This window comes from Thalassophryne amazonica, chromosome 14 (assembly GCF_902500255.1).
Source record: "Thalassophryne amazonica chromosome 14, fThaAma1.1, whole genome shotgun sequence".
Classification (NCBI taxonomy): domain Eukaryota; kingdom Metazoa; phylum Chordata; class Actinopteri; order Batrachoidiformes; family Batrachoididae; genus Thalassophryne; species Thalassophryne amazonica.
The window spans coordinates 51,908,339-52,052,517 of NC_047116.1; the positions used below are offsets into that span (position 1 = coordinate 51,908,339).

Consider the following 144,179-nt stretch of genomic DNA (forward strand, 5'->3'; position numbering starts at 1 on the left):
AAGTGCGAACCTTTGGAACCAAAATAAATATCTACCATAGAAAAAATAATGTGCTTTTATGACTTCTTTTCAGTTACTTGAGGCAATGGCTTTTGACTTAGTATATCTTGCTCCAAGTGCATAAGTGTTAGTACTTTGTGGGCAGAAAGACAAAAAAAGATATACTGAAGTATAAATTAAGTTGTAGTATTAAAGTATAAGTGTAAGTCTTAGTATTAATGTATGAGGTCTGTCCATAAAAGTATAGGTCCTTTTATTTTTTTCAAAAACTATATGGATTTCATTCATATGTTTTTTACGTCAGACATGCTTGAACCTTGTGCGCATGCGTGAGTTTTTCCACGCCTGTCGGTGACGTCATTCGCCTGTGAGCACTCCTTGTGGGAGGAGTCGTCCAGCCCCTCGTCGGAATTCCTTTGTCTGAGAAGTTGCTGAGAGACTGGCGTTTTGTTTGATCAAAATTTTTTCTAAACCTGTGAGACACATCGAAGTGGACACGGTTCGAAAAATTAAGCTGGTTTTCAGTGAAAATTTTAACGGCTGATGAGAGATTTTGAGGTGATACTGTCGCTTTAAGGACTTCTCACGGTGCGAGACGTCGCGCAGCGCTCTCAGGCGCCATCATCAGCCTGTTTCAAGCTGAAAACCTCCACATTTCAGGCTCTATTGATCCAGGACGTCGTGAGAGAACAGAGACGTTTCAGAAGAAGTCGGTTTCAGCATTTTATCCGGATATTCCACTGTTAAAGGAGATTTTTTTAATGAAAGACGTGCGGACGGGTCCGCGCGTCGGGACTCAGCCGGCGCGGTGCGGCGGCACAGGAAAAACACCTCCGTGTTGATAACCATTTGTAAAATCCAAGCGGCTTTTGATGGCTTTCAGTGGAGTGAATATATGAGAAATTGTTTAACAGCTGGACATGTTCCAACTTGTCCTTAAGGCTTCCAACAGAGGTGTTTTTCCTGTGGCAGAGCGTCGCGGCGGCTGCGAGCCGACGCTGCAATTTATGGACAGACCTTGTACTTAGACTTAGACTTTTGTTTATACTTTTCAGTATAAGCCAAGTATACTTCACTATACTATTCTTAAGTATATAAAATCTAGTTTATAAAAAGTCACCTTCAAGTATACTTCCTCAATTTTAGTAAACAAATAAAATTATTTTTTGCTAAGGGTGAGAGGGATCGGCCACTATCTTCCTTGTTTGCTGCAGGGCCCTGGTTTCAAGATAGAAGTGTTTCTTCCATAGACACCTTTCTGGTATTCCAAAACCAAGACAACTGTTTAATTTCAACAATCTAGCAGGACACACTGAAGTTAAAAGCGCAAACTGCCAGGCAAGTGCTCCAAAATTTTTGCTCACAGCAAATTTGATGGTCTGGAACAACTCACCTTGTCGTAGGGAAAAAAGCTGACATTCTATCCCATTTTGTTGCTGTCATCCTCCCATCTGAGATCCAGATGTCATCAGCGTGCAAAGAAATATTTTGGCCTTGCTGTTCCAATACTTTTGGATAAGATTATGAGCTCTTTATAGATGGTTCAGCTGTGGATGATCCAGTTAATTTGCAGAAAGAAGACAGATTAGTATGACTGCTTGCAAACTGAGTGTGTCCGAATGAAAATCAGGACAGTGATTTAAATACTATCTTCACTAACTTTCTAAGGAAAATTGCCTTCTGCTATGTTAGGTAATGTTTACGAGCCACAAGTTGGCATTAAAAAAAAGTTGTTGTGGAAAGTACTTCCTGAAGAGAAATTTAACAGTCACCATTGGAAGCTTCCGAGAAAATGCACTGCCGCTCTGTCTCATCCGAAACAACCCAGCCATAAAATGACACCATTCAATCCGCCATTATAGTGTAATCAGCACAGAGGAGTGGAGAGTCTTTTACTTAGTGTGTTTAACTCACCTTGGGGAAAAAAAAAAAACACACCACAAAATGAAGAGAAAATTGCTGGTTGCTGTCGATGTGTGCAACATTCATTTTCGCAGTAATGTGAACAAAAGTCAAACATTTCCTATTAGCTATAGGCATGCAGTGTGGGGTGTGAAGTCAGATGCTGTTCTCAATATTTCTGTCTGCATCTGCACTGTGTGTGTGTGTGTGTTGTGACAGGCAGACACTGCACGTCATCGTGACTCTCTGGGCGATTGTGTGAGCATCTTTTCCTTCTATTCTCAGCCTTGTATAGAGATGAAAGAGATTCATGGCTCATCGCTGGGCACCGTGGTTTGGAGTTCGACAGATTCCTGCCGAGGGCCTCAGTAGGAGGCCTTCAGGGCGTGAGGGGAGAGAAAAAAATAAAATACACTTCCTCTGTCTTCTTCATATCTCCCCCTCTTTCTCACAGTTGCTGTTACTTTTTATTATCCATACTGTGCTGCACGCTGAAAATCAATCAACTTTCAATCAACTTTTTTTTTTATATAGCACCAAATCACAACAAACAGTTGCCCCAAGGCGCTTTATATTGTAAGGCAAGGCCATACAGTAATTATGAAAAACCCCAACGGTCAAAACGACCCCCTGTGAGCAAGCACTTGGCTACAGTGGGAAGGAAAAACTCCCTTTTAACAGGAAGAAACCTCCAGCAGAACCAGGCTCAGGGAGGGGCAGTCTTCTGCTGAGACTGGTTGGGGCTGAGGGAAAGAACCAGGAAAAAGACATGCTGTGGAGGGGGGCAGAGATCGATCACTAATGATTAAATGCGGAGTGATGCATACAGAGCAAAAAGAGAAAGAAACAGTGCACCATGGGAACCCCCCCACAGTCTACGTCTAAAGCAGCATAACCAAGGGATAGTCCAGGGTCACCCTGATCCAGCCCTAACTATAAGCCTTAGCGAAAAGGAAAGTTTAAGCCTAATCTTAAAAGTAGAGAGGGTATCTGTCTCCCTGATCTGAATTGGGAGCTGGTTCCACAGGAGAGGAGCCTGAAAAGCTGAAGGCTCTGCCTCCCATTCTACTCTTACAAACCCTAGGAACTACAAGTAAGCCTGCAGTCTGAGAGCGAAGCGCTCTAATGGGGTAATATGGTACTACGAGGTCCCTAAGATAAGATGGGACCTGATTATTCAAAACCTTATAAGTAAGAAGAAGAATTTTAAATTCTATTCTAGAATTAACAGGAAGCCAATGAAGAGAGGCCAACACGGGTGAGATATGCTCTCTCCTGCTAGTCCCCGTCAGTACTCTAGCTGCAGCATTTTGAATTAACTGAAGGCTTTTAGGGAACTTTTAGGACAACCTGATAATAATGAATTACAATAGTCCAGCCTAGAGGAAATAAATGCATGAATTAGTTTTTCAGCATCACTCTGAGACAAGACCTTTCTGATTTTAGAGATATTGCGTAAATGCAAAAAGGCAGTCCTACATATTTGTTTAATATGCGCTTTGAATGACATATCCTGATCAAAAATGACTCCAAGATTTCTCACAGTATCACTAGAGGTCAGGGAAATGCCATCCAGAGTAAAGATCTGGTTAGACACCGTGCTTCTAAGATTTGTGGGGCCAAGTACAATAACTTCAGTTTTATCTGAGTTTAAAAGCAGGAAATTAGAGGTCATCCATGTCTTTATGTCTGTAAGACAATCCTGCAGTTTAGCTAATTGGTGTGTGTCCTCTGGCTTCATGGATAGATAAAGCTGGGTATCATCTGCGTAACAATGAAAATTTAAGCAATACCGTCTAATAATACTGCCTAAGGGAAGCATGTATAAAGTGAATAAAATTGGTCCTAGCACAGAACCTTGTGGAACTCCATAATTAACTTTAGTCTGTGAAGAAGATTCCCCATTTACATGAACAAACTGTAATCTATTAGACAAATATGATTCAAACCACCGCAGCGCAGTGCCTTTAATACCTATGACATGCTCTAATCTCTGTATAAATTTTATGGTCAACAGTATCAAAAGCAGCACTGAGGTCCAACAGAACAAGCACAGAGATAAGTCCACTGTCCGAAGCCATAAGAAGATCATTTGTAACCTTCACTAATGCTGTTTCTGTACTATGATGAATTCTAAAACCTGACTGAACCTCTTCAAATAGACCATTCCTCTGCAGGTGATCAGTTAGCTGTTTTACAACTACCCTCTCAAGAATCTTTGAGAGAAAAGGAAGGTTGGAGATTGGCCTATAATTAGCTAAGATAGCTGGGTCAAGTGATGGCTTTTTAAGTAATGGTTTAATTACTGCCACCTTAAAAGCCTGTGGTACATAGCCAACTAACAAAGATAAGTTGATCATATTTAAGATTGACGCATTAAATAATGGTAGGACTTCCTTGAACAGCCTGGCAGGAATGGGGTCTAATAAACATGTTGATGGTTTGGATGAAGTAACTAATGAAAATAACTCAGACAGAACAATCGGAGAGAAAGAGTCTAACCAAATACCGGCATCACTGAAAGCAGCCAAAGATAACGATACATCTTTGGGATGGTTAAGAGTAATTTTTTCTCTAATAGTCAAAATTTTGTTAGCAAAGAAAGTCATGAAGTCATTACTAGTTAAAGTTAATGGAATACTCAGCTCAATAGAGCTCTGACTCTTTGTCAGCCTGGCTACAGTGCTGAAAAGAAACCTGGGGTTGTTCTTATTTTCTTCAATTAGTGATGAGTAGAAAGATGTCCTAGCTTTACGGAGGGCTTTTTTATACAGCAACAAACTCTTTTTCCAGGCTAAGGGAAGATCTTCTAAATTAGTGAGACGCCATTTCCTCTCCAACTTACGGGTTATCTGCTTTAAGCTACGAGTTTGTGAGTTATACCACGGAGTCAGACACTTCTGATTTAAAGCTCTCTTTTTCAGAGGAGCTACAGCATCCAACGTTGTCTTCAATGAGGATGTAAAACTATTGACGAGATACTCTAACTCCCTTACAGAGTTTAGGTAGCTACTCTGCTCTGTGTTGGTATATGACATTAGAGAACATAAAGAAGGAATCATATCCTTAAACCTAGTTACAGCGCTTTCTGAAGACTTCTAGTGTAATGAAACTTATTCCCCACTGCAGGGTAGTCCATCAGGGTAAATGTAAATGTTATTAAAAAATGATCAGACATCATATAACATCAAAATGTCTAAATACACACGGCTCCAATACCACATTGGTGAGGGGGCAACATTTGTGGAATAGCAACTTTATAGATTTACAAGCTGACTCCAGAAAGCCCAAAAGTCAGCGGCATGTTTGGGGTTTGAGAGCGGCAAAACACATTTTGCAAAATCAAATGCAAATTCATTCCAGACAGATTTTCATGGGTCATTTTGATGTGAAATTGAGATTCATTTCAGTCTAAATGCATCAATCATTGTGGCTATTTGCTTGTGGAACTCAATCTTTGATGTAAGTCAGACTTAGTAAATGTCAGACAAAACAATTATTGTTTTTTCACCTAACAGTGCAGTGCTCTAAGAATTGAGAAAACTTAAAAAAGTTAAAGTCTTCTTCTTTCCTGCTCAATCAAACTACCCTGTATGCAGGAACAGCTTGTCAATCACAAGCAACAAACTGTCATTGCATGAAATGAAGTCGATGTGGACGTGCAGTACCTTGATTTGCCACTGGAGGCTGGTTCAAAAACAAAGCACTTTCCCTCAGAACTCCATGTTAATATGTCCAGCTTTAAAGTGAACACGTTTACAGCCTGGTACAAACAACGGTTTTGGTGTCTATAGATAGTTTCCTCCATGACAAATTTGCAGGGAATGTCTTTTTTTTCAAACTATTTAGTTTACAACATTTTAAGGCATAAATTTTTGTAAATTTAGGGGCCGTTATTGCTTTGAGTGACAGCGGCTTAAACTTGCAACTCTGCCCCTCATCTTAGCTCAGAGTCCGCTTGATACGGCTGGTTGTGGAGACTGTGTATTTTATTTAAAACACCTGGAATTATACCGCTTGTTATGTGGTTAAATGCCCTAATGGATCATCTAAGACATGTCTGGTGCAGTTTTTATGCTGAATGACTCTCATCAGATTTAATGTTGTATGCTAACGGTGTTAGCACTTTTAGTAGCTGTTTGTAGCTTCACCCATACGTAATGCACAATTACTGAAAAAATACCCATCTTATAACTTTTAATGTCCACAACCAATGTTGCCACAGTTAGTTTGATAAGTGGGTTCAATTCCCACCTGTGGCCTTATGTGTGGAGTTTGCATGTTCTCCCCGTGTTTGTGTGGTTTCTTCCGGGTGCTCTGGTTTCCTCCCACATCCAAATACATGCAGGTTAGGTGGAATCTTTAAATTGTCCATAGGTATGCGAGTGGGTGTGAATGTGTTTGTCTGTTTGTGGTCCTGCAATGGCGTCCTGTTGTGGGTGTACCAAATGACAGGACTGGTGATGGCTTGACACATGAAACAGGAGGAGACCAATGCAGACTCACAGGCATGGTTGGCTTAGATTGGTAAACAGCTTTATCCGAAGACCAGGCATAGGATTCGGTACACAGGTAGTCAAACTTACTGGCACAGATATCAGACATGATGCAGGCTGGGTCAAGGTCCAGGAACGAGCAAAGTTCATACAACTGGCGTCAAGGAGTAATATGGGCAAAACAGTGGCAGAGTCAAAAAACAGGCTGAGTCCAGGGCAACGGCGAGGCGGAGGTCGGAGGATACAAGCAAGGTCAAAAACACAGAAGAGCAAAAACGAGACAAGAGCAAAAGTAGCAGAGTCAACAATCGGGCAGCGTGAGCTGTGGAACTGTGAGGGTTTTAAAGAGGAGCAAAGTAATCTGGATGATGTGAAGTAGGTGTGTGGAGAGAGGTGTGGTGAAGTGAACAAAGAGGATAGAAGAAAGGCAAGAGTGTGCGAGAGGGCAAAACAAAGCGGTGCAAAACAAGAGAAGTGAGTGACAGAAAAACTGAGAAACATGACGTGTTCAAAAATGAATGTGAACAAAACAAAAGGGGCAAACATAAGAACTACCATAACAAATCAAAAAGGGGAAAACCAGAAAACTAAAACTTGAATGGACTAACTGAACTGTACAGAAAAGTGAATACAATAAAATGGCAAAACAATCTATCGGTTAATCCACAAATAAACAAAACCCAGTGAACACAGCATCATGCAAAGAATAAAACAAGATAACTGATAAACAGAAAATGCAATGAATAACAAATGGACCATAATCTGATGAGCAACACCAAAGATAAAACCTGTGACTAAACATTATACAACAAATGTGATAACCAGAACTAAATTAAGACTAAAGTAACATAAAAGACCCAGAGTAACAAATACAAACTGCACAATAAATGATAAGCAAAGAATGAACCAGTGAAGTAAAACCAGAAAATCACAAAAGAAATATGCCAAGGGCTAAGACCTAAAACCTGAGCCGGGGCCAAGCATGACACCACGCCTCGTGCTCTATGACTGCTGGGATAGGCTCCAGCTCCCCGCAACCCTTGATTTGACTAAGCGGTTGAAGATGAGTGTGTGAGTATGTGAATTTTAAGCACCCAATCGTTTCTAGAAATATAAACCTATTGTTTTTTTTGTTTTTTTTTTCAAGCCAAATAAGATGTGATTTTACTTACCTCACCGATTGCAAAACCAAGTGCATATGATACTACATCACAGACAGATGGTAGCGGCTCACAAAATTGTTCAACAAATTAAAATGGCGAAGAAGATGTCCTACGACACTTCCTGTTTTTATTCTCACTGACGACGAGCATCTGAGGAGAAAGATTAAAATGAAAAACTGGTTTTAACCATTTTTCAAACCGTATGGTAATGTTGCTTAATCACTGGCGTTCTCACACACACTTCCAGCGGACACCTCAACAAAAACGATGGTTAATTGACTATGCACGCAAGTGTTAGTGAAGGTAGGCTAAAGCTGCATTGGCTAACCATTGTTGTACCAAATCTAACCTCTTAACATATTCTAAGATTGAAAATCATCAAGTGGACACTTTGTTTCCATCTGAGAGGCTACCCGCTTGATCGATATGAATTTATATCATCGGCAGTAAAACCTTATTAGTTTTTTAATACCAGTTAGCCGATTATCCGCTATTGCTTAGCGGCTAATAGCGACTTGTTCTAAACCCAGGTTTAGCTATTGGTTAGTAACTATTGGCGGTGCAATTACTTGCAACTTGACATCACCTCCTAACCGAACACTTTAATATTTCACGACAAATGAACCCGCACCCCTCATCTAATACCACTGTACCAACTCCTCAAAACAAAATATGTGTTGATAAGTATTTATGAATGGATATATAAAAGTGAAGCGGTCAACTGTTGGTGACTCTGCATAACACATATAAATCCATCCATCCATTTTCTTCCGATTATCCGGGGTCGGGTCGCGGGTGCAGCAGCTCAAGCAAAGCCGCCCAGTCCTCCCGATCCACACACACCTCCCCCAGCTCCTCTGGGGGAACCCCGAGGTGTTCCCAAGCCAGCTGAGAGACGTAGTCCCTCCAGCGTGATCTGGGTCTTCCCCGGGACCTCCTCCCGATGGGATGTGCCAGGAACACCTGTCCAGCAGGCGTCCAGGGGGCATCCGGAAAAGATGCCGGAGCCACCACAGGTGGCTCCTTTCGATGTGGAGGAGCAGCAGCTCAACTCCGAGCTCCTCCCGACTGACAGAGCTCCTCAACCTATCTCTAAGGGAGCACCCAGCCACCCTGCGGAGGAAACTCAACTCGGCCGCTTGTACTCGCGATCTTGTTCTTTCGGTCATGAGCCAAATGTCATGACCATAGGAGAGGGTTGGAACATAGATCGATCGGTAAATCGAGAGCTTTGCCCCCCTGCTCAGTTCTCTCTTCACCACGACGGTCCGATACAGCAACCACATCACTGCAGACGCTGCACTGATCCGTCTATCGATCTCAACGCTCCATCCGTCCCTCACTCGTGAACAAGACCCTGAGATACTTAAACTCCTCCACCTGAGGCAAGGACACCCCACCGACCTGAAGAGGGCAAGGCAACCTTTTTTCCGGTCGAGAACCATGGCCTCGGATTTGGGAGGTGCTGATCCTCATCCCGGACACGTCACACTCGGATGCAAACCGCCCCAGTGCACGCTGAAGGTCCTGGTTTGACGAAGGCCAACAGGACCACATCATCATCAACAGCAGAGATGAGATTCTGTGGTTCCCACACCGGACCCCCTCTACACCCTGGCTGCGCCTAGAAATTCTGTCCATAAAGGTAACGAACAGACTGGTGACAAAGGGCAGCCCTGCGTCACTGGAAACAAGTTTGACTTACTCACTTACACATATAAATACCAGTCTATAAATCAATTATAATGCAAATTTATCCATCACTTTAGATAGCTCACACCAAATACTTTACTAACAGCTTGTAAAGGCTTTATAATAGTATTTTTAAGTTTACTAACATGTTGATAAGCATTTATAAGTGGACATATAAAAGTGAATTGGTCAACTGTTTGAAATAGTGATTAAAATATATATTAAGCATATATAAATGAGTTATAAAACAAATTTAATCACCACAAGGATATTACAAATGCTTAACTATTGCTCAGTTAAGGCTTGTTCGTACACTGAAAGAAGAATTTGTACATAGATAAAGTCTTTAAAAACTGCATATGTATAGTGATGCAGAAATAGATGAGCTTGAACATTATTAACAAATGATACATAAAGTATTGAGGAATAAGGAAAAGTAGTTAATGCAATCTTTACAAATGTTATAACTGATACAATGAGCATCAACTAATGGTTTATTAATGCTTAATGGTGGTTTATTAATGCTTAATAAAGGCTTAATAATTTGTGAGGAAATAATTTTTGAGCGGGGGTTTGAGTCTGTCGATCGGCGCTCGGACCGCGTCGCATTCTCAGATGCTGTGACAGTCTTTAAACCAGCTGGAGCACTCCTTAATCTGTGTAATCCCCATAAAATCGTCGCTGAAAGCCATCTAAATTTCCGAATGGTGTCCACCCTGGAGGTCTCTCCACAGTTTCTGGAAAAAATTGATGCAGCAAAGCTCCAAATCGTTCAGACATTTTTCGCAATAAAAATCCGACGAAAGGGGTGGGCCACTGCTCACACAAAGCCTGCTCACAGGCTAATGACGCAACCGACAGGCGTGAAAAAAATCACGCATGCGCACGAAGGTTCAAGCTTGGCTGATGCAATCACATGTGATTCAAATCCATATGGTTTTGCAAAAAATAAAAAGGTACGATACTTTTTGGACAGACCTCATACGTTCCATCTTTCACCGAATTAAATATTTGTTCCATTGAAAGAATGAAAAAACATTACATTTTTGGAGCGGTGGGTACAAGTTGTACCATGTTGAGGACAGGAAGAGAAATGGTGTTGGGGTCATTTTAAAGGAAGAGTATGTTAAAAGTGTGTTGGAGGTTAAGCGAGTGTCTGACAGGGTGATGGGTGTGAAGTTGGAAATTGAAGGGGTGATGATGAATATCATCAGTGCATATGCCCACAGGTAGGTTGTGAGATGAAGGAGAAAGAAGATTTCTGGAGTGTGTTAGATGAGGTGGTGGAGAGGTGTGCCCAAGCATGAAAGAGTGGTGATAGGAGCAGACTTCAATGGGCATGTTGGTGAAGGGAACAGAGGTGATGAGGAAGTAATGGGTAGATATGGTATCAAGGATAGGAATGGGGAAGGACAGATGGTAGTTGATTTTGCAAAAAGGATGGACATGGCTGTGGTGATACCTACTTTAAGAAAAGGGAGGAGCACAGGGTAACATATAAGAGTGGAGGAAGGTGCACACAGGGTGGACTACATTCTTTATAGGAGATGCAAGCTAAAAGAAATCACAGACTGTAAGGTGGTAGCAGGGAGAGTGTCACTAGACCAGCATAGGATGGTTGTTTGTAGGATCACTTTAGAGGTAAAGAAGAAGAAGAGATGAGAGCTCACAAAAGATCAGATGGGGAAGCTGAAGGAGGAAGACGGTGGTGTGAAATTAGCGAGGCAGGTGAGAGAGCACTAGTTGGAGGGGGAAGCAATTTTGGACAACTGGAAAAGTACTGCAGATGTGGTGAGGGAGACAGCTAGGGCAGTACTGGGTATGACATCTGGACAGTGGAAGGCAAGACAAGGAGACCTGGTGGTGGAATGAAGAGGTCCAGGAAAGCATAAGGAGAAAGAGGTTGGCGAAAAGGTTTTGGGATAGTCAGAGAGATGAAGAAAGTAGAGCAGGAGTACAAGGAGATGCGGTGTAAGGCGAGAAGAGAAGTGGCAAAGCAAAGGAAGGCATATTGCGAGCTGTACAAGAAGTTGATAGTAAGGAAGAGAAAAGGACTTGTACCGATTGGCCAGACAAAGGGACAGAGCTGGAAAGGATGTGCAGCAGGTTAGGGTGGTAAAAGATGCACATGGTAATGTGCTGACAAGTGAGGAGAGTGTGCTGAGAAGGTGGAGGGAATATTTGAAGAGTTGATGATAAAGAAAATGATCGAGAGAAAAGGCTGGATGATGTGGTGAGAGTAAATCAGGAAGTAAAAGAGATTAGCAAGGAAGAAGTGAGGGCTGCTATGAAGAGGATGAAGAGTGGAAAGGCAGTTGGTCCAGATGACATTCCAATGGAGGCATGGAAATGTCTAGGAGAGATGGCAGTAGAGTTTCTAACCAGATTGTTTAATACAATCTTGGAAAGTGAGAGGATGCCTGAGGAGTGGAGACGAAGTGTGCTGGTTCCTATTTTCAAGAACAAGGGTGATGTGCAGCACTGCAGTAACTACAGAGGCATAAAGCTGATCATGTTGTGTGGGCCGCCAGAAGAGGAGGTACTGCTGGCCTACCACCAGAGGGTGCCCTGCCTGAAGTGCGGGCTTCAGGCACGAGAGGGCGCTGCCAGCCACGGACACAGCCGGGAGTGACAGCTGTTACTCATTACTTCCTGACAGCTGTCACTCATTCTTCATCACCTCACTCCATAAAACCCAGACGTCATCTCCACCTCATCGCCGAGATATCGTACTTCATTGTAGGTAATTCCTCAGCCAGTTGTGTTTACTTATAAGCTGTATATTGTGATTGTTTGCAGGAGTACCGGTTCCTCTTTCTGTGGAAGCTGAGTGAGTGCAGGACGGCACTCTTTTCCCCTGAGGAATCACTGCGGTACTCATCACATATTGAGTGAGAGGTGGAGGTGCATTCCCACCGTTGTTGTTACTGGGTGTACACACACCCACACTTGACTGTCTTTGTTCTCAGCCAGCAGTACCAGATCCGACAGTCGAGACGGTGATCACCTGGGAATTCGGGACTTGGCGGCTCCAGTATTCACCAGGTTCGGTGGTGGCAGAAATCGTGTGGTTCCGGCCCTTCTCAGGACAGACGTCTTCTATCCTCGAGCCTGCCCACACGTCACCATTTGTAAGTTGACTGTAATCATATTCTGGGATTGTCTGTATATTCGTTGTGCACATTTCACAACATTAAATTGTTTACTTTTTGGCTCATCTATTGACCGGTTCATGTTGCGCCCCCTGTTGTGGGTCCGTGTCACTACACTTTCACAACAGGATATCTCGGCCAGTGTCATGGACTCCGAGGGGGGTCACCCGGCTGTTGAACGACCAATGGGAGAGCAGGGAGCGCAGGCGTCTGCAGGAGGCGTGATTGGTGAGCTGCAGCACATTCTCACCGCCTTTACGGCTCGGTTGGATCAAATGACTGAGCAAACATCCTCCTGAACCGCAGGGGTGAGGCTCTCTCCACGCAGATTGCGGCGAGCGCTCAGGGGCGCTGCTGCAGCTCGTCCTCCAGTCGACCCTGTGCAGGATATGAACGTTCCAGTGGTGTTCAACAACCCCTCCCACCATCCCCTGAAGCATACATAAGTCCTCCTGAGCTGTACGGAGGTTGTGTGGAGACGTGCGCGGACTTTCTTATGCAGTGTTCGCTCGTCTTCGCACAACGTCCCGTCATGTACGCGTCAGATGCTAGTAAAATAGCTTATGTGATTGCTCTGCTTCGGGGTAAAGCACGCGCCTGGGCTACGGCGCTCTGGGAACAGAACTCACGGTTGTTATCAGCATACACTGGCTTTGTGGGGGAGTTCAGAACAGTGTTTGATCACCCTAACAGAGGAGAGACCGCTTCAACTGTGCTGCTGTCAATGAGACAGGGACGCGACAGCGCAGCCGCTTATGCAGTCAACTTCCGCATCGCGGCTGCGAGCTCTGGCTGGAATAACGTTGCGCTCCGCACCGCCTTCATAAACGGACTGTCGTTGGTTCTGAAGGAGCAGCTGGTGGCTAAGGATGAATCCGCAGGATTTAGATGGGCTTATCGATCTCGTTATACGGTTAGACAATCGGTTGGAGGAACGCCGTCGGGAGCGAGGCGAAGGACGTGACCGGATACGCGCCTACCCTCTCCCTTCGGGGTTCGAAAAGGGGCCGCCCTCCCCACGCTCCACAGCCGCAACGCTTGTGGGGCAACAGCTCCCCCTGCTGACGTTGTTAGGGAAACGCACAGGGCCAAAATGAGGAGGTTGATCCGTGGAGAGTGTTTTCTCCTGCAGCTCAACTGAGCACACACAGAGAAACTGCCCCAAACGGCCAAAACGACAACACTCGCCCTTAGAGACTGGGCTAAGGGGGAGACACACACAGATTGCCACACGACTCCTAGTCACAATCCTGAGCGGGGATTTAACCCTTCAAGCCCCAGCACTGGTGGACACGGGGTCAGAAGGGAATCTGCTAGACAGCAGATGGGCAAGGGAGGTAGGGCTCCCTCTGGTGGCGCTTCCTTCGCCATTGCAGGTGCGGGCACTAGATGGCACCCACCTCCCTTTACTCACACACAAGACACAACCAGTAACTCTGGTGGTGTCTGGAAACCATCGGGAGGAGATTGAGTTTTTTGTAACTCCTTCTACCTCCCGCGTGATTTTGGGCATCCCATGGATGTTGAAGCACAGTCCCCGGATTGATTGGCCGTCTGGAGTGGTGGTTCAGTGGAGCGAAACCTGCCATCGGGTGTGTTTAGGATCCTCGGTTCCTCCCGGTTTACAGGCTAAGGAGGAGGTCAAAGTCCCTCCCAATCTGACGGCAGTGCCGGTTGAGTACCACGATCTTGCTGACATCTTCAGCAAGGATCTGGCACTCACCCTTCCCCCGCACCGTCCGTACGATTGTGCCATTGATTTGGTTCCAGGCGCTGAGTTCCCGTCCAGTAGGCTGTACAACCTCTCACGACCTGAGCGCGAATCAATGGAGACCTACATCCGGGACTCATTAGCTGCCGGGCTGATCCGGAACTCCACCTCCCCGATGGGGGCAGGTTTCTTCTTTGTGGGCAAGAAAGATGGCGGACTCCGTCCATGCATTGATTACAGGGGGCTGAATGAGATTACGGTTCGCAATCGATACCCGTTGCCATTGCTGGATTCCGTGTTCACCCCCCTGCATGGAGCCAAAATCTTTACTAAGCTGGATCTTAGAAATGCGTATCACCTGGTTCGGATCCGGAAGGGAGACGAATGGAAGACGGCATTTAACACCCCGTTAGGTCACTTTGAGTACCTGGTCATGCCGTTCGGCCTCACCAACGCCCCCGCGACGTTCCAAGCCTTGGTTAACGACGTCTTGCGGGACTTCCTGCACCGATTCGTCTTCGTATATCTGGACGATATTCTCATCTTTTCTCCGGATCCTGAGACCCATGTCCAGCATGTACGTCAGGTCCTGCAGCAGTTGTTAGAGAACCGACTGTTTGTGAAGGGTGAGAAGTGCGAGTTTCACCGCACATCTTTGTCCTTCCTGGGTTTTATCATCTCCTCTAACTCCGTCGCCCCTGATCCGGCCAAGGTTGCGGCGGTGAGAGATTGGCCCCAACCAACAAGCCGTAGGAAGCTGCAACAGTTCCTCGGCTTCGCTAATTTCTATAGGAGGTTCATTAAGGGCTACAGTCAGGTAGTTAGCCCCCTGACAGCCCTGACCTCTCCAAAAGTCCCCTTCACCTGGTCGGATCGGTGCAAAGCCGCGTTCAAGGAGTTGAAACGACGGTTCTCTACTGCGCCGGTTTTGGTGCAGCCCGACCCTAGCCGCCAGTTCATGGTTGAAGTGGACGCCTCTGACTCAGGGATAGGAGCCGTGCTGTCCCAGAGCGGAGAGACCGATAAGGTTCTTCACCCGTGTGCCTACTTTTCACGCAGGTTGACCCCGGCTGAACGGAACTATGACGTCGGCAATCGAGAACTCCTTGCGGTGAAAGAGGCTCTTGAGGAGTGGAGACACCTGTTGGAGGGAGCGTCTGTGCCGTTCACGGTTTTCACTGACCATCAGAACCTGGAGTATATCAGGACCGCCAAGCGGCTGAACCCCAGGCAAGCCCGCTGGTCACTGTTCTTCGGGCGTTTTGACTTCCGGATCACCTATCGCCCCGGGACCAAGAACCAGAGGTCGGATGCCTTGTCCCGGGTACACGAAGAGGAGGTCAAAACTGCACTGTCGGATCCACCGGAGCCCATCCTGCCTGAGTCCACTATCGTGGCCACCCTCACCTGGGACGTGGAGAAGACCGTCCGGCAGGCCCTGGCACGGAGCCCGGACCCAGGAACAGGTCCAAAGAACCGTTTATACGTCCCACCAGAGGCCAGAGCTGCAGTCTTGGACTTCTGTCACGGTTCCAAGCTCTCCTGTCATCCAGGGGTGCGAAGGACCGTGGAAGTTGTCCGGCAGCGCTTCTGGTGGGCGTCTATGGAGGCCGACGTCCGGGAGTATATCCAGGCCTGCACCACCTGTGCCAGGGGCAAGGCAGACGATAAAAGGTCCCAAGGACTTCTCCAGCCATTACTGGTGCCTCATCGCCCCTGGTCCCACATCGGCCTGGATTTCGTCACGGGCCTCCCGCCGTCCCAGGGCAACACCACCATCTTCACGATAGTGGACCGATTCTCCAAGGCAGCCCACTTCGTGGCCCTCCCAAAGCTCCCAACAGCCCAGGAGACAGCAGACCTCCTGGTCCACCACGTCGTCCGTCCGCATGGGATACCCACCGACATCGTCTCTGACCGTGGTCCCCAGTTCTCATCACACGTCTGGAGGAGCTTCTGCAGGGAACTGGGGGCCACCGTGAGCCTCTCGTCCGGGTACCATCCACAGAAGAACGGACAGGCAGAGCTGGCCAACCAGGAACTGGAACAGACCCTCCGCTGCGTAACATCCGTGCACCCGACGGCCTGGAGTAACCATCTGGCCTGGATCGAGTATGCGCATAACAGCCAGGTGTCTTCTGCCACCGGCCTCTCCCCATTTGAGGTGTGTTTGGGGTACCAGCCCCCATTATTTCCCGTGGTGGAGGGAGAGGTCGGTGTGCCCTCGGTCCGGGCCCATCTTCGGAGGTGCCATCGGGTGTGGCGCACCGCCCGTTCTGCCTTGTTGAAAGCCCGGATGAGGGCCAAGACCCATGCAGACCGCCGGCGATCCCCGGCCCCTGCATACCAGCCCGGGCAGGAGGTGTGGTTGTCAACGAAGGACATCCCCCTGCAAGTACAGTCTCCAAAATTGATGGACAGGTTCATCGGCCCCTTCCGTATCCTCAAAGTCCTCAGCCCTGCCGCGGTGAAGCTCCAACTCCCAGCTTCACTGCGGATCCACCCGGTCTTCCATGTTTCCAGGATCAAACCTCACCACACCTCACCCCTCTGTGCTCCCGGTCCGGCGCCGCCTCCTGCCCGGATCATTGACGGGGAGCCGGCTTGGACAGTGCGCCGGCTCCTGGATGTCCGTCGAATGGGCCGGGGGTTCCAATATCTGGTGGACTGGGAAGGGTATGGACCCGAAGAACGCTCCTGGGTGAAGAGGAGCTTCATCCTGGATCCGGCCCTCCTGGCCGACTTCTACCGCCGACACCCCGACAAACCTGATCGGGCGCCAGGAGGCGCCCGTTGAGGGGGGGTCCTGTTGTGTGGGCCGCCAGAAGAGGAGGTACTGCTGGCCCACCACCAGAGGGCACCCTGCCTGAAGTGCGGGCTTCAGGCACGAGAGGGCGCTGCCACCACGGACACAGCCGGGAGTGACAGCTGTTACTCATTACTTCCTGACAGCTGTCACTCATTCTTCATCACCTCACTCCATAAAACCCAGACGTCATCTCCACCTCATCGCCGAGATATCGTACTTCATTGTAGGTAATATCCTCAGCCATTTGTGTTTACTTATAAGCTGTATATTGTGAGTGTTTGCAGGAGTACCGGTTCCTCTTTCTGTGGAAGCTGAGTGAGTGCAGGACGGCACTCTTTTCCCCTGAGGAATCACTGCGGTACTCATCACATATTGAGTGAGAGGTGGAGGTGGCATTCCCACCATTGTTGTTACTGGGTGTACACACACCCACACTTGACTGTCTTTGTTCTCACCAGCAGTACCAGATCCGACAGTCGGAGACGGTGATCACCTGGGAATCCGGGACTTGGCGGCTCCAGTATTCACCAGGTTCGGTGGTGGCAGAAATCGTGTGGTTCCGGCCCTTCTCAGGACAGACGTCTTCTATCCTCGAGCCTGCCCACACGTCACCTTTGTAATTTGACTGTAATCATATTCTGAGATTGTCTGTATATTCGTTGTGCACATTTCACAACATTAAATTGTTACTTTTTGGCTCATCTATTGACCGTTCATTTGCGCCCCCTGTTGTGGGTCCGTGTCACTACACTTTCACAACAAATCAGCCACAGCATGAAGTTATGGGAAAGAGTAGTAGAAGCTAGGCTTAGAAAACAGGTGAAGATCTGTGAGCAGCAATATGGTTTCATGCTGAGAAAGAGCACTACAGATGCAATGTTTGCTCTGAGAATACTGTTGGAAAAGTACAGAGAAGGACAGAAAGAGTTACATTGTGTGTTTGTGGACTTAGAAAAAGCTTATGATAGGGTGCCAAGAGAAGAGTTGTGGCATTGTATGAGGAAGTCTGGAGTGGCAGAGAAGTATGTTAGGGTAGTGCAGGACATGTACAAGAATAGTGTGACAGCGGTGAGATGCGCAGTCGGAATGACAGACTCATTCAAGATGGAGGTGGGATTACACCAAGGATCAGCTCTGAGTCCTTTCTTGTTTGCAGTGGTGATGGACAGGTTGACAGATGAGATCAGACAGGAGTCCCCATGGACTATGATGTTTGCAGATGACATTGTGATCTGTAGTGAGAGTAGAGAGCAAGTTGAGTCTAGTCTGGAGAAGTGGAGATATGCTTTGGAGAGAAGGGGAATGAAAGTCAGTAGAAGCAAGACTGAGTACATGTGTGTGAATGAGAGGGAGCCCAGTGGAATAGTGCAGTTACAAGGAGTAGAAGTGGTGAAAGTAGATGAGTTTAAATATTTGGGGTCAACTGTTCAAAGTAATGGAGAGTGTGGTAGAGAGGTGAAGAAGAGAGTGCAGGCAGGGTGGAGTGGGTGGAGAAAGGTGGCAGGAGTGATTTGTGACCGAAGAATATCAGCAAGAGTGAAGGGGAAAGTTTACAAAACAGTAGTGAGACCAGCTATGTTGTATGGTTTAGAAACAGTGGCACTAACAAAAAGACAGGAGGCAGAGCTGGAGGTGGCAGAGCTGAAGATGTTGAGATTCTCTTTGGGAGTGGCAAGAATGGACAAGATTAGGAATGAACATATCAGAGGGACAGCTCAGGTGGGACAGTTTGGAGACAAAGTCAGAGAGGCGAGATTGAGATGGTTTGGACATGTGCAGAGGAGGGGCCCAGGGTATATAGGGAGAAGGATGCTGAGGATGGAGCCACCAGGCAGGAGGAGAAGAGGGAGACCAAAGAGGAGGTTCATGGATGTGCTGAGAGATGACATGCAGGTGGTTGGTGTGACAGAGGAAGATACAGAGGACAGGGTGAGATGGAAACAATTGATCTGCTGTGGCGACCCCTAACGGGAACAGCTGAAAGACAAAGAAGAAGAATTAGCTTCTTCAAATAATTGTCCACCGGCAAAACAAACTCTGCCATGTTTAGCTAAACGCCACCCTCGGTAGTTTGAGCATGAGAGTTGGTAGGGGAGTGCAATAGCACATTTCATATAGTATCAAAATTGCACTCTAAAAAGAACCTTTGCACATCAAATGAAACATAATGTCAAATGTTACAAATAATCCATTTCACGTGACATGCAACCAACGAATCAAATGACAAGGATCCACTCAGCCATTATATAAAATAGTATAGAATAGACATTGTTGTCATTGTATGGGGGGGGGGGGGGGGGGGAATAGTGCAATATAATGGAGGTATATATATATATATATATATATATATATAACAGATGTAGTAAATGACGCTGGAATTTTTTTTGTTTGTTTTATTTTATTATTGTTGTTATTATTTTTCATTTTTATTCTGTGGCTAAAGGATATAAATTTCACCAAAATCCTTTTTATTATTATTATTTTATTCCAACCTGCAGCCGCCCAGACAGCCTACTCCCAGTCCAGACTTGACTTCCCCAGACATAGGTAACCTAATAACACAGTTAGCAAACCAAATTGGACAGAGTATTGCCTGTCAGATACTGAGACCAGGAAGTGACCAAGATGACCAGACCCCTCACATCCCTAGTTTGAACATGGGTCAAAGTCATCCTGAAATCAACATGACAGGGATGAAATTAGTGATGCAGTCAGATGTCAAGGAGCCACCACACTTCAGAGGTGATGGAACTGATCGACACACTATACACGAATGGGAAGAAATAATGGGTATTTACTTGAAGAAAAGAGGTATCCCACCACATGAGCACTCCTAAGAAATAATGTCAAGATTGATGGGAAAGGCTAGAGATGTTGTCAAAGTCACTCTGCGCAGCATCCCGTCTTTAAAGCCCACTGAAGACACCAAGCTTGTATTTGACATCCTAAAGCAACATTTCGGTGAAGTAACATATTCCACTATGCCTCTAGCGGATTTTTACAACACACTCCCTTTGGCGGGGGAAAGCCCAATGGATTATTGGATTCGCTTGAACAAAGCTGTGGACGTGGCAGATGAGTGCTTAAGGAGACAAGGGCGGAATGTTGAAGACCCTTCTCATGAAGTAACAATGATGTTTGTGAAACATTGCCCCAACCCTGCACTATCAAGTGTTCTGAAATTCAAATGGCTGAGAAGTGGACAGCAAATGAGATCCAGGAACACATTGTTGAACATCTGAGAGAGGCCAGGACAAAGGCCCAAAGTAAAACATGCCGGCCAATACCAACAAAGCAGGTTGGTGTACACGCCCAAACCTCAGTCACAGATGTTGATAATCGGGCCGAAAGTGTCAAGGAACCAACTTGTGACCAGAATGCAATGGGCCCATCATCCATCTCTCAGACAGAGAATGTTTGCATACAGTCTCTTATTGGCTTGCTGGATCGCATGTTGGAGCAGAGAAATCAGTCAGCATCATTTACACCTCCAGGGAGGGGACAAGCAAATTCCTCTCAAAGAAGATGTAAGGTCTACCAGTCTATCGACCATTCAACAACCATGCACTGCAGGCAGGAGAACCTTTGTATGAGCTGTTTCATGCCTGGCCATTGGAGGAGAGAATGCCAACAGGCCAAGCCGAGAAATAATCTATTGCCACAGCCCAGGGATGGGCAAACTGGAATGGATTTAAACTAGGCCGCTCACATTTGGAGAGGGGACGTGTGGGCATTAAAGGACCAACCCTCGACGGAGATGAAGACTTGAAGGAGGTGTATGCCAAGGTCTGCAAAGCAATGCCAGACAATAGCACCATAGTCATTCAAAATATCCACAGAGTTGAGCCCTATGGTGAACTATTCCATGCCCCAGTGATAAGTGGTTCTACCCAGCTGCAAGGGCTGCTTGACACAGGATCCATGGCTTGTACAATGAGTGAAAAAGCAGAACAGAGACTTTTATCAGAGAACATTTTGACACAACAAGAGTTGACAGAGCGTATCATACTAGTTGGCTGTGGAGGACAACAAGTGAGTCCTAAGTGCATGTATGATTTGGAATTGAGCTTGTATGGGGTGAAATGCATGGTGCCAGTCTTGGTGGTAGCTGGGCAAAAGGATGACATCATCATTGGCACCAACATTTTAAAGTATGTTTTTCATGAACTAAAGAATGATGACAATTACTGGAAACGTATCTCATGCAATGTGCAGGAGTCCTCTGAGGGCGAGCAGCTTTTAGAGATGATGACCAGTCTCACGAGGTGGAGAGGAACAGAAGCACCTGACAAGGTTGGTACAGCCAAGCTAACTCGAGCAGTGACTCTGCTTCCCAAACAAGAGTACTTGCTATGGGGCAAGCTGCCAAAAAATGCTCCTATGTCACCGGGGAGCACAGTAGTGGTTGAGCCTACATCAGTCAAGTGTGTCCCTTGTGGTATAATGGTGGGCAGAGTTGTCACACCTTTATGGGGAGATGGTTGGGTTCCCATGAAAGTTACCGATTTTACAGAAAAGCCACTCACTCTCAGAAGAAACTGTAAGCTGGCAGATGTTTCGCCCTGTGTTGCAGTGGAAGATTTTACGCTGCTCCAAGGCTCTTGTCAAAAAGAGGATGTCATAGAGAAAGCAGTCATTGACAAACACAATGACCATGCAGACTTGAAGCAGAGACTGCAGAATGTGGGCCTCAGAGAACTTGACATTGACAATTGCCAAGTGAGCCCCTCTACCAAAACCCAGCTGGTAGAACTGCTTGAACAATACCACAACATTTTCTCAATACACCATCTAGACTGTGGAGAAGCCAAGGATTTTGTGCACAGAATCCGGCTTACAGATGACCGCCCATTCCGCCTTCCATATCGGAGGGTGCCTCCAGTTCACTACCAAAAGTTACGCCAAGTACTCACTGAGATGGAAGAGGAGGGAATTATTCGAAAGTCAGTGAGCGAATATGCTTCTCCACTCGTGATGGTGTGGAAGAAAAATGGAGATCTCAGGATATGCACAGATTTTCGCTGGCTGAATGCCAGGACCATCAAAGACGCTCATCCCCTGCCCCATCAGTCGGACTGTTTGGCAGCCCTTGGTGGAAACAGTCTTCAGCACCATGGACCTAACATTGGGTTTCTACAACCTACCCATGCATGAAGAGGATAAGAAGTATACTGCCTTCACAACACCACTGGGCATACATGAATATAACAGAAAGCCCCAAAGCCTTTGTAACAGCCCGGCATCTTTCATGAGGATGATGCTAAGCATTTTTGGTGACCTAAATTTCAGTAGCTTGCTGTGTTACCTTGATGACCTCTTGGTCTTTGCCCCCTCTGAACAGGAAGCCCTCAGCAGGCTGGAAGTTGTCTTTAAGAGGCTGAAAGAGCACAATCTGAAGTTGAGTCCAAAAAAATGCCACCTCTTGCGGCGGTCTGTGAAATTCCTTGGCCACATTATTGTTGGTGATGGGGTAGCTGTCGACCCGGAGAAAGTTGAGATCATTGTCAAAATGTCAAAGAGGGACCTAATGGAGGAAGATGGCTGCACACCTTCAGTTCGAAGAGTGAAATCATTCTTGGGAATGGTATTTTACTATCAACATTTCATACCCAACTGCTCTTCTATAGCCAAGCCCCTTTTTGGTCTCACAGCTGGACAGAAACGAAGAGGAAAGGTTGGGAATTTAAAGCAGAATCCCAGTGTCTTCAGGAAACTCAAGCCCACAGACTGGACTAATGACTGTGATGCTGCCTTCTTCTGCCTCAAGGAGAAACTTCTGAACTGTGCAATTCTCACGCACCCAGACTTCTCTAAACCCTTTATCCTCTCCATCGATGCCTCACTCGATGGTCTTGAAGCAGTTTTGTCCCAAATTCCAGAAGGTGAAATTAGAGCACGCCCGATTGCTTTTGCAAGCAAGACCCTCACTGGATCACAAAAGAGGTATCCACTCAAGTGGAGTGTATGTGAAAAGTCACTGGTTGAAGGGTCACTCCTTCACAGTGTGGACTGATAACAACCCCCTGACCTATATAATGACAAAGCCCAAGCTTGATGCTTGTGAACAGCGGTGGGTTGCCAAACTGTCCCCTTACACTTTCAATCTCAAACACATCCCTGGGGCAAAGAACATAGTGGCGGATGCCTTAAGCAGGGACCCGTTCACTAGTACTGTGGGCCAACGGTTGATCAGTGAGCCATATGAGAATCTTCTGGTGGAGGCTGATGGAACAAAGGACGAAAGAGTCCAGGATATCTTCCGGTGCAAAGTTCAGTGTCTCCAGGTGAATGATGCAAGTTCTATGACCACAAGTACCTCTCAGAACAATTTGGTTGGGAACCAGAATTGCTCTGATGTCAAGTCCATTTGTGAAGTTCATACAGAGTGGGAACAAGCTGCAGAGACAAGGGCAATGCAGTTCATTGAGGCACTCCCTCAGGTGACACCATCAGAACAAGATACACTCTTGGCACTCTCTGTCGATGAGTTATAACACAGTCAGGAACTGGATCCAGTTATTGGGGAGATCCTGCCTTTCATAGAACAATGTCAGTTGCCATCTAGGCGAGAGAAAAGTATGCTAACTCCCAGAGCACGGACCCTATTCAAGCGGTGGCACAAGTTGAAAGTCCAGGATGGAGTCCTTTACAGAATCACCAAAGACCCTTCAACCAAACAAAAACATTATCAGTTTGTTTTACCTGCCAGCTTGAAGGTCAAGGCCCTTTCTGGTGTGCACGATCTTGCAGGGCATCAGGGGCAAGCCAGAACATTACACCTCGCCAGACAACGATTTTTCTGGCCTCGGATGGAAAGAGACATCAAGGAGTATGTGAAATGCTGCCAAAGATGTATCCTTGCGAAGACCCCACAACCAGCTGCCCAAGCTCCTTTGGAGAGCATACACACCTCTGCCCTAATGGAGTTGGTATGCATAGATTTTTGGACAGCGGAGGACAGCAAACAAAGAGCAGTGGATGTCTTGGTTGTAACTGACCACTTCACCAAGTTGGCCCATGCATTCCCCTGTGCTAACCAGACTGCAAAGCAGGTTGCAAAGAAATTGTGGGACAACGTGTTTTGCATATATGGCTTCCCACAGCGAATTCATTCAGATCAAGGTGCCAATTTCAAAAGTAAGCTCTTAAAAGAACTTCTCAGTCTTACAGGAATTACCAAGTCCCACACCACTGCCTACCATCCCATGGGAAATGGACAAACTGAGAGGTTTAATAGGACACTTGGTAACATGTTACGTGCCTTGCCCCTGAAAGAAAAGCAATACTGGCCACAACAGATACATACCTTGACCTTTGCTTACAATGCGACCATTCATGAAACGACTGGATATGCCCCATTCTATTTGATGTATGGTCGAGTCCCTAGACTTCCAGTGGACGTAGTTTTCAAACAGGTTCTGAAGGATCCAGTTGTGGTTGACTACAAGACCTATGCAGGGAAACTGATCACCAACCTCCAAGAGGCTGCCAACATTGCACAGCAACATGCAAGGAAAGAGCAGCAACACTAAGCTCATGGCTATAACAAGAGAGCTTGTGGCAATTGCTTGAGTGTGGGTGACCGTGTTTTACTTGCAAACAAAGCTGAAAAGGGGAAGAGGAAATTGGCAGATAAATGGGAGTACACCATCTACACTGTCATAGACCTGAATCCCCAAACTCACACCTATAAAGTCACAGATGAGAGGGGGAAAACCAAAGTTGTGCACAGGAACTTGATGTTGGATGTGAGCTTCCTGCCAATGTCAGGACAAGCTAGTGAGGAGATGGATTCAGGTGCCTCAGAAGAAGTCAGCGAGTTTCAGTCTCCATCCATCGATGCTGTAGAGGGCTTGGCAGTAGAAGCTTCAGAGGATCGCATGCGCTCATGGATATGTACTTCGCCAGATGCTGATGGTGAGTCAGCGATGGAGGATATGTTGTGTTCCTCATCCAGAGACTTGGATCAGCCAACGTCAGAAGGACCCCAGTCAGACCTTGTTGGTGATTGTGGAAACACTGAAGAGGAGCAAGTAACATCCATGGGAGACAGTCCAGGTCCCAGTGTCCCCCCAGAAATATGCAGGACTGACAAAGACCATGACTTTCCAGTCAACAATTCCAACCAAGACAAGATAGGGCTTTGTAACACTGACTCATTTGTATCAGTGACTGACAATCAGATACCAAGCCAAGATGGAGTGCCTGAGAGACCTGTGGTCAGAACACGCACAGGGAAGGTTGTCAAAACAGTCAATCGATTGATAGAAAACATGGCACAAAAACCTTTCACAAGGGGTATCGTAGATGGGTTCAATAGAAGGTCACAGTCTTTACTTACCTTGTTTTAGATTGAAAAGTAGAATGGACTTGGATTTTGCGTTATGTTTACATCTGGTACGCATATTATTTTGGTTGGCTGGTAGGATGTTCACACTATTGGGATTGAAATCCAGAATCTTAAGTGATGTAAAAGGCATCATATTAACTAGGAAAAGCAGCAGCCTGATCAACTACTGTCATTTTCCGAACTTATGAAATAAGTAGCTTAATACGCTGTGTGGACAGTTAGATTCCCAAAGGTTATCTTGGATTAGGTGATGGTGAATATTATGCTGGCGTGGGTTGTTTTATGTGCGGCCTTTTGTACGTACAGGATTTTGGCGAAATTGAGGGGTGAATGTAACAGATGTAGTAAATGACGCTGGAATTTTTTTTGTTTGATTATTTTTATTATTGTTGTTATTATTTTTCATTTTTATTCTGTGGCTAAAGGATATAAATTTCACCAAAATCCTTTTTATTATTATTATTTTTGTTTCCAAGTTTCTTCCAATTGTGTTGAAAGCAACATATTAGGTTGCGTTTTACTACCCTTACTGGCTGTTGACGGACATGATGCGTCATTTCCTGTCCCTTGTCAGTCTGCACTGAGCTCGACTGGGGGAGGTCTGTTGATGTGGGGATCGAGCACCTTTGACCACAAATTTATTTTGCTCTCAACATTGTTACAGACTCGACTGCAGTCTGGGGGAGAATAAACCTGAGCTCTTCAAGTCGTGCCAGTGTTCCCTGTTTGAGTCAGCACCTGAACACAACGCAGTGTAGCTGGACGTGAGGGACGTACCGGCTACAGAAAAAAAAAAAAATATATATATATATATATATATGAATAAAGTAGAGTTGTAGAGATGTGACTGTAAACATTTAGGGCAGTGTTTCTGAACAATGAGGGCACAGAATCCAGTGCTGTTAAGGTGCTAAAGTTGGGAGGAGGTATGTTGGCTTGTTTGTTCCCGGGGGGGAGTGTTTATGGGAGTAGATCTGTGGGTGAGAGAGTGTGTGTGTGTGTGTGTGTGTGTATTTGTGTGTGTTTGCAGTATGTATGGCCCAGGGAAAGATGATGTTTTTCAGCCTGCTGGTGTGGTCCTTGGTTGATCTGAAGCATCTCCTGGAGGGCAACAGGTCAAACAGGGGGTAGGCAGGGTGTGAGGGGTCTCCTGTGATGGCCTTGGTTCTCCTAAGGCAGCAGGATGTGGCAACGTTTTCCAGGCTGTGCAGAGGGCAGCCGATGATCTTTTGGGCAGTGTTTATGACCCTCTCCAGTGGCTTTCTGTCTTCAGCTCTGGAGCCTGAGTGCCACACACCAAGACAGTATGTCAGTACGCTCTCCACTGATGAGTATTAGAAGGCCAGCAATAGCTTTGTCTCCAAGTTGTTCTTCTGGAGGACACACAGGAAGTGTAGCCACTGCAGAGCCTTCTTAACCAGAGCCCCGATGTTGGAGTCAGTGCCCAGAAACCTGAAGTTGGTGACAGTTTCCACCTGTTCCCATTCATGAGGAGGAGGAGGTGATCTTGTCTGTTTTTCCTGATGCCCATGATAAGTTATTTTGTCTTTTGAACATTCGGGGTCAGGTCGTTCTCTGAGCACCACAGTGACGGTTCCTCCACCTTGGCCCTCCTCGTCACACATTAGTCCAACCACTGTGGTATCATCGACATATTTTATGTTGTGGTTGGTGGGGTGGGTTGGAGAGCAGTCGTACAGGGTGTACAGAGCAGGTGTACAGGGTGTATAGTAAAGGGTTCAGAACGCAACCTTGAGGGGAACCAGTGCTGAATGTGAGTGTAGAGGAGTGGTGGGGGCTGAGTCTCACAGACTGTGGGTGGCTCATCAGGAAGTTTTTAATCCAGTTACAGGTGGAGAGGGGATTTGTAATTTCAATCGGTTGGTGATGAGAATGTCTGGTATCATGTTGTTAAAGGCTGAGCTGTAGTCCACGAAGAGCATGCTCACATAGCTCTTCTTGTTCTCCAGGTGGCTCAGTGCTGTGTGGAGAGCGAAGGCGATGGCGTCATCTGTTGACCAGTTTGCCCTGCAAACTGGTGGGGGTCGAGGTACTTCATGATTAAGGATGTCAAGGTGATGGGTCTGTAATCATTCAGGCTGTCTATGGCCTGTTTGTTGGGGATGGGGACAGTGGCGGAGGCCTTCACACATGTGGCAGTGGTGGCATGTGTCAGGGAGAGGTTGTAGAGTTTTGGTGAGGATCCCTGCCATTTGGTCTGCACATGCTGCACATGCACACCACCCCCAGGATACCTTCAGGGATAGCAGCTTTCCTGGAGTTCACTGTTTTTAGGTTTTTCCTCACGTCATGCTCATGGAGAGAGAAATGAGAAGCTGGATTGCTGAAACCATGGGGAGTTAGTGTCTGCAGGCGTGTGGTGGTGGTCAAGAACTGGGCAAAGAAGCTGTTTAGCTCCTCTGCCAATGTGCTGGCCTCAGGTGCAGGGGCATACCCACATGCATGCCGTGTAGGAAAAGGCCCTCCAAAACCCCTCAAAAGTTCACTTTTGAACACATTTTAATGACTTTTTTGTACATAATAATTAACCAGATTTGAATACTTTGAAAAAAGTATATATTTATTATTATTAACTTAGAATTTGTAATATTTATTGACTTTGAAACCAAGACTGGTTTTGACTGTTTTTGTCTGAGCCAACTGAATCAAGCATGCGCAGCCAAGGTGTCTGAAATTCCACAGCGCTGGAAAATAATAATTATTCCTGACTTTTTTGAAAGAATCTGTTCAGCAGGATCACTGTTCTGTATGAATTTGTATCTGTGGGTTAACATTTATTGTTTTTATTCTGAAAGGATTATAAAATTAATTATTGTTGTTAGCCTCTCACACCAGAGAATGTAGACATCCTCATCATTCCATGCATCTTAGAGGAATTTGAAGTTATAAGCTTTGCTGCATTTCTTATTTTTTTCCACTCATTCCTTCATTTTCTTCCACTTATCTAGGTCCGGGTCATGGTGGCAGTTGACCAAGCAGCTCATTCCACTCTTCCCTATCCTATTCCCTATTTTCTAACTCTTTCCAAGGCATTCTTAAGCCACAGATTTTGAGAATGCGTATTTGTTTTTATTTGCTGATGCAATTCATATTGTAATTTAATACAACAATTAAGTATTTTATTTTAAAATATTATGTAAAACATTGGACATTTTGTTTTCATTTTTCATTCAAAATCTTCTTGTTTTGTTTGCTAATTTTTTTGTATGGAAAATGAAATAATATTTATCTTTTTTCCTGGTCCGGAATATGATACAGTACCTGGCTTAAAATCTCTATCCAATCAAAACCATAGGTCTTGTGATGCATGACATCCCTAGTTTCATCCATGTGATTAATATAGGTTTGAGAGAAAAAACAAAACAAAAACAAAAACAAAAAAACTAATAATTAGTAACAAATGACAGCAATAGTTTTAAAGTTAATTCAAATTTGACTTTATTTCAGTGCTGGTTGCCTTACGTTGTTGCCTTTTCTTTTGTACAGTGTGGTTTGCATTAGTTTTGGTCTCAACGTTTTTTTTTATCTCATGTGCAACTCAAAGATTTATAATTGACATTTTCTTTTAATCAAGCCTAAAATGAATAAACATGAACCCATTGCAATATGACTTGAGGAAAGGCAAGTTCAAGAACAATTTTGTTTAGACCTTGCAGATAAAGTCAGACCACGTAGTCCGGCATGTATTACTCAGGAGAAAATGGGCTTGATTGTGCAGGTCAAAGGTGACGAGGTTCAATTATAAAGCAGTGGAACAGGGCTGCAGTCTGAGCCGCCTACATCATTTAAATTTAGGATGTGTCTGATGAGCCCTGACAGACTGCACTCATTCCTGTGGGGGAAGATGCTGTTGTTGCCAGATGTGGAGAGAGTTATGCATGAACATATGCTCCAGGAAACTATATATATGCATGTGACATATGTACCGACACGTTTATTCTCCCTGGACACACACACACACTGGTGTTTTCTCAGGGAGTGAGAAAAGTCCATCCTGCTGGGCTGCATTCACTCCCACCTGCTCCAGCAGGAACAGAAAACAGAGGGGTCGGGAACGGTCCGTTCTTCCTCTCAGTTAATCACGGAGACTGACAGTGTTTTGGAAAAAAATCACCAAAGAAGTTGACCCAGGCAGAGGAGGAGCGTCTGATTAGAGAAGATGAGGAACTTGATACAATCCTAAACTAGACTGCACAAGGAATATGTAAACTAGGGTGCAGAGTAGGCGGCTGCGGTGTCAAAATGGATAAAAGTAGAACTGGTGATAAGCAGGATTCTGTGCTGGCTTGGGATGTTAATGAAGCAAGTTCAGCTGTACACGCCACTTGAATTTGTCAGATGTGAGAGCTTGTGTTTGCATTGCCTAAAAATCTCCAAATTGTAAAAAAAAAAAAAAAAAATCATTTTTAATGCTAGAATAATAGTTGTAAATCAATTATTTTAACATTGCAGCATCCAGTATCACCGGAGCTGGACAATGATTTGAAAAGGCTTAAGATCTGGTGCATCACCATCACAGAATGAAAAAAAAAAAAAGAACAAACTCTGAAATCAAAATGAGATTTAGTTCCACATGTGCATGTGACCTGTAGCTGATCTTAAAATATCAGACTCTGAGTATCTCTGCTTCCTTGTTCATACCGCGTGTCTGATCTGTGCTATGGGGCGAGGGGGGAGCAAGAAGCCAGAATTGGGCTACATATTTATGTAAACATAGCCTAAAAGAACCCTGAAAGATTGAGACTCCGGATGAATATTTTTCTTTTCCAAAACTTGTGGCCCACTGAGGACTACAAATAAGGGTTTGTTTGTGCAAGTTCTCATCCAGCACACAGTGGATTAAGTTTGAGGTGCCGGGCGGGTTTGGGGATACTCACAAACCCCCAGCTGAGCACCGCTGAGTTGGAGTTCACCGCAGTAGACGAGAGGGTCACCTCCTTCTGCCTTCGGGTTGTTAGGGGTGGCGGTGGGGCTCTGACTGTTGTTTGTGCATATGCACCGAAGAGCAGTTCAGAGTATTCAACCTTCTTGGAGTCATTGGCTTGAGTCCTGCATGGGGCTCCAGTGGGGGGAATTCGTTGTTCTGCTTGGGGACTTCAATGCACATGTGGGCAAAGACAGAGACACCTGGAGAGGTGTGATTGGGAGGAATGGCCTCTCTGATCCAAACCTGAGTGGTTGTTTGTTATTGGACTTCTGTGCTAGTCATGGAGTGTCCATAACAAACACCATGTCGAACATAAGGATGCTCATAAGTGTACATGGTAACACATGTGGATGCTTGTTGGAGAACTGACGTTCCTAATTTACCTCTTGATTTTAACTGGGAAGCAGTTTGGAACTCTGTGCTTTGTTCATCCAAGATCCTTGATCATCAGCAAATTCACCTGAACTTTATTCACAGGACATACATGATGCCTCTATACAAAAGGAAGCTCAAAGCTGACCTGAACTGTACCTTGTGTCACACAAACTCTGTGACGACATTTTTTCATTTGGTTTAGTGGTGTCCAGGTGTGTTTTATTTTTTAGAAGTAGTAAGGAAAGGTTTGTCCAGGCTTTTACATGTTAATATTCCTTTATCACCGGTGGTTTTGATGCTGATTGATATGACTCAACTTAAGTTGCGCATGATGGTGGCAATAAGGTGGAAACCCCCACATTCTTTGTCTTACTGTCAGTGAGTGATGTCTTTCATAGATGTAGCATATTTAGAGTTGTCCACTACATGTGTACATAATGCTAAGGAGGAAAGTATCATTCTCTGGAATTGAGTAGTGGTTGACCTTAAAGCCTTTTTGATGTGAGGCTACCTTTGGTGTGGTGTTGGTAGATAGGAGCCATATTTCGAGAGTGTGCGTATGTGGCAGTTTCCGTGAGGTTGTCCTGGGTCTGTGCATGTTTATTTTATTTTTGTTTAATGATGTAAGTTCTTGGTATGTGTTTTGTTTGTTATAAAACATAAATAAATAAAAAAAATTTGGTCACAAAGTTTACATGTTAACAGAGCACCTTAGGCCGAAGGTCGAAAATCGATTTTGTCATTGTATCATCTAATCTGAGGCAGCATGTTCTGGACACTTGGATGAAGAGGGGGCAGAGCTGTCAACTGATCACCACCTGGTGGTGAGTTGGATCAGAGAATGGGGGAGGGGGTTTGGACAGACCTGGTAAGCCCAAATGTCTATTGCGGGTGAATTGGCAACATCTGGAGGAGCCCACTGTCTAAGTGATCTTTAACTCACACCTCCAACAGAGCTTTTTCTGGCATTCCTGTGAAGGTTGGGGCATGAACCAGAATGGGCAATGTTCAAAGCTTTCATTTCATCATCCTCACAGAGACGTGGCTTAATCACACCGTTCCAGACAATAACATCCAGGTGCATGGACTACAACATGCCAGATGGTCAGGAGCCATGCTCTCAGTGGTAAATCTCGAGGAGGTAGCGTATGTATTTTCATCAATAACAACTGGTGTACAAATGCCAAAATTGTCTCAAGTCGCTTTTCTGGGGATATAGAATTTCTAACACTTACACGCTGACCATTCTACATGCCAAGTGAATTCACAGCCATCAACATCACAGCTGTGTACATTCCACCCAGTTTGAACACAGAGGAGACACTGTCTACATGGTATCAGTCTGTGAGCTCAATGCAGAACTTTTTTAAAGTTTTTTTTTTTTCGCTTTTATTTATTTTTAAACAATAATAAGACAACATTAAGGATCACATACAACAATAAGAACACAAAAAAACATAAAATAAATAAATAACACCAACAGGGGAAAATACTTGAAATCCCATGTATACAGAAAAGTCTTCTTTTCAGTGTTGCAATGAACTTATCTTCTTATCGTCAGTGTCGCTGATCTTGTTCCTATATATCATCCATTTCTCCCATTTCTCTTCAAATTGGGCTTTCCACAGTATCAACATATATGTAAATTTTTCAATCAAATAGATCTCAATAATTAGTGTCCATTGTTCCATGGTTGGAGGGGGTCAGGTTGATGCCACTTCCTTGATATAGATTTTTTTACAAGCTACTGTCAATATTTTTTAACAAATATTGATCTTTTCCTTGTACATATTCTACTGAAAGGTTTCCTAAGTACAGTGTAATTGCATTCAACGGTAGGTTGTATCCCATAATTTTTATAATTTCTCTGTTTATGTTTTCCCAATAGTTATTTATTTTTGAACATTTCCAAAATAGATGGCTATGATTTACATTTACTGATCCACAGTTTCTACAGCATGGTATAGATTGGTTCAGATATTTTACTTTTTATCTTAGGTGATGAAATAATGGATCAGGTTTTTCCATGGAAATTCCCTCCATTTCTGAGAACAAGTGGTTGTTTGGTGGTTTTCCACATGTTTAGCCAGTCCTTGCTTGTTATTTCAGGAGTTAATTCCTTTTTTTTCATTGTATCTTAATATATTCCATTGAGCATTTAGTAGTATTCATTATAAGTACAACCCCAATTCCAGTGAAGTTGGGACATTGTGTAAAATGTAAATAAAAAGAATACAATGCTTTGCAAATCCTCTTCAACCTATATTGAATTGAATACACCACAAAGACAAGATATTTTATGTTCAAATTGATAAGCTTTATTGTTTTTGTGCAAATATTTGCTCATTTTGAAATGGATGCTTGCAACATGTTTCAAAAAAGCTGGGTCAGTGGTATGTTTACCACTGTGTTACATCACCTTTCCTTCTAACAGCACTCAATAAATGTTTGGGAACCAAGGACACTGATGATTGGGTATAAAAGAAACATCCCCAAAAGTCTCAGCCATTCACAAGCAAAGATGGGGCAAGGATCACCACTTTGTGAACAACTACATAAAAAAAATAGTCCAACAGTTTAAGAATAATGCTTCTCAAGTTGCAATTGCAAGGAATTTAGGGATTCCATCATCTACAGTCCATAATATAATCAGAAAATTCAGAAAATCTGGAAAACTTTCTACATGTAAATGGCAAGGCCGAAAACCAACATTGAATGCCCGTGACCTTCGATCCCTCAGGCGGCACTGCATTAAAAACAGACATCACTGTGTAACGGATCTTACTGCGTAGGCTCAGGAACATTTCAGAAAACCATTGTCAGTTAACACAGTTCATTGCTACATCTACAAGTGCAAGTTAAAACTGTACCATGCAAAGCGAAAGTTATACATCAACAACATCCACAAATGCCGCTGGCTTCTCTGGGCCCAAGCTCATTTGAAATGGACAGACGCAAAGTGGAAAAGTGTGCTGTGGTCTGATGAGTCCACATTTCAAACTGTTTTTGGAAATCATGGACATCATGTTCTCTGGACAAAAGAGGAAAAAGTCCATCCAGATCGTTACTAGCCTTAAGTTCAAAAGCCAGCATCTGTGATGGTATTGGGGTGTGTTAGTGCCCATGACATGGGCAACTTACACATCTGTGATGGCACCATCAATGCTGAAAGGTAAATCCAGGTTTTGGAGCAACACATGCTGCCATACAAACAATGTCTTTTTCAGGGACGTCCCTGCTTATTTCAGCAAGAAAATGGCAAGCAACATTCTGCAAGTGTTACAACAGCGTGGCTTCATCATAAAAGAGTGTGGGTACTAGACTGGCCTCCCTGCAGTCCGGACCTGTCGGCCATTGAAAACGTGTGGTGCATTATGAAGCACAAAATACGACAGTGGAGACCCCGGACTATTGAACAACTGAAGTCGTACATCAAGCAAGAATTGGCAGAATTTCACCTACAAAGCTTCAACAATTAGTGTCCTCAGTTCCCAAACACTTGAGTGTTGTTAGAAGGAAAGATGATGTAACACAGTGGTAAACATACCACTGTCCCAGCTCTTTTGAAACGTGTTGCGGGCATCCTGGATGTTATATGGGCCTTGACCAACTTTTCAATGCACTTCATCAAGATGGGTGTGAGTGCTATGAGCCGGTAGTCATTCAAAGTTGTGGCTGGGATTTTTTGGGTAGTGGTATGATGGTGGTGGCTTTGGAGCATGCTGGTATGATGGCATGGCTAAGAGAGGTGTTGAAGGTATCTGTAAGAACATGTGTAATGAGTCAGCACAGTCTCTAACCACATGCCCAAGTATGTTGTCAGGACCTGCAACTTTCCGGGGTTCACCTTGAGTAGGGTCCTCTGCACGTCAGCTGGGTCCTGATGAAGTGTTTCATTGTCCGAGCAGGGAGGGATTTTTGTTGGTGTAGTGGTGTTCTTTTCTTCAAACCGGCTGAAGAAGGTGTTAAGTGAGTTGAGGAAGTCTGTGTTGTCCTCACACTGTGGGGATGTTGGCCTGTAGTCAGTCACTGACTGGATGCCTTGCCACAGGTGTCTGGAGTCTTTTGTGTCTATGAAGCATGAATGGATCTTCTATCCATAGGCGTGCTTGGCTGCTCTCACACCTCGGTTCAAGTTGGGGGATCAGTGTAGATGAAATGGGAGTAGACCAAATGGGAATAAACCCAAGTTGTCCCTGGTAGATCTAAGGGCTTCATTGTCCCCAGACTTGAAAGCAGTGTTCCATGTTCTCAGGAGCTGACATACCTCCCTGGTGGATCACAATTTTTTGTTAGCTCTCATGGTGATGTTTTTGATGACGGTGCATCTTTCATGCATTTGGATATATATCTCTTCAGAGACTCAGTATATTCCATTAGATTGAAATGCTGGTTGATAGTGGCAGCCTCCCTAAAAACAGTCCAGTCTGTGCAGTCAAAACAGTCCTGGAGAGATGAAATAGTTCACTCTGGCCATGCTCTTATGTCCTTCACAGATAGATTGGTCTTGGTTAATTGTGATCTTTAAGATGGAATTTGCACAACAGAGAGATTGACTGAGTTCCACAGGTGGGTATGGGGAACAGCTCTAAATGCCTATTTGATGTTGGTGTAGACCTGGTCAAGAGTGTTCTCTCCACTGGTTGCAAAGTTTACATGTTTGTACAAGTAATAATGTGGACGTACTGTCTTCAGTTTGGCTTGATTGAAATTGCCGGGTTCTGCAGCAGTACAGACATTTAATTACCTACCAGCAAAAAAAAAAAAAAGCAAAATAAATATGAATTTATCTGGAATAGGGAGGCAATAAAATATTTGGGAATAACGGTTACACAAAATTTAAATACAATGTGTGAAAAAAAAACTATCAAGATATCACAAGAGAAATTCAAAAAGATATACGTACAAAGACAGAACACATTACCTCTGGATTTTAGTTCAAAAATTTAAATTATAAGAGTGAATATTTTACAGAGGTTACTCTGTCTATTTCAGTCATTACCAATTAAGATACCCCAAACTTTTTTTTTTAACTTGGAATAGGTGAATATCTCAATTTATTTGGTGAGGTAAAAGACGCAGAGTCAGATATGTAATTCTTCAGCTATCTAAAGAACAAGGGGGCTTTGCCCTCCCCACTTTAGAAAATTATTACATTGCAGTACAATTGAAATATGTTTACTGTTGGTGCAATCCAAACTATGAAGAAAAGTGGAAGGATATAGAAAAAGATGTTAATAATGTCCAAATAAAAACTCTGATTGGTGATATAGAACGATATGATAAACTCAAAAGCAACATGAACCCAATAATAACTTTCACACTAGAAACATGGTATAAAGCTATAAAAAATAATCTACAGAAACATATTAATACATTAAAATGGATAGTATATGATACTAATTTCAAACCTGCCCAAGAGCTGGGATATAAGCAATAATTAATAAAATGAATTACAACATGAAGAATGCTGGAAAAAGAGGGGAGATTAATGAGGTTTGAGAAAATGAAAGATGCATTCGGTTTTGACAAATATGATTTTTTTCGGTATTTACAAACAAGAGATTACTATAACAGGGAAATTAGGAAGATTCCCCACATGGGAGAGAACACAGTGATCAAAATGATTTTTAAAGCATATGAAGGAAAGATGATCAATCTCATATCCAAATCTCAAATTGATTTAGATTGGCCTAGACCTCATTTAATTGGTCACCAAAATAATTAACAATTTTAGGGTTTAATAATTATTATTTAATTTGGATAAACTAATCCTCGGGGCACCACCTATGTGAAGCATATGTTGTGTGGGCCGCCAGAAGAGGAGGTACTGCTGGCCCACCACCAGAGGGCGCAGCCGCCTCACAGGAGCAGCCAGGGTGACAGCTGTCACGCATCACCTGCAACAGCTGTTACCAATCATCTGATCGGCAGGAGTATATCAGCAGGACGACGTCTCCACCTCTTTGCCGAGATATCATTTCTACCAAGAAGGTAATAATCTCAGCTGACTGCTTGACAGTAACTTTTGTGATTTTTGTGAGTGATTGCAGAACTTTCCAACGAGAGGTGGAGGCAGTTTACCTGCCGTTCGGATTCCTGGGTGCGAACGCGCCCTCCTTTAATTGTTCTTTATTCCTCGCCAGCAGTACCAGGTCCGACACGCGGAGGCAGTGGCCACCTGGGAATTCGGGACTTGGCGGCTCCAGTATTCCCGGGGTCTGGTGGCGGAGGAAACCGTGTGGTTCCGGTTCTACTTTGGAGAGGCGTCTCCTATCTTCGAGCCTGCCCACACGACACCTGTGTGAATTTGACTTTGTCCATTATTGTAATCTGTTGTACTTGTTGTGCATATTCACAACAGTAAAGTGTGTTATTTGACCTATTCCATTGTCCGTTCATTTGCGCCCCCTGTTGTGGGTCCGTGTACTTACACTTTCACAACAGGATATCTCGGCCAACGTCATGGACCCCGTGGGGCGTCAACCGGCTGTTGAACGGCCAATGGAAGAACAGGGCGCACTGGCGTCCGCAGGAGGAATGATCGGTGAGTTGCAGCGGATCCTCACCGCTTTCACGGCTCGGTTGGATTTAATGACCGAGCAGAACGTCCTCCTTAACCGCAGGGTGGAGGCTCTCGCCGCGCAGGTGGAAGCGCGCCCTCAGGGCGCTGCTGCGGCTCTCCCTCCTGTCGACCCTGTGCGTAACAGTGACGTTCCACAGGTCGTTCAATGACCCCTCCCACCTTCCCCTGAAGCATACATAAGCCCTCCAGAGCCGTACGGGGGTTGTGTGGAGACATGCGCGGACTTTCTTATGCAGTGTTCGCTCGTCTTTGCACAACGTCCCGTCATGTACGCGACTGATGCTAGTAAGATAGCTTATGTAATTAATCTGCTTCGCGGCAAGGCACGCGCTTGGGCTACAGCGCTTTGGGAGCAAAATTCACGGCTCCTTCTGACATATGATGGGTTTGTGAGGGAGTTCAGAACAGTGTTCGATCATCCAAATAGAGGAGAGACCGCTTCAGCCGTGCTGTTGTCAATGAGACAGGGGCGCCGGAGCGCAGCTGTTTATGCAGTCGACTTCCGCATCGCGGCTGCGAGGTCCGGCTGGAATAACACTGCCCTCCGCGCCGCCTTCGTAAACGGACTGTCGTTGGTCCTGAAGGAGCTCCTGGTGGCCAAGGACGAACCGCGGGATTTAGACGGGCTTATTGATCTCGTTATACGATTAGACAATCGGTTAGAGGAATGCCGTCGGGAGCGAGGCGAAGGACGTGACCGGATACGCGCCGCCCCTCTCCCTTCCGGGTTCGAAAAGGGGCCGCCCTCCCCACGCTCCACAGCCGCAGCGCTTTGTGGGGCAACAGCTCCCCCTGTTGACGTTGTTAGGGAAACGCACAGGGCCAAAATGGGGAGGCTGATCCGTGGAGAGTGTTTTCTCTGCAGCTCAACAGAGCACACACAGAGAGACTGCCCCAAACGGCCAAAACGTCAACACTCGCCCTTAGAGACTGGGCTAAGAGGGGGTCAAGACATTCAAGTGAGACACACACAAATTGCCACACGACTCCCAGTCACAATCCTGAGCGGGGATTTAACCCTTCAAGCCCGAGCACTGGTGGACACGGGGTCAGAAGGGAATCTGCTAGACAGCAGATGGGCAAAGGAGGTAGGGCTCCCTCTGGTGGCGCTTCCTATGCCATTGCAGGTGCGGGCACTAGATGGCACCCTCCTCCCTTTACTCACACACAAGACACCACCAGTAACTCTGGTGGTGTCTGGAAACCACCGGGAGGAGATTGAGTTTTTTGTAACTCCTTCTACCACCCGCGTGATTTTTGGGCATCCCATGGATGTTAAAGCACAATCCCCGGATCGATTGGCCGTCTGGGGTGGTGGTTCAGTGGAGCGAAACCTGCCATCGGGTGTGTTTAGGATCCTCGGTTCCTCCCGGTTCCCAGGCTAAGGAGGAGGTCAAAGTCCCTCCCAATTTGACGGCAGTGCCGGTTGAGTACCACGATCTTGCTGACGTCTTCAGCAAGGATCTGGCACTCACCTTTCCCCCGCACCGTCCGTACGATTGTGCCATTGATTTGGTTCCAGGCGCTGAGTTCCCGTCCAGCAGGCTGTACAACCTCTCACGACCTGAGCGCGAATCAATGGAGACCTACATCCGGGACTCATTAGCTGCCGGGCTGATCCGGAACTCCACCTCCCCGATGGGGGCAGGTTTCTTTTTTGTGGGCAAGAAAGATGGCGGACTTCGTCCATGTATTGATTACAGGGGGCTGAATGAGATTACGGTTCGCAACCGATACCCGTTGCCATTATTAGATTCCGTGTTCACCCCCCTGCATGGAGCCAAAATCTTTACTAAGGTGGATCTTAGAAATGCGTATCACCTGGTTCGGATCCGGAAGGGAGACGAATGGAAGACGGCATTTAACGCCCCGTTAGGTCACTTTGAGTACCTGGTCATGCCGTTCGGCCTCACAAACGCCCCCGCGACGTTCCAAGCATTGGTTAATGATGTCTTGCGGGATTTCCTGCACCGATTCGTCTTCGTATATCTAGACGATATCCTCATCTTTTCTCCGGATCCTGAGACTCATGTCCGGCATGTACGTCAGGTCCTGGAGCGGTTGTTGGAGAACCGGCTGTTTGTGAAGGGCGAGAAGTGCGAGTTTCACCGCACTTCTTTGTCCTTCCTGGGGTTCATCATCTCCCCCAACTCCGTCGCTCCTGATCCGGCCAAGGTTGCGGCGGTGAGAGACTGGCCCCAACCCACTAGCCGTAGGAAGCTGCAACAGTTCCTCGGCTTTGCAAATTTTTACAGGAGGTTCATTAAGGGGTATAGTCAGGTAGTTAGCCCCCTGACAGCCCTGACCTCACCAAAAGTCCCCTTCACCTGGTCGGATCGTTGTGATGCCGCGTTCAAGGAGTTGAAACGGCGCTTCTCGTCTGCACCCATTCTGGTGCAGCCCGATCCTAGTCGCCAGTTAGTGGTTGAAGTGGACGCCTCGGACTCAGGGATAGGAGCTGTGCTTTCCCAGAGCGGGAGGACCGATAAGGTCCTTCACCAGTGTGCCTATTTTTCCCGCAGGTTGACCCCAGCCGAACGGAACTATGACGTCGGCAATCGAGAACTCCTTGCGGTGAAAGAGGCTCTTGAAGAGTGGAGACATCTGTTGGAGGGAACATCCGTGCCATTCACGGTTTTCACTGACCACCGGAACCTGGAGTATATCAGGACCGCCAAGCGGCTGAACCCCAGGCAAGCCCGCTGGTCACTGTTCTTCGGCTGTTTTGACTTCCGGATCACCTACCGTCCCGGGACCAAGAACCAGAAATCGGATGCCTTGTCCCGGGTACATGAAGATGAAGTCAAAACGGAGTTGTCGGATCCACCGGAACCCATCATCCCGGAGTCCACTATCATGGCCACCCTCACCTGGGACGTAGAGAGAACCGTCCGGGAGGCCCTGGCACGAAGCCCGGACCCCGGGACTGGGCCGAAGAACAAACTCTACGTCCCACCAGAAGCTAGGGCTGCAGTCCTGGACTTCTGTCACGGCTCTAAGCTCTCCTGTCATCCAGGGGTGCGAAGAACCGTGGCAGTTGTCCGGCAGCGCTTCTGGTGGGCGTCCCTAGAGGCCGACGTCCGGGATTATATCCAGGCCTGCACCACCTGCGCCAGGGGCAAGGCTGACCATCGCAGGGCTTCGGGACTGCTCCAGCCGCTGCCCGTGCCCCATCGCCCCTGGTCCCACATCGGCCTGGATTTTGTCACGGGCCTCCCGCCGTCCCAGGGCAACACCACCATCCTCACGATAGTGGACCGATTCTCCAAGGCGGCCCACTTCGTGGCCCTCCCGAAGCTCCCGACGGCCCAGGAGACAGCAGACCTCCTGGTCCACCACGTCGTCCGGCTGCATGGGATACCATCGGACATCGTTTCGGATCGTGGTCCCCAGTTCTCCTCGCAAGTCTGGAGGAGCTTCTGCCGGGAACTGGGGGCCACGGTGAGTCTCTCATCCGGGTATCATCCCCAGACCAACGGGCAAGCAGAACGGGCCAATCAGGAGGTGGAGCAGGCCCTGCGTTGCGTGACAGCCGCGCACCCGGTGGCCTGGAGTACCCATCTGGCCTGGATCGAGTACGCCCATAACAGCCAGGTGTCGGCAGCCACCGGCCTCTCCCCTTTCGAGGTGTGTCTGGGGTACCAACCTCCTTTGTTTCCGGTGGTTGAGGGAGAGGTCGGTGTGCCCTCGGTCCAGGCCCACCTACGGAAGTGCCGTCGGGTGTGGCGTGCCGCCCGTTCTGCCTTGCTGAAGGCCCGGATGAGGATGAAGGCCCATGCAGACCGTCGGCGGACCCCGGCCCCTACGTACCGGCCAGGGCAGGCAGTGTGGTTGTCTACAAAGGACATACCCCTTCAAGTGGACTCCCCCAAACTGCAGGACCGGTACATCGGTCCATTCAAGATCATCAAGGTACTCAGTCCAGCCGCAGTGAGGCTTCAGCTTCCGGCCTCACTGTGGATCCATCCCGTTTTCCACGTGTCCCGGATTAAGCCCCATCACACCTCACCCCTCTGTACTCCCGGTCCGGCACCACCTCCTGCCCGGATCATCGATGGCGAGCCGGCTTGGACTGTGCGCCGGCTCTTGGATGTCCGTAGGATGGGCCGGGGCTTCCAGTATTTGGTGGACTGGGAGGGGTACGGACCTGAAGAACGCTCCTGGGTGAAGAGGAGCTTCATCCTGGACCCGGCCCTCCTGGCCGATTTCTACCGCCGCCACCCGGACAAACCTGGTCGGGCGCCAGGAGGCGCCCGTTGAGGGGGGGGTCCTGTTGTGTGGGCCGCCAGAAGAGGAGGTACTGCTGGCCCACCACCAGAGGGCGCATCCGCCTCACAGGAGCAGCCAGGGTGACAGCTGTCACGCATCACCTGCAACAGCTGTTACCAATCATCTGATCGGCAGGAGTATATCAGCAGGACGACGTCTCCACCTCTTTGCCGAGATATCGTTTCTACCAAGAAGGTAATAATCTCAGCTGACTGCTTGACAGTAACTTTTGTGATTTTTGTGAGTGATTGCAGAACTTTCCAACGAGAGGTGGAGGCAGCTTACCTGCCGTTCGGATTCCTGGGTGCGAACGCGCCCTCCTTTAATTGTTCTTTATTCCTCGCCAGCAGTACCAGGTCCGACACGCGGAGGCAGTGGCCACCTGGGAATTCGGGACTTGGTGGCTCCAGTATTCCCGGGGTCTGGTGGCGGAGGAAACCGTGTGGTTCCGGTTCTACTTTGGAGAGGCGTCTCCTATCTTCGAGCCTGCCCACACGACACCTGTGTGAATTTGACTTTGTCCATTATTGTAATCTGTTGTACTTGTTGTGCATATTCACAACAGTAAAGTGTGTTATTTGACCTATTCCATTGTCCGTTCATTTGCGCCCCCTGTTGTGGGTCCGTGTACTTACACTTTCACAACAGCATAGGTACTTTAATTTAAACATTCATTAATTTATCAGTCTCAAATTAATTAATCAGTCTTAATTAATCAGTCTCAAGTCTGAAAGTCTGAATTCTACGATACGATTGGCCAAAGGTTTCCTTCTGAACACCAAATGAACCACAACGAAATATTTACAATTTATTTACAATTATACAAGAAATGAACAGTTTACTGGAATTTTTGTGGACAGTGATTAACTCATTGAGTGCCAGCCATTTTCAAAGTTCAGAACATCCCAGTGCCAGGATTTTTTCAGCATTTGAGTGTAGACTTTCCTTTATCATCAGAAAAAAAAACAAAAAAACATTTGTTTGTACCTCTTTCCATTCTTTAGTAATTATCTGCAGAACATGGGTGGGTATCACTAAAAATGCTGATTTCTGACAAAAAAAACTGAGAAAATTGTCTTTTGTGACAAGCAACATTTCAAGCAGAAAATGTCTTTGATTATAATTGTTTTTGCTTCAGTGACATCTCAAACATTATGAAAAGTGATCCTATTGTATAATGCACCAAAAAAAAAAAAAAAAAAAAAAACGTCAGGGGAGGGACTCCATCTGTCTCTTCTTTCGGCGGCGCGTCTTTTCCCTCTGTCTCACACGTATCCGACCTTTTTATTTTTTTCAAAAACCTGATGGATTTGAATCATGTGTGCTTGCACAAGCCAACCTTGAACCTTCGTGCTCATGAGTGAATTTTTTCACGACTGTCGATTGCGTCATTTACTTGTAAGCAGCCTTTGTGTGAGGTGTGTGTTGTGCGCTTGGCATTTTTTCACTCCAAGGAAAAAGACGGAACAACTGGAGCAGTGCGACTCCATCAAATTTTGCCAGAAACTGGCCGACAGCCAGGTGGAAACCATTCGGATTAGGAGCGGTACAACCGGTTTGAAGACGTCTGCACAATGGTGGAGAGTGAGCCGCGCTCCGGTCGGCCATCAACATGCTGAAATGACTGGATGATTTCCAAAGTGAACGCTGTGGTGATGTGGGACCGTCGTGTGACTATCCGAGAAATTGCGGAAGAGGTGGACATCAGCAATTTTTTCGGCACATTCCACTGTGAAAGAAGATTTGGCCATGAAAAGGAGTGGTGGCAAAATTCTGATTAGAATTTAGTGATGAAATTTGAAGTCAATTAATTATAAGAAAATTATTAAACAAGCATATGATAATGTTTAAAAAAGAAGCCACTTTGCATCCATTGACAACAAACCCTTTTTCTGGAACCTTTAACTGGGTCACTTCGCTGGTCCATTGAGAAGATGGTTCGGATGGCCCGCCCGTCTGTCGTTGATGTAGGCTCTTTGCAGCGTGCTCATTTGGGTCAGGGGTTAACTAAGTGGTCTCCCCGGGTGATCCCAAAGGCTTGTGTCAGCTGGCTTTACGGACAGGATGGCTGCTTGCAGTCAGGTCGTCAGCTTGCCCCAGAGGTGTAAGGCATTTGTTGAAAATGGTTTCTGGTAGCTTTTAAAAAAGTTTGTTGGAGCCAGATTAAAAGCCTTTGTGAATTTAGAAAAAAGATAAAACTTTTAAAAAGTTGGAAAATTGCAAAAAGAGGAAAGTCGCTTTTCTGTAATTTCGCTATTATTTTGAAAAGTTCAGATCGGAAGTTCTCTTAAAAGTTCGAAAGACTTGACACACCTTAAAAAGCATCAGGCTGCTACTTTGTTAAATTATCAGAGACTAGCAGCGAATGAATGGAGCCACGTGGTAGCTTTAGCTTAGCTTAGCATGGGGCCTTATTGACCCAAAAATAAAATTAAGCATTTAAGAACAGAAGAGTTGCAAGAGCGGCAAAAGAGAGTGAAGAGAGGTTGAAGAGAGAAAAAAAGAGGAGAAGCAGAACTCTGTTCTAACTTTAAAAGGGGGACTTATGTCACCAAACTCCGCCCATTTAGGGTTTGCCCAAAACTCTTGTCTTCTCACTGCTAGATTTGAACACTAAAAATGTATCCATTTTTTTCCTGGCATGTTAACTAACAATGTTTTCCTTTTCCTTTTTTCCCCTTCTTTTTTTGTTGGTTAACAGTGTTTACAGTTACTTTTTGCACCCCCCCCGGGGCAGCATGCCTCACAGTTTGAAGTCGATGGATACTACAGTTAAGAATTTGTAGAAACAGGAGATGGCTGAAAGGAGTCTCTGTGACATTCTGTTACTGAGCTATTAATAGAAATATGATGAAAAAAAAACAGACTTAGACACAGTGGTGTGGCCATCAACCCCACATGGTTAAATAAATCCAACCAATTAGAACTGCACATGTCATTCTCTTTTCCCGCACCTTCCCCATTACCATTACTCCAAACACAGGGTTGCTGGTCATGGTTTGCAGGATTGATACATATATTCTCGTCAATCACCATGCGCACACAAATTCAGGGTCTCCAGCTTGTCCAAAGAAATTCTCACCTAGGTTTGATGAAATTAATAAACTGGATTAATGTGGCCACGATTCAGGGTCTGTAGTTCTGCCAGGTTATCTTAGATCTTTTAAGCAATGTACAAAAAAGGGCCCAGGTCTTGAAAGGCTTGAAAACAGATTCAGACTAAGTGTGAGGGTGTAAAAGTGAAGATCAGCACTAAAAAGCAAACTGTTCAATATGACCTCTAACATAAAACGTGGTGTTCTTCATAAAAGAGATGCTTTTCAGATCATTAAAACACCCCCTTTTATTATCTGCATCTGCAATTTTAAAAAGTTAGAATAATATAGGGGGACTAAATAAATATTATGAAGCTCTTAATGAGCAAAGTCACAGATACCAAACCACAGAGAAAAAGAGTGTGAGCTCAGGGTCATCTCATACATATGTGACACTGATACAAATTTAAAAGCTAAATTACTCTGAAAGCTATGCCGTTTTATTCCTCAGACAGAAAATGTGACACTTGAGAATCAATACACGTAACAAGGCTGCAGAGACAAAGGATTTCTGTTTAATATCACTTTCAATGACTTTTCTTTCACGTAATATGGCAATCACAGAAATGAAAATTATAGCTTTGTGGCAAAGAACATTAAAGTGGACAATGCTTATTGGGGTGCCACAAAACACAGTCTTATGGCTTATAGCTGATTATTAGGCTGTCAATTGTTCTTATTTGCCATGTGAACTTGTGCCCACTTTTAAGACTCATTGACTTTCTTTATGATTTGTACAGTTGCATACATTACCAGAAGCTATGTTCAAATTTCTAGAAGTTGAATCAAATTTACGTCACTGTGGTCTGACAGTCAAGTACGTAAGTACTTGGACAGTGTCACTATTTTGTAATTTTGCCTCTATATACCACCACAATGGAGTTGAAATAACAAAAAAAGGCATAGTTGAAAAGTAGACTTCAGAAAATTATTTCATTAACCCTTAATGAATTACAGTGTAATGATTGCAGTACAACTGGAGACCCCACAGCAAAAAACATTAATGGAAAGTTCAGTTTTTGTTTGCTGCTCGATAAGAATGAGACAGAAACAACAGTGAGAAGTAGCAGTCAGTTTACAATGCCATCTGCGTGGGAACCCCCCAAAAAGTGACATTGTCAGAAACAGGCATGGGCTGGTAACACATTTTATCACTTCAAATAACAACAGTGTCCATGTGGGCAAAAGGAGAAGCCAGTATCATCAGCAGAGAGGCAGTAATCAGGAATTAAACATACCACACAAGAAGTCCAATAGATGGCAGGCTGCACTCAGAAGACACAGGAAGTTAATGGAGGTCAGCAACTGGAAATCAAACAGTGGAAGTAAAACAAGAAGGCAGATATAGTCCAACAGGGGTGGAATATTTGTGATGGTTAAATAGTGTACAGCTCAATTAACCATGAAGCGAGCATGCACATGAACAGGAGACCATGCAGTATGTTAGTAGAAGCAACTATCAAATTAAAAGTACAAGAACAATAATAACATGAGGGAGATATCACTAGGAGACAAACAGTAGAAATATAACACATAGGAGACAACAATAGAAGTACAAAGGTAGAGATCAGAAAGCTAACACAAGAACATGAAGCATAACATGTTGTCAGGCTCATAGGCAGCGTTGCACAGACAGGTGTAGGAGTAAAAAGGACTAAATCTTTATTACAGGCTAGGAGTCGGTTCACAGGTAAGCAGTCAGCAGGGCAAAGGTATCAAACAGGTGCAAGACAAAAAATGTAGTCAAATATATGCTAACAGGGTTACCAGGGCTGAGGCAAAAGGCGAGGTCCAGAAACCAGAGCAGGGTCAAAACACTAAGACAGAGACCTGGTAGGTGAATGAGCTCAACAAACAAGCAAAGAGGTGGTGAACTGAAACTGCCTAAATAGAGAAGGTGGTAATGAGATGCACGTGTGAGAAAAGGATCTGGAAAGGGGGCGTGGCAGAAAGATGAGGAACAGGGCAGAGCAGGTGCAAGATAGTGAAGTGGGGAAAACACAACCAGAGTGAAGTGATGAAAGACATAAGACACAAAGGCACAAGAACAAGTGCAAGAGCATGAGTGAATGAACAGGGCAGATAAAGATAACATAGGCAAAGATAAATCAAAAAACAAAGGCAGAATAAAAATACAAACATGAAAAGAATTCCACAAAGAAATCAACATAAGAACTGAAAAGGGAACAACCATAAAACAAAATGCTGAGACCAAACAGGCGGAGAACTCACAAATGGCTAAAGTATAAAACTAATAAAGTGGCAAAACAAAACAGTGAATAAGTGAAGAAATAAAACCCGAGACTACAGAATAACAAATAATGCTATAAATGACTGACAGAGAATAAAAGATGAACCAAAAACAAAACCAGGAGCAAAAGTATAATTCACAGAAAGGGAGTGATCAGAACCACACTTGGAAGAAAATTATCAATTGATGAAAATAAAACAACTATTAAATTAAGACCAGAGTAGACAGTGGAAGAGGGAAAGGGGACAAATGATAACGGGAACATAAACAGAACATAAACAGGGCCAAAACCTGACACATATGGCCATTTTTACAGACAGTCTCCTTATTTTCAGAGGATATAAGTAATTTGGCAAGCTGAATATGAAGATTATTAATACAAACCATTACTTTTGAACCCCTTCACACATAGTGCAAATTTGGTCATGAAACAGGAATCGTATGCAATATGTGTAAAATCATAGCTACTTCCAATGCCTTGTACACCTGTTGCTACAACTATTTGTGCAAACCAGTTGCTGAAAGACAGAGTGTGCGCCCATCGAACCCTCTCACGGCAGGTGTCTGCCAAATTCCAGCTGACATGCACAAACATCTAACACTGCTTGCATGGCACTTTGAGTGCCTCCCCCCCCATTTCCCCCAATACATCTGGCATGCCGGTGGGGGGGCACTCGCATAAAGTGCTTATATGTATGTACAGATCTGATCACATAGGGGCCAGACAGCCAGGTTTGATCACACACAGCATGGTGAGGGCCTGTCAGCTGATCGCAGTACACTGACAGCTGGATGACAGCTCAGTGCACACAGAAACCACCACCAGGACAGTTACATAAATAATTAGGACAATATCTACATATGCAATTACATAACCAATAACAAAAATAAATGCACACATAACACAGAGAGTGACACGTTGGTCTGGGTGCTCAATGGACAGGGGGGTTGGGCATGTCTGCTCACACCCGCGGCTGTAAAGATTTCTGCTCCAGGACATCCCGGCTGGAGGACATGCTTCATGTTTGGAGGGACATAAACTTACAACATTTCTCCGTGAGGTGCGTGTCTGTGACTGTTGTCCTCACATGGAAATATACACTCAACAAAAATATAAACGTAACACTTTTGGTTTTGCTCCCATTTTGTATGAGATGAACTCAAAGATCTAAAACTTTTTCCACATACACAATATCACCATTTCCCTCAAATATTGCTCACAAACCAGTCTGAATCTGTGATAGTGAGCACTTCTCCTTTGCTGAGATAATCCATCCCACCTCACAGGTGTGCCATATCACGATGCTGATTAGACACCATGATTAGTGCACAGGTGTGCCTTAGACTGTCCACAATAAAAGGCCACTCTGAAAGGTGCAGTTTTATCACACAGCACAATGCCACAGATGTCGCAAGATTTGAGGGAGCGTGCAATTGGCATGCTGACAGCAGGAATGTCAACCAGAGCTGTTGCTCGTGTATTGAATGTTCATGTCTCTACCATAAGCCGTCTCCAAAGGTGTTTCAGAGAATTTGGCAGTACATCCAACCAGCCTCACAACCGCAGACCACGTGTAACCACACCAGCCCAGGACCTCCACAGCCAGCATGTTTCACACTCCAAGATACGTCTGGAGACAGCAATCGGGACAGCCTTTGCTGAAACAATCGGTTTGGCATAACCAAAGATTTCTGCACAAACTGTTCAGAAAACCGTATCACTGGAAGCTCATCTGCATGCTCGTCGTCCTCCATCGGGGCTCTCGACCTGACATCCAGTTCGTGTCGTAACCGACTGGAGTGGGCAATATGCTCCATTCGGCCGGCGTTTAGCACATTGGAGAGGGGTTGTCCTTCACGGATGAATCCCGGTCACACTGCCATGGGGGCAGATGGCAGCAAGCCGTGCTGTGGCGTTTGTGTGGGTTGAGCCGGTTTCTGATGTCAGTGTTGTGGATCAGGTGGCCCATGGTGGCGGGTGGGGTTATGGTATGGGCAGGCGTCTGTTATGGACGAAGAACACAGGTGCATTTTATTGATTGCATTTTGAATGCATAGAGATACCGTGACGAGATCCTGAGGCCCATTGTTGTGCACTAACATCCAAGAACATTACCTCATTGTTGCAGCAGGATAATGCATGGCCCCATGTTGCAAGGATCTGTACACAATTCTTGGAAGCTGAAAAGTCCAGTTCTTGCATGGCCTGGCATACTCACGGATGTGTCACCCATGAGCTATTTGGATGCGCTTGACCGGCGTATACGACAGCATTACAAGTTCCTGCCAATATCCAGCAACTTCGCACAGCCATTGAAGAGGAGTGGACCCAACATTCCACAGGCCACAATGACAACCTGATCAACTCTATGCGAGGAGATGTGTGCACTGCATGAAGCAAATGGTGGTCACACCAGATACTGACTGGTACCCCCCCCCCCCCAATAAAACAAAACTGCACCTTTCAGAGTGGCCTTTTATTGTGGACAGTCCTAAGGCACAACCTGTGCACTAATCATGGTGTCTAATCAGCATCTTGGTATGGCACACGTTGAGGTGGGATGGTATTCAGCTCCAAAGGAGAAGTTGCTCACTATTCCAGATTTAGATTGGTTTGTGAACAATATTTGAGGGGAAATGGTAATATTGTGTATGTGGAAAAAGTTTTAAATCTTTGAGTTCATCTCATACAAAAGGGGAGCAAAACGCAAAAGTGTTGCGTTTATATTTTTGTTGAGTGTATAACACAGCTTTCATGCCTTTGCACTGGGCTGCAGCAGCCAGACACAGCACACCGTGTCCATGTCTTTGATTTTCATGCATTTTTCCTATTTCCGTACGATTACAGGCCAGTTGATGGTAGTGCAGTCGTAAAGTTTCTGGCTTGGCAATCAGAGCTTTTGGAAAGTGCAGATTCGAATCCAGTGGGTGGCATCTATTTTTTATTTTTTTATTTTCACAGCAGCTGCTCGCACTGTGTTCCCACATGCACAGACCATCACAGCGGCATCGTGCACACCTGGCCATCGGCACAATGTTTTTGTGGTTTGTTGTTCCACTGTGAGTCACCCTGAATTTTACATATTCATACTATGTGTGAAGGGGCCCTTAGCTAGGTAAGGGGATGTATACATGAACATGTGCATGTCATCCATTGCGTATTGAAGTTCATTTACATAAATCATTCTGAAATACAAACAGTATTGGAGTAGGCCATTCTCAACAAAATTGAAGGTTCAAGTACAAGAACATGAGTGAGGGAAGCAACAAAGACAGTGTTGTACAAGTTATAGACTTCTGTGTTCTTGGTCAATGCACCATGAATTTTTTAATGCTGTAGTTTCTTCATCATGGAAGATCTCTTAGACCAAATACACTGTATTTGCCATGTATGCCCTACCTCCTACCCAAAAATAAATACTTGGCCAGTAATACGATTAGCTGTATTTTTGTGATATACGAAGATGTAAATGTAAGTTATAATAGCTAAACTTCAGCACCAAGATTTTTTTTATCAGTGTTGGAAAACACAGTTGAGTACACACCTTTAAACATCATCACCTCTCCTGCAGTAAAAGGGTGTTGAAGATGCCATGAGTACAAAGCATCTTTTTATTGGACCATCTCTTTAAATCTGGCTTCATTCTATTTTAAATGAATTTGGCTGTTTTTCATTGATTTTCTTTTACACAGTCTAGTTTATATGTGTTACAGTGTTTACAGTACTGAGGGGTGTACACATCGTTCATGGAAAGACTGATCATAGTTGCAGGTTAAAGGGTTTTACATTGCATCTTGACAGTGAGAAAGATTAGCATGTGTCACAATACAATTTTCTTTGAGTCATAGTTGATTTAAGTGTTTCATTCTCTCAGAAACAATTTAAATCTCTCTCATGTCTCATAAATCTTGGCTGTCCACAAATATGCCACAGCAGTGCATTTTTGAAGCATTCTGATGATAGATGCTACTTTGACATAACCTTTACTGTAAATGTGATTGTCTTATAAATCAGAGCCTCCTTACTGGGTTGCAAAAGTGTCTTTATTTTCCTCTTTGTTTTGAAATATTCTGTCATTTAAGGAAAAATGCTTCCAGGCAAAATATTCTATCAGGCATCTGAAGAAAAAATTCCCAGGGGAAATCAAAGCAGTTAGGTTGAGCAAGGCAACAACAGCCTTGACTGCAATTGACTTTATTGTTTAGTGTGATTAAAATAAGAACATCCAACATCTCAGCAGCTTTTATAACCATTTTATTTGTGTCAACTGTAAAAACTAGAATTTATTTCCTTCTTGCTGTGAGACAAGAGTGCTAACTACTGTCCTGATTTAAAAAATCATGAGCATTCTGAAAACACAGTACAATCAAAAAAGTATTATTATAATAACACAGGTACACATTAAATATGTTGTGTGCCTCTCTGGTAAAGTACCGAAGGTGGGAGCAACATCTGTTGGCATTAAGCCGAACTAGCTTGTATACAGCTGGACAGCTGTTGAATGTTTAGATTTTTATTTGTTGAACAATGAACAACAAAAAAAGGCCATTGGCTGTTCAGCAGAGGTTTCAGTACGACTCCCACTCAAAGGTAACAACAGTTTTGTAATGATAATATGCAATTTTAACGCTCAGAAAAAAATACAGTTTGAGTTCATTTAAAGCTGTTCTGCAGGGGCCTGATTCATACCTGTGTGTTTTATTTTCAAAAACTTATGGATAATGGAATTTCTGTAATATGAAGCCAATTCAGTACTCACCATGCATGGTGCATCCTGAGCAGGGTTAAAGTTCGCAACCACCCAACACACATGATAGCAATTTCTTTTGAGCCCAGCTGCTTATATATATATATATAATATATATATATATATATAATATATAATATAATCTATATATATATATATATATATATATATCTACGGTGTCTTTTAGAAAACTATCCGACCTTTTATTTTTTCAAAAGCTAGATGGATTTGAATCATGTGCGCTTGCATCAGCCAAGCTTGAACCTCCGTGTGCATGCGTGAGTTTTTTCACACCTGTCGGTTGCGTCATTCGCCTGTGAGCACGCTTTGAGTGAGCAGTGGTCCACCCTCCTCGTCAGATTTTTATTGTGAGGAAAATGTCTGAACGATTTGGAGTTTTGCTGCATCAAATTTTTCCAGAAACTGTGAGAGACAGCCAGGTGGAAACCATTCGGAAGATTCAGACGACTTTCAGCGACGATTCTATGGGGATCACACAGATTAAGGAGTGTTACAACCGGTTTAAAGACGGCGCACAATGGCGGAGGGTGCGCTGCGCTCTGAGCGGCGATCAACAGGCTGAAATGACCAGATCATTTCCAAATTGAATGCTGTGTTGATCCGGGACGTCGTCTGACTACTACAGAAATGGCAGAAGATGTGGACATACCACTTTTTCGGCACATTCCACTGTTACAGGAGTTTTTGTCATGGAAAGAGGAGCGGAGGAATTCGCCACGGAGCCTCTAATGGCGCGGGACAAAAGCACCTCCGTGTTGGTCTCACAGGACATGTTGTAACATGCCCAGCTCTTGCACCATTCGGAAGATTCAGACGGCTTTCAGTGGCTTTTCAGTCGTGTGACTATCCGAGAAATTGTGGATGAGCTGGACATGCCACAACATGTCCTGTGAGGCTTCATCATGGCGTTGCCTTTTGTCCCGCGCCATGAGCGGCTCCGTCCTGATGCGCAAATTCCTCCACACATCTTTTCATGACAAAAACTCCTGTAACAGTGGAATGTGCCGAAAAAGTGGTATGTCCACCTCTTCTGCCATTTCTGTAGTAGTCAGACGACGTCCCGGATCAACACAGCGTTCAGTTTGGAAATGATGTGGTCGTTTCAGCCTGTCGATCACCGCTCGGAGCGCAGCGCACCCTCCGCCATTGTGCGCCGTCTTCAAACTGGTTGTAACACTCCTTAATCTGTGTGATCCCCATAGAATTGTCCCTGAAAGGCGTCTGAATCTCCCGAATGGTTTCCACCTGGCTGTCTCTCACAGTTTCTGGAAAAATTTGATGCAGCAAAGCTCCAAATCGTTCAGACATTTTCCTCACAATAAAAATCCGACGAGGAGGGTGGACCACTGCTCACTCAAAGCGTGCTCACAGGCGAATGACGCAACCGACAGGCGTGAAAAAACTTATGCATGCGCACGAAGGATCAAGCTTGGCTGATGCAAGCACATGTGATTCAAATCCATATAGTTTTTAAAAAATAAAAAGGTGGGATAGTTTTCTAACAGACCTCGTATATATATATGTACAGAAGGTATATGAGCTAAGATAAATGTATAATATATATTATATATATATATATCTATATATATATATATATATATATATATATATATAATATATCAATCAATCAATCAATTCTTTTTTTTTATATAGCGCCAAATCACAACAAACAGTTGCCCCAAGGCGCTTTATATTGTAAGGCAAGGCCATACAATAATTATGTAAAACCCCAACGGTCAAAACGACCCCCTGGGCCAGTACAATAACTTCAGTTTTATCTGAGTTTAAAAGCAGGAAATTAGAGGTCATCCATGTCTTTATGTCTGTAAGACAATCCTGCAGTTTACCTAATTGGTGTGTGTCCTCTGGCTTCATGGATAGATAAAGCTGGGTATCATCTGCGTAACAATGAAAATTTAAGCAATACCGTCTAATAATACTGCCTAAGGGAAGCATGTATAAAGTGAATAAAATTGGTCCTAGCACAGAACCTTGTGGAACTCCATAATTAACTTTAGTCTGTGAAGAAGATTCCCCATTTACATGAACAAATTGTAATCTATTAGACAAATATGATTCAACCACCGCAGCGCAGTGCCTTTAATGCCTATGGCAATGCTCTAATCTCTGTAATAAAATTTTATGGTCAACAGTATCAAAAGCAGCACTGATATATATGTATATATATATATTATACATTTATCTTAGCTCATATACCTTCTGTACATATATATATATATATATATATATATATATATATGTGTGCGTGTGTTTGTGTGGTGTGTGTGTCTGTGTGTATGTATGTGTGCGTATATATATACAGTAGTGTTCAGAATAATAGTAGTGCTATGTGACTAAAAAGATTAATCTAGGTTTTGAGTATATTTCTTATTGTACATGGGACACAACAGTGGTCTCAAACTATTCCAGAAAGGGCCGAGAGGGTGCAGGTTTCTTTGCAGCCACTGACTCCAGCAGGTGATTCACTGATTAACATCACTTGGAGCAGGTGGGATGAGTTTCATCAGTGAATCACCTGCTGGAGTCAGTGTCGCAAAGAAAACCTGCACCCTCTCGGCCCTTTCTGGAATAGTATGGAGACCACTGGGAAACAAAGGTACCAGTAGATTCGGTGTAGATTATCACAAATCTAACATAACCCAGCATTCATGATATGCCACTATTAAGCTATGAAATTGGGCTATTAGTAAAAAAAAGTAGAAAAGGGGTGTTCACAATAATAGTAGTTTGGCCTTCAGTCAGTGAGTTCGTTCATTTTTTGTGGAACAAACAGGTGTGAATCAGGTGTCCCCTATGTAACGATGAAGCCAGCACCTGTTGACATGCTTTTTCCTCTTTGAAAGCCTCAGGAAACTGGGACGTTCAAGACAGTGTTCAGAAGAACAGCATAGTCTGATTAAAAAGTTGATTGGAGAGGGGGAAAACTTATACGCAGGTCGCAAAAAATGTTACTACTGGATGTTCATCTACAATGATCTCCAGTGTTTTAAAATGGAAGAAAAAACCAGAGACGCATGGAAGAAACGGAAATCAACATCAAGATGGATAGAAGAATAACCAGAAATGGCAAAGGCTCACCCATTGATCAGCTCCAGGATGATCAAGACAGTCTGGAGTTACCTGTAACGTGCTGTGACAGTTAGAAAGACGCCTGTGTTAAGCTAATTTATTTGCAAGAATTCCCGCAAAGTCCCTCTGTTAAATAAAAGATGTGCAGAAGAGGTTACAATTTGCCAAAGTACACATCAACTGGCCTAAAGAGAAATGGAGGAATATTTTGTGACTGATGAGAGTAAAATTGTTCTTTTTGGGTCAAGGGCCGCTGACTGTGAGACGACCCCCAAATAACTCAATGAACACTGTGGTTATACAACTAAATACTAGTTTAGCTGATTCACAGGATTGCTAAAAATCAGTTTGAACATAATAGTTTTGAGTTGTAGCGTCAACCAGCAGACTGCTACTATTATTGTGAACCACCCCCTTTTCTACTTTGTATTTACTAATAGCCCAATTTCATCGCCTTAGAGTGTGCATATCATGAATGCTTGGTCTTGTTGGATTTGTGAGAATCTAATGAATCCCTGCTACCTTGTTTTCCCATGTAACAATAAGAAATATACTCAAAACCTGGATTAATCTTTTTTAGTCACATAGCACTACTATTATTCTGAAAGCTACTGTATATATATATAATCATAATATATATATATATCTTAGCGTCATATACCTTCTGTACAGTTTGTAACATTTGTTATAGGTGTAAAGTTTTTATTAATATTATTTGTTTTACTGCTCTATTTTTATTTTATTTTTTTGCACAGAACTTTGTCTTTTATGTTAGCAGCGAGTACCGCAACAATTTCGTAATGTTGTGAACTTGTTCACTCATATGGCATTAAAACGTTTCTGATTCTGATTCTTTACAGCACGGACAAAGAGTGGAGGTCAGAGACAGCCAACCACGGTGCAGCATTACTGTTCTTGGTAATAAAAATGAAAGCTGGCAAACAGGCAGAAAAATTTGTGACAAACAGTGTTGATATGAACTAGACAGGAGTTTTCAAAGTATGGGAGAGGCGAGCCCCCCCACAAACACACACACACAAACCCCCAATGACACACATACACACAATTTCATATCTTTCTGTTTCCTTCTATTCTTTTACACAACTTAAACAAATTTTAAAAAGTATTTTGTGTGTTTTAAGGAACTGTCTATGCATATTGTACAGCCTTTGTAACATTTTAAACATGTTCTTAAAGAACTTTCTATTCTTTCACATATTTTCCACCCTTTTCAAAAATTGTAACGTGTTTTTAAAGAACTTTCTATTTTTTCTATTGTTTAAGCATTTTTTTTTTTTACATTTAACTTCTCTGTGTGTTTTTAAACGTTTTTGGCATAACTAATACGAGGTCTGTGTGAAAAGTAACGTACCTTTTTATTTTTTTCAAAACTATATGGATTTGAATCACGTGCGATTACATCAGCCAACCTTGAACCCTCGTGCGCATGCGTGAGTTAAATGTTTAAATGACATTTTGTAATGAAAGATGTGTGGATGGATTGGCGCATCGGCAGGCAGCCAGCGCAGCGCGCCACCAACAGGAAAAAAACCACCTCTGTGTTTATAACCAGGTGGCTTTTGATGGCTTTCAGTAGAGTGAGTATCTGAGAAATTGTTTAACAGCTGGACATGTTCCAACTTGTCCTTAAGGCTTCCAACGGAGGTGTTTTTCCTGTGGCGGCGCACCGCGCCGGCTTCCTGCTAATGCGCCAATCCGTCCGCACGTCTTTCATTACAAAACCTCCTTTAAACAGTGGAATGTCTGGATAAACTTGCTGATCCCCGACTCTTCTGAGTTCTCTGTTCTCTCACGATGTCCTGGGTCAACAGAGGCCTAAATTTGGATGTTTTCAGCTCGAAACAGGCTGATGACGGCGCCTCGGAGCGCAGCACGACGTCCCGCTCCGTGGGAATTCCTTAAAGCGACAGTAACACTACATAATCTCTCATCAGCCGTTAAAATTTTCACCGAAAAACCAGCTGAATTCTCGAATGGTGTCCACTTTGATCTGCCTCACAGGTTCTGAAAAAATTTGATAAAGCAAAGCGCCAGTCTCTCAGCAAGTTGTTAGGACAAAGGAATTTCCGACGGGAGGGGTGGACCACTCCTCACTCAAAGCCTGCCCACAGGCGAATGACGTAACCGACAGGTGTGAAAAAACTCTCGCATGCCCACGAGGGTTCAAGCTTGTCTGATGTAATCGCACGTGATTCAAATCCATATAGTTTTTGAAAAAAAATAAAAAGGTCCGACACTTTTCTCACAGACCTCGTACATTTACCATAAATAATAAGGGATGGGTATTATAGATTTTATCGATATCACTGCCATTATTGATTCTGCTTATCGATCCGGTTCCTTATCGATTCCCTTATCAATACCTCCTGTCAATTTTCTGTGTACTGGAAAGTAGGCTTTACAGGTTTCCAAATATTATAACATTTATTGTGTCTTAAAGTAAATAAATATGAAATTGGTCACTGGATTCTTGATCTCTGGCATAAATAAAATAAACCAAAATCTGTAGTTTTTGTCAAAAGCATTTCCGTTCAGACATTATGGCACAAATCTAACTCCACAGGCCTCTGAGCTTAGCTCTTACAGCCGGCTGTGCTGAAAGTCAACATCAATGTAATTCATAAAGAATCCAGGATGTCTCATTTTGGGAGGGAAAAAAATGTTTCATTCTCTTGTCTGTGTTACAGCGTTTGGAAAGAGGTGTCATTTGATTTAAAATGGCAATTTGCTTTGACGTTATTAATTCCGAGCCGGACTCTACACTGTCTCGGCATGCAGAGCGGCACAGTGCTTGGAGCTGTGCAAACAGAACGGATGACGATTCTCATTTCTTGCCTGGCAACAAGACAAGAGTCCCAGTTAGTGACTGTAATCCACCAAAAGTGACTCACGATTGAAATTTTTTAAATGGCTTTGAGAGGGGAAGCAGACTTGTCGCTTCTGAAAAGCAGCGAAGCAATGAACCAACGAAGCAGCGGATCGGAGCCTGCTTTGTGTTTTCAAGCTTCAAAGCGGAGCCATTACAGGAGTGGCTGTAATCAATGTAAAGAAGTTATCATTACCTCCGCCAAGGAGGTTATGTTTTCGGTCGAGTTTGTTTGTTTGTTTGTTTGTCTGTCTGTCTGTCTTTTTGTCAGCAGGATAACTCAAAAAGTTTTGAACGGATTTTGATTAAATTTTGTGGAGTGGTTGGAAATGACAAGAGGAACAAGTGATTAAATTTTAGTGGTGATCCGGATCACGATCCAGATCCCAGAATTTTTTAAAGGATTCTTCACCATTGCGGGATAGGGGGAATTTTGACATTCTAACTCCACAAAAACAAGGCAGAAAGGCTTGAAAAAATTAGGGTGTAACATAGTCACATATTCTATTAAACAGTTAGGTTAGGTGATGATCGGATCCGGATTCCGGATCTGGTGATCCAGAATATGCCAAAATACAGGGAAAATAGAAAATGTGTCAGTGTGAGGGGACAAATGAAGCTAGAGATGCACAACTAACACAAAATTGTAGCTGAATCTGTACTGATTCAGTAAGGTGTCATCAGATTTGATGTAGCTTCAAATGTTATGAGCTAGATCCAGAAGAAAACCCGCCCATTACAGAAAAATTGTTTTTATTTAATAACTATTGAACTAATAAAGACATAAAAGTGATTCCAAGTTCTAGTGGTATGTTTTCATGGTCAAGGATGTCAAATATAAAGGAAATAAATGTGTATGTATCATAGTTTTGGTTGTAACACTGAATTATTGAATAGATCACTGTGCCAAGGAGGGAATCTCTTTAGGGTCAGTGACCCTATGGCCTTGTGTAGCACATGCAACACTTAAAAATAGTTCTATTTTGGAATTTACTGTTATTTATTTAGAGAAGTGTTTCATAAATGTTAAAAAAAATCATATATTTGCAGTTTAGTTGAATAATAAATTGAATTTTTCTCATTTGTTTTTGTCTATAAGCACATGCAATATCAATATTAGTGCTTAGATGACAGTAGCTTCTGGGAAAGGTGCAAGTTGCAATAAACTGTGATGCCAAGTGCTAAGGATACATGCTATCCAGTCACAGCAGATTAAACTTTTTTTACTCATGAGCAAACATCATTGTTAGACTTTTTTAGGTTCAATGATTCCACGGCGTGTAGATGTTATAGCTTCAGTGACCCCATGGCCTTGGCAGAGGTTTGCACTCTCCGAGTGCTTCTAGTTTTCCCAATAAAACACCCTCATAAACAACAGCCACTTTGAAGGACTGATAAGGTACTCATTAAGCAAAAAGGCTATTGATGTCACTGGATCAAATCATTTCTTGATGATTCCCAAAAAGAACCGGTGTAACAGTATATCTTCCCCCTCACCCTGGAACCCCCCAACCCCTGACAGGCAACATTCCTACAGGGCAGCACTGATTTACCCAAACCTTGAAAAGACCCAATTAGAATAGAGCAACCTTTAAACTCTATATTTCATGGATGTTTTAATGTCCCAGATAAAGCAGTTTGATTGCAAAGAAACCAACCCAGTCTCATGGCAAGTTGTGATTCAGCAGCATGAAATATATATGTTTAAGAATAATGAAATGAGGGGGCCTATAATGTCTGCCACCTTTCTCAAATCTCTTTTGTACAAACTAGGTCATAAATATAAAGAGTGGCAGATAGGGATCAAAAGAATAATAAAAAACGTAGCATGAAATTGACAAATATGATTATTTGAAACACTGTGATTCTCACTGGATGAGCAACTCGGCAGGAGAAAGAATGAATAAAGATCTGTTCAAATCATTTTTATCCACTAAATATTACAGTAAAGTGCTTTCAAGTTTTAGTAGCATGAAGAATGAGTCAAACTTTATAGTCCCAGCTGGTGTTGAACTACATGGCAAGTGACCCCACAATAAGTGAAGCTCAAATGTATTCAAAAGAACAATGTCCCTGGAACAGACCCTTCTCTACCCTGCAAAAATCAGTTTACTTCTTATTACGTATACTGACAGTATGATAATTAAGCAAACAATACATTTATGTTATACTGAAAGTATGATAATAAGCAAGCAATACATTTATGTTAGTTTTTCAACACCCAGTATGATAGCAATAGTTTGTTGTAATGAACATTTTAATTATAATTAAAGTTTTAGCTATTTGTAATCATATAACTATATTCTGCTAGTAAATATGTAATCATGAAATATTATTAATTTGGTGTATTACATGATATGTTTTACTGTAATCTGAAGGTTGACCTAATTTAGGTGACATTTAACCTAAAGTGAAACACTGAAGGCCAATCGCTTATTCCAGGTAATGGCTTATAAGCAAGGCCTATCCCTGTGTCCATGCCAAATTTTGGGGCAAATTTTCAAAAAATTGTGACCAGGAAAGTTATTTCATTGAATTTGTTTGACCTTCCTGTGACCTTGAGCTTTGACCTTAAGGTTGATCCTTTTGTGTACTGAGCTGTACCATACAAGGCTGCTATATGTGAGGTTGCAGAGTCTGCAATGTAAACTGTGTGCTGCACAGTGAGTTAAGGCGAAAAAATGCAATGATTACAAAAAACCAAAACAAACATACATCCTAACAAACATATCTTGCCAAAACTTCATTTTGGCAAGATATGGGTGGGGTCCATTGTGGAGTTCTTCAGGGGGGAGCGCGAGGGATGGGTATCATGAACCATTTTGTCTTCCCCACTGGAAAACCTCCCCCCACAGGGGAAGATATCCTAGGATATCTACCCCTGCGGGCGGTGTTGTACTAGGATATCTTTCTCCCCTGGCACTCCCCAGTGGGCACGCCTCACAGTTTGAAAACCATTGAACTAGACTACACTGTCTCATGATTCCCAATCTAGAAGCAGTGCTGAAAGCTTCATACTAATTCTGCATTCAGAACAACTCAGAAAACCAGATTCTACATCTGGAGTTGGTCCCCGGGTGCCGGACTGTGGCTGCCCACTGCTCCTAGTGGTTGGATTGTATCTAACTGTAATGAGGATGGGTTAAATGCAGAGGACAAGTTTTGTTGTATGTATATATGTGCAATAACAATAATGTTTCTATTCGTTTCTATTCTATTCTATTCTATTCTATTCTAACTTCTGAAAACCATGTGTTTACTTGATGAACCCAGAAAGTAATATGTATAGATGCAGTAGAATAGTCAAGCTTTGTTGTTGTTATTACAAGGGACATACATTGTGTTCAACTGCTTGTTGTGGTCCACAACTTGTGGATAAGCAAGATGGAAACTGTGTCTGAATGAATTAGACATAAACATATATGTGAGGATTTCTTCTGATGTAGTTTGAGACTGATCCAATGGTGATATTGCTTACAATCGAGCAAAAAAAGGAAATTGGTCGAATTCTACTTTGAGACCAAATCAATCGTGCAAACACAATGACAATATCAATGTCACTTTGCAGTTATAAAATCTCCAGACAGAAAGACAACAAACATGGAGGATTGTAAAGAAGTTTCAAACTGATAGAACTGTTCACAATGTTAACAAAAGGAGATCTGTCTGAACCAGAGGAGCGGTGCACATATTGAGCACATCTTGTGAATGCCAAAAGTCTTACAAACTGAGGTGAAATTAGAAATGAACACCAGAGAAAAAAAATTCCCTGAGATATGCTTCAAGATGACATATGACAGACATCAGTATCCAAAAGTGCACAGATTTTCTATGGCTTTATTTTTGTGGCACTTTTTTGGAACACCCTGCATAAAGAATACAAACATATCCCACACAAAAGAAAATCATTTCTTAAAGTAATTAAACTGCAATTGTAATAATACTGTTTCAACATCCTTATGACATCAAGTCAGATAAGTCAGCCCACTGAATTTCTGCCCAACTTGTAGAGCAAAAAATCCAACCTGACATGTTCATATAATTTTTTTTCAGAGTTGGAGTTTGGAATTTCTGACTTCATGATACGTCTTGAATGTGGCAAAACAAATTGTTCTCCTGGCTGCTCCATTTGGGAATCACCACAGCAACTCATTGTCATCCTGACATCTACTGGTCAATTAAATTATATCAACTGGACATGATAATATTGTGAATAAAATTCATTTCTTTCAGATTCTCCAGCAAGTAATACTATTTAGATGGGCTTTAGTGAGAGAGCGAGAGAAAGAGAGACATTGCAAAATAACACACTTTTTTTTTACACAAAATCAATCACCAAAAAAAAAAAAAAAAAATTAGCACACACTAAAAATAAATAAAAAATAATAATGGTAAAGAAAAAGAGACTAGTTAACAATATTTTCAAATGACAAAGGTTGTTTGAGCCTTGCATTCGTGTCCAACCATTTTTGACCAACCTGCCTGTCACAAACAGCTCTGGTTAGTATAAGGCTTTACTGGTGTGGATAGCCGACCTCTGTCGGTACACAAGAAGGCAGTCCAAAAAAAAAACAGCAGTATAAAAAAAACATCAGGCTTAAGCCACGGTTGATCAAACGGGCAGGAGGTCAGGAACAAAACAAGGCAGGCAGGGCTATGGAACATGAGAAACAGAGCTGGAGAGAAGGCACAAGGTACATCAATCTGGCGACCAACTACTGCACCCAGTGAGCTTATAAAACATAGATAATGAGCTGCAAATCGGGAACAGGTGTGCCTGGAAACCACCAGAACAAGGGTGTGGCTAGAGAAAGAAAAACACGCACCACCAAGAACCCAGGGACAAACAAGAGAGATACAGATATGCCCAAGCAGAAAATCCCAGCAAGAGAATAAGCACACAGAAAACCAATGAATCAAAGAAAATAACAAAACAGACCAAAAAATAAAACAGACAAAATCTCAAACCCTGACAGGTTGCAAAAAAAATTAAGAGACTGTCCTTTTTTCGCATACAAATTTATGTTGATGCCCAATCACAAAGTATCTTGATGCCGCTGACCTTTTAGATGAGTGAACTAAACAGTCCCCAATCAGAAAATCCTGATTTATTTATTTTGATTTTATTTATTTTTTAATTTAACCTTTATTTAACCAGGTAAGTTATTAAGAAAAAAAAATCTTATGTACAATAAAGACTTGTTTTTTGGTCCCTAGTATGGAACACCTTTTAAATATTAAAAATAATGTTTTAAAAGCATCTTGCTTATTTTTCTTGTTTTACACCACACCATTACACCGCCTTCCACCTGAATTATTGATACAAGGTAGGATGAATCCATGCTTTTACCATGCATCCAGAAAGTATTCACAGCGCTTCACATTTTCACATTATTTTATGTTCACTCTTATTCCAGAATGGAATAATTTTTCCCATCAAAATTCTACTCACAACACTCTGAACATGAAAAAAAATGTTACTTTTTGTTTACTTTTGCAAATTTATTAAACATAAAACACTAAGAAATCAAACGTACATAAGTATTCACACCCTTTGCTTAATACTTTGTTGATGCAGCTTTGACAGCAATTATAGGGTCAAGACTTCTTGAATGTGATGCCACAGACTTGGCAATTTGGGCATTCCTCTTTACAGCACCTCTCAAGCTCCATGAGACTGGATGGGGAGTGGGGGTGCACAGCTGTTTTCAGATCTCTGCAGAGATGCTCAATCAGATTCAGGTCTGGGCTCTGGCTGGGCCACTCAAAGACATTCACAGAGTTGTCCTGAAGCCACTCCTTTGATATCTTGGTTGTGTGCTTAGGGTCAATGTCCTGCTGAAAGATGAATTGTCACCCCAGTCTGAGGCCAAGGGCGCTCTGGAGCAGGTTTTCATCCAGGATGTCTCTGTACGTTGCTACATTCATCTTTTCCTCAATCCCGACTCGTCTCCCAGTTCCTGCCGCTGGAAACATCCCAGCAGCATGATGCTGCCACCACCATGCTTCACTGTAGGGATGGTGCCTGGTTTCTGCTAAATATGACACCTGGCATTCACACCAAAGAGTTCAATATTTGTCTCATCAGACCAGAGCATTTTGTTTCTTAAGGTCTGAGAGTCCTTCGGGTGCTGTTTGGCAAACTCCAGGAGGGCTGCCATGTGCCTTTATACTCAGGAATGGCTTCCATCTGGCCACTCTAACATACGGGCCTGATTGGTGGATTGCTGCAGAGATGGTTGTCCTTCTGAAAGATTCTCCTATCTCCACAGATGAGCTCTGTGAGTGACCATCGGGTTCTGTGAGCACCGAGTCACAGAGTAAACACTGGTTTCTTGGTCACCTCCCTGACTAAGGCCCTTCTCTACCGATCCCTCAGTTTAGAAAGGTGCCCAGCTCTAGGAAGAGACGAGGTGGATCTGAACTTCTTCCATTTACAAATAATGGAGGCCACTGTGCTCATTGGGACCTTCAAAGCAGAAGAAATGTTTCTGTATGCTTCCCCAGATTTGTGCCTTGAGACAATCATGTCTCAGAGGTCTACAGACAATTCCTTTCACTTCATGCTTGGTTTGTGCTCTGACATGCACTGTCAACTGTGGTACCTTATCAGGGCTGGACTGGGGAAATTTTTCAGGCCGGGCATTTTTAACCAAGACCAGGCCACCAACAGGTATCGAAGGGGAAAAAAATTAAGCCTGCTGTGACAGTGTGGTTTTTTTTTTTTTTTTGGTCCCTTAACCGATCAATGTGCACCAGGAGACACATACATTTTAACACTATAAGAAGCATTATGAAAAGTTCTCCCGACATACAGTTATCATAGGCTTATCAAAAGTACGATCTATTGACAGTAGGTCACATTACTTTTTAGACATAATAAGCTGTCATTTCATTCAGCCTTGTTACTTAAATTTAGAAATAGAAATTATATAAAAACATTTGTAATAGAAATACTGTAGGCTATACTATAAATAATATATCATTACTTGTGTGATACAATTCATCATATAAAGCAAGAAATGACTGGATGACTGGACCAATGACTGGATACAAAGGTTGAACTTTTGAAACTGCAATACACAAAAAGGCCACAAGATGGAGACAGTTGTCTATCTCACTACAAGCTACAAGTAACATCAAGGATTTATTTTATTACCAATTTGTGTTGCTAATCAACTTAGAGAATGACTCTCAATTTAAAGTAAAATGTTAGGTATGTGAAATTACGCCAGGACTTGGGAAAATACATTTTAGACAGGGACGCCGTTATACCACGCCACCGCACCGCAGACTGTGCAAAACAACATACTTCGTATGACCGACGCACGACCGTCACACAAATAGAATAAAGAATAACGAAACAACCTGGCGGCGACAGCATGGTAGCTAGCCATGCACACCATTTGCACAGGTTACATTGCTAGGCTAGGTTACATGACTGGCAGAGTTAGCACGAACGAAAATAATATCCAACCTTAATTCATATCTGAGTGACCCAGTTAGACAGCACTTTACTTTGGACCAGAAGATCAGAATGTCTCTCTCACACACAGATGTCTGATTTATGAACAAGTTAGGTTGCTGTTCATCAATTAATAGCTGAAGTTAACCTTCACTTACCGTCATGGCTGTAGTGGTCCCCGCCTCACTTTATAGTCACCCTTTCTTGACTTCAATGAAAATAAATACTTGTTTTATAAAAAGTAAAATAAAGACCTCTTTCTTGACCTCATATTTAACTGTTGACAGCACTGTAACAGTAAAACTTGTCATTTCTAACCTACATTGTTAATAAATGTAACTATTAAATTCTTTCTAACATTTTTCTAACATTTAATTTTTCTCTAAACATTTTACTTGTTGAAATTATTATTATTTTAAGTAGTATTAATAGTTGTACTAAAAAAAGGCTTCAAAACTGGACCTTTAATCTAGGGGTGTTGTGAGGGGGGGACATCCTTGCCCCACGCCCCCATTCCATCTGGATTTGCCCCTGCTTTGGCGTTTGAGCACAAAGAATGGATAACATTTATTTATGCAGAAAACATGACCAGATTTACAGGTCAGAAAGTTTTATTGCGTTTTCACATCATGCGCTCCCCAGAAAGAGAGTTTAGGTGCATTTGAGTGGAAAATAGTGTTAGTTGTTGACGCGTCGCGGAGGATCAGCTGTTTTAACATGCAGATACGGAGCGGCTCAGCTCAGCTCTAAATAAAGGAGGAAAAAAGCATAAAAATGTCTTTGTAAAGCTCAGTGCAGGTGTGCTGTTATCACCGCGCTTTAAGAGGTGACGACGAGTCATAGCTGCTACAAAAAAAAAAAAAACAAACGCGGATGAAAAGCTCACAGCTCACTTTACTTCATAAAAAAAAAAAAAAAAAATCCGCAGGCCAGTAGGCCATCAGGCCAGCGGGTAAATGCCCGGTGTGCAATACTATCAGTCCAGCGGTGTACCTTATATGTAGACAGGTGTGTGCCTTTCCAAATGATGTCCAATCAACTGAATTTACCCCAGGTGGACTCCAATTAAGCTGCAGAAACATCTCTAGGATGATCACTGAAAACAGGATGCACCTGAACTCAGTTTTGAGCTTCATGGAAAAGGCTGTAAATATAATGTACATTTGATTGCATCAGACCAGGCAATGATTTCCCAGCCTTCCTTTGTCCAATTTCTGTGAGCCTGTACCCACTGTAATATTACTTTCCTGTTCATAACCGGGATTTGAAACTGTTTTGATTTTTTGCTGCTGCAGGCCATCTACTTTATGGTTTGATGAGATGTATGTTCAGAGATGCTCTTCTGCATACCCTGGTTGTAAGGAGTGATTATTTGAGTTGCTGGGGCCTTTATATCAGCTAGAATCAGTCAGGGCATTCTTTGTGACCTCTGTCATCAGCAAGCACCAAAGTGAAAACTTTTCCGTTTTCCATGTGGGCAACGCCGCCTGTACGGCCAGAATGCCACAGCCACCACCCAAACCATCCCATGGCCTGCTTCTTATGTGACATGTGATTTGTCTATGCAGAATCTACCGCCAAATTTGCTGTCATTATACCAGTACCAAGAGTTGTGTCAAGGTCTTGCAATTTAACAACATGGGTGCAACATGGTTCAAAATGTGATTCATCAACCAAGCATTCCACCAATGAATCACTAGTCATGACCAATACTGATGCTTGCAGCTGAAAGCCTTCAAAGTGTCATCAAATGATGTACAGTTGTAGTATGCGGGATTTAGTCTGTGAGGCATAATCAGCCTGAAAACACTTGTTTGGTTGTTTGTGAGTGACTTCAAACCCACAACATACGAGACACTGATCACCTTTTATACTCTGGGAGAATCAGTGAATATCAAATGTCTGATTCAGCAGATGGTAACAGAGGTGTGGTTGTACCAGTGCCAGTGGTTTGGGATTGTGTAAAGGCAATCATTTTTTTTTTTCCTTTGACACTGTAAAGGTTCATTATGGGCATAAATGCACACCACTGCTTTTAAATAGGTTAATTAAGACTATCGCTGGCAACAGATGATAGCATTAAAGCAGCCATCAGTCTAATTAAAACGCTTAAAGCCTTCCATTTGCAGACCTAATCACATCACTATCCTTTTTTTTTTTTTTGCAGCATCTCTCCTGAGCACTCCAATATCTGTCACAGTGTTTGTTGTTTAAATCTTTGCCCTCCAATTTTTATTACTGCTTTGGGAATGTATTATTCTAGTCATGGCATGTATGTTTTAGTTTTACAACCCAATTTGGCATGAGGAGCTGGAAATAATTGCAGACAATAATATGGCCATAAACTTAATTCAAACTAATACTTTGTGCGTTTTTGGGAGTTACTCAACTAAATTCTGTTCCTCAGAAATTTACTACTGACCTCATCTGTGTTAAATCACACATTAAATCTGTAATTTAAGATTCAGCTTCAGCTTTACACAACTAAACATTTGCACTGATTATTTCTGCTCTTCACTGGAAGTAGGAGTAGAAATTAATGCCACATGAGTCACTGTTCAACCTTTTGATGTGTGTTGCATGAGTTTACTCTTCACTCGAGTTTTTTAATGCAGAAATTGGTCCATAAACCCCAATACATCTTCAATGTTTCAATGTTGTGGTCAACCCAGTGTGTTTTCTTCTCTGCCAGTTTAATGACAGAGTGCAAGGAACATTTGCCTCCTACTGTACAGGAGTCTGACCAATTCCAGAACCCACCAACATGCTTTCATTCATTTTCTACACCGGCTTACTCCAATCAAGGGGGCTGGAGCGGATCACAGCAGTCATAGGGCATGAGGCAGGGCACACCCTGAACAGGACACAAGTTTATTGCAGGGCCACATAGAGACACACAAACACACACAACTTATGGTCAACTTAAAGTTTCCATTTCACCTAATTGCACATCTTTGGAGTGGGAGGAAGGTGGAGCACCCCGAAGGAACCCATGCAAATACAAAGACAACATGTAAACTCCACACAGAAAAGACAAGGTGGGGTGTGATCCTATGACCTTCTTGCTGTAAAGGAACAGTGCTAACCACTGTCCCACCCACCTACAAACATTACTAGTCAAATGATTGCACTCATTTTCCCATTCAACTGAATGTTTCTCTTCTACTGACAAGATGTTCTGTCTCTTGTTGATCCTTGTTTTCATTTTTTCCCTGCAGCACTTTCAGATTTGTATTTATGAAAGGTGCATAGTAAGTAAAATGTATTAGTATTATTATTATTATTATTGAAAGGGAAAGCATGTCCAATGAGTGACTGACATTTGGTAACTTTGATGTCACCTGGGCAGTTCCTACATAGGTCTGTTTGAGTTTGGTTTTCACTGGGGTGAAGAAAAAAAAGATAACTTTGACCTTTGACTTTCATGACACTGACCTTTTGTGGTCTGACTGTCATCCACAGATCAAGTTAGGTGTAAATTACCCAAAAGACATGTGAAAAGTAGTGAAACAAGCAGGGAGATGTATGTTGACATCTCCTTGGGTTGATTTTGGCATCTCGGGTTGATTGTGGAATCTCCGTGTCAAAACAAGCTCCTTAACAGTCCATCAGCCAGTAGTCAATTTTGACCTAATCAGTACTGCTCCAGGGGACTAAACAACACCTACAGTCCAGCCTCAGTATGCCATGGTTTAAAGGAAATGTATGATGGACATCCCAGGGTAGTAGCTATAGCCAGGTAGGGTTCAGTGGGGGGTATAGAATGGACAAAATTTTAAAATGCTCCAATCATATCGAAAAGCATACAGTTGTGCTCAAACGTTTACATACCCTGGCAGAATTTTTGTTTTATTGGCCATATATCAGAGAATATGAATAACACAATTTTTTTTTTTACTCATCATGTTGGGGTGAAGTCATTTATTGTTAAAAAGCTGTGTTCACTCTGTTTAAATCACAATGACAACAGAAACTACCCAAATGAACCTCATTAAAAGTTTACATAGCCCTGTTCTTAAAACCATGTATTACCCTTGTGTATGTACAGTGGGGGAAATAAGTATTTGATCCACGGTCAATTTTGCAGGTTTTCCCACCTACAAAGAATGGAGAGGTCTGTAATTTTTGCCATAGGTACACTTCAACTGTGAGAAACTGAATCTAAAAAAATAAAAAATAAAAATATCTGAAAATAACACTATGATTTTTAAATAATTAATTTGCATGTTATTGCATGAAATAAGTATTTGATCCCCTAGAAAAACAGACCTTAACAATTGGTACAGAAACATTTGTCTGCCATTAGAGAGGTCAGACATTTCCTGTAGTTCTTGACCAAGTTTCCACACACTGCAGCAGGGATTTTGGTCCACTCCTCCATACAGATCTTCTCCAGATGTTTCAGGTTTGGAGTTTCAGCTCCCTCCAAAGATTTTCTATGGAGTTCAGGTCTGGAGACTGCCTAGGCTACTCCAGGACCTTGAAATGCTTCTTACTGAGCCCCTCCTTAGTTGCCCTGGCTGTGTGTTTGGGGTCATTGTCATCCTGGAAGACCCAGACACAACCCATCTTCAATGCTCTTACTGAGGGAAAGAGCTTGTTTGCCAAAATCTCACAATGCATGACCCATTCATCCTCCCTTCAATACGATGTAGTCATCCTGTCCCCTTTGCAGAAGAGCACCCCAAGAGTGTGATGTTTCCACCCCCATGCTTCATGATTGGGACGTTTTTTAGGGTTGTTCTCATCCTCTAAACATGGTAAGTGGAGTTGATTCGAAAAAGCTCTATTTTGGTCTCATCACATGACCTTCTCCCATGCTTTCTCTCAATCATCCAGATGGTCACTGTTGACCTTCAAATGGGCCTGGACATGTGCTGGCTTGAGCAGGGGGATCCTGCTGCCCTGCAGGATTTTAAACCATGATGGCATCATGTGTTACTAATGTAATCTTTGTGACTGTGGTCCCAGCTGTCTTCAGGTCATTGACCAGGCCCTCCTGTGTAGTTCTGAGCTTTCTCAGAATCATTCTTACCCCACGAATTGAGATCTTACTTGGAATCTCAGACTGAGGTAGATTAACAGTCATCTTGTGTGTCTTCCACTTTCTAATAAATAATCATAACAGTTTTTGTCATCTCACCAACCTGCTTGCCTGTTGTCCTGTAGTCCATCCCAGCCTTGTGCAGGTCTACAGTTTTCTCCTTGATGTCCTTAGACAGCTCTTTGGTCTTGGCCATGGTGGATAGGTTGGAGTGTGATTGACTGTGTGGACAGGTGGCTTTTATACAGGTAACAAGTTCAAACAGGTGCAGTTAATACAGGTAAAGAGTGCAGAATAGTCATTCTTAGCCACTCCTTGATTTCTGTACAGGTTCAGGTCTATTGTACATTGTTATGGGTCGTGTTCTCATTGTTAGTCGTCTTCTGGTTCCTCTCCATTTTGGAAGTATTTTTGGTGTTTCCACAGTGTTACAGTTTTTGTTTATCCTTCACTCCTGGTTCCCTCAATGTTATTCATGTTGTCACAGTATGTTCACTACAGATTATAAAAGCATCTTGATTTTTGGCAGTTATACATCTAAGTTCTGGCTGCCTGCTTTTGGGGTTCAAATTAACTGTTCCTGGCTCCATCCACAGCGGGTGCAAACTATTTCTTTTTAAAACCATATCAGCTCAACCAATAACTTTTATCACATTTTACCAAAATTCAGCAACTTTGACTTTTGACTCCTGTATAAACTGAAATTGATCTTGTCACCAATTTTACTGTTTTTTATGCAATGACTCCATAATATTCACTCATAAATAGTCCAAACTATACTTTTTTTTGGCATTTTTATGATTAGACAAATAATGTGCTATCCTATTCAATATAACTGGAGCATTTTATATTTTGACTCCTGTGTAGTCCTTCATTGACCCCTATGTGGCTATAGCTACCATCCTAGGATGGCCATCATACATTTTTTGTAGACCATGGTATACTCAGGCTGGACTGTAAGTGTTGTTTTGTACCATTAAGTGGTACGGAAAGCCTGCTTTACCCATGAACTATAAGGGTTGGGTACACAACTGACAAAATTGTCTCTCAAATTATAGTATAATGTTGCCATGTATTGGATACAGTACTGATTTTAATAACACAGTACATGTAGCTGGAGTGTGCATACTTTCAGTGCTGTAGTGCTCTATGTTTTCAAACTTTAATTGGGTCACTGTATACAGTAGGGGAGGCTGTGGCCTGGAGGTTCGATAAGTAGGTTTGTGGCCAGAGGAGTTTTGATTTAATTCCCCACTCAGATGGGAAACTCACTCAGTTGCCCTTACCTATGCATGGCAACACCTCACATTTACTGTGTGTGAAAGAGTGAACACGAGGCACCACTGCACAATGCTTCAAGCGTCTACATGACATAGAAAAACATGACAGAATTGCCATCCATTTGCCATTCATATACAGTCATGTCCCCAGGTATATGGAAGCCAGTGAGGAAAGCCATCAAGACACTCATAACAACTTTCAAGGAGATAAAGGTTTTTGTACCTGTGAATGGAAGAACTGGGCATAGCACAACTTTTGTCTCTTGCATCACCAGTAATACGGCTTCATGTTGTAGTAGCACACAGACGGTACCATCTATACTTGTCTCGTACACAGGTATGTTGGTGGATATGGTTAGTGTTTGTTTTCTCAAACCCTTTTGGGATGTGTTGAGGGATTTTAAACTGCATTGCTGATTGGGTTGTGTCAAGTGTGATAGTTGTGCAAATGTATGTGAACTGGTGGCATTTTTTTAAGGTCATCGATTTGGGTAGATGGAGGAGTTGCAGTTCCCTGACACATCACTATGCTTTTATTCACACCAATTGCGAGGCTGAAAAGGTCATGTGGTGCTGCAAAATGTTCCATCTGGGACAAAAATTCTGCATGCTGTTATGAGCATGCTGAGAAGGTTGCGTCATCTCCTAAATGAGCACTTACCTTGTTTGGTCTTAGCCTTCAGACAGGCAGTGCTGAGGAACTCAGCATCAGACTGAGTACTGTAGTAGATTGGCTCAGTGGCTGATTTGAATGTGTAGCATCTGTGTTTGTGCCTTTTCTCGATCAAGACTAAGCTCCAAGCTTATAATTACTGTATATTGTTCCTTGGCCTCCAGAAGTATTTCTGTGTAAGGTGATGCTATTAAACTTGTAGAGCGATTCACACATCTCGGCAGTGATGTTGACCTTTCCTGATCATCGGTTTGTGAAATGAGATGCCTGGGGATAGTTTATGAAATCATGAGGTCTCTGTACAGAGGTTATTGGTCAAGATGATACCTTTACAGGAGAATGAAGGTCCAGGTTTTAGGGTCCTGGTGCTTCGTGACCAAAGTAAATAACTGGATGTGTTTGGTTTGGGGTCTGCAGAGCATCCTTGGTTAATGCTGGAAAGACTTTGTTTCAAATGCATGGTTACTTTGGGTGACTCAGATAACACGTACCACTTGCATTGTGAGGAGGTGTCAGCTAAAATATTTTAGCATTTTGATGCATCCAAACCAACCAGCTACAGACCAATTTCAAATCAGAAAAAAAAAAGATTTCTAATGTGCTGGAAGAATCCAAAATTCCACATCCTGGGATTGTTTTCCATCTGGTCCTTCCTGTGTGTAGTTCGCATGTTCTCACACTTACTGCATTGGTTCCTTTTGAATGCTCTGGCTTCCTCCCTCTTCCAAAGATGTGCAGGTTAGGTGATTTGGTGACTCTAAGTTGACTGTTGGTATGAATGAGAGTGTGAATATGTCTGTCTGTCAGTATGTGTCAGTACTGCGACAGAGGGGCAGCCTGTCCAGGGTGTACTCCAAATCTCACCCAATGACCACTGGAATGGGCTTTAGCACCCCACCTCTCCCCAACACTTTATGTCAAGTTTGGGAACCTCACATCTCCATGGAATGCAGGACCCCTCATGGACGTGGCCATGTTGCACTGCCATGTTGATACAGTAGCTTAAAAGGGACATAAGTGCTCTGCCTTTTGCAGCACAACTAGAAGAATGAAGGATAAACAAAGAGGAACTTGTGGTTCCTTCACTGTATACTGTCTAGTGGCTGCTAGTGCAGGCAAGCAATTCTGAGAACCTTCATGTTTGTGACATGGAGGATCATACACACTGTTTATCAAGGGAGCATGCATCTCCGCTCCCAAAGATGGAAAAATCTGAAGGGAAACTACAACCAAGATCACTAATCGTATAATACAGTCTGCAACTTCACCACTAGATGACACTAAATCCTACACGCTGTAGCTTTAAGAGAAACCCACTTTTAGTCACATTTAAAATAAGTTTTTTCCATCACAACTTTTTATCAACCCTGCAGTTTGAGGGCACAGAAATGTTTTTCATTTGAGATGACTTGACCTTTCTTTTCCTTATTTAATTCCATTTTTAATTTGACATTTTATTTTCCTTTTTCTCTTCATCCTGTGCATTTTACTTATGCCTCAGGTTTCCTACACAGCGGGTCACATCAATAACAAGTATTATTCACTTCCAAATAAATTGCATAAACTTTACAGGAAGCAAACTCTTGAGCACCACCTTTGTGAGCTGGACGTGCTTTCTCCTTCCTCCTTCATGCTGACTGCTGATGGTAAAACCGTTTCTGGGAGGAGGACGAGAAGAAACTGATATAGAGACGAGTGAAATGAAGCGGAAGGGAAGAGATTAAGTGAGCTTTTACGTTCATATCATTTGAATTTAAAGACAGCTGAAGAGTGTTAAAAGAAGCTGTGAGCAGAATCACAAGAACATCCTAAAACCGGATTTCCACTTTGATAGTCTTGGAAGCAACATTTTTCATTCCTCAAATGTCGAGTATTTTTCGGGACTTGATAGAAGGTTACTGTTATGTGAAGCACAAAATGCAAATCAAAATATTTGTAATTTGTCTTTCAGCGCTCCGGGGGGGGGGGGCTTCTGGTGCTCTGCTTTCTCTGTGAGCTATTTTAAATAATAGCAACACTCTCCAAAACTGCGTAGCCATCTGCTCACTGAGCCAGCAAAACAGGTTTTGCTCTATCCAGGGGTTAAATGCTATTCAATATCAGATATGATCAAAGAGTGGTGGCTGATATTTGGTTGATCATGAAGCTGAAAGAAGCGGAGGATTGCGCCACCATGCCGCTCATGGCGCGGGACAAAACCACCTCCGTGTTGGTCTCTCAGGATGGCTTTCAGGTGGCTTTCAGATGGCTTTCGGTTGCTTTTCAGTCATGTGAGTATCCGAGAAATTGGGCATGAGCTGGACATGCCCCAACATGTCCTGTGAGGCTTCATCACGGCAGTGCTTTGTTCCTCCGCACGTCTGTCTCAATGTACCGAAAAAATGCTGATGTCCACGTCTTCCGCAATTCCTGTGCTAGTCAGACGACATACCGGATCAAGACAGCATCCAGTTTAGAAATGAATGGCACATTCCACTGTTACAGGAGTTTTTTTCATGGAAAGAGGAGCGGAGGAACTCCGCGTGTCGCGGCGGAGTCGCATGGCGCAAAACAACGCCGTGATGAAGCCTCACAGGACATGTTGGGGCACGTCCAGCTCATGCACAATTTCTTGGATACTCACACAACTGAAAAGCAACCGGAAGCCGTCTGAAAGCTGTCCTGTGAGACCAACATGGAGGTGGTTTTGTCCCGCGCCATGAGCGGCATGGTGGCGCAATCCTCTGCTTCTCTTTCCATGAAAAAAACTCCTGTGCCGAAAAAGTGCTGATGTCCATGCCTTCTGCCTTTTTTGTGAAAGTTAGACGACGTCCCGGATCAAGCCTCTCCTGATGGCTCCCTTGACGACTCTGCTGATGACGTCAAGGGAGCCATCAGGAGAGGGTCCGTCCCATCATTAGGAGGGACAGTTGCCCTGTCATTAGGAGGGTGCTAACTAGAGCACAATAGGTGCTAATTAGAGCTATTGTTTAGTCACTAGCCTATAGCAGTCTGCCTTTCAGTAGGAGGGGTCTGGTTAGGTTTAAAACTCCAGCTGTTGTGACGTCTTGATTATTCTTCTCTAAAAGAGTCAAGACAGAAGTCAGACCACCAGAGCAAGAATTTTAGCTGAGGAAGCTTCTGCGATTTGAAGCGAAACGTCCTCGCGTCAAGCAACCCAGTCCAGTCGAAGATTCAAGCTTCTCTACTATGGAAACCACCTGGACAACTGAGAGCCTACACAGAAACTGTGTAGCTGGCTTTCACTCCCAGACACATCACCGTCACATAAAAAAAAAAAAGAAAAAAGAAATCAACAGGTGAGTGAATTTAATTCTCAAACCTTCAAATATTCCATGAATCTTTCACAGAGTGGCTGCAATGACATGACTGGACCCTCATATGTCTTCATGGTTCTTTGAGTGCTTATATGTTGGGTTGTTGAGTATGACAATTCTTAAAAAAAAAAAATTGAACTCATCCTTGTTTGGAGAGCAACAGTGTCCATGGGGTTCTGTCCCGATAAAAAAAAAGAAAAAAAAAAAAGACTTCCAATTTAACCACCAGGCTTGGCCAATTTGTAGTTTTCAACAGAGTTTATCCGACTCTCTTCAGAAGGAGTGGAGTGAACTTGAATACTCGCTGTAAGTGCCTGTAGAGCCCTATAGATTGGACTTTATCTTTGGGAGTAGAGAATGGGACCAATTTACTAGGGGCATTTGTCCACATTTGGAAAAGTAAAAGTAATGCTGGTTGTGTTGGATTTTATCTGGCCTTCACATGGTGAAGGTAGAGAAACAATATTATAGCAGAATTGCTGTCGTCTGCATTAGCAGACAGTAGATGATGATGTCAGATGCAGAATGTTTCAGTGTTAAGGACATGGACAAATTATCTTAATTGAAAGATACAAAGATTTACTTTTTGCAGAGCTTTATATAAAAAAGCCCTGGTACTGAGGAAAGTTTAAAAAAAGTCTTAAACGTTTTGTAACAATACAACTTAATTCCTCTGTAATTTCAAAAGAATATTCACATTGGCGTGATTGAAACTGGGTGACTCTCTGCACTTAAGTAATCTGTCCCTTGCTGTCTCATTGTTAATGATAAAGTAACATCAGGTTTGTCTTTGTCAATGCAGCAGATGGTAAACGTTTAAATTTGTTTAACTTTTATGTGAGAACTATCACAATGCACCATTGCCATGCTTACAGTCAGTGCTGACATAATTTTCCTTCATCCCCTCATTATAAACAATGGAACAGCTTTACTATCCACCGCTTACAGCAAATGTGAATGCTGTAGAAATATAATGTGACCATCAGCTCAAGACAATCATAATACAGGAATCAAGGTGAACCTTGTGGGTTGTGCATAACGACAGACACTTAGTACTTCTGAAAGTACTAAGTGTCCCATATGGTGATTAGTGCTGCTGTTTAAAAATAAAAAAAGGTCTGCTACCAGTGGAAGCCTTTCTGTGTGAAGTTCCTCAGCACACACTCCTACATGCAGATTAGACCGATGTCTAAAACTCACTATTGCTGTAATTGGTTGCCTGTTAACTCCATGACAGACTGGCTATCTTTGCTGGATCAATCCTGTCTCCCTCCAGTGCATGCTGGGACAGGCTCCAGTGACCTCTTTGACCCTGTACCGGGAGAAACAAAATAAAATGGATTTAATTTCAAGAGACTTATAAATGTTGATGGATACTGGAGTATCTAAATGAGCTGATTCATTGCTCTGATTGGTTGCACATTCCCATGAGATAACTCACTCCTCAAGCCAGGGGCTGTCCACGATTGATGTCATTGGACAAGCATGAAGTCGATTTTGGCTTCATTGATCTTCACTGACTAAGTAGACAAAAGCTGTAAAAGTACTTTTTACTTAAATTTACATTCTAAGCCTTTGTAACATCGATGCCACCATGTTTCTGTCAACATCTTCATCTCAACTTGTTCTTTATACATGTATGGAAATCCATCCATGTGACATGCAGCAGCCATCACCTTTGTTATTTTGTTGTGGATACAGTCTCCCGTTTTGCTGTGATAAATTCTCAGAGTAATTAACCTCAAATTACCATGCATAAGCAGCCCCGAATCTTCCAAATTAATCATAGTAATCAGATTCTCTTCTGCTGTGATGCAGGCTTTTGTTTTACTTATTGTGCCCTTAACCTATGTAATTAATTTTGCCATGCTTCTCTTTTGTGAAATTTCCTTTGGCATGCCCTATTTCACTTGCAAATAATTGTCGGGGTGTTGGACTGGCCTTCTGGATTTCATCAAACACTCCTGTTCATTCATCCCTATAATGCTTCCTCTCATGTTGTGAATACGAAGGCCGTTTTAAGATTTGGGTATTTGTTTATTGTCTGGGGATTGTTCTGCAGTATGCACTGAAATAATACCACCAGACTGTGCTTTTCAATGTGGAATCATGCCAAGATGGAATTATGCTCTGACCTGTTTCAGGCCTGAGCTGTTACTCCAGTTGGCAAATGGACTAATGAGAGACCAAGCCATTATGCTGGATATTGCCAAAGTCACATTAATGAGAGTTTTGAGAAATGCTCTTCTTTGGTAGTTTGAGGCCACATGTTGAGAAAGAGATGTATGGAAAAGAGTGAGTGGCAGGTATTTCTTTTTTTTTATTATTTTGTATTCTTTTTTTAAGGACATGTTCTATTATTCCAAGATTGCTGTGTGACTTTAGGGCAGGACATATCCTGTCTGCCATTCTGCTGGATATGTTATGATAATGGATCCCAGCCAGAATAAGTAGCAGAACCGAATGTGGTTGACAGAGAGGTCACATATAAATGTGTTTCAGCCAATGGATGCCCAGCTATTATTCCCATCTAAGAGGGCATTCATAATATCGTGCACATAAAACAGCACTGTGGCTCTGGAGATGATGAATTGCAGCTTTACAATACCATATGCTGCAACATGGCAATGTAAAATTCAGTCTCATTTAATCATTTATTTTCCCAATTAATGAACATCTGAATTAACTTGTTACATGTCAAAATCTGCTTTAATATAACACCTAAATAGATCCTTGTCATTTAATTGGTGGTTTGTATGTCACGTGATAGGGATGATTCATCCTATTTGCCATTGTGTTCTATTGACTGTGCAAATATGGTTCCATTTATCATGCAAATTTGGTTCCATACATTTTGTACCATTGCAGAGCGCCACCACTGCGTGTGCTCACACTAGTAGCAACGGTGAAACAGAAGCGCTGACTCGTTGTGTCAGTAGCTGCCGGTGTATTGAAGTCAATACTGACTCGCTTTTATCTGTAACTTCCGCTAATTTTTTTAGTGATTTATTGGTTTAGCTTTATAAATGTTAACTTTTCAGTTAACGGGTTAATGGTTATCAAAGCTAACTTTTTGGTTAGCTGTGCCCACCACTGATCATATCTTGCCAAATCAGATTGCATCAAGTCAAATCATTCCATAATAAAAAAAGTCTTGTTCTTAAATCATATCTTAGTCCATGTATCTATACAGTTGTATCATTTTATAACAGAGATGCACATGCCTACATTTATGATTCTGACTTTTTTCCAATAATCTGGGAAAGAATGCACATTTAATTTTTGACCAGTTTCACAGTATGTTGTGCCACTTTCCAGTTGGTAAACACAGCCCAAAATACACAGAGAATCCAGGGAAACTCTCAATATTGGAAACCTAGAAGTGGCTGCTCCACTGCTTTGCAATATGTCAATTGGGTAGAAGAACATAAACAACTCATGGTTGCAATTTCAGCAAGATATTTAGACCATTTTCGTTACATGTTGGTAAAGTCTGTGATGCTTCTAATTTCTGAATCCACTAAATGTTATTCCCATTTGCAACCCACTTGCAATGTTATTCTCTCTTTACAATCCATGTTAACGTCAATGCCAACCCCAAAAGTGCTGCTCGTGAATGATTGCTTGCAATGTGTGGCATTGTGAAATCTGAATCCTTGAGCTGTCCCAGAAAACAAACATCTTTAACAGCTTTCCATGCATGCACTTCCACGGAGCAGAATAACCGAGGTATTCATCTTCTAACAAGGTAATGCTCAATCCAAAATGTGTCTCTCTTGCCCATTATTGAATTAATTTGTTGGTACCTCAAGACTGAAGGGCCATTTAACAAATCCTCTTTTGATTCTAAGTAGCTCCTTAATGCATTGGTCCCTTCTTGTTGCAGCCATTTTCAATTAATCCTTTTGCATTATGCATGATTGCATTAAACAATCCAATAAATTGATATGGAGTCTCTGACTGCAGGAGGACTCTGTTAATGGATATAAAATGGAGTTACACCACTCTGGTATGAATTCATTACTTCACTTATTGTTCCAAAAGGTAACCCGCAAGCTCTGGGTCACACTTTCATCTTTGTTGACCATTTCCTTACACACATTATTTCCACTTTTACATTTGTGCCCCATTAAGACTTGACAGTGGAACAGTATTACGGCATAAATACATTTGAATAACACAGTCCATATTGATAATGTCATGCTGTAATTGTGTGATTGTAATTACTTGCATTTCAAAGATGTGTTAATCTTCAGGTGCATCCCTTTATGAAGTTTTTTTAAGGGACAGCTGATGCCCTAAATTTTAGCCATACATTAAAGCTGTACATGTGTGCTTCTAAATACCATTGACATACATATGCAATATAAACGATGAGAACACCACAGTTTTAAAATTGTTCACTGACACCAATACGGACACTGTGACCGGCTGTAGATAAAGTAAATAATACAGGTGCCATTGTAATGAGATAATCAGTCAGTAGGTAGACTATATTAAGCAACATTTTGTCCTCAAAGTTAACATACTGGAAGCAGGAAAAATGGGGATTCATATACAGTGCTGCTTGAAAATTTGTGAACCCGCTGAGCTTTTAACACGTTTGACTTTTTTGTGACATCAAAAACACAAAACAAAAATTCTGGCTTTTTATATTAAAATTTCTAAAATGATGCACTTCACACTCACAGTGAAATGTACTCTTTACATCATGAATTAAAATAAATAAATATCTAAAAGTCAAAATGATGGTGTGAATAATTAAGTGTAATTGCCCTAAGACACCCAGACAACCCTGAAGTAGTGATAGGCTTCTGTGTCTGTGACTGATGAAATTGTGCATACTGCAAGTTTTGAATTTTGCATCACCAATTATACAGCTTCATGATGAAGTGGTATAGAGGAGGATTTTTTTTTTATTTTTAAGAAACCTTGAAAGTTCATCTACCTTTTGCCAGAAGGCTTCTTCAGGGTTGTCGAGGTGTCTTGGTTGCTTTCCTCGCTCATCCCTTAGTTTTCATGAACTGTCTGCTCCAGACTGATCTACCATGGAGTACCATACTGTGTGCATTTCTTCATAATTGAAAAAAAAAAGTCTAAGACATAATTCACTTTCAATGTATTTAGTTTTATATAGCTCCAAATCACAACAAAGCTGCCTCAAGGTGCTTCACACAAGTAAGGTCTAACTTTACCAACCCCTAGAGCAAGCACACAGGTGACAGTGGTAAGGAAAAACTCCCTCTGATGATATTGAGGAAGAAACCTCAAGCAGACCAGACTCAAAGGGGTGACCCACTGCTTAGGCCATTCTACCTGTAAGTTTACAATACAGAACACAACAACAGCTGACAAGAGTCTATGCAGGACTCTCGTCAAGACATAATCAGTGTCTTGGAAATGTTTATGTGTCCATCCCGACTTGTCTGAAGAAGACTGGATGTAAAAGTTTATATGTGTTGTACTAAAGGGTGCACTTACTTGTTCACAAGGGGTTCACAAACCTTAAAGCAGCACTGTAGATATGAGTGTACTTTGACAAGGTCCAAATTGTGATGGCTTGATGACTGGGCCAAACCATTTCCAAAACTGCAGCTGTAGTGGGACATCCCCAGTTTGTAGTGATCAGTACCCATCAAAACCTGTTATAACTGTATCACCATGTTATAACTGATCTGTGTACAGAGTGATCACAATCTGCAATGTTTGGAGTTCCTTAAACTTTTGTGATCCATTTTCCCTCAGTGACACAGTGTAGCCTCAACAGAAGTCTGTAAGTTGATCAGCTAGCAGATGAATGCCACATGTTTTCACATTTTCAGAACATTTAATGCATAAACTCAAAACCTGACCAAATATATTTCTAGTAAATATATCACATTACACTGAATATAAGATGGAACCACATAAGTAAAATTTCAATGAGTTATAAGGACTTGTTTTTAGACACTGGGCCTCATGTATCAATGTTGTGTATGGCGATATTTGAGCATATATGGGGTGTACGCCAAAACGGCTGCGCTACTTGGCATTTATCAATGTGGTCGTTGGCATACGCTGCGCTGAAAATATACACCAGGTCGAGAGGTGGCGTAAATTATACACCAAAATGAACCAGCGCTGGAATCCACATAAAAATGAAGATGATCAACATGATAAACAGTGCCATTATACAAATCAATGTATATGTTACATAAATAACACTTTAGATAATACAATAATTATACAATAATACAAATCCCGCTTTTGCGTGGTCACATCGCTGACTGCAAAGACAGCGCTGCTCGCCCTTTTCTCCAGACTTCGAGCCTGGAGCCAGAGCAGCGCTGAGCTTAACTTCATGTGGTGTGATTGTTTTAGACTATGAAATTGATAATAACAACTGTAGTTTCGTCATTCCCTTAATTCGCCCGTGCTGCAACCAGGTTTTGTCGTCTCCATTTGGTTGTCACAATAAAATAAATACAGAAATACATTTAAAAAATAAAGAAATCTGACAGATTAGGCGTGTCTTATTAATTGAACGAGCAAATATCCACGTCAAGAATTATTGACATGTGAAAAGAGAATACAGTGGTCCCTCGCTATAACGCCGTTCACCTGTCGTGGCCACGGAGTCTCGCAGAGTATTTAGTCCAATTTTGCATGCCTTTTTTTTTTTTTTTTACAGTGTTCTGTGTATCTGTTTATAAGAATCTTGTCGCCCAGAAGAGAAAAGAGCGCCAACAACTACTCATAACTGTGTTTGTCACACAGAAACAAACACCTGCTGCAGCGAGATGTGAGTGGAAAAAGGCGCGGCGTCAGGACGCAGAGGAGCGATCTGTGACATACTGGTCAGTCACTATTAATAATTTCTTATGTGTCCGACCTCGTTCGTTGATCGTTAAAATTAATTTGTTAGTTCTAAATGCCATCATAATTATTTATAGGAAAACTTTGTATTTTATTTCTCAAACAAATGTTTGGGCCTGAAACAGTTTGATATTATTTTCCTACTAAGGTTTGAACTTTGAGAGTGTTTACACATGAGAGAAAAGTGAGAAAATGTTCATGCCTGATTGAGAAAGTGTATAAACTGTGTAGTGAGGGGTTTTACAGCTTTGAAATGTCTATAATAATTGTAAAAAATAACGCTGACTAGCGTCGCGGTTTCGCGTATTTCGGGCTATTTTTTAGAACGTAACTCCAGCGATTAATGAGGGACCACTGTAACACTTTATTGATTATATACTACAAAACAATTGATACGATGGCCGCTTTTGACGCTCTATTGGCATGCGTCGTGATTGGTGAAGTTCTTTTTCATTGCTGTCTTCCCGGCTTCCATGTCGTAAAATGAGGGTGTGTCTGAAGCGGACTCTGAATATTTATGGGCGTGTTTATTATAATTACGATCGTTTCCACCCGCCGCATTTATCAAGATCACGTCAGGCGTACGCCAGAAATGGGCAGGTGCGCACTGCTTGATACATGTCACGGCGACTTTGGTGTATTTCAAGTTTACGCAGTAAATTTACGCCACAAGTGCGCAACATTGATACATGAGGCCCAATACATCTAAAATCTCTTGTTCAGTGAAAGAGTGTTTAAAACATTTCATTTTGCATTATATCGGAGATGGCACAAGCTTTTTTGATGTCACGTCATTTAGTAACAGTGGAGAAACGCATTTTTGGTTTGTTTGTTGTATAGCCGCATCATTTCTCTCTGAAGGTGCACAGAACTGTCTGCTTCAGTTGCACATCATCAGGGAAGATTCATCTATGTTTTGGGTTTTTGTTCGGGTTGGGGATGAGGTTAGGGTTTCACACCAAAGGCTACCCAACTCATCACATGTTGAAATTCGGTCAGAATAAACCTTTTACATCAAAATGTTGGGCGTGATAGTGCTTTGATTTCAAGGCTGCTTTGTTTGTAAAAGAGGTAACGCTTTCTAAAAGTGGAAAAATGTACCTCAACAAGCATTTTCTCGGCTAATTTCAAAAGCTGTTTTATCTCAAAAAGCCACAATATCATATCTTATTTCAAGATGATGGTTGCTGGATTTTTACCTATGCCAAGGAGGTTATGTTTTCGGTCGCATCCATTTGTTTGTTGGTTGGTTGGTTGGTTAACAGGATTACTCAAAAAATCCTCAACGGATTTCGATGAAATTTTTATCAGGGGTGTATCTTGGCCTAACTTAGAAGTCATTAAATTTTGGTAATGATCCGGAACACGATCCAGATCCAGTAATTTTTTAAGGATTCTTTATCATTGCAGGATAGGGCCAATTTCAACATTTTTGCATCTAACTTCATAAAGACGGGTCACAAGTCTATGGGTCAAGAAAAATACATCACATTAAATCACACTGTCTTTCCAAATGAATGGGTGGTAATGTATTTAGAAGTGTCTGATAGTATGGTGCCATATGGCTTTGACATTTTATTAGTTCAGTTCAAAAATTTGTGATGAAAAAAAAAAAACTGTGTACACAAGTGGTGGAAATAAGGTTCCTCTGTAGGGTATCTGGGCACACACTCAGGGACAGTGTGGGAAAGTTGAATAACTGGAAGGAACTCTGTAGTCGAGCTGATGCACTTGGCTTCAAAAGTTGCCATCTGAGGTGGTTTGGGCATCTGGTGAAGTGTGGACTGACATGCTTCTTCTGTAACCACTGTGACCCAGTCTCAGATACGTGCCAGAAAATGAACCGCTGTAACATAAAACCCTTCCACCATGTTTGATTCATACTGTCTGCACACTGTTTGAGTTAGATAATTATGATACTGCTGAGCTTCAAATCAATGTCACCCAATGTCAAGTGATCAAAAGAAAGGTAATATATTACTTCATATAAGTGTACGACATATATATTTAACAAAATCCTCGGAATAACCATTCTACATATCGCCCATGTTGAGACAGTGGACCAAACCTTAATCTTGGCCGGTGACATTTAACCAGTACCCCCCCCCCCCCACCCTCCACACACACACACACACACACACACACACACACACACACACACACACACACACACACACACACACACACAAGGAAATCTTTTTGTCTTTGGTTGATCTAAAAATGGCTCAAAACGCTTGAATTATGTTCTTCACACACCCAAAAACAACATTCTCACATAATAATAATAATAAATTAGCTGTAGACTGGTGTCTTGTCCTTGGACAAGAGGGTGTACCCTGCACCCCGCTCTGACTGCTGGGATTGGCTCCACTGTGACCCTAAAATGGAATAAGCAAGTTTAGAAAATAAATGAATGAATAAATTTGCTGTCTTTTAGTCACACAAAGAATTGACGTCTATTAAGATTTAAAGTTGGATCACTGGATTCAGGAGTTCAGAGCATTAACCAATTAGACAAAAGAAAGGGTGTGTCAAATGAGGAAATTCTTGCCTTAAGTAGGCAGTAAATGTGTAGAGCAGGGCTTCATTTGTGTCTGCTGTAGTGCCAGTCACAGGATAATCAGAAACCCACATTTTACTTATCAACTACAGCCCATATTCCAGTTCATCTGTCCAACTTCACATTAAGTCCCCAAGGCCATGTTACAATTATTAAGCACAACAGGGAAGCTATGAAAAGGACAGGCAGATGCAGACTGAATTGCTGTGTAGGGATCAGATCATGGAACAGCACAGGGTGTCTGATCCCTGTGATGTAGCTCTGAATATTTCATGATTACTGTCCACTGCAAGTTTATTTGCTCAGTGGGGGTACATCTACTAATTTTTGTTCCAAAGTTTTTCTCACTGGCATATTTGTTGAAATGTCCATGGAGTCTACTTCATTTCATTTTGCTTTGTAGATTTATGTAAAACAAGACAAATAGTTTAAAGACCAATTTAATAGCTTTTCACAATGATTTCAGAAAGTGTACCTTTGACTTTCACCTCACCTCTTTGCTTGCAAACATTCACTGAATAGAATTAAACAGGCCTCAATTACCATACAACCTGTGCAAGTTTCTTTGCCTACATCAATGTAATGTATGAAATATCATCCAAAAGAGTCTAATTTAAAGACCATGCCTTTTCTTAACTAGCAAGCAATCTTCTCGTGGTATGATATATATATATATATATATATATATATATATATATATATATATATAAAGAGCTTGTCAAGAGAACTGGCTTTGTCCTGGCGGTTGAGCTAGAGTCTGGTGGTGTCAGAGAGGAGGATGTTGAGGAAACTGCGCAGCATCCTGGAAACACCTCCCACCCCCTGCATGCTACACTGACGTCCTGTCAGGGCACCTTCGGAGACCACCGAGGTGCACCACAGAACTCCATAGGAGGTCTGTCCTACATGTGGCAATCAGACTGTATAATCCCCCCCGTAGGATGAATACATAATGAACAGTCATTCAGAGTTATCCAGTGACTCAGAGTTATGTGCAATATTGTTGAGCATCTTGTGCAAATGTCTTCCAGTCATTTTGCATGAATTGTACTTCTAGCAATAAATAAATAAATAAATAAATTGTTGAGTTTACCTCTGTTTGTTTGTTCACAACCCTGCCAGAAAGCTAACAAACCAAAATCAGTATTTTGTCTACATATGCACACAAAATGGATGGAAATTGACTTAAAACAGAAAATACGACTGCAAATCAGAAAAGAGTTTGGAAAGAATGGAAAATGCAAATACAAAAAAAGGTTATTTTTCTTACATTTACTTTGACTTGACATGAAACCAATATATGTAATGTTTTGTGTGGTCAAGATCAGTTCATTTGTTAATAAACATCCAGTCCTGCATTTAAGGTCTGCAACACATTAAAAAAAAAAAAAAAACAGTTGGGATGGTAACACATTTACCACTTTGTAATTTTGGCACAAGACATTTAAAGACATTTTGCCATTGAGGACAGCAAGCAGCGATGCAGGTTTTCTCATGTTCGTTCTGCAGACACCTGTGAAGGTATGCAACAGTACGGTGTTGCTCTTGTTACATTTTTTCTTTTTGAAATTGTCCATGCATTTTGTACTTGGAACAAGAAGCCAGGACTGCATGCAGGCCGGTCCAGTATTCATTCTCCTCTCCTGCAGTCATGCCTTTGTAAAGTGTACATAATGGATTTTCATACAAGAAAACAGATCCCATTTTCTGGAAAACCCCTGCTGAACTTCTGTGGCTTCTTTTGAATCAAGCCTTTCTATGTTCCACTTGACAATGAAGTGGAACATAGACTATAACAACTCTGTACGCTGTTGCATCACAACAGCGTACAGAGTTGTGATGCAACACAAAAAAGTGCACAATTTTTCCAGTCATAACCACAGGTGCAGATAACACCTTCAGAGTTGTCATGGGTCTCTTAGCAGTCTTCTTCACCAGTCTTCTTGTTTTACAGCCATTCAGATTTACTCCAAACAGATTGTCACACAACTGGCATGGCTCAGCTCAAGGTTGACTGGCACGCTCCTGACCAATTAACTAACTCCTGTTGCCAAGAACCCTAGCATGGTCAGCACCTGTGTGGGCATGACAAGCCCTGGCTCCTTGCCGTATTGCGCTTTAGGGCTGGCCACAGTTCTGCACGCATCTCCAGTAACACTGGCCTTGGTAAAGGCCCCTTCACACATAAACTGGGCAAAAGAAGCAGTAACCGGCCAAAAATCCATGAACAAATATCGGAATGGGGAAGTGCGAAACATTCACCTGCTGTCGGAAGGAACACACAATCAGAGAGGTGTGCACGTTACCGCAGCGATGGTTTCATGCACGCTCATGTTCACGCGCACAGACACAGTGCAAGCATGTAGAAAGTTACGTACACAGCAGTGGAGGAGCAAAAAAAAAAACACCAAAATTTCTAATTTCTGTTATAAAGCACAGATTTAGCCTTCACCTAGACGTACACCAAGAAATAATGAAATGACACGGATTACTGTTCTCCCTTTTATGTTTTACATGAATTACCTGATGTGCTCCACTCATGAAGACATCACCCAGCTCTCATCTCAACTCATGAAGAGCTGGATCCCACATCATGAAGAGCCGGCTCCCGTGTCATGAACACATCAGCTGACATGGCATGTCCAGCATACAGTGATCCACTGGTGACCATATTGCAAATGTGGTATGTGTTTAATGTGAGGAAATCCCGCAGTAACACGCGCCTTGCAGTGATTTTCTGCATGGCACAATATTCACCAGCATTGCGGTGCTCTGATGCAGCAGTCAGCTGACAGGCGCTGTATGTCCACAGCAAAGCATATGAGCAAAGCGATCACACATGAATGAATTCACACCTTTACCCTTATTTGCTTTATTTAATTTCCACTCTTTCGGCAGTCATGTAAACTACCATTTACATGGTGGAGCCTGCCCAGCTGGCTCATTAATTTCAAACCGCCGTGTACTGAGACGCTAGCCGGTCCTTCTGTGATCATGTCTGTATGAAATTATCAGAATGTCATGAGGGCATGAGCACCCGCCAACACATGTGCATTGCGTGTTCACCAGCTGAGCTGCAGTACACAGCAGTCAGCTGTTCCAGCATCGCACTGCGCTGGAAGGTAACTGGACTCCGGGACCCTCAGCCACAGCTGACAATGTTGGATTCATCATGGTGTGTGTTGAGGGGGGGTGGACGACACACTCCACAAGCCATTTGTGTGTGTGTGTGTGGGGGGGAGTTCAGCACAGTCACACCCATGTGTGTTGCTTTGTAACGGCACACTCGTGTTGCACGTACACAATTTTCACAGACAGCTCAAATGTGGTCATCTGCACTCCACTATCGTGCCAGAAGCGCAAATTGCCACACCTTTTCTAAGTGCCCAGCGAGCAGTGTTGGACGTTCATGTGTGGTACCTGGAATTTGGCCAACACCTCCCGAGAGGGGGGCCGGATGGGCACTCACAGGGCACTCGCTGTCTTTTGGCTGCTGGTGTGCGCGAATGGTTGTGGCTACAGCCGTACAAGGCCATAGAGGTTGCTCCGATTTTTCATGAGTGGCATGCAACACCTCCTTTGTGCACCAGTCAACTTCAATCGTGTTATGTGTGAAGGGGCTTTAATCAAAATCGGCTTATGAGCCAATTATTGTCATTTGCACATAAATCCTTGCGTTCCTTGAATACACACCCATCTCGGATTGCACTATTTGCAAGGTCCACTAACAATGTTAATACAGTCATTGTTAATACCATTTTCCTTCTCACTTTGTGCATGCTTTTAAATCCACCTATTGTTTATAAATGTGTCTCTGGTGCGCACATCATTCTGATGAGTTCTTGTTTTCACACTATTAACAGTTTCCCAGCATCAGCTCTACAAGTCACCAGTGGACCAATAGCTGTAGAAAACCTGTGTATGCCAGCCATGAACTTGGCATGGGGCACGGCACATTTCCGCAGTCATTTCACTTTTGATGCATCCGAACGTTAGCCTTTGTACACGAGGCCCCAGGTCACTCTCATGTTAAATGTGGGGACACACAATATGTTATGGGCTGGCTAGGGCTAGAGATGGGTTGGTTAATTTAGAGGCTACCTTTGTGCCATAACACATGGTTATGCATGTCTTTGGCTTTTATATTTTTAGTTCATGTATGTGATTTTGAAGAGATTATTTTTCATTGTCAGTTTAAAGGGTATCATTTTAGACATTTTAATATAAAGACACCTGAATTATTATATTTTAAATTTTGGTCTTATTAATATCATTCAGGGCAGCACGGTGGCTTAGCGGTTAACACCGTTGCCTCACAGTAATAAGGTCATGGGTTCAATTCCCGCCTGAGGCCTTTCTGTGTGGAGTTTGCATGTTCTCCCTGTGTTTGGCTGGAGCCAATCACAGCAGTCCCTTAATTGGACTAAGCGGTTGAAGATGAGTGTCTGTGTGTGTGTGTTTTGTGTGTGTGTGTGTGTGTGTGTGTGTGTGTGTGTGTGTGTGTGTGTGTGTGTGTGTGTGTGTGTGTGTGTGTGTGTGTGTGTGTGTGTGTGTGTGTGTGTGTGTAAAATCATTCAAACATGTAAATGTTCAAGGGTGCACAAACCTTTTGGCAGCATTGTATCAAATCTGATGGATCACTGATGGTTGAAATGAATAAGTTTGGAAAATTTCTTCTACACTTTTGCTCCTGTCACAGACAAGGATTTTTGTTTCCCTGTGTGAATAACACTGCACTGAGCTAATAATTTTCTGTGTATGTGGTTGTTCGTGATACCAGTTTCAAACCGATGGCTGTGTAGCTCCAGGACTGATGCTCCGTAATCTTGTACAAGTTTACCGTGTGAGATCTTAGACAGCTCCAAAAGCATTTTTCTGCTTTCATGCACACTGCAGCCACACTATCTGATGTTTCCATAAGTCTACCACCTTCTCCTTCCTTTCAGTGAATGTGTTAACATCACTCTTGGTGCATCCTCACAGGACATGAGATGCAATCACTGCTGCAGCATTTTCACCATACAACCAGTCATGTCTTAAATTCTGATATGGGTTAATAATTTGGCCAGTTTGCATCATCACAGTCAGTCCATGCTGGATCCCTTACAATGAACTGTATGAAACAAACTTTATCCTGTTATCCTGTTTCTTGTTCCCTGAAGTGTTTGGAGCCGGTTTGCCACTCCTCATTTTGGTTGTGTGGAAACCTAGGAAACAAATAATGCCTACATAATAATGCATACATAATCTGTATTGTCATGACCGAAATTTTTAGTGTGTGTGTGTGTGTGTGTGTGTGTGTGTGTGTGTGTGTGTGTGTGCACATGCATGTACACAATAAAAATGTATTGTATTGCCATGGTAACACCACAAACAGAAATAACACTGAGTTCCATTGTGCATCTTGCAAGTATCACGCGACAGACAACTGATGAGATATAATATACAAATAATGAATGTTTATGAGTTCAATGGAAGAAATATTTCATGAGGTGAAAGTCATTTGGTTAGTTTCTGTTGTCATTATGATTTAAAAAGAATAAACACAGTTGTTTGACAATAAATGGCATCACACAACCACTAACCATGAGTGAAAAAGTGTTTGTATGTTATCATTCATATTCTCTGAAAAATGTCCAAAAAATCCAAAATTCTTTATATATATATATATATATATATATATATATATATATATATATATATATATATATATATATATATATATATATATATATATATATATATATATATATTATGGCACCTTTGAATGACTGCATGTAGCTGATTTAAAGCCCTGCCTATGTAATGCTCTTTCTCTTGGTCTTTTTTCTGCCTTGATCTGCTTTTTGTTGTATTTTGCCGGTCATCCCATTCAGCTGTCACTGACTCGCCTTTGAGAGATATTTCCAGCACACACTCAGAAAAGCCAGCTGTCAGCTCCCTGTCTAATGTGAATCACAAAAGGGGACAAAGTTATCCAGCTCCTGGAAAAATAATAGGTATCTTTCACAGTAGCAATGGTTTGTATTTGACAAGAAATACAAGGTAAATAAGGGGCTGACTGTATATTATTCTGTCATCATATTTTGCATGAAACATGTTAATTTGTTTGCAAGCATTAAAGCTTGACTAATGATTTAAGAAGTAATGTTGCACATTAAGATATAGTGCCTTTGGATTATTATTTATTTATTTATTTATTTGTTTGTTTGTTTATCTATTGATTTAGATCCCACAAAATTATTATTATTATTTTTTTTTTTGGCACAGCTATAATTTTATTTCTTTGTATTCAAATAAAGGATTGAGAATCATTTAACATCAATATGCTCAAAGTTCCCTGGTCTGCAAACAATGACCTTGACCCACATGAAATAAAATAGAGTAAAAGACACCATGAGACACATTGGGGAAACTCAATTTTCCAGCAAGTTGTTCAATGCTCAGATACCACTGTTCTGTTACATATGCTATAGTGTTAATATCATGGATGCAAAGAAACACACACCTTCAGCTGTGACTGAAACCTCAAAAAACAGACAGACAATAAAAAGAGAAACAAAACCTGTAATATATAAAAATAAAAATAGAGATAATTAACACACACCACCAAAGAACCCTTTGGGAAGTAGTACAGATAAAATATGGACATAGCTGAATATTTTACTGGATATCTGAACTGAACAGGAAAGACAACATACATGTAGGTCTGCTGTCTGTAGGTCTAGTGTGTCATACTAATTGTATTTACAGTTTAAATATTATTACTTGATTTCTCAAAATGGACACAGTGGGAAGACCATTTTTTTATATATTTTTTAATGTATTTTTGGGGGCTTTCACAAGTCGGTTATCTCCCAATACAATACTTATTGCAATACTTGGATACTGAGTCAATATGTATTGTGATCAACAAATATTGCAGTAAAGCATGTTGAGATATTTTTTTGCTTATTGTAAGCAGACTGTGGGAAGATACTGAATAATACATTTATAGAGACTGTAAATCAAAAGTCATATTTACAAAATCAATGCACATCACATTTGCTATTTTTTCTAGGAGCATCATATTACATATTTGGTAAGTAATGAATAAAATGCTTTTGACAGTGCCAAGGCACACCAGGCAAATGAACTCTTGTTAATATCTTGGCTTACCGTTTTCCATGCTTGATGTGAAAAAAAATGTATGCTGAGTTGAACATCACCACTGGGCCTCTCTGAGCTGAGCAGCATAATACATCACACTCAGTTGCAGTTCAGCCAAACTCCCTGACTCAGATTAGTCTCTGCCATGTTTGGTTCACAAAAGGCCATATCACATACAACTATAACACAAGACAAATTTTTGCCCTCTCTGGCTGATCCACCCCAAAGTCCATATTCATCAGCACTGAATTTGACCTCTTGGAAATTATATGACCCACCATTATTTTTTCTCATATTTGCTTGAAAAAGATATGACATCACGCAATATTCTGAGCAGCTGAATAAAAGCAGTACTATTGTATTTCCACCTCCTCTCTAAGCAAGTGAACTTGAAGGTCATCAATTCTAAATTTACAACTAAACAATAAACCAATTTTCATATCACCAAAAAAATCACCATATTGTATATACTGAGTACCTCCCATCCCTAGTACTTTTCTGAGGTCCCAGTTTCCATTGCATGGAGCATCAGGGTTGACTCTTGTGCGTGTTCTTCCTCCTTCACATTGCAAGCAAAATCTCATGGACAGAAGTGGCAATATTTACCATTGAATCCCCTGAAAATAAATACTTTACATCAATAGTATTACCCATAATTGTAAGATACCAGAGAAATAAAAGAGCTTTATGATAACTAGATTTCAACAAAAAGTAATTTTTTTTATCAGTTTTGTGAAATATCAATCACACACAACCATTAAATAGTTATTTTTCACATTTACACCATCATATTGTTTATAAAGGTTTAATGAGCACAAAATATTATCCTATTTATATTTTTTGTTGTAGTTTGTTTGTATGTTAGCTGGATACCTAAGAAGAACTCTTACAATTTGCCAACGCATTCTCTCATGAGTACCCACCAAATTTTAAAAATACATATATAACTATTTGAGCAAATATATATATATATGTATATATATATATATATATATATACGAGTATATATATATATATAGCCAAGTAGCCTTTGATCACACAGAAACTGAGGAGAGCTGACATTTGTGGTCCATTTAAAAGTCACATGACAAAACAGAAGTACTAATAAAACATAACAATGATAATAATAATACTGATAATAATAATGATGAGAATGATAATAGTGTGTATATGATAACAAGAACCTAAACAATTTAGAAAGGCATTAAGACAGTAAGTTAACATTTTTAAAAATTACAAAATAAACAGGAAATAAAAGGGATAAGTTCCTCTTCGAAAAGCAACAGGTGAGCTGGACTCTCAGAACATTAACCAGATGAAGGTCTCTGCAGCTTTGACCTCTTGGAGTTTTTGGAGACACTTTTCTCACATTTTGAAGAGCAGAGATGTCCTCTTCTTCCTTCTGGATTTCAGGTTTTGGTGTCCAGCTCCATCACTGGACGTTTTGAAGTGCATCTGGATTTACAAGGTTCTCTGCAAAGCAAATATTGAAATGTTCCTGATGTGGGACAAGTGAATAAATATATTTCTTAAAATATAATGAAATATGAAACAACAGTGTGCTTTTTCTTTAAGGTCTGTTTATTACATAGTTAAGAAAATAAAATTAAAGTTGAGACTGTTCCTGTAGTCAAAACAGGAACAATTAAAACATTAGTCTGTAGAGTATTTTGGGAAAAATAAAAATAGATCAAGCAATTTCCAAACATAAAATATTCACTCAGCTCGATTGATTGAATGATTGATTGATTGATTGATTCTGCAGCTAAAGGCTAAATGCTAAGCTAACATTACCCAATAAAACTTCAGGCAAGCCTCGGGCCAATTTTCAGAAGTCCCGTTGCTCAAACCGGGTGTGTGTATGTGTAGGTAATAGTGTAGAATTTCAGACTGAGTGTGTCTGCTTGATCTCGCCAGCTGCTTATACACATGCAGGTGTCTTTGAAAAAAAAAACACGAGAGAAGACAGAAAATCTGACAGGCCTATAACTTCCATCACCAATCTCTTTCTTGTATGTTTTTTTTTTTTTTCTGTAATAGACAGATTTACCGTACAGTATAGTTTTTATGATGTAATAATTTATGTAAAAGCGGTACAACACACATTCAGGGAGTTGGACATGTTGCTGTATCCATCCCCTGACTTGACTTTAAAAAGGTGGCTGTAAACATAATGATTTGCGTTGAAGACAAGATTTACTGATATAGGACTTAAAAACTGAGGCACCATATATACAAATCACTATCACTCCTAAATGGTTAACACCATATTATTGTCAAAATCCTTGAATTCAACAGTCTGCATTGCAAGAGCATCTTATTTGTTTTATTTTGTTCCAATTGTGGTGATAGGCAAAACTGTGAAACACTGCCACAGAGAAATTAGTTATGGACCTGACAGTTCTTCCATTGTCACTTGGTGTACACTTTGCTATTTTCGAACAAACCTAAAGTCACACAAATGCATAACAGCAGTTGAAGTTGGTTGCTGAATTATAAAACATCCAGCTTTTAGTGATGTTCTGTATGGATTCGTAACAGCACTCAGTGCCACACGGGCCACACTTCACAGCTCATTTTGTGGCTTAAACATGAGATATTATAAGTTGCATGAGTGAGCAGTTGTGAATAATATGTGTCCTTGGTGTTGAGTGCTCCCTTTGTCCAAGGACCAAACATAAACTCTCTGTTCAAGACTAAAACTGAACAGGAAAAGATCAGTGTTGTACAGTTTTCATTACACATCTAACACGAGTTGTTCCAATCTCGTTATTGTGAAATGATTCAAACATACACACATTTCTTAGAAATTACAGGCATTTAATCAGTTATTAGCATTTGAATACATGAGTTCTGCTGACCGCTGAGTGAAAAGAATAGCAGAAAAGCGGTTTGACTGACTCACTTTGCCAAACAGTGACTTTTAAGCACAACAGTGCCTATTTACAGTGGCCAGAGAATCATTCATTCATTATTTCATTAAAACACACAAATAATCAGCTTCAATACAGTGTCATGCTCAATACCCCAACATGTTATGTTTTGACTTGTTCTATTTTTATCACCCTGGCATGAAATGTCAGAGGGGTATGGCGGCCAGCATGTCCATTCGTCTGTCAGTTTTCACTTAGTGCAATATCTTAAGAACTAGTTTACCAATTTCATTCATATTTAGCAGAAGGATGTACTTGGGTTATCCGCGACACCAGTAGATTACAGTGACAAGTCAGTTTCAAGGACACTCTGATTCAAGATATTGTCAAGATATTGTCATTGCCACCCTTGTTAGTGTGATATCTCAAGAACCAGTTGACCAATTTCATTCACATTTAGCAGAAGGGTGTACTTAGGTGATCCCCCCGATTTGTGAGGACTGGAGGGTATGTCATTTCCTGATAACTCTTGTTGAAGTCTCCATTAACGGGGTTTTGATTTTACCCTGTTAGTTTGTCTGAAAGTCAAGTTATTGGAACGGGAAAAAAAAAAAATAAAAAAAAAAAAATATATATATATATATATATATATGAGGTCTGTTAGAAAAGTAACAGACATTTTTATTTTTTGCAAAAACTATATGGATTTGAATCATGTGTGATTGCATCAGCCAAGCTTGAACCTTCGTGCACATGCGTGAGTTTTTTCACGCCTGTCGGTTGCGTCATTCGCCTGTGAGCACGCCTTGTGGGAGGACTGGTCCAGCCCCCTCGTCGGATTTTCATTGTCAGGAAATTGGCTGATCGACTGCAGCTTTGCTTCATCAAAATTTTTTCAGTGTGAGAGACAGCCAAGTGGAAACCATTTGGAAAATTCAGATGGCTTTCAGTGAAGATCTTATGGGGATCACACAGATTAAGGACAATTACAACTGGATTAAAGACGGCCCACAGTGGCGGATGGCGTACCATGGATGACGCGCCGCGCACCGAGCGGCGATTCACAGGCTCAAACGACCAGATCATTTCCAAAGTGAAGGCTTTGTTGATCAGGGACGTCGTCTGACTACCAGAGAAATGGCAAGACAGCTGGACATAGCACTTTTTTGGCACATTCCACTGTTACAGGAGTTTTTGTAATGGAAAGAGGAGCGGAGAAATTTGCCACGGAGCCGCTCATGGCATGGGACGAAAGCACCTCCATGTTGGTCTCACAGGACAAGCCCTAACATGCCCAGCTCTTGCACCATTTGGAAAATTCAGACAGGTTTCGGTGGCTTTTCAGTCGTGTGACTATCCGAGAAATTGTGGATGAGCTGGACATGCCACAACATGTCCTGTGAGGCTTCATCACGGTGTTGCTTTTTGTTCTGTGCCCTGCGCCTCCATCCCGACACGCGAAGTCCTCCGCACCTCTTTTCATGACAAAAAACTCCTGTAACAGTGGAATGTGCCGTTCATTTCCAAAGTAAACGCTTTGTTAATCCGGAACATCGTCTGACTACCACAGAAATGGCAGAAGAGTTTGACATCAGCACTTTTTCGGCATGAAAAGACGTGCAGAGGACTTCGCGCGTCGGAACGGAGGTGCAGGGCACAGAACAAAAAGCAATGCCACGATGAAGCCTCACAGGACATGTTGTGGCATGTCCAGCTTGTCCAAAATTTCTCGGATAGTCACACGACTGAAAAGCCACCGAAAGCCGTCTGAATTTTCCGAATGGTGCAAGAGCTGGGCATGTTAGGGCATGTCCTGTGAGACCAACAAGGAGGTGCTTTCATCTCGCGCCATGAGCGGCTTCGTGGGGAATTTCTCCGCTCCTCTTTCCATTATAAAAACTCTTGTGACAGTGGAATCTGCCGAAAAAGTGTCCAGCTGTCTTGCCATTTCTCTGGTACTCAGACGACGTCCCGGATCAACAAAGCGTTCACTTTGGAAATGATCTGGTCGTTTGAGGCTGTCAATCGCCACTCGGTGCGCGGCGCGCCATCCGCTGCTGTGGGCCGTCTTTAATCCAGTTGTAATTGTCCTTAATCTGTGTGATCCCCATAAGATCTTCACCGAAAGCCATCTGAATTTTCCAAATGGTTTCCACTTGGCTGTCTCTCACACTTTCTGAAAAAAGTTTGATGAAGCAAAGTGGTAGTCGATCAACCAATTTCCTGACAATGAAAATCTGACGACGGGGCTGGACCACTCTTCCCACAAGGCGTGCTCACAGGCGAATGACGCAACCGACAGGCATGAAAAAACTCATGCATGTGCACAAAGGTTCAAGCTTGGCTGATGCAATCACACGATTCAAATCCATATAGTTTTTGCAAAAAATAAAAAGGTCCGTTACTTTTCTAACAGACCTCGTATATATATATATATATATATATATATATATATACAGTAGTGTTCAGAATAATAGTAGTGCTATGTGACTAAAAAGATTAATCCAGGTTTTGAGTATATTTCTTTTTGTTATATGGGAAACAAGGTACCAGTAGATTCAGTAGATTCTCATGAATCCAACAAGACCAAGCATATGCACACTCTTAATGCTATGAAATTGGGCTTTTAGTAAAAAAAGTAGAAAAGGGGTGTTCACAATGATAGTAGCATCTGCTGTTGATGCTACAAACTCAAAACTGTTATGTTCAAACTGCTTTTTTAGCAATCCTGTGAATCACTAAACTAGTATTTAGTTGTATAACCACAGTTTTTCATGATTTCTTCACATCTGCGAGGCATTAATTTTGTTGGTTTGGAACCAAGATTTTGCTTGTTTACTAGTGTGCTTGCGGTCACTGTCTTGTTGAAACACCCATTCAAGGGCATGTCCTCTTCAGCATAAGGGAACATGACCTCTTCAAGTATTTTGACATATCCAAACTGATCCATGATACCTGGTATGCGATATGTAGGCCCACCACCATAGTAGGAGAAACATGCCCATATCATGATGCTTGCACCACCATGCTTCACTGTCTTCACTGTGAACTGTGGCTTGAATTCAGAGTTTGGGGGTTGTCTCACAAACTGTCTGCGGCCCTTGGACCCAAAAAGAACAATTTTACTCTGATCAGTCCACAAAATATTCCTCCATTTCTCTTTAGGCCAGTTGATGTGTTCTTTGGCAAATTGTAACCTCTTCTGCACATGTCTTTTATTTAACAGAGGGACTTTGCGGGGGATTCTTGCAAATAAATTAGCTTCACATAGGTGTCTTCTAACTGTCACAGCACTTACAGGTAACTCCAGACTGTCTTTGATCATCCTGGAGCTGATCAATGGGTGAGCCTTTGCCATTCTGGTTATTCTTCTATCCATTTTGATGGTTGTTTTCCATTTTCTTCCACGCGTCTCTGTTTTTTTTTTGTCCATGTTAAAGCACTGGAGATCATTGTAGATGAACAGCCTATAATTTTTTGCACCTGCGTATAAGTTTTCCCCTCTCCATTCAACTTTTTAATCAAACTACGCTGTTCTTCTGAACAATGTCTTGAATGTCCCATTTTCCTCAGGCTTTCAAGGAGAAAAGCATGTTCAACAGGGAACGTCTTTTCAATTGGGACCCGGGACTTTCATCCCGCTACACATCTCCCCACCATTTTTGACTTCGTCCCAAAGTCACAGGTGCATGTTAGCATACTCTGTGACCCACATCCTATTCATGATGCCAGATTGAAGCAGCAGGACCTTCGTGGCCGGGAAGATGGTGGGGGATCGAACCCACACGGCTCGCACCAAAAGACCGTTCCTCTACCAGGTCAGCCAAAGGGGAACTCCCCGTTAGCCAAGCTAGCGGGAACGTCTTTTCAATTGGGACCCGGGACTTTCATCCCGCTACACATCTCCCCACCATTTCTGACTTTGTCCCGAAGTCACAGGTGCATGTTAGCATACTCTGTGACCCACATCCTGTTCGTGACGCCAGATTGAAGCAGCAGGACCTTCGTGGCCGGGACGACGGTGGGGGATCGAACCCACGCGGCTCGCACCAAAAGACCATTCCTCTACCAGGTCAGTCAAAGGGGAACTCCCCGTTAGCCAAGCTAGCGGGAACGTCTTTTCAATTGGGTCCCGGGACTTTCATCCCGCTACACTTAAATAGGGGACACTTGATTCACACCTGTTTGTTCCACAAAATTGGCAAACTCACTGACTGAATGCCACACTACTATTATTGTGAACACCCCCTTTTCTACTTTTTTTTTTACTAATAGCCCAATTTCATAGCCTTAAGAGTGTGCATATCATGAATGCTTGGTCTTGTTGGATATGTGAGAATCTACTGAAACAACTGGTACCTTGTTTCCCATGTAACAATAAGAAATAAACTCAAAACCTGGATTAATCTTTTTAGTCACATAGCACTACTATTATTCTGAACACTACTGTATATACACACATCTCCAGGTCATAAACAATTCGCAACACGTGACCACTTTCCACCATGCTGTCACTTTTTCTTTGCATTTTCACTTTGTTTGCCATGTAATTTGCCCAAAAACTCAGAGAGAGTGCCATGTTGATGATGGGGACAGATGAGGCCTGTCTCCGGAAGTAGAAGTATTGTGTCTTATGCATCACATTTTGCCCCTTTCGTGGCCGCCCTCAAATGATACTATGGTGCCCAATTGTTTATCCCAAGAAAAGCAAAGGGAACATAAATCCCAGTAAAAAAAGAAGCATAATTTTTTTAATACCACAGCAATACAAAACAGTTAGGAGATCCACTGCCCTTCAACGTCTCCCATGTTTCTACTTAGGATCGCCACAGCAAATCAAGGTGAATCTGCATACTGAATTAGCACAGGTTTTATGCTGGAAGCTCTTGCTCATGCAATTCCATATTGCTTGGAGAAATGTGGGAGGGATGAGGTTTGAACCGGGAACCTTCCGTACTGAAGGCGAGTGCACTAACCATTTGGCCACCACCCCTGCCACACAACTGGATCATAATTTTTAATAGGCACACCAAACCAATGTTAGCTTGTTAGCTGAGCTTAACAGTGTTTGGGCTTCATTTGCCCTGCCAAGGAATGGGCCTACAGTCTGATCTATCTATGGGCTGTCGGGACACATACGGGAAGTCAGACACATGTTACAGCACTGGTTCCCAAAGTGGTGGCCATGTGAACTGGGGGTGTAGAGGTATTGCAGAGGATATGGCAAGGCAAATGGAAGAGGCTTGTTGCTGTAGGACTTTTATATATGCTTCTTGTGCATTGCTTTTATGATCTGCTAAGCAATTGGGTCAGTTAAAATATTTAGATAAATATTCTGCATGTACTATTTATATATTAAAAAAAAATTATATTTGCTTAGTTACATTTAGAACCAAAAGTGACCGCAGCCTCTCACTCGGTTGCTGTGTGCTGGAATCAACCACGGCAAAAATAAGTCCCATGTGGTCAGAGTTGCGTTGTGCTGCTGAAGTGAGCCAAAACACAAAAAAGAAATTAAAGTTCCCTGGAAAGGCTGCATCTGACGCATGATACAGTATCGCCCACTGCCAGCAGTGTCCGGCAGCTGGTAACAGTGCACATGTGCACCCCCTGTGCACACATGCATGTGTGGTGTGCGCGCACATGCATCGAGCACACATGTGCACGTGTGCTGCACACACATAGCTGCTCATACATCCATTGTGAACACACCCACACACACCCAGCGTTCAAGTCATCAGTCCAGCACCTCTGCTTGTAAGCACACACGCATGTGAGGTCAGTAGTGCTGGGAAGTGGAGGACTGCTGCAGATATGATTGCATGACTGAGTGAGTGACTGCACCATGCCGGCTTTGACACATATGGCGTGAGTCCAGTCCATACGTTGGTTGTACTGCAGTGTTCAGTACCAGCAGGGACTGTGCAAAGAGGGGGACACAGCGCTCCCTCCTACTCCGGCCCCGTGTTTGCCATTTAGACGTTTGGACATCAGGCAGGCTTCAGCACCTTTTATGGCCGTCTGACAGCAGTCTGTGTCATCTACCTGTTGTCTACATACGGTTTGGATGCCATCGTGCAGGTGTGGATGAGGTAATCTGGATGTGTTCTGACACTGCTGACCATGCCTCTTTTCCTCCAGACCTCATTGGATAATGATAATATTTGCCATGTCAGCATGGTTCCTGCACATTCTTGCTATGTGTAATGGGGGCTTTAGGATAAAAACATTTCATTTTTGAAGTGAATGTGAATAACGGAATAACATGACAACTCCAGGAATCATTTTCTTTCCATTGTGAGACAAAACATGTTCAGTAGAATTTTTTTTTAATTATTTATTTGTTACATACATCCAGATTGTGGGTTTTGTGGACATTTGAATTTAATATTGAAAAGACAATTTGGTGTACATTTTGCAATATATCTCAATCTTTATTTATTTTTTTGTTGTTGCTCATTGTTGTTTGTAATTTTGCATCTCTAAGTGATGGAATTACCACTTGGGTACAAATAAAGTTTTTTTTTTGTTTGTTTTTTTAAATTTGAACTTGATCCGGATTGTGGATTTTGTGGATATTTGAATGTAATATTGAAAAGCCCATTTGGTGTACATTTTGCATTATATCTCAATCAAAAGTGTGCTTTATATATAGGATTGGATTTAAAAATAATAAATAAAAACTGAACTGATTTTTCACACATTTTGGTTGAGGGGCAGGGCATAGCGAAAGGAAGTTAGTAAGGTAGAAACAGGTCTTGCTCGCCCTAGATCTTGCACTTGCTTGCTCTCTCTCTCTCTATCTCTCTCTCACCCTCTTTCTCTCTGTCTGTGTGTGTCTGAACCAATTTCCATTAAATTTGTTGCAGGAGTGCGGCATGGGCTAACAAAAAAAAAACAACAAAACACTTTAGACATTTAAACAGAACTCAGTAACAGCACATAACCAGGATATATATATTTTTTTTTCCCCATTAACAAATTAAATAGGATTTCTTTGTTTGTTTATTTATTTGCAATTTCTAAAATGGAATAGTGGTTAGCACTGTTGCAAAGGTGAGCAGTTTGAGTCAGGGCTTCAAATCCACCTATGCTCAGTTTCTTTCTGTGTTGAGTTTGCTTGTGCTCTGCATGTCTGTGTTGGTTTCCTCCTGACAATCTGGTATCCTGCTATATAAAAAAAAAAACATGTTTATTGGGTTTGTGTTCCTTATATAACCAGTGACCACGTTAGTGGGTAAAGATCTGGAGCTGGTCCCCAGGTGCTGCTCAGTGGTTGAACCACTGCTCCTAATGTGATCAGATTGTTTTGATAAGGGCATTAATAAAGGTCATCCATCCATTTTCTATACCCATTCACTCCAATTAAGGGTGATGGGGGGGGGCAAGAGCCTATCACAGCAGTCATAGAGCATGAGATGGGGTACACCCTGGACAGGACCCCAGGGTCACATATAGACAAACACATCCACACCCATAATCACAGCTACAGTCAATTTAAAGTTTCCAGTTCACCTAACCTGCATGTCTTTGGATGTGGGAAGAAGCCGGAGCACTCGGAGAGAACCCACGCAAGCACAGGGAGAACATGCAAACTCCACACAGAAATGACAGGAAGTGATCCTACAACCTTCTTGCTGTGAGGCACCAGTGCTAACCACCAAGCCACCATGCTCCGTGATTAATAAAGTATGAGTTATTATTTAATCTATCTATCTATCTATCTATCTATCTATCTATCTATCTATCTATCTATCTATCTATCTATCTATCGATCTATCGATCTATCGATCTATCTAGCTATCTATCTATCCACTCATTGCATTTTACAGTGTATGTGCCTTGTCTGCTGCAAAGCCTAGGGAAAAAAAAAAATATCACAGAAAAATACCTGCAGATTGAGATGATGTCCTGTTTTTACATCACAATGTGACATGGGAATAATTGCTGCTGAGCTACAATTTAACACGACACATCAAGAAATGCAATAATATTAAATATTGGCTATATTACAGTTGGTTGTGTCAGGGCCAGAAACCTGCTGTGCATGTTGGACCACTGCAATGGTTAAGATGTCACAAATGATTAAAGTGATTAATAATTACACCTGTGCTTTTCCTGCCATAGTAAGTCAAAATATCGAGCATAAAAAGTAATGGCCATGGGTTTCATAAAGTCTTAATGGTTCATCAGAGTTGAGTGACTCTTTGCACAATGTGGTAATAATTTCTCTGTGGGTGTTTAAAAGTGTTTCTGATCAGTGCCACTCTCAGATAACCATGTATTGAGATTTGAAGATTTCTTTACACACAGCCTGCCATTTAGTTTAAAATTAAATTAATTGGTTTGAAGGAGTTTGCATTGAGTTCAATTTCATATGTACATTGCTTATACTTAGACACATCAAGCAATCAATCAATCAACCTTTTTTTTATATAGCGCCAAATCACAACAAACAGTTGCCCCAAGGCGCTTTATATTGAAAAGTCAAACACATCAAAAAGTTTTTGGTGAAGTGCTAAGTAGTAAGAAGTAAGGACTAAAAGCAGCTTGTTTAACTTTGAAACTGAAGTTTGGACACACTTTCCCATTCACACACACACACACACACACACACACACACACACACACACACACACACACACACACACACACACACACACACACACACACACACACACACACACACACACACACTCATCTTCAATTGCTTAGTCCAATTAAGGGTTGCGGGGGGCTGAAGCCTATTCCAGCAGTCATAGAGTGTGAGGCGGGGTACACCCAGGCGAGGACACCAGTCTGTCACAGGGCCACAAAAAGACAAACAAACACATTCGCACCCACTCGCACACCTACAGACAATTTAAAGTTTCGAATCCACCTAACCCGCGTGTCTTTGGACGTGGGAGGAAACCGCAGCACATGGATGAAACCCATGCAAACACGGGGATAACATGCAAAATCCACACAGAAAGGCCACAGGTGGGAATTGAACCCATGACCTTCTCGCTGTGAGGCAACAGTACGAACCACTAAGCCACCATGCTGTCCCTTTCCCATTCAATTGTATGGAAAAATATATCCAAATTATTGACTGATTCTGTATTTTGGATGTGCTACCCAAGACAGATGGGATAGCTCACTTACAGTCTCATATCTATCTATCTATCTATCTATCTATCTATCTATCTATCTATCTATCTATCTATCTATCTATCTATCTATCTATCTATCTATCTATCTATCTATCTATCTATCTATCTATCTATCTATCTATCTATCTATCTATCTATCTATCTATCTATCTATCTATCTATCTATCTATCTATCTATCTATCTATCTATCTATCTATCTATCTATCTATCTATCTATATATATACTTTGTGTTGGTATGTGTCATTATATCTGAAAGTACACTCATCATCCTATTTATTCAATGCATGGAATCTCAAGTCAAACTTGCTAAAAATAACTATGCATCACACAGGTCAATTCACACATTTGCACAGGGCAACCTATTCAGCTTTATCCACCAGTGCTGAAAGTGCTTTCTCCAATAGCAGAAAAGCCTTTCTAAAAGACTGTGAAGTACCCAGTCATTGGAAATGTGGCCATAACCACAGCATTCTTTAGGGTTCAATGGTAAGTTGCTGAATAAGGGATTCGCTCCCAGGGGCCATTGATTCTTTAGGTTTGGTCAGGTATAAAAGGGAAGGGTTGACCAGGTAGAATGCAGTACAGCAGTACGAGAGGATTGAAAACATCACCAGCCAACATGAGCACCACTGACATGAGCATGAGAGGAAAGGTAATATTATGACTGCAGAGATTTGTTTTCCCTAATTAGCAATTTTTATCCGATTCCAGCATGAGGCTGCCTCACTGAAGTTCTTCCATCTCTCCAGATCATCTTCTATGAGGACAGGAACTTCCAGGGTCGTTCCTATGAGTGCATGAGTGACTGCTCTGACATGTACTCCTACCTGAGCAGGTGTCACTCCTGCAGGGTGGAGAGCGGCTGCTTCATGGTCTATGACCGCCCCAACTACATGGGCAACCAGTATTTCATGAGAAGGGGCGAGTACGCTGATTACATGAGCATGATGGGAATGAGGGACTGCATCAGGTCCTGCCGCATGATCCCCTGGGTAACCTTTAATACAGCTCTACTTGTAGTGCCCATGGTACATTAGCTTCTTACATTACAAAATACTTCAAATAATCTGTATTTAATTTTACAGTACAGGGGATCCTACAGGATGAGGATCTATGAGAGGGAGAACTTCGGTGGTCAGATGTACGAGGTGATGGATGACTGCAATAGTTTTATGGATCGTTACCGTATGAACGACTGCATGTCCTGCCACGTGATGGACGGCCACTGGCTGATGTACGAGCAGCCACACTACAGAGGCAGAATGATGTACTTCTGGCCCGGAGAGTACAGGAGCTTCAGGGATATGGGCTGGAGTGGAATGAGGTTCATGAGCATGAAGCGCATCATGGACTCTTATTACTAAATGTACCCTGAATTGATCAAACTCCAATAAATAGAGCATTTTATCAAATAATTTGACTTTGATACCTGAGTTACAATGTGCATTAACCAGCTACTTCATTCAGTACACGCTACTAGTATACGGTTATGCCTCCTTTTCTATCCTGGACATAAAGAGTATTTGTGTTGCTGGTGCCATTCTGTTAACTCGTGTGCTTGAAACGATGTCTGGGTTTATGAAATCATGAATGAGTCAGATGTGAATGCCTGAATACAGAAGTATCTGGAATTCAATGAAGGCCGCTGGTCAAGTCTCTTGTTTTATAAAATTGAATGTGCAATGTATAATGTTACAATGTATGGAATTTAACGGTGTTTATTCAGCAAAATGAAATATTACCATTTATAGCCATCTATTTATCAATCTATAATTACTGCAACAACAAATCAATGTGCTTTCATAAACTTCAAATGAGACCTTCATATCAACACAAGAGTGAGCCCCCTCATGGAATTCAGCATGTTGATACACTAGTAAAGAAGGAACATACTTACTTTTACACGTGACTTTTGCTACATTCCTGCTGCAGAAGGCCCACAAATGTGTGCAGCGATTTGTACTTGTGTGGAGACATCAATGCCTCAAGGCAATACAGCTTCACACCACCAGGGTGCCACTGGTGGTGTGAACAATGATACTGGTCACGCCTACTGTTTTAAACCTGGCGGGGCTCTCAAAGAACATTCAATTATTCAGTCTGAGGGTGTCTTTTATTTTGGTGTTTCAGACACCAGGATGGATGGATTATGGGCCGTTAAGCAAAAGTATTCATGTCCAAATACATTTGCTACAATAATGACCCCATAATGGATCTTCTATTTATATTTGCAGCTTTTAATTTAAATAAACACAAGAATAAATATGGTAATAATAAGAAAATATTAACATAAATAGTACTATATCCCCACTAAAGCTGTCGAAAAAATTAAGGAAGCTTCTCACAACCAAGCTATTTAGATACCACATTCAGCCAACACACTGGTCCATGCAGACTTCCCTCTATTGCATTTAGCAAACACTGTCAGTTAATATTCACCCGCTTATGTACAACCCCAGTTCCAATTAAGTTGGGACGTTGTGTAAAATGTAAATAAAACAGAATACAATGATTTGCAAATCCTCTTCAACCTATATTCAATTGAATGAACCACAAAGACAAGATATTTAATGTTCAAACTGATAAACTCTTTTGTTTTTTGTGCAAATATTTGCTCATTTTGAAATAGATGCCTGCAACATGTTTCAAAAAAGCTGGGACAGTGATATGTTTACCACTGTGTTACATCACCTTTCCTTCTAACAACACTCAATAAGCATTTGGGAACTGAGGACACTAATTGTTGAAACTTTGTAGGTGGAATTATTTCCCATTCTTGCTTGATGTACGACTTCAGTTGTTCAACAGTCCAGGGTCTCCATTGTCCTATTTTGCACTTAATAATGTGCAACACATTTTCAGTGGGCATCAGGTCTGGACTGCAGGCAGGCCAGTCTAGTACCCGCACTATTTTACTACAAATCCACACTGTTGTAACACGTGCAGAATGTGGCTTGGCATTGTCGTGCTGAAATAAGCAGGAACGTCCCTGAAAAAGACATTGCTGGGATGGCAACGTTTTGCTCCAAAACCTAGATATACCTTTGAGCATTGATGGTGCCATAACAGATGTGTAAGTTGCCCATGCCATGGGCACTAACACACCCACATACCATCACAGATGCTGGCAACAATCTAGATGGTCTTTTTCCACTTTTGTCCGGAGGACACAACATCCATGATTTCCAAAAACAAATTGAAATGTGGACTCATCAGACCACAGCACACTTTTCCACTTTGCGTCTCTCCATTTCAAATGAGCTCGGGCCCAGAGAAGGCGGCAGCGTTTCTTGATGTTGTTGATGTATGGCTTTTGCTTTGCATGGTAGAGATTTAACTTGTACTTGTAGATATAGCGACGAACTCTGTTAACTGACAATGGTTTTCTGAAGTGTTCCTGAGTCCACGTGGTAAGATCCTTTAAACAATGATGTTGGTTTTTATTGCAGTACCACCTGAGGGATCGAAGGTCATGGGCATTCAATGATGGTTTTCGGCCTTGCAGCTTGCATGTAGAAAGTTCTCCAGATTCTCTAAACCTTATGATTACATTATGGACTGTAGATGATGGAATCCCTAAATTCCTTGCAAATGAACATTGAGAAACATTGTTCTTAAACTGTTGGACTATTTTTTCATGCAGTTGTTCACAAAGTGGTGATGCTCGCCCATCTTTGTTTGTGAACGGCTGAGGCTTTTGGGGATGCTCCTTTTATACCCAGTCATGGCACTCACCTGTTTCCAATTAACCTGTTTACCTGTGGAATGTTCCAAACAGGTGTTTTTGAGCACTCAACAACTTTCCCAGTCTTTTGTTGTCCGATCCCAGCTTTTTTGAAATGTCTTGCAGGCATCCATTTCAAAATGAGCAAATATTTGCACAAAACCATAAACTTTATCAGTTTGAACATTAAATATGTTCTCTTTGCAGTGTATTCAATTGAACATACGTTGAAGAGGATTTGTAAATCATTGTATTGTTTTTATTTACATTTTACACAACGTCCCAACTTCATTGGAATTGGGGTTGTAGTTTCAGCCTGTTGCAGGAGTATTCCACAACTTGAGGCTCATAATGAAGTTGTGAGACAATAAGACATTAGTGAAGAGGACATTCATGATTTAAAAGAGAGACATAAGAACAACAACACCACCAGGAAAACACAGAGTGATGTGAACTTCTTCACTGAATGGCTGAGTGGAACCAAGAAGGAGAAGAGAGGGCTCCTTGTTCTTTCTCCGGTGGAAGTTGACAAATGGAGTTGACAGTAATTATGTGGTTATTGTTCTTTACTTTTGTTGTATCATGCAGTCCAAGTCCTTCAGACTCAGGCTGACACAGATACACTGGGGAAAGATACTGGGCGTGATAGATAAACAGACATGTGATAAGGTATACATATTTTCCTCCAAGTTACATTACATTAAATGTCTAAAAGTGTCGTAATTGATTCGGCTACTTGGACAGACATCCTGGTTCTTTAAAGGATGAACACAGTCTTTTGACACCATAAGGGGCCTATACCTAGATACTGTCAGTGCTGTATCAAGTGGAGACCATCTCTCAATTCTTCTTTTTGAATTCAGATGTTCTTCATGGATGTGTTTTGGATTCTACCCTGTTCAGTATTTGCATGAAGTATAGGAGGTGCATGAAGCAATGAATCACATGAGGTTGGAAGAAAGGTATGAGGAGCTCACAACCTTCAAGTGGATGAAAGCAAAGCAGTCAAAGGCTGAAAATGATCCAGCAAACAATCATGGTGAAAAATCTAAGAATGGGACTAGAAGATGAAACAGTTCAGGATTACAATCCAATGTTGGAGGCTAAGGATATTGGTCTCCAGCAGAAACAGCACCATTGTCACAAAGAATTAAAGGCCAAATACAACCATTTTCTAACAGTTGGCAGCATGAGGTGACTGTCTTATGGGCTACACCACACTAGAGCACAAATGCTGTATGAATCACACAAATTGGAAAAACAAACAGAATCTGAGCTGCACTCATACGAGACAAACATTCGTACAGCCATGTACCAGTGTGTGTACCAGTGCTGAAAGTGCTTTCTCCAATAGGAGAAAAGCCTTTCTAAAAGACTGTGAGGTACCCAGTCATTGGAAATGTGGACACAACCTCAGCATTCTTTAGGGTTCAATGGTAAGTTGCTGAATAAGGGATTTGCTCCCAGGGGCCATTGATTCTTTAGGTTTGGTCAGGTATAAAAGGGAAGGGTTGACCAGGTAGAATGCAGTACAGCAGTACGAGAGGAGTGAAAACATCACCAGCCAACATGAGCACCACCGACATGAGCATGAGAGGAAAGGTAATATTATAACCGCAGGTTTTTTTGTCCTAATCAGCATTTGTTTTTCTGATTCCAGTATGAGGTCGCCTCACTGAAGTTCTTCCATCTCACCAGATCATCTTCTATGAGGACAGGAACTTCCAGGGTCGTTCCTATGAGTGCATGAGTGACTGCTCTGACATGCACTCCTACCTGAGCAGGTGTCACTCCTGCAGGGTGGAGAGCGGCTGCTTCATGGTCTACGACCGCCCCAACTACATGGGCAACCAGTATTTCATGAGAAGGGGCGAGTATGGCGATTACATGAGCATGATGGGAATGAGGGACTGCATCAGGTCCTGCCGCATGATCCCCTGGGTAAGCTTCAATACAGCTCTACTTGTAGTGCCCATAGTACATTAGCTTCTAACATTACAAAATACTTCAAATATTCTGTATTTCATTTTACAGTACAGGGGATCCTACAGGATGAGGATCTATGAGAGAGAGAACTTCGGTGGTCAGATGTACGAGGCGATGGATGACTGCGATAATTTTATGGATCGTTACCGTATGAACGACTGCATGTCCTGCCATGTCATGGATGGCCACTGGCTGATGTACGAGCAGCCACACTACAGAGGCAGAATGATGTACTTCTGGCCTGGAGAGTACAGGAGCTTCAGGGATATGGGCTGGAGTGGAATGAGGTTCATGAGCATGAGGCGCATCATGGACTCTTACTACTAAATGTACCCTGAATTGATCAAACTGTAATAAATAAAGCATTTTATCAAATAATTTGACTTTGATACCTGAATTACAATGTGCATTAACCAGCTACTTCATTCAGTACACGTTACTAGTATACAGTTATACCTCCTTTTCTATCCTGGACATAAAGACCACTGGTCAAGTCTCTTGTTTTATAAAAGTGAATGTGCAGTGTGTAACGTTACAATGTATGGAATTTACCGGTGTTTATTTGACAAAATGTAATATTACCATTTATAGCCATCTATTTATCAATGTAATTACTGCAACAACAAATCAATGTACTTTCATAAACTTTGAATGAGACCTTCATATCAACACAAGAGTGAGCCCCCTCATGGAATTCACCATGTTGATACAATAGTCAAGAAGGAACATACTTACTACAATTCTTGCAATTTTGCAACACGGCCAGAAGTCTGAAGGGAAAAAAAGGAGCCAGCGGTTTTATTTGCAATAGACATTCTACTGGTTGCTACCTCAGGCCAACAAGTTTGAGAACATTTTTTTTTAATGGAGGATCGACATATTGTATTCAAGTATTCAAATGATCAGACACTATTGCAGTCAGTTACACACTACTGTGATCAATACAAAACACATTTTTAAAAACCCCTATTTTAGGAAATAGCATGAGCTAGACTTTTTTGCCAGACATTTTTATGTAAGGGATTATTTAGATCACAAAAAGATTGACAAACCCACAACATTCTTCATGATTACTTGAGGTATACAGAAAAAGTACATAAATACTATGAACTTACCAAGCACTGCACAACACTGATGCTGCAGAAAATATTTATTTCTTACCATACTCAATTACAGTAACATATCAATCCACAATGAAAATCAGAACAAAATAGTAGTTTCTTACTACTGTAAAGTGTAGACAAATAAAAATCTATAGACAAATAAAAATTACTGCATGAAGCACATACACTTACAGCAACTCTGAAGAAAAACAAAAGCAACAACAACAATTCTGTAACTAATCATTATCTCTCTGTCTGGCTGGATCAGGCCATAGGATTTCATCCACATTACAAGCTATGTCTTCATTGGCAAGGCACCGTTGGAAGAATCGCCTTGCATGACAAATCCACCCCTGCACAGAAGCTGCTTCAATAAGATCACAGGCCTGCTCTATAGCCTGAATGAGGGGCAAACGGTCGTAGGGCCGAAGGTCGTATACCTTCCACCGCCATGCAGAAAAAAAACTCCTCAATTGGGTTAAGGAAGGGGGAGTATGATGGAAGGTATATAAGACTGCAAATTCAGGGTGCTCATGGAACCAATTCTGGAGCAGATCGATGAAGCGATACATTGTCCCAAACGACAATGTACTGCATGTGGTCCTCTTGGTTTAATGCTGTGATGATGTCACCTAATCTGTCAAGAAATGCAAGTATTAGATTGGCATTATAGGGTCCCAGATTCGCATGGTGGTGGAGGACCTCATTTTGGGTAATGGCATCGCAAAGGGTGATGTTACCCCTCGCTGCCCTGGCACACTGGTAATTGCCCTGTGTCCAATTACATTTCTCCCTCTTCTTCTAGTTTTTGCAAGGTTAAATCCAGCCTTATCAACATATATAAATTAATGTTGGATTTCTTCAGCATCCGTTTGCAAGACTCTCTGAAACACAGTAAAAAACAATAGGACACTGTTCAATATCTATTGCACAGTAATTATTCATGCAAAAAGGTAGTGTGCAGTGCACAATACCACACCATAGTAAAGTGAACAATAAAAACCTCCACATACGCATTACGCAGATGTTTCACTCTCTCTGAATTTCTGTCAAATGGTACTCGATACAGTTACTTCATGTGAACTTTTTTTTTTTTTTTTTTTGAGGATTCGGCCTAATGTTGACAGAAAGACTTGATGGATGTTATTGAAAATATTGTGATCATTGATGACACTGGCTTGGATTTCTCTCAGCCTGATACAACTGTTGGCTAAAACCATGTTTACAGTGGCTGTCTCTTGTGCCCGAGTGAATATGGGGCCCCTTCCACCTTGGTGTCCTCGACCCTCAATCCTATGTAGACAAAAATCACATGTGACAGGAAAGGATATCAAAAGTGATGAGAAGTACAGTAAGTTGCAGTTTCAATGTACTATGCAGTTAGTTTACCTGTGTTCTTGACGAAATGTTCGAATTACTGTCGCTACAGTATTTCTGCTGAGATTTGGCTGAACTCTTAGTCCAGCTTCCCTCAGTGTCAGTCCATGGTTGATAACGTGGTCAATAAGTGTTGCACAGATTTCTTGAGTTAAATTTGGTCCTCGTCTTCTTTGTTCAGGTTATATAATTTCTTCAGGTCCCTCTCTACCTCTTCCTCTACCTAGGCATCTTCCTCTACCTCCTTCTTCTCCTCTTTGAGCTCCCCCTCTCATTCTCACTTTTCTTCTTCTAACTCCTTCCATTTTTGTTGAAGACTGGTGAACTCACCTGCTGCCTTTTATAGCACCTACCTGAATGCTGTATTTTCAATTAAGCACATGTGTGCTTCCACACCTGGTGGATGTGATTATCCAGTTCGTTCATTAGTGTGGTCATTGGCAAGACAGGGCTTTGTAATGAGAAGGAAGTAACCTCACAATCCTTATCTGTGTCTAAGGTGTGAAAATGTGTGTAGAGTTTTGCAAATCACTGTGTATAATGTTTTGCAAAAAGTGTGAAGCTGAGTCTGTGCTTATTGTTGTGCAACTCTGGACAGGTGTTTTGCTTCTTGAGTGTAAAGATCTGTTGACTGTGTGAAAATTTTCATTTTAGTGTGTAAACAACTGTAAAAAACTGTAAAACAATGAAAATAAGTGTTTACAGTAGTGTAGTTTACATACATGGTACGGTAACATCAGAATGATATTGCACTGGACAGTACTACCCACTGTGTGGCAGCTGAGGTTTGGGTGGACCCTTTGTCCAGTTTCTCTCAGTGTGAGGCCATGGTCAATCACATAGTCCACCAAAGGGTTAGGGTTAGAATTTCATCTGAAACATTTCTCCTTCTTGCTCTTCCTTGTATCTAAACTGTGTATAGTTCTGCAACAACTGTGTTGAAGAATTGCAAGCAAAGTGCAAAGCAGAAAATGTGTTTAAGGTATTGTCATATTGTATTTTAGTGATTGTTACAGGAAGTTTTGGATTTGAAGTTTGAATCAGTTAAAGGACATGTTGCGCAAAAGTCATAACAATTTAGATTTAGGCTGTTAGTGACCATCCGATAATCCATCGGGATTACTTTCTGCACTTCCGTGACCGGTTTCAAAGTGTGTGGCATTCACAGTAAACAGCTATGGAGACATCCGACAACAAAGTACTCATGGGTACTCGTGTGTTTCCGACAATTGATGTTGCAACTAGAAGCATCCCAGCATGCGCTTCAGTGGAATGCAGCTGATAATGTTAAGAATGAAGGCACAAAAGTTCACATAAGTGTGATGTCATGTTATGATAACTCGTTTTTAAGTGATAACTGTTAATTTTGATGTAGTCACAGTAAAAGCTGAATGAAGGCTGATGTCCACCTGCACTGCCATGAGTCATAAACAGTGTTGTTATCAATAAAATCTAGAACAATACATCTGCTGCAAGCTTCGCAGCACACACACATTCCAGCTCCAAATTTACACTCTCTCAAAGCAAAAGAAAAAAAAAAAAAATGAAATCTAGCCACAAAACACAAAAGGGATAACATTCTGAACATGCCAGACTCACTGTTGTGTTATGAATTATGGATGTTGTTATGGATTAATTTCCAAATGTAAACTTCACGCAATAAAAGAAGTGTGAGATCGCCGCGGCTGCAGCTCTGCCTCTCTCTCGAGTGTGGCACATTAAATAATGTCCATTAATTCCTGGAAATAATGTGTTCTGACTTTTTTCAATGTAACAAATCCATCTCTGTGTCAAGAAAACTCTGCTAAAAACAGTGTCAGATGTCCCACGTCCATGTACACAGCTTCAGTAAACAAGCATCCACACAAACAGTGCGCCACCACTTTAGGCTCCAAAATCCAACACTCTGAAAAAGTTAAAAGTTTCGGGGTGAAGCGTGTCATCTGCTCTATAAATCTGAGCCGTCACATTGGAACAGCAGCTCAGAAGCTTCATTTCTGGACACAGCAGGTTCGTTTCCCTCTGTCTGTCAGTCACTGGGATACTTCTGTTTTGCTAATTAGAGCGTCACACATTGAAAAATGCCGATTGGGATGTTCTCTGGAAATGCATCTGCTAACGCTCAGAGTGAGAGGAATAAAATACATCAGCAATCATTAATTATTAGCACATGTGCGCAGAGACACTTACAATCATGAGTACTTTTATGTTGTTTTACCAACCCAGTCTCACGGCATGTCGTGATTCAGGAGCATGGAATATACATTAATCTATTGGTTCGTGACAAAAAGCGCCTCATTTTTGTCACAGCAGCACAAATTCATTCTCATTCATTCCGTGATGGCTGCACAAAATTAAAAGTGAAGCAGGGGGGTCAGGGTGGTTATGGTTAGGGTTGGGGGAAAGAGTAGGGTTTAGGTTATGGTTAAGGTTGTCAGGATGTGAGGTTGCTATGCTTTGCTTTGATTTGTTTTTATCTGTTTAGTTGCTCTCCTGTTTGTCTATTTCTCTGTTAGATCTTTTCCTGCGTTGGTTTCCCTGTCTCTCTTGATGGTGGGCGTCTCTCTCTCTCTCTCTCTCTCTCTCTCCCTTTCCCTGACCACACCCTTGTTCTAGGCACTTCCACGCACACCTGCTGTCAGTTTGCTGCTAATCACTGGGCTGCTCATGATGCTCTGTTTCCTCGCCAGATTGATGCGCCCTGTGCCTTCTTTCCAGCTCTCGGTATTGTATTCGCTTGTCCTGTCTGCCTCATCGTGTTCTCGACCTCCAGCCTGTATATTCCGCCCTTGTCTAAGCCTGATGTTTTTTGTACTGCTGCTGTGTTTTTTGGACTGCCTTCCCGTGTACTGACCTTTGCTGTCCTCATCACTAAAGTCTTTCAACCACCAGAGCTGCCTGTGTGAGCCTTGGATTTGTGTCCAAACCAAACAGCCTGTCAAAGGTTAGGATTGGGGTAGGAGTAGGGTTATTAATAGTGAGTTAAAAAAAAAAAAGTCATGAAAATTTTACTCATTTCGTGACGGGAGCATGAAAAAACGTGAGACTAGGCTGGTCTTACTAACTGGGACATTAAAAAAAAAATATATGAGACATGTCCTTTAAATGCGTCTGTGCTCAACCTAAAATACTGTTAGCATTTACACAGAGAAAGTGTAAAAATAAATTCATCAACACTACATAACTCCAGTTGTGGAGATGAATGAAAATATTTATTCCTCTTCATATATACTCAAGTCAGTCAATTCTGAACAGTTTAACAAAACATTCATAAGAAAACGTTTTCCAGTTGTCATGCAGTACTACTGACTGTACCATTGTGCTGTAAGCTAACAGTAGTACTGTAACATGAATTATTTATCCAATGGAGTAATGCCACAAAAAAGGCAAAAACAAAAACAAAAAAATTAGAAAATTCAATATCATCTCTCTGCCAACATCCCAGGCTATATTATCATTTGCAAGGCAAAGAATCTCCAGGAGTGACGAACCCACTGTTGTATTGATGCTACATCAATTTGTTCACATTTTTCCTCGTTAGCTTGAATGAAGGGCATCTGGACATAGTGCTGGAGATCGTAAACCTTCCACCAACATGCTGAGAAGAACTCCTTAATGGGGCATAGGAAGGGGGAGTATAGCCCCGTTTTCACATAGACGGTAAGAGCTCCCGGAAGCGTCCCGGAAGAGTTTTTGGCCGTCTTAAGGATCACACGCCGTTGTTAATGCCGACACTAGGGGGCGTAGCTTAGTTCCGGCTTTACTGGGAATCGTCGAAAAAATTATTCAACATGTCCAATAATTCCGGGAGCGCTCCCGGAGAATCCGCGTATTTGCGGCTAGTACGGCAGTCAAAACGCCGGCAAAATGCTCCGCCCCTTTCCACCGTGAAAACAGCCAGAACTACCGCGAACTTCGGTCTACGTACTACCCGCCGACAAAACCATCTATGTGTAAATGGGGCTTATGGCGGAAGGTATTGAACTGTAAATTGTGGATGCTGATGAAACCAATTCTGGACCAGAGCAGAATGGTGGAAAGATACATTTTCCTAAATGACAACGTAGTGCATTTGGTCCCTTTGGTTTGCTCCTGTGATATTATTGTGTAATCTGTCTAAAAATGTAACAAGGAAGTCAGTGTTGTAAGGAACCAAGCTGGCAGGGTGGTGGAGGACCCCATTCTGTGTAATGGCAGCACAAAGCGTAATGTTACCCCCACGTTGCCCTGGTATATTGACAATAGCCCTGTGGCCAATCATGTTTCTTCCCATTCCATTCTGGTGGTTGGCTCTCACTGCGGTATTGTATCACTTCCTGTTCCGGAGCACAGCGGTGTTTTGCTGTATCTGTTAGCTGTTTAATCTGCGTAGTTAAATTGATCTAGATGACTAGATATCGATTTGTTTAACAGTGTAATCTTCACGTGCCTTAACTAAAGCACTCCCTCTGCTGAATCACCTCTAAATTATTTACACATTATTCACTTTGTGTGTTTTTAGGAATCCGCTAGCTTAGCGCAGCTATTACCTATTAGTCAGTTTAGCATGGCGGCTTCTCCTGTCTCTCCCGCACTTTTCTGCTCTGGGTGTGAAATGTTTAGTTATTCCTCGGCCTCCTTTAGCAGTAATGGTAGTTGTAATAAGTGTAGCTTATTCGTAGCTTTGGACGCCAGGCTGGGTGAATTGGAGATTCGGCTCCGCACCTTGGAAAATCCTACAGCTAGCCAGGCCCCTGTAGTTGGTGCGGACCAAGGTAGCTTAGCCGCCGTTAGCTGTCCCCCGGCAGATCCTGAGCAGCCGGGAAAGCAGGCCGGCTGAGTGACTGTGAGGAGGAATCGTAGTCCTAAACAGAAGACCCCTGTACACCACCAACCCGTTCACATCTCTAACTGTTTTTCCCCACTCTGCGACACACCCGCCGAGGATCAAACTCTGGTTATTGGCGACTCTGTTTTGAGAAATGTGAAGTTAGCGACACCAGCAACCATAGTCAAATGTCTTCCGGGAGCCAGAGCAGGCGACATTGAAGGAAATGTGAAACTGCTGGCTAAGGCTACGCGTAAATTTGGTAAGATTGTAATTCACGTCGGCAGTAATGACACCCTGTTATGCCAATCGGAGGTCACTAAAATTAACATTGAATCGGTGTGTAACTTTGCAAAAACAATGATGGACTCTGTAGTTTTCTCTGGGCCACTCCCCAATCGGACCAGGAGTGACATGTTTAGCCACATGTTCTCCTTGAATTGCTGGCTGTCTGAGTGGTGTCCAAAAAATTAGGTGGGCTTCATAGATAATTGGCAAAGCTTCTGGGGAAATACCAAATACCAAGAATACCCCATCCCTGTAGAGACGGTGCCTGCTCCCAGACCACCAACAACCAGTAAAAATCTATTTAAGCATAAAAATTCAAAAAGAAAAAATAATATAGCACCTTCAACTGCACCACAGACTAAAACAGTTAAATGTGGTTTATTAAACATTAGGTCTCTCTCTTATAAGTCCCTGTTATGTAAATGATTTAATAATTGATCAACATATTGATTTATTCTGCCTTACAGAAACCTGGTTACAGCAGGATGAATATGTTAGTTTAAATGAATCAACACCCCCGAGTCACACTAACTGTCAGAATGCTCGTAGCACGGGCCGAGGGGGAGGATTAGCAGCAATCTTCCACTCCAGCTTATTAATTAATCAAAAACCCAGACAGAGCTTTAATTCATTTGAAACCTTGACTCTTAGTCTTGTCCATCCAAATTGGAAGTCCCAAAAAACAGTTTTATTTGTTGTTATCTATCGTCCACCTGGTCATTACTGTGAGTTTCTCTGTGAATTTTCAGACCTTTTGTCTGACTTAGTGCTTAGCTCAGATAAGATAATTATAGTGGGCGATTTTAAATGTAAATGAGTCCACCCACCACTTTAACCATACTTTAGATCTTGTTCTGACTTATGGTATGGAAATTGAAGACTTAACAGTATTCCCTGAAAACCCCCTTCTATCTGATCATTTCTTAATAACATTTACATTTACTTTAATGGACTACCCAGCAGTGGGGAATAAGTTTCATTACAGCAGAAGTCTTTCAGAAACCGCTGTAACTAGGTTTAAGGATATGATTCCTTCTTTGTTATGTTCTCCAATGCCATATACCAACACAGTGCAGAGTAGCTACCTAAACTCTGTGAGTGAGATAGATTATCTTGTCAATAGTTTTACATCCTCATTGAGCACAACTTTGGATGCTGTAGCTCCTCTGAAAAAGAGAGCCTTAAATCAGAAGTGCCTGACTCCGTGGTATAACTCACAAACTTGCAGCTTAAAGCAGATAACCCGTAAGTTGGAGAGGAAATGGCGTCTCACTAATTTAGAAGATCTTCACTTAGCCTGGAAAAAGAGTCTGTTGCTCTATAAAAAAGCCCTCCGTAAAGCTAGGACATCTTACTTCTCATCACTAATTGAAGAAAATAAGAACAACCCCAGGTTTCTTTTCAGCACTGTAGCCAGGCTGACAAAGAGTCAGAGCTCTATTGAGCTGAGTATTCCATTAACTTTAACTAGTAATGACTTCATGACTTTCTTTGCTAACAAAATTTTAACTATTAGAGAAAAAATTACTCATAACCATCCCAAAGACGTATCGTTATCTTTGGCTGCTTTCAGTGATGCCGGTATTTGGTTAGACTCTTTCTCTCCGATTGTTCTGTCTGAGTTATTTTCATTAGTTACTTCATCCAAACCATCAACATGTTTATTAGACCCCATTCCTACCAGGCTGCTCAAGGAAGCCCTACCATTAATTAATGCTTCGATCTTAAATATGATCAATCTATCTTTATTAGTTGGCTATGTACCACAGGCTTTTAAGGTGGCAGTAATTAAACCATTACTTAAAAAGCCATCACTTGACCCAGCTATCTTAGCTAATTATAAGACAATCTCCAACCTTCCTTTTCTCTCAAAAATTCTTGAAATGGTAGTTGTAAAACAGCTAACTGATCATCTGCAGAGGAATGGTCTATTTGAAGAGTATCAGTCAGGTTTTAGAATTCATCAAAGTACAGAAACAGCATTAGTGAAGGTTACAAATGATCTTCTTATGGCCTCAGACAGTGGATCCATCTCTGTTCTTGTCCTGTTAGACCTCAGTGCTGCTTTTGATACTGTTGACCATAAAATTTTATTACAGAGATTAGAGCATGCCATAGGTATTAAAGGCACTGCGCTGCGGTGGTTTGAATCATATTTATTTAATAGATTACAATTTGTTCATGTAAATGGGGAGTCTTCTTCACAGACTAAGGTTAATTATGGAGTTCCACAAGGTTCTATGCTAGGACCAATTTTATTCCCTTTATACATGCTTCCCTTAGGCAGTATTATTAGAAAGCATTGCTTAAATTTTCATTGTTACGCAGATGATACCCAGCTTTATCTATCCATGAAGCCAGAGGACACACACCAATTAGTTAAACTGCAGGAATGTCTTACAGACATAAAGACATGGATGACCTCTAATTTCCTGCTTTTAAATTCAGATAAAACTGAAGTTATTGTACTTGGCCCCACAAATCTTAGAAACATGGTGTCTAACCAGATCCTTACTCTGGATGGCATTACCTTGACCTCTAGTAATACTGTGAGAAATCTTGGAGTCATTTTTGATCAGGATATGTCCTTCAATGTGCATATTAAGCAAATATGTAGGACTGCTTTTTTTGCATTTGCGCAATATCTCTAAAATTAGAAAGGTCTTGTCTCAGAGTGATGCTGAAAAACTAATTCATGCATTTATTTCCTCTAGGCTGGACTATTGTAATTCATTATTATCAGGTTGTCCTAAAAGTTCCCTGAAAAGCCTTCAGTTAATTCAAAATGCTGCAGCTAGAGTACTGACGAGGACTAGAAGGAGGGAGCATATTTCACCCATATTGGCCTCTCTTCATTGGCTTCCTGTTAATTCTAGAATAGAATTTAAAATTCTTCTTCTTACTTATAAGGTTTTGAATAATCAGGTCCCATCTTATCTTAGGGACCTCATAGTACCATATCACCCCAATAGAGTGCTTTGCTCTCAGACTGCAGGCTTACTTGTAGTTCCTAGGGTTTTTAAGAGTAGAATGGGAGGCAGAGCCTTCAGCTTTCAGGCTCCTCTCCTGTGGAACCAGCTCCCAATTCGGATCAGGTAGACAGACACCCTCTCTACTTTTAAGATTAGGCTTAAAACTTTCCTTTTTGCTAAAGCTTATAGTTAAGGCTGGATCAGGTGACCCTGAACCATCCCTTAGTTATGCTGCTATAGACTTAGACTGCTTAAACTCATGCGGGACGCCCTCCGCATCCATGTGCAAAACTCTCTGAAATACAGCAATAGATCACATTGTGTAGATCAATATATTGTAGGTCTGCTATACGGTAAAATTACATGTATGGTTAAAAGGTTATGTGAGGAGTACACGACTAGAGTGAGTGAACAAAACATACCTCCACATATTCATGCTGCAGAACCTTCACCCTATCTGAATTTCTTTCAAATGTCACTTTATACAGTTGTTTCATCAGAACCTTATAAGTAAGAAGAATTTTAAATTCTATTCTAGTATATTCTATATTTCACTAGTATTGGTTATCTTCAGAGTTTTCATCCAATTGTGTTCCTTTAATTATGTATTGCATTTTCTGTTTATCTGTTATCTTGTTTTATTAATTGCATTATTCTCTAGTCACCGGGTTTGTTTATTCGCTGTTTTTCAGTTGTTTGTTTTGCTCTTCTCATTTGTGTATTCAGTTCTTATGTTCAGGCTTAGTTTGTTACCGGTCATAGTTGTTCTACATTCTGTCCATGGTTTCTGTTATTGCCTCTTGTTCTTTGACTGCCCCTGCTCCAGCTCTTTGTCTCCCACACTTTGATGGTCTGCTTTGCATTTTCACTCACTCCTGCTCTTGCACCTGCTCACGAATCTTTGTCTGTTTCATAACCCCACTCTGTTTTCCTGCCTTCACTATCTTGTCTCATGCATATCTCTGTTCACTAGTCACGCCCCCTTCCAGAACCTTCACGGACACCTGCATCTCATTTCACTAATCACACCACCAGTTATTTAAGCTCTCACAGTCTCACAGTCACTTGCTTGATTGTTGAATGTTTTCACTTTCCAGCTCTCACATCCTTGCCTTGTTTAGCCCTGTACTCAGCCTGCCGGTATTTGACCTTGCTTTGTCCGTGACCACGATTTTGTTTTTACCTTTGATTGCCACCACGCCGTGAATTTTGACCTCAACCTGTTTCCTTGACCAAGCCTTAGCCTCATGTCTGTCTGTACCTTTGCTTCACTGCTGGACCTCCTGTGTACCGAATCCCAGCTTGGTAATTAAACCCTTTTCTTACACCAGCCTGCTTGAGAGAGTTTTGCATTTGTGTCCTACTCGGTTTGTGCCACGCCTGACAGAACAATCAAGCCAAACATGGGCGCAGCAAACTCTCTTCCTGCTGTCTCAGCCGCAGACTTTGCCACCATCTGCAATATTTTTTCAGAAATTGACTTCTTTTTTGACTGTTTCCGCTCGCGCTTCACACCCAAGAAGAAGTTTGATTATTGTAACCAAGCCCTGGACCTTGCAGAAGCAAACACTTGGTTGTGTAACTATTTCCCATACCTGGAAAGGCTGGATGAATTTTTTGCTGCAGGGAAACTCCCAGCCTGGATTGCCCAGCCTGAACTCCACCTGTCATCCAGCCCCCTCACTCACAGCGACGCCGAGTGGGAGGACATTGAGGATGAGACGACATCTGAGGCTGAAGGTCAGAGGCTTCAAGATATTGCCATGGTGTTTTTTAAAATTCAGGACCTGTTTTTTGAGTTTTTGGGCAGTTCTGAACATTGTCACAGACAACATATTTTTTCAGCCTTAGATCAAATACTGCAGGCTGAGCCTGACATAGTGTCTACCTACCAGACTTGAATAATATCAAGGTGCTGTTTGATCAATGTCAAATCCAACTATATATTGAAGATCCCATGTATTTTTTGTTTGAGTATGAACTTTATGAATCCGGTGTCAGTCCACCACCTTCTATCACCCTCTCTGATGCTGCTGTCACACTTCCATCTTCATTCACATCAGATCCCCGGCTGTCACCTGCAGCGAAGCCAACCACACCTAGCCCATGCCCAACTCCAGCTCCACGCCATTTGTTTACGCAGACTCCACCCAGACCACAGCAGCCAGGAGGATCGGCGCTTTGGTCAGCAGCCACACTGATGCCACAATCTTCTCATGGAGCCCCTGTGCCAACTCCAAGGAAGAAGTGCTCACCTCAGCTCCAGGCCTCAGCTCTTGCATGCTCCTCTGCCACGGACGCCGAAGCGCAATTTTTGCCCGTCCCCTCTGGAGAGATGACATTAATGGATTCATCCCCAGAGCCAACGGAAAGACCTTCGTCACCATTGCACATGTCGGCACTTGCCGGGGCTTCTCAAGGGTCCTCGCCTCCTTTTCAAGCTGAGCCGTCAACACATTCTGGCGCACGTGCTGAGAACATCATGCCTCCTCAGCATTCAGAAGTGGAGCCCTCGTCTGCTGTGTTTGATCCATTGAGAAACTTCACGCCTCCTAAGCACTTGACAGCGCACATGCCGCCAGGAACCTCCAGCACGCACTCACCTCCGGAGCTGCAGATGCCACTCACGCTGGTTGGACTACCAGGACCTCTGGAAGACGTCACAACTCCGTGTGAGAAATCTCTTGCAACGTGCTCTCCTACGGTCTCATCTGCTTTTTTGGGAGAATCTGCACCACGCCCATCTCCAGGAGATCTCGTCCAAATGGCATCACCAGCACTTCCACTCTCTGCCAAAGTGACAATTCTGCTCCAAAAAGAAAGAAGACTGCTCTACTTGTAGGACTGATTGTTTTCCTTTTTGTTTAATGATGATTTTTGAAGTAATCATCCACCTGTTGTGTCCACCAGAAATACACCATTTTCTCTCTAGTACCTTTTTTGGATTTTCTCTGGACTTTTTCTCTAGGGATTTGCCAATGTATTCTTTCATTTTGTTTTCTTGCATACCTTTATCTTTGTGGACTGTGCACCGTTTACATTTTTATTTGAAACAGAACCACCTCCCATTTTGTAGTTTTGCCACTTTCTCACCCAGTTTCTTTTTAAGATCCCCAATTTTTGGTTATGTGTTATGATTTGGGTGTGAACGGACAACGAACCCAGAAGCAGGGAGCAGAAAGGATTGTGTTAAACACGGATTTATTACAGCAAAATGTTCAGAGTGTAAGATGCTGCCTATCCGAGTGGAGACCGGCCTGCACAGCGGTGGAAACAGGAGAATCGCAGCCCAGAGCACTTCTGTCCTGGTGGGTGGATCCGGAGCCAGGTGGCCGCCTGCCAGCTGTCGACGTGGCTGGGGAGGAGAGACAGATGGGTGAGTGCTGAGCTGATACTTTCCAGAAGTGATTCTCACAGTCAGTCAGTAACAAACTATCACAGCTGGTCCAGATATGCAGATGATTAGTCAGAATAATTCAGTACAGTTTCTTCTTAATGTTCAAGTTCACAGTTCAGTTCCATGTGAGAAGCATCTTGTGTGTACAAAATGACAAACACTTAGCTGGTGGATTGCTGAATGAGAGCTCCATGCTCAGGCTGCAGGAAAAACTGGTCTTGGAGCAGCAGCAATGAGGAAGGAGTCACCTCTGAGCTGAAGCTCAGACAAAGATGTGTGGAAACACCAAAAAAATCAGGAAATCTTCTATTTCTGGAAAAAAAAATAGAGAGGCCAGGCTTACCGTGAGGATTAGCTGAGTTTCTGGCGATGATGGAATGAAGAAAAGGGGTTGATATACAGGAGCTGATTGATTGTGGAACAGGTGTGTCGATCAGCTTGAGGCGCGCCACCTGTGCAGAGAAGAGAGAAAGCAGCAGCAACAGAACAGAGCAGGAAGCCCACAACAGTACCCCCCCTCAACGGGAGCCCCCAGGCGACCTACCAGGACGATCAGGGTGCTTCCGATATAAGTCCCAGATGAGGGAGGGATCCAAGATTAGCCCCCACTTGACCCAGGAGCATTCCTCCGGTCCATAGCCTTCCCAGTCCACCAAGTACTGGAAGCCCCACCCCCGATGACGAATGTCCATAATCTTCCGGACGGTCCAGGCTGGGTGACCATCCACCATCCAGGCAGGGGGTGGCGCAGGAGGACACAGAGGACTCACATGAACTGGCTTCATTCTGGAGACGTGGAAGACCGGGTGGATCCGCAGCGAGCGGGGAAGACAGAGCCGGACGGCCACCGGATTAACCACCCGGTCGACGATGAAAGGCCCGATATACCGGGGAGCCATCTTAGGGGAGTCCACCCGGAGCGGAATGTCCAGTGAGGAAAGCCACACCTCCTGCCCGGGTTGATAGGCGGGAGCGGGGGTCCGATGCCGGTCAGCATGGCCCTGCATCCTGGTATGGGTCTTCAGCAGAGCAGAGCGGGCGGTCTTCCACACCCGCCAGCATCTCCTGAGGTGGAGCTGCACAGAAGGAACTGAAACCTCGGCCTCCTGAGATGGGAAGAGAGGTGGCTGATACCTCAGGGAGGCTTCGAAGGGCGAGAGTCCAGTAGCTGCCGAGACCTAGGAATTGTGTGCATACTCCACCCAAGGTAGGTGTTGGCTCCAGTCTGACGGGTGCATGGCAGAGACACACCGTAAGGTGGCCTCAAGGTCCTGGTTGGTCCGCTCTGCCTGCCCGTTGGTTTTTGGATGAAACCCGGACGACAGGCTGACCGAAGCCCCAAGCGCAGTGCAAAAGCTCCGCCAAACCTGCGACGTGAACTGGGGTCCCCGGTCAGATACAATGTCCTGGGGTATGCCATGCAACCGGACGACGTGGAGGACCAGAAGGTCGGCGGTCTCCTGGGCGGTTGGTAACTTTGGCAGGGGCACAAAGTGGGCTGCCTTGGAGAACTGATCCACAATTGTGAGGACTACTGTGTTACGAAGTCCATCCTGAGGTGTGACCATGGGCGGCCCGGAATCGGGAGAGGCTGCAAGAGCCCAACAGGTGGTTGGTGGGAGGACTTGCCGCGGGCACAGACCAAGCAGGCTAGGATGTACTTCCTCACATCAGCCTGTGCCATAGGCCACCAGAAACGATGACGTAGTAGTTCTAGAGCACGGGCGACTCCTGGATGGCATGACAGTTTGGATAAGTGGCAGAATTGCAGTACTTGAGAACAAGCCTTTGGAGGAACAAAAAGTTGACCGAGCGCCCCCCCGGATCCGGATGCCGGGTGAGGGCTTCCTGGGCAGCTCACTCAACATCCCAGGTCAGTGCCCCCACAACTATGGATCGAGGCAGGATGGTCTCTGGAGTCTCTGAGGGGTCCTTGGAAGGCGAAAACTGGCGGGACAGTGCGTCAGGCTTGAGGTTTTTGCTTCCAGGGCAATATGAGATGGTGAAATTGAATCTATCAAAAAACAGGGACCACCTGGCTTGCTGGGCGTTCAGTCGTTTAGCAGTCTGGATGTACTCCAGATTGCGATGGTCAGTCCAAACGATGAAGGGAACTGCGGCCCCCTCCAGCCAATGTCTCCACTCGGATAGGGCCTCCTTGACAGCTAGGAGTTCCCGGTTACCCACGTCATAGTTGTTTTCAGCGGGGGTAAGGCGCCGCGAAAAGTAAGCGCACGGGTGTACCCTATTATCCCCCTCAGGCCTCTGGGATAGTACCGCACCCAGACCCATGTCAGAAGCATCAACCTCAACTATGAGCTGACGGTCCGGGTCAGGCTGGATCAGTATCAGTGCTGTGGCGAATCGTTCCTTCAGAATGGAGAAGGTGGCGTCAGCTTGGGAAGTCCACTGAAATGCGGTTTTAGAGGAAGTAAGTGCGGAGAGGGGAGCGGTGATCTGAATGAAGCCGTGTATAAAATGGCGGTAGAAATTTGTGAAGCCCAGAAACTGCTGTAATTGTTTGACTGTTGAGGGTACTGGACAATCGACGACGTCTTTAACCTTGGCTGGGTCAGGTTGGACCTGATTGTGGGAAATGACGAACCCCAGAAACGAAACAGTGCTAAGATTAAACCCGCATTTTTCGGCTTTGATGAACAACCTATTTTCCAGCAGTCATTGGAGAACCAGACGCACCTGTTTGACGTGGGTTTGTGGATCAGCGGAAAAGATCAAAATGTCGTCCAGATAAACAAAAACAAACAGGTTCAAGAAATCTCGCAGAACGTCGTTAACCAGAGCCTGGAAAGTGGCTGGTGCATTGGTAAGACCGAAGGGCATGACGAGATATTCAAAGTGTCCCAAAGGGGTGTTGAAGGCCGTTTTCCACTTGTCCCCCTCCCTGCCGCGCACCAGGTGATAGGCGTTGCGAAGGTCTAATTTAGTGAATATGGTCACCCCATGCAAGGAACTAAACACAGAATCGAGAAAGAGTAGAGGGTACCTATTGCGGACCGTAATGGCATTTAGTCCCCGGAAGTCAATGCAGGGGCGCAGGGTACCATCCTTCTTTCCAACAAAAAAGAAGCCTGGCCCCACGGGGGACGAAGAGGGCCAGATCAGTCCCGCAGCCAGGGAGTCCCGGATATAGGTCTCCATTGACTCGCGTTCCAGGCGGGAGAGATTGTACAATCTCCCAGATGGGAGAGGAGCACCGGGAAGCAAATCAATGGCACAGTCATAAGGACGGTAAGGCGGTAGTGAGAGTGCACGATCCTTGCTGAAGACTTCACCGAGGTTGTGATACTCTGAGGGGACAGAAGACAAGTCAGGAGGTGTGGCGACCTTCTCCTTGTCTTTCACGCAGGGAGGAACCGAGGAACTAAGGCACCCATGGAGACAGGCTTCGCTCCATTGAGTTAAAGCCCCGGTCTGCCAATTGATTCCGGGATTGTGTTATTTTCAGATTTTGTTCCTTGTATGTTCAGAGGTTAAGATGTTATCAGTTTACTCCTTCCCCAGCTGCTTTTAAAAGTCAGTGGGGTTTCATTGGTACCCTTATGGTTACACCAAGCCTCACAATGCACACGCCCTGCTCTTGAGAATGTTTTTCTCTCATTCTGCAAAATTGTTAAGTTCCTCTATAACTGGTTTCTGCTACCATTTTGTAAGTCCGATTTTCCATGGGAATGCTAGTCTGGCTGCCATTTTGTGCCCTGCAGTGGACCCAGGTTCCCCAACTTATCCTACAGCCTGTCCCAGCCAGTCCCCTGACTGCCCCTCTGAAACAGCATTGGCCCAGGTGCATCATCAGATCTGACCCCTTGACTCACCGTTCATTTTAAGTGGGTCTGCTGGCCGTCCCAACGGTCCTCCCATTTTTCCAGCTGCGGTCTGTGGCTGGCCTCCGGCCTTACCTTTTCCTTTTTGTCTGCCTTGTGGTCGCCCCCCAGACTGTGCAGTTTCCCGTCTTCCGGGCTTCCCAGTGGTTCCCCACCTTGCGCTTTGTCAGCCTTCTATTTGTTGTTTCCTTGGGTGTTGGCCTGTGTTTCCGGTTTCTGGTGCCCTCCGGCCATTCCTCCATCCCCCCCTCCCATTGTCGGCTTGGGTCCGTGGTGTTTTGGGGCCCGCCAGTGTCGGTCCCTTGGGGAGGGGGTACTGTCATGATCTGGCCCTTTAGGGCCATCTCTTATTAGTATGGCCTCGTATCTGCATTTGTAATCTGTGTTTTATCCATGTCTTGTCATGTTCAGGTTACCATTAGTTTGGTTTCTGTTATCCTTGTATCTGTTCACTCACTTTTGTTAATTTGCTGTAGTTTAGTTCTGTTCATCACATTGTGTATATTATGCCTTGGTCACAGGTTTTGGTTATGTTCCTTTAGTTATTTATTGCACTCTGTTTATCATTTATTTTGTGTTGCTTTATCATGCTTTAATCACTAGTGTTGGTTATCTTCAGAGTTTTCATCCAGTTGTGTTCCTTTAATTATGTATTGCATTTTCTGTTTATCTGTTATCTTGTTTTATTAATTACATTATTCTCTAGTCACCAGGTTTGTTTATTCGTTGTTTTTCAGTTTGTTTTGCTCTTCTCCTTTGTGTATTCAGTTCTTATGTTCAGGCTTAGTTTGTTACCGGTCATAGTTGTTCTACATTCTGTCCATGGTTTCTGTTATTGCCTCTTGTTCTTTGACTGCTCCAGCTCTTGTATCTTTGTCTCCCACACTTTGATTCAGTCTGCTTTGCATTTTCACTCACTCCCGCTCTTGCACCTGCTCACAAATCTTTGTTTGTTTCATTACCCCACTCTGTTTTCCTGCCTTCACTATCTTGTCTCATGCATATCTCTGTTCACTAGTCACACCCCCTTCCAGAACCTTCACCGACACTTGCATCTCATTTCACTAATCACACCACCAGTTATTTAAGCCCTCACAGTCTCACAGTCACTTGTTTGATTGTTGAATGTTTTCACTTTCCAGCTCTCACATCCTTGCCTTGTTTAGCCCTGTAGTCAGCCTGCCGGTATTTGACCTCGGTTTGTCCGTGACCACGATTTTGTTTTTGTCTTTGATTGCCACCACGCAGTGTATTTTGACCTCAGCCTGTTTCCTTGACCAAGCCTTAGCCTCACATTTGTCTGTACCTTTGCTTCGCTGCTAGACCTCCTGTGTACTGAATCCCAGCTTGGCAATTAAACCCTTTTCTTACACCATCCTGCTTGAGAGAGTTTTGCATTTGTGTCCTACTCGGTTTGTACCATGCCTGACAGTTGGTGAAACAAAATGGATGAAGCTTACTGGAAAATGATAGAGGAATACGTGCATGCAGTAGGCTATGGAATATTTGTTGAGGATACAGTTTCTGACATGTAAGGAAATGTCCAAACTATTGATGCCACTGTGTATGTGCTTACGTTAGGCTGGACTAACAGTCCAGCCTAACCTAAGCCTAAGCACATACACATACTGAGGGAGGCTGGACTAACAGTCTAACAGTTCGTTAGACTGGACTAACTAACAGTTAGTCTCTGGGTTTTCGGGCCCCTTCACACATAACACAAAGTTGGGTAAAAGAAAGAGAAACCGGCCAAAAAAGCATTAAAAAAAAAAGACTTGGTGAGTCATGAAAAATTCCAGCCACTGTCGGGAGGGACACACGGTCAGACAGGCGTGAATGATCTCATGGCGATCATTCTGTGCACGCTCATGTGCATGTGCATGAACACATTGGGAGCACATTAGAGGTGTAACACCACATCATGCTCACAGAGCAGTGGAAGGAATTACATGTGTAAATGTACATAAATCAAAGAAAATGTCATAGGACAAATTAATGAGAGAGCACAGAATATTATATGAACATTGAACATCCTGTTTAAATGTAAGACAATCTGGTAATGATTCTGTTCTCAGTGTAATAAAATAAAGAAAAAAATAACAATAAGAAAAAAGAAAACAATTTACTGTGACTGTTTTGGCCATAGACATCCTACTATAGACAAGTATTGTGGTCATGTGACCTGAAGCACTGAGCCGTAAGATTCGAATGTGTGTAACCAGATCCACAAATGTGTTAAAAAAAAAACCTGTGTATGTTTAACCGGACCCTCAAATGTGTGAAGAAAAATCTGTCTGTGTGTAACCAGAACCACAAATATGTAAATATGTTAGTGCCAGACAGACTGGTCTGAGTATGTCAGAAACTACTGATCTACTGCAATTTTCACACACAATTTTCTCAAGGTTTTACAAAGAATGGTCCGAAAAAGAGAAGATATCCAGGAAGTGGAAATTATGTGGATGAAAATGCATTATTGATGCCAGAAGTCAGAGGAGAATGAACAGACTGCAGACTGCTCATTCTCCTCTGACCTCGAACCAGCTGCTTGGCCGGTGAGTGTGAATGTATGAATGTATGTACGAGGTCTATCAGAAAAGTATCCTACCTTTTTATTTTTTAAAAAAACTATATGTGTTATGTGTCGGACGCAGGACGGAGAACCGACCAGCGTTTGAAGGACCCAGTATAAAATAAGCAGAGCACGGTACAAAGGATAACTGAATTTAATAACATAGCAGTGATGTGCAAATTACAAACAAATGAGTGTGCGGTCTGCGAGGTGGAGATACGGTGCGCTCCATGCAGCACAAATGGTCCGGAGCCAGAAACAGTTCGGACCCAAGGACCCCGCCGACACCTCCCAGGTGGCCGCGAAAAACCGAGTCTGTGAAAGAAGAAACCATCATGTGAGTCCACACTCCACACACAGAGAGACCACTCAAAGGTGTACATAAACAGCAAACACTTCCTGGCTTAATCACTAATCAGGTTCCCACCCTGCAGGCATGGAACACCCAGTTCACATTCTCAACTGCAGTGGAAGCTGATTAAACAACTAACATATCAGCTCAATATAATAAGGTGTGAGGGACACCACATTTACTGACTGTACTAATGTTAGTCACAAAACCTACTGTACCTCAGGAAGTGTGCTGACGAGCGTGAGACCTCACCCCCTCCTCTTTCACAGACCATGCATCAAACGTGGTACGGTCTCTGCATCCATGATGATGAGATGGCTCTCGAAACGACGATCTCACCCGTCTGGTCACAAGGTCGAGTCTCTGGCAAATAAACACTGTGTACTCCAGACTTAAATGCAACCATGCTCCAATCCATGTAGATGCACCACAGCTGTGAGTCCTGACGAGCTGCACATGACCAGCCTCAGGTGATCAGGGTGAGGTCCTGATAGCTCAGCCACACAGCCACTCAGTCCTGAACGCAAACCACCTGGAAGGAAAAACAAAAGACAGAACAGAAGACAGAAACAAAAGGCAGCCAGGCACCCCCAGCCATACAACAATATGGATTTGAATGACGTGCGATTACACCAATCATGCTTAAACCCTTGTGCACACGCGTGAGTTTTTTCACGTGTGTTGGTGACGTAATTTCCCTGTGGGCAGGCCTTGAGTGAGATGTGGTCCCGCCCTCTCGGCTGAATTCCTTTGTTTCACATGCTCGAGATGACGCGTGTTGCTTTATCAAAATTTTTTCTGGACCTGTGAGGAATATCCGAGTGGACACTATTCGAGAAATTAAGCTGGTTTTCAGTGAAAAATTTAACGGCTGATGAGAGATTATGGGGTGTTTCTGGTAAGGACTTCCCACGGAGCGGGACATCACGCAACGCTTCCAGGCGCCGTCGTCGACCTGTTTCGACCTGAAAACATTCTAATTTAAGGCTTAATTCACCCAGGATGTTGTGAGAGAACGGAGAAGATTCAGAAGAGGCGGCATGAGGACTTTATGCGGACATTCCAGTGTTTAAGGACATTTTGTAATGAAAGACGTGCGCGCAAATTCACCAAGTCGTTTCCGTGATGACTCGGCGAATCTGTGTGCGCCGCGACAGGAAAAACACCTCTGCGTTGAAAACCATTTGTAAAATTCAGGCGGCTTTTGATGGCTTTCAACAAGTGAGTAACTGAGAAATTGTTTAACAGCTTGGGCATGTTCCAACTTGCCCGTTAAGGTTTCCAACGGAGGTGTTTTTCCTGTCGCAACCCCCCGCGGTCGGGTCCAGCCCAACATGCGACTCTGCCCGCACGTTCTTTTATTACAAAATGTCCGTTAACAATGGAATGTCCGAATAAACTCCTCATGCCGACTTCTTCTGAAAGTTCTCTGTTCTCTGACGACTTCCTGGGTCAACAGAGCCTGAAATGTGGAAGTTTTCAACTTGAAACAGCGAGACGCTGCCGCCTCGAAGCGCAGATCGCCATTAGGCACCGTGGGCCGTCCTTACGGCGACACTACCAGACCAAAATCTCTCATCAGCCGTTAAAAGTTTTACCGAAAACCAGCTGAATTTATCGAATGGTGTCCACTCAGTTGTGCCTTACAGTTTTGAAAAAATTTTGATCAAACAAAGCAGCAGTCTCTGAGCCATTCCTAAACAATGGAAAAAATTGATGAGAGGGTGGGCCACTCCTCACTCAAAGACTGCCCACAGGCGAATGATGTAACCGACAGACGTGAAAAAAACTCTCACGTGCCCACGAGGGTTCAAGCATGTCTGATGTAATCACATGTGATTCAAATCCATATGGTTTTTGAAAAAAACAATAAGGTCGGATACTTTTCTAATAGACCTCGTATATATACAGTGGGGCAAATAAGCATTTGATCCACTCTCAAATTTGCAAGTTTTCCCAACTAAAAAGAATGGATAGGTCTGTCATTTTTATCGTAGGTACACTTTAACAGTGAGAAATAGAATCTAAAAAAAAATAAAGATCAGAAAATCACATTGTATGATTTTGAAATACTTAATTTGCATTTTATTGCATGAAATAAGTATTTGATCACCTACCAACCAGCAAGAATTCTGGCTCTTGCATACCTGTTAGTTTTTCTTTAAGAAGCACTCTTATTCTGCACTCTACCTGTATTAATTGCACCTGTTTGAACACATTACCCTTATAAAAGACACCTGTCCACACATCAGTCACACTCCAACCTACCCACCATGACCAAGACCAAAATCCCGGCTGCAGTGTGCAAACTTGGTCAAGAACTACAGGAAATGTCTGACCTCTGTAACTGCAAACAAAGGTTTCTGTACCAAATATTAAGGTCTGTTTATCTATTGAATCAAATAATTATCCATGCAATATATGCAAATACATTACTTAAAATTCATACAATGAATTTTGTATGAGTATAAGTTTTGTATAAGTCAAACCTGTTTCCAGTGCACATTGGCCTCCGCCAGGGCTGCCCTTTGTCACCGGTTCTGTTCATTATTTTTATGGAGAGAATTTCTAGGCGCAGCCAGGGTGTAGAGGGGGTCTGGTTTGGGAACCACAGAATCTCGTCTCTGCTGTTTGCGGACAATGTGGTTCTATTGGCTTCGTCAAATCAGGACCTTCAGCGTGCACTGGGGCGGTTTGCAGCCGAGTGTGAAGCGTCCCGGATGAAAATCAGCACCTCCAAATCCGAGGCCATGGTTCTCGACCGGAAAAAGGTGCTTTGCCCTCTTCAGGTCGGTGGAGTGTCCTTGCCTCAAGTGCAGGAGTTTAAGTATCTCGGGGTCTTGTTCACGAGTGAGGGACGGATGGAGCGTGAGATCGATAGACGGATCGGTGCAGCATCTGCAGTGATGCGGTTGCTGTATCGGACCGTCGTGGTGAAGAGAGAGCTGAGTAGGGGGGCAAAGCTCTCGATTTACCGATCGATCTACGTTCCGATCCTCACCTATGGTTATGAGATTTGGCTCATGACCGAAAGAACGAGATTGCGAGTACAAGCGGCCGAGATGAGTTTCCTCCGCAGGGTGGCTGGGTGCTCCCTTAGAGATAGGGTGAGGAGCTCGGTCACTCGGGAGGAGCTCGGAGTCGAGCCACTGCTCCTCCACTTCGAAAGGAGTCAGTTGAGGTGGCTCGGGCATCTTTTCCGGATGCCCCCTGGACGCCTCGCTGGAGAGGTGTTCCGGGCATGTCCCACTGGGAGGAGGCCCCGGGGAAGACCCAGGACATGCTGGAGGAACTACATCTCTCGGCTGGCTTGAGAACGCCTTGGGGTTCCCCCGGAGGAGCTGGAGGAGGTGTGTGTGGATCGGGAGGTCTGGGCGGCTTTGCTTGAGCTGCTGCCCCTGCGACCCGACTCCGGATAAAGCGGAAGAAAATGGATGGATGGATGGATGGACAATGTGATTTTTTGACTTTTTTTTTTTTTTTTATTCTGTCTCTCACAGCTGAAGTGTACTTACAATAAAAACTACAGACCTCTCCATTCTTTGTAGGTGGGGAAAACTTGCAAAATCGAGAGTGGATCAAATACTTATTTGCCTCGCTGTATGTTATGTGATGTGTGGCGCTAGACTCCCTTCAATACTTTGTCGATTTTACGTTTGTTTATTTTTTGTGCAAATGACAGCAACTCATATTATCTCACTCTATACAGATCTGAAATCTTTGTATGAAGTGTTATTATTCTGCACCAATCCCATCTGTGAAATTTTACACTAAGTTATATAAAACTTCAGCTCATTAATTGGTGGCATTTTCTGTGTAAACTCAAATGTGCACTGCTCTGATCTGGTGATAGCCATTCAACAGAAATGCAAGATTGGTACAATTTTATTTTTTGGTTCATGTTTCAGAAGAAAAAGGTAAATTGACTAGTTCCATTTATGATTCCAAAGTTTCTGATTGGAATAATCCAGTCACTTTCTTCAAATGGCTGGTTCAATGTTTCCTCTTTGCTCTGACGTTCCGGCCATGTCTCCTGCACAGATCATGAAACTAGAGTGACACACAGTTTGTGGAAATGAGATGAAATGTCTGTGTCTTACAGAAACAATTAACACATATGTATAATCATACTGTGCAGAGTCGTACCATGTATTCTGCGTTGCAGTCCTGTGAACCGAACCATCGCATGGATACCGTACACTTCAATACATAACGTGTTGTAACACCTAAAATCTTTCAGTGTGATTTTTTTTTTAAGTATGCTTCATTTTGCATTCCTTTTTATAGTTTCCCGAGCAGCCAGGACAGCTAAAATGTTATATGTAAGAACCCTCTAGCAACAAACCAAATTCATCTGCCTTGTTCTGTCCCATATGCAACATCACCAAGCCCCCTCTTTCTGAACCAATGACCTAACCTTTACAAATTTTGAAGTGGGAGGAAGCAAGAGTGAACGATGCAAATCCCACACAGAAAGGACAAGGCAGGAAGGGATCCCAGGAACATTTTGCTGTCTAACAAATAATGTCTTACAAATACTAAATCCAACAAGTAAAGCAGACTTTTTTTTTTGTGGCTTTTTTTCCAATCTGATTCCACTTCATGTATATACTGGCCTTTATCACATATTGCAACATAGAAAATCTGCCCTATACTCATAAACCAGCTGTCATGAGATACAAGAAAAAATAGGGCTGATAAATCATGCACTTTTCCTATCAATATTACTGTCCTGGAAACTGTTGCAATAAAATCAGGGTGATAGAAATCTTGAAACAGGGCGATACAAAAAAAGACATACCAGGCTTTGTATCGCCCCACATTTCATACAGTCAGGAGCCACCAATTCTCAGCCCCACCAATGACACACCTCCACTTTGTGTTACCCTGGTGACAAGTACAGGATCCTGATACAGGATCCAGATCATTTCATTCAAGCAAGATGTCTGATCAAGGTGAGAGAGTTTTAGCCTCCCTAGCAGGGAGAATTCTACAACTTGAGTCTCATATTGAAGTTGTGAGAAATCAAGACGTTAGTGAAGAGGACATTCATGATTTAACAGAGAGACATAAGAACAACACCACCAGGAAAATAGAGTGATGTGAACTTGTTCACTGAATGGGTAAGTGGAACCAAGAAGGAGAAGGGATGGCTCCTTGTTTTTTTTTCTCCGGTGGAAGTTGACAAATGGGGTAAGCAGAGGTGGTGGCCAAGTGGTTAATGCACTTGGTTTCAGTGCAGAAGTTTCCGGGTTCAAATCCCACCACTGCCACATTTCTCCATGTAATGTGGAGTTGCGTCAGGAAGGGCATCCAGCGTAAAACCTGTGCCAATTCAACATGCAGATCCACCTTGGATTTGCTGTGGCGACCCCGAGTGCAAACAAGGAAGCAGCCGAAGGTACTTACTTGGAAGCTGACAAATGGAGTTGACAATAATTATATGGTTATTGTTCTTTATTATTGTTGTATCGTGCAGTCTGAGTCTGTCAGACTTGGGCTGACACAGATACATTGGGGAAAGATACAAGGCGTGATAGAAAAACAGACATGTGATAGGTATACGTAATTTCTTTGATTTGCACATTACATTAAATGTCAAAAAGTGTTTTGAGATACTGAATTATCATCCCAGGTTGTTACCTGAGGTGACTCATGTTTTGTAATATGGAATGTACTGTCTTCCAGTAAGAATGCTCATATTTTGCTGCTGTTGTAAGGTTCTTGGTGACCCATCACTCTGAGGCTACAGACTTTAGTGGGTTCATGCATTTGGTCTGCTTATTGCTCAGCAACCTTAGCAGAATGGTTCCATATGTGAATCAGCACAGACTTTAGTGGGTTCATGCATTTGGTCTGCTTATTGCTCAGCAACCTTAGCAGAATGGTTCCATATGTGAATCAGCACACCTTCTTTACAGCCTATGTTGATATTTTATTAAATGTAGACTTTGGCATAATTGATTTGGCTACTTGGACAGACATCCTGGTTCTTTAGAGGATGAACACAGTCTTTTGACATCATAAGGGGCCTATACCTGGATACTGTCAGTGCTGTATCAAGTGGAGACCATCTTTCAATTCTTCTTTTTGAACTCAGATGTTCTTCATGGATGTGTTTTGGCTTCTACCCTGTTCAGTATTTGCTTGAAGTACAGGAGGCGCATGAAGCAATGAATCACATGAGGTTGGAAGAAAGGTATGAGGAGCTCACAACCTTCAAGTGGATGAAAGCAAAGCAGTCAAAGGCTGAAAATGATCCAGCAAACAATCCTGGTGAAAAATCTAAGAATGGGACTAGAAGATGAAACAGTTCAGGATTACAATCCAATGTTGGAGGCTAAGGATATTTGTCTCCAGCAGAAACAGCACCATTGTCACAAAGAATTAAAGGCCAAATACGACCATTTTATAACAGTTGGCAGCATGAGGTGACTGTCTAATGGGCTACATCACACTAGAGCACAAATGCTGTATGAATCACACAAAGTGGAAAAACAAACAGAATCTGAGCTGCACTCATACGAGACAAACATTCGTACAGCCATGTACCAGTGTGTGTACCAGTGCTGAAAGTGCTTTCTCCAATAGGAGAAAAGCCTTTCTAAAAGACTGTGAGGTACCCAGTCATTGGAAATGTGGACACAACCTCAGCATTCTTTAGGGTTCAATGGTAAGTTGCTGAATAAGGAATTCGCTCCCAGGGGTCATTGATTCTTTAGGTTTGGTCAGGTATAAAAGGGAAGGGTTGACCAGGTAGAATGCAGTACAGCAGTACGAGAGGAGTGAAAACCTCACCAGCCAACATGAGCACCACCGACATGAGCATGAGAGGAAAGGTAATATTATAACTGCAGGTTTTTATTTTTTGTCCTAATCAGCATTTGTTTTTCTGATTCCAGTATGAGGTCACCTCACTGAAGTTCTTTCATCTATCCAGATCATCTTCTATGAGGACAGGAACTTCCAGGGTCGTTCCTATGAGTGCATGAGTGACTGCTCTGACATGCACTCCTACCTGAGCAGGTGTCACTCCTGCAGGGTGGAGAGCGGCTGCTTCATGGTCTACGACCGCCCCAACTACATGGGCAACCAGTATTTCATGAGAAGGGGCGAGTACGCTGATTACATGAGCATGATGGGAATGAGGGACTGCATCAGGTCCTGCCGCATGATCCCCTGGGTAACCTTCAATACAGCTCTACTTGTAGTGCCCATGGTACATTAGCTTCTAACATTATAAAACGCTTCAAATGATCTGTATTTCATTTTACAGTACAGAGGATCCTACAGGATGAGGATCTATGAGAGGGAGAACTTCGGTGGTCAGATGTACGAGGCGATGGATGACTGCGATAATTTTATGGATCGTTACCGTATGAACGACTGCATGTCCTGTCACGTGATGGACGGCCACTGGCTGATGTATGAGCAGCCACACTACAGAGGCAGAATTATGTACTTCTGGCCTGGAGAGTACAGGAGCTTCAGGGATATGGGCTGGAGTGGAATGAGGTTCATGAGCATGAGGCGCATCATGGACTCTTACTACTAAATGTACCTTGAATTGATCAAACTCCAATAAATAAAGCATTTCAACAAATAATTTGACTTTGATACCTGAGTTCCAATTTGCATTAACCAGCTACTTCATTCAATAGATGCTACTAGTATCAGGTTATACCTCCTTTTTTCAATCCTGGACATAAAGAATATTTGTGTTGCTGGTGCCATTCTGTCAACCCATGTGCTTTAAACAAAGATATCTGGGTTTATGAAATTATGAATGAGTCAGATGTGAATGATGTATCTGGAATTCAGTGAAGGCCACTGGTCAAGTGTCTTGTTTTACAAAACTGAATGGGTCATGAGTGAAGCTACAGTGTATGGAATTTAATGGTGTTTATTTGGCAAAATGGAATATTACCATTTCTAGCCATCTATTTATCAATGTATAATTACTCCAACAACAAATTAATGTGCTTTAAAAATACTTGAGATCTTCATATCAACACAAGAGTGAGCCCCCTCATGGAGTTTACCATTTTGATACAATAGTCAAGAAGAAACATATTACAATTCTTGCAATTTTGCAACCTGGCCTGAAGTCTGATGGAAAAAAAAAGAAGGAGCCAGCTTTTGCTTTGCAATAGACACTCTACTGGTTGCTAGCACATGCTAACAAGTTTGAGAACATTTTCTTAATGGAGGATCGTACATATTATTTATTACTAGAGTAAGCAAGACAGTATGAATCCTCGCTGACAAAGTAGTGAAAACATGAAGGGAAACAAAATTGCAACAGATGATAGCACAATGCAATGTGCATCTTCACCACTAGATGACACTAAATCCTTCACATGGTAGCTTTATAGATTATCAGTTTCATTTTATACAAATGTAGGTGGCTCTGTTTCTTCCACGTATATCCAACACTCATGGGCTCTCATGGCCTGGTTCAGATGTTCAAAGTGATGCTGTCATTTCAGTCGTCCTGTCTGTCATTATATCCAGTGATCCATCTATTCATGAGTTTAATGGCCTGTCTGTGCACATTTAGTTAACTGTTGTGTGGGCCGCTGAAGAGGAGGTACTGCTGGCCCACCACCACCAGATGGTGCCCTGCTTGGAGTGCGGGCTTCAAGCACGAGAGGGCACCGGAGCCACTGGGAGTGACAGCTGTCACTCATCCTCAGCACCAGCTGTCACTCATTCATCTCATCACCATCAGGTAATCAGGTAACTTTCTCTGCTGACTCAAAACATTGAGTAATAATCTGTGCTTCTTTGCAGCCGTTTTCCTGTGGTGTGTCCTTATCTGTGGGATTGGCGTTTGGTGTGATCAGCGACGGCTTCGCTTCACACTCCAACCAGATAAGTGGTTAGACAGGAGCTGCACGAGTGTGTGATTGGAGGTGGAGGTTCTCCCTCCTTTACTGAATACAGACTGTGGGATTACTGAGTGTGCGACCTCACACTCATCTGGACTGTCTCTGTTCTCTGACAGCAGTACCGGGTCTGACTGCTGAAGACAGCGGCCACCTGGGGCGCAGGGCTTGGCGGCTCCGGTGTTCTTCAGCCCCCTTTGGCGGTGGAAGCTGTGTGGATCCGGCTTTTCTCTCGCCAGGCATCTTCTATCGTCGAGCCTGCCCACACGTCACCTGGTGTATGATTGACAGTCACTGTATTGTTATTGTCTGTACGTCGTTGTGTGATTCACAACATTAAATTGTTACTTTTTGGCTTATTCATTGTCCGTTCATTAACGCCCCCTGTTGTGGGTCCGTGTTATGACACTTTCACAACAGGATTTCTCGGCCAGCGTCATGGATCCCGAGGGGCGTCAACCATCGCTTGAACAGCCAATGGGAGAGCGAGGTGCACAGGTGCCAGCAGGAGGCGTGTTGGGTGAGCTGCAGCACATCTTAACCGCCTTTACTGCTCGGTTGGACTTAATTACCGAGCAGAGCAGTGTTCTCAATCGTAGGATGGAGTCTCTCACCGCCCAGGTGGAAGCGCGTGCTCAGGGCGCTGCTGCAGCACCTCCTCCTGCTGACCGTGTGCCAGAAACAGACATTCCGCTGGTCGTTCAACGAACCCCCCCACCTTCCCCTGAAGCATACATAAGTCCTCCGGAGCCGTACGGAGGCTGTGTGGAGACGTGCGCGGACTTCTTGATGCAGTGCTCGCTCGTCTTTTCACAGCGTCCCATCATGTACGCAGCAGACGCCAGCCGGGTGGCTTATGTGATCAATTTGCTTCGAGGAGAGGCACGCGCCTGGGCTACGGCGCTTTGGGAGCAGAATTCACGGCTCCTAATGGTTTATACTGAGTTTGTGAGGGAGTTCCGACAGGTGTTCGACCACCCTCATAGAGGCGAGACCGCTTCAAGTGTGCTGCTGTCGATACGGCAGGGGCGTCAGAGCGCAGCGAAGTATGCAGTCGACTTCCGCATCGCGGCAGCGCGAGCCGGCTGGAATGCTGTTGCGCTCCGCGCTGCCTTTGTAAACGGACTGTCTCTGGTCCTTAAGGAGCACCTGGTGGCGAAGGACGAGCCGCGGGATTTAGATGGGCTTATCGACCTGGTTATACGGTTAGACAACCGATTAACGGAACACCGACGGGAACGAGACGAGGGGCGTGGCCAGGCACAAGCCGTCCCTCTTCCTCCCGGGTCCGAAAGGAAGCCGACTTCCCCACGCTCCACTGCCAGGGCTCTCCACGTGACAACAGCTCCCCCTGCTGACGTTGCTATTGAAACGAGCAGGGCCAAAAAACGATCAGATCAGAGACAAAGGAGGCTGATCCGTGGAGAGTGTTTTCTCTGCAGCTCTACCGAGCACATACAGAGAGAATGCCCCAAACGGTCAAAACAACAGCACTCGTCCTTAGAGACTGGGCTAAGGGTGGGTCACAACACCCACGTGGGGAAACCCCGACGATCTGCACGAATCCCAGTCACGATCCTGAGTGGGGATCTAACCCTTCACGCCCCAGCACTGGTGGACACGGGGTCGGAGGGGAATCTGCTGGATAGCAGATGGGCAAAGGAGGTTGGGCTCCCTCTAGTGGCCTTACCGTCACCATTGTCGGTGCGGGCACTAGATGGCACCCTTCTTCCACTAATCACACACCAGACACAGCCAGTGACATTGGTGGTGTCTGGGAATCACAGGGAGGAGATTGTGTTTTATGTAACACCTTCTACCTCCCGAGTGATTTTGGGTTTTCCATGGGTGTTAAAACACAATCCCCGGATTGATTGGTTGTCTGGGGTTGTGGTTCAGTGGAGCGAAACCTGCCACCGGGAGTGTTTAGGATCCTCGGTTCCACCTGGTGTGACAGCTAAGGAGGAGGTTTTAGTCCCCCCCAATCTGGCTGCGGTGCCAGCCGAGTACCACGACCTTGCTGACGTCTTCAGCAAGGATCTGGCACTCACGCTGCCCCCGCACCGTCCGTACGATTGTGCCATTGATTTGATACCGGGCGCTGAGTACCCGTCCAGCAGGCTGTACAACCTCTCACGTCCGGAACGCGAATCAATGGAGACCTACATCCGGGACTCGTTAGCAGCCGGGTTGATCCGGAACTCCACCTCCCCGATGGGTGCTGGTTTCTTTTTTGTGGGCAAGAAGGACGGCGGACTCCGTCCATGCATTGATTACAGAGGGCTGAACGAGATCACGGTTCGCAACCGATACCCGTTACCTCTGTTGGATTCAGTGTTCACGCCCCTGCATGGAGACCAAATTTTCACGAAATTGGATCTTAGGAATGCTTATCACCTGGTTCGGATCCGGGAGGGAGACGAGTGGAAGACGGCATTTAACACCCCATTAGGTCACTTTGAGTACCTGGTCATGCCGTTCGGCCTCACCAATGCGCCCGCGACGTTCCAAGCATTAGTTAATGACGTCTTGCGGGACTTCCTGCATCGGTTTGTCTTCGTATATCTAGACGATATACTGATCTTTTCTCCGGATCCTGAGACCCATGTCAAGCATGTACGTCAGGTCCTACAGCGGTTGTTGGAGAACCGGCTGTTTGTGAAGGGCGAGAAGTGTGAGTTCCACCGCACTTCTTTGATCCGGCCAAGGTTGCAGCGGTGAGAGATTGGCCCCAACCAACGAACCGTAGGAAACTACAACAGTTCCTCGGTTTTGCAAATTTCTACCGGAGGTTCATCAAGGGCTACAGTCAGGTAGTTAGCCCCCTGACAGCCCTCACCTCCACAAAAGTCCCCTTCACCTGGTCGGATCGGTGCGAAGCTGCGTTTAGGGAGTTGAAACGCCGGTTCTCGACTGCACCGGTTCTGGTGCAGCCCGATCCCAAGCGCCAGTTTGTTGTTGAAGTGGATGCCTCTGACTCAGGGATAGGAGCCGTGCTGTCCCAGAGCGGGGAGTCCGACAAGGTTCTCCATCCATGTGCCTACTTTTCCCGCAGGTTGACCCCAGCTGAACGGAACTATGACGTCGGCAATCGGGAACTTCTTGCGGTGAAGGAGGCTCTTGAGGAGTGGAGACACCTGTTGGAGGGAGCATCGGTACCATTTACGGTTTTCACGGACCATCGGAACCTGGAGTACATCCGGACCGCGAAGCGTCTGAACCCCAGGCAAGCCTGCTGGTCACTGTTCTTCGGGCGTTTTGACTTCCGGATCACCTACCGCCCCGGGACAAAGAACCAACGATCTGACGCCCTGTCCCGGGTGCATGAAGAGGAGGTCAAGACCGAGCTGTCAGACCCCCCTGAAACTATCATCCCCGAGTCCACTGTCGTGGCCGCCCTTACCTGGGACGTGGAGAAGACCGTCCGGGAGGCCCTGACACGGTGCCCGGACCCGGGGACAGGTCCGAAGAACAAACTGTACGTCCCACCAGAGGCCAGGGCTGCAGTCCTTGACTTCTGTCATGGTTCCAAGCTCTCCTGTCACCCAGGGGTGTGAAGGACCGTGGCAGTGGTCCGGCAGCGCTTCTGGTGGGCGTCTATGGAAGCCAACGTCCGGGAGTATGTCCAGGCCTGCACCACCTGTGCCAGGGGCAAAGCTGACCATCACAAGGCCCAAGGCCTCCTCCAGCCTCTGCCTGTGCCTCGTCGGGTCTGGGTACTACCCCCAGACGAACGGGCAGGCAGAGCGGACTAACCAGGAACTGGAGCAGGCCCTCCGCTGCGTGACCTCCATGCACCCGACGGCCTGGAGTGACCATCTGGCCTGGATCGAGTACGCGCATAATAGCCAAGTCTCATCTGCCACCGGCCTCTCCCCGTTTCAGGTGTGTTTGGGGTACCAGCCCCCATTGTTTCCACTGGTGGAGGGAGAGGTCGGGGTGCCCTTGGTCCAGGCCCATCTGAGGAAGTGCCGTCGGGTGTGGCGTACCGCCCGCTCTGCCCTGCTCAGAGCCCGGACGAGGGCTAAGGCCCATGCAGACCGCCGGCATTCCCCTGCCCCTGCATACCAGCCCGGGCAGGCGGTTTGGTTATCCACAAAGGACATACCTCTGCAAACGGAATCCCAGAAGCTGAAGGACAGATTTATAGGACCCTTCACCATCGTGAAGGTCCTCAGTCCAGCCGCAGTGAAGCTGCCAGCTTCACTGCGGATACATCCAGTGTTCCATGTCTCCAGACTCAAACCCTGCCACACCTCTCCCCTCTGTGCCCCCGGACCGGCGCCACCGCCTGCCCGGATCATTGACGGGGAGCCGGCTTGGACTGTGCGCCGACTCCTGGACGTTCGTCGAAAGGGCCGGGGGTTCCAGTATTTGGCGGACTGGGAAGGATATGGACCCGAAGAACGCTCCTGGGTGAAGAGGAGCTTCATCCTGGACCCGGCCCTCCTGGCCGAATTCTACGCCCGGCACCCGGACAAGCGTGGTCGGGCGCCAGGAGGCGCCCGTTGAGGGGGGGGGTCCTGTTGTGTGGGCCGTTGAAGAGGAGGTACTGTTGGCCCACCACCACCAGATGGCGCCCTGCTTGGAGTGCGGGCTTCAAGCACGAGAGGGCGCCGGAGCCACTGGGAGTGACAGCTGTCACTCATCCTCAGCACCAGCCGTCACTCATTCATCTCATCACCATCACCATAAAGGCCGGACTGCAACTCCACCTCCTCGCCGAGAAATCAACTACCAATCAGGTAACTTTCTCTGCTGACTCAAAACATTGAGTAATAATCTGTGCTTCTTTGCAGCCGTTTTCCTGTGGTGTGTCCTTATCTGTGGGATTGGCGTTTGGTGTGATCAGCGACGGCTTCGCTTCACACTCCAACCAGATAAGTGGTTAGACAGGAGCTGCACGAGTGTGTGATTGGAGGTGGAGGTTCTCCCTCCTTTACTAAATACAGA

The 144,179-nt window shown here is 43.3% G+C and overlaps 3 protein-coding genes across 3 annotated transcripts; all 3 read left to right on the forward strand.

The window, feature by feature from the left end:
* Positions 1–27,276: 27,276 nt before the first annotated feature.
* Positions 27,277–105,282, forward strand: LOC117524263 (gamma-crystallin M3-like). The gene is made up of 3 exons (XM_034186033.1): positions 27,277–27,325; positions 104,651–104,910; positions 105,004–105,282. Exons 1-3 carry the CDS (start codon positions 27,277–27,279, stop codon positions 105,280–105,282), a joined length of 588 nt encoding a protein of 195 aa, XP_034041924.1.
* Positions 105,283–108,578: 3,296 nt separating this feature from the next.
* On the forward strand, positions 108,579–109,955 carry LOC117524264 (gamma-crystallin M3-like). The gene is made up of 3 exons (XM_034186035.1): positions 108,579–108,681; positions 109,309–109,583; positions 109,677–109,955. The coding sequence occupies exons 1-3, from the start codon at positions 108,579–108,581 to the stop codon at positions 109,953–109,955; spliced, it is 657 nt and encodes a 218-aa protein (XP_034041926.1).
* Positions 109,956–136,511: 26,556 nt separating this feature from the next.
* Positions 136,512–137,893, forward strand: LOC117524265 (gamma-crystallin M3-like). The gene is made up of 3 exons (XM_034186036.1): positions 136,512–136,614; positions 137,262–137,521; positions 137,615–137,893. Exons 1-3 carry the CDS (start codon positions 136,512–136,514, stop codon positions 137,891–137,893), a joined length of 642 nt encoding a protein of 213 aa, XP_034041927.1.
* Positions 137,894–144,179: the final 6,286 nt, after the last annotated feature.

Coding starts and splice junctions, on each gene's coding strand:
- LOC117524263 (XM_034186033.1), top strand. CDS start 27,277: ATGGCGTCATCTGTTGACCAGTTTGCCCTGCAAACTGGTGGGGGTCGA. Junction 27,326..104,650: donor GCAAACTGGTGGGGGTCGAG/GTACTTCATGAT, acceptor GCCTCACTGAAG/TTCTTCCATCTCTCCAGATC. Junction 104,911..105,003: donor CCTGCCGCATGATCCCCTGG/GTAACCTTTAAT, acceptor TTAATTTTACAG/TACAGGGGATCCTACAGGAT.
- LOC117524264 (XM_034186035.1), top strand. CDS start 108,579: ATGAATCACATGAGGTTGGAAGAAAGGTATGAGGAGCTCACAACCTTC. Junction 108,682..109,308: donor TGATCCAGCAAACAATCATG/GTGAAAAATCTA, acceptor TTCCAGTATGAG/GTCGCCTCACTGAAGTTCTT. Junction 109,584..109,676: donor CCTGCCGCATGATCCCCTGG/GTAAGCTTCAAT, acceptor TTCATTTTACAG/TACAGGGGATCCTACAGGAT.
- LOC117524265 (XM_034186036.1), top strand. CDS start 136,512: ATGAATCACATGAGGTTGGAAGAAAGGTATGAGGAGCTCACAACCTTC. Junction 136,615..137,261: donor TGATCCAGCAAACAATCCTG/GTGAAAAATCTA, acceptor ACCTCACTGAAG/TTCTTTCATCTATCCAGATC. Junction 137,522..137,614: donor CCTGCCGCATGATCCCCTGG/GTAACCTTCAAT, acceptor TTCATTTTACAG/TACAGAGGATCCTACAGGAT.